Source organism: Nicotiana tabacum, chromosome 8 (genome assembly GCF_000715075.1).
Source record: "Nicotiana tabacum cultivar K326 chromosome 8, ASM71507v2, whole genome shotgun sequence".
Lineage (NCBI taxonomy): Eukaryota > Viridiplantae > Streptophyta > Magnoliopsida > Solanales > Solanaceae > Nicotiana > Nicotiana tabacum.
The window spans coordinates 123,384,404-123,528,582 of NC_134087.1; the positions used below are offsets into that span (position 1 = coordinate 123,384,404).

Consider the following 144,179-nt stretch of genomic DNA (forward strand, 5'->3'; position numbering starts at 1 on the left):
TTGATGACTTTGGAAGTGGTCGAACAACGTCAAGTCCCCATGTATCAAAAGGCCATGAAGATACAGTTGGGTGAAGAGGCTCTGGAGCTTGAGGGATGTAGTTGGCATGAAATTGACACATTTGACATCTTTTGGCATGCTTCATACAATCCTTTACCATTATCGTCCAGTAGTAGCCCATCCTCTTGATGCGAAAATAGAGTTTGGGACCAGATTGATGTGCTCCACATGAGCCAGAATGTGCTTCCTCCATCACTTGGCGGGCTTCTTCTTTGTCAAGACATTGCAAAAATAGTCCTTCAAAAGAGCGGCAAAATAATGTCCCCTTATAGAAGATGAATTGTGGTGCTTTTCGTTTGATTTCTATTCTTTGTCGCAGATCCTCAAGTAACTTTACATGTTCAAGGTACTCTATCAGTGGTTTCCTCCAATATTTCTCTTCAATCACTCGAACAGATGTATGATGGATTTCATTGATTTGAAGATTAAAAAATCTAGGAATAACCCATCGATGACACACATATACTTGTGCTGACTCATTCTCTCCAAGTGCCATGGTCGTGGCTAAGTTAGCCAAAGCATCGGCCCTGCGATTCTCTTCTCTTAGGATATGGTTTAAGAACACTTGGTCAAATCTTTCAAGTAAACTAGAAGCATATTGATGGTATGGCAAGAGATCTTCCTTCTTTACCTCGTAACTCCCCAAAAGTTGGTTGATGATCAGCTTAGAGTCGTCGTAGATCTCCAACTGTAGAATCTTCATTTCTAATGCCATTTCGAGACCGACGATCAAAGCTTGGTACTCTGCAGCATTGTTGGAGCATGTTTCACCTAAAAGAAAGGAGAATGGCAAGACTTGTCTTTCTGGAGAGATAAACACAACACATGCTCCCACACTGTTACAACGTGCAGATCCATCAAAGAACATTGTCCATGGTGTCAGTTCTTCAATGAACAAACGTCTTCATCTGGAAACTCATCCAAAAGTTCCCATTCCGCCAGAAGAGGGTGATCAGCCAGAAAATTGGCTAGTGCTTGTCCTTTCACAGCCTTTTAAGGTGTGTATGTGATCTCGTATTGGTTAAACAATATGGACCATCTTGCTAGGCTTCCAGAAAGAACAGGTCGAGTCATTACGAACTTCACGAGATCTACTCGAGATATGAGTTTGATGGTGTATGCTTCAAAATAATGCCTTAGCTTTTTTATCGCATAAAGTAACGCTAAGCATATTTTCTCAACATGCGTATAGTTCAACTTAGCTCCTATTAGAGTTCGACTAAGGTAGTACAAGGCTTGTTCCTTTCCTTCCTCATTCTCTTGAGCAAGTAGTGCTCCAAGTGAACGTTCTTGTGTCGCGATGTAAAGTATTAATGGCTTCCCAAGCATTGGCGCCCCTAACATAGGCGGATTCAACAAGTATTTTTGATGCTTTCAAAAGCATTTTGACATGACTGATCCCAATGAAAAGGGATATCCTTCCTCAATAGGTGACTTAAGGGTTGACACCGTCCGACCAGATTAGAGATGAACCTCCGGATGAATACTAAATTTCCTTGAAGACTTCGAAGCTCCCTCAAGTTCTTTGGCTTGGGCATTTTCTAGATGGCGTCAATCTTTGTATGATCAACTTCAATTCCACGATGACGCACAATGAAGCCAAGAAACATTCCTAAGGTAACTCCAAATACACACTTGAGTGGATTCATCTTCAGGTCGAATTTTCTTAACCTTTCGAAAACAATTCGAAGGTCTTCAAGGTGGTAGTTCCTACTCTTCATCTTCACCTCCAAGTCATCGACGTAGAATTCAACCTTCTTATGAAGCATGTCATCAAAGATGTTTTGCATCGCACGTTGGTAGGTGGCACCAACATTCTTCAGACCGAAGGGCATCACCTTGTAGCAATATATCCCTTTTGGAGTTCGAAAAGCAGTACACTCTTCATCTTTTGGGGACATTCTGATTTGATTGTATCCAGAAGACTAATCCATGAATGACATACTTCATGCCCTGTTATAGCATCGACCATGAGTTTAATAATTGGTGCGGAAAGTCATCTTTCGGACATGCCTTGTTTAGTTCTCGAAAGTCAACACAAACACGTATTTGACCATTCTTCTTCTTAATAGGTACACTATTTGATATCCATGATGGGTATTTCACCTTTCGAATAAATCCCGCCTCGATAAGCTTGTTGACTTCAACTTCAATTTGTGGTACTAGCTCAGGTCGGAGCATGTGTTGCGACTGCTTCACAAGGCGTGTTCCACTTTTGATCCCCAAATGATGAACGACTACCTTAGGACTAAGACCAGGAATTTCTTTATACGACCAACCGAAGACATCTTTGTACTCAGCCAATAACTTGGAGTATTCCTCCTCTTCCTGAGGCGTAAGAAGTGCACTAATGAAGATGAGGCGTGGATCTTCCGGAGTACCTAAATTGAGTTCCTTAAGCTTATTTATAGTCGATTGTCCTCCATCTTCTAGTTGAGGGGGAGCCTCATGTACTTCATCATCAACGTCAAGGCATGGGCTATCTTCCACAGTTATGTGATAGGATGTTTCCACAAAGTCTGACTTTTCTGTTTGACTTCCTTGGATAGTCGGCATGGCTTCTTTCTCTTTCTCTACTTCTTTACGAGCCTGGAAAGTGTAAACAATGGTTCTCCTTTGCGCCTTCAGTGGACCATCTGTGGATATTGACAAAATAGACTTCCTCTTAATACGTGATGGGAAAGCACTACAGATTTCTTTGTTAGCAACAACTTCAAAATGATCCCGTTCCTCATGGACTTGATCCTTATGTTTTGCCAGTATCTTTCTAGATGGTGACTTCCTTGTGGTTCCCAAGCGATAAAAGACGAAGGTCTTTGAGGTAGTGAAAACTTCCTTTAGATGTTTGGAAGATACACGTTCACCTTTGTGACTTAGCCTTTCAAACACCGAGACCCGAGGGGTTGAGCCTCCAATACGATCGAACACTGAAGTCCGTTGTTTTATTTTCTTGCCATTAACTTCCTTCATCTCCTCTACCTAGGTGTATTGTGATGAAGCTATATCTTTGCTTCTCTTAGATGAAATTCTAAGAGGCTCTGCCAAACTAAATCCCAACCCATACTTTGGAGTGGCGACGTAGTGCCCTTGCTTTCTCAACTTTATTTGGGACTCATTGAGCCCATGTATCTTTTCACCAGTGACTTAATCTTTGAGTTCTCCTAGTCTTGATGGATTAGAGAAGTCGTAACCAGACTTTTCAAGCAGTATGAAGGCCTTAGAATCAAAGTGCCCTTTTATCTTATCAGCTTGGAGATTGCCTTTAGTAAACTTGCAATTCACAGATAGGATTTGTGCAATTGGGACAGTCATATGCTCCTTCAAATCTTGTATCGCTATGTCACTCATTTTCTTCTTTACAGTACATTCTTCTAATAGGGGTTGTCCTTTCTTTCGACGCTCACATGGAACATAGCGAGAAACTAGATGCTCCTTATCAATCTTTGTTTGTATGTCACCTTCAGATGATAATAGCTTAATGGAGACTTCTTCAGTTCTCTTCTTAGACAGCTTGGCGGCAGTCCATTGAGCCTCATTTTCTTCTTCAGAATTGACATCAGCTTCGTCGACTGATGATGGTCTCTCTACTTTTGGTTCACAATAATCTAAGTAGAATTTTGCGTCTGCAAAGTATGACTCCGTCTCAGTGAAAGGCTTGATGTCTGCATCAATTTTGATTATCTCTCCATCCCTTCTATACTTCAGACATTGATGCAAAGTAGATGATACCACCCCATTCTCATGAATCCAAGGACGTCCAAGTAATAAGTTGTATGATGTTTTAGCATCTATGACGTGAATCAGGGCGTTCGACTTCATCTCACCAATGGATAATCCCACGTGGATCATACCTATCGCTCGTTGTCCTCCTTGGTTGAAACCTTGGATTGTTAAGTTACTTTTGGATAGCTCATCGATAGAGATCTCAAGCTTTTTTAGCACCATCTTTGGCATGATGTTGAAAGCCAAACTATAATCAATAAGTATGCGATTGAGATGTTGTTACCGAATGGCTCCTATAATGAACAAAGGTCTGTTATGTGGCTTAGACCCCAATAACAAGTCATCATCTGTGAAGGAAATTGTTGCACAACATGTGACAACTTTTCCGTTATCATGATGTTCTTGTGTTTTCATTTGAGCAAGCTCATCGTTGCTTTCCTTTGTTTCGTCAGTACTAGAAACTACATGAGTTGCACTAACGTGACCTCCATGAAAGAATTTTCCCGGAAAGAATTCATGCAATGTGATGGGCTTTCGGAACTTCGGCGATAAAGCACCATTAATCTTCTTGCTAATGGAAGATTTGATAATTCTTGGTGGTTGTAGCCTATCCACATCGCTTATTTTTTCTCTTGGCTTAGGAAGTGGTAGCCTTAGAACTTCTTGATGTCTTCGTTTCTTGTGAGTGACTAGAGTCCAACCCTCATTGTCTTTGTCTTTGGACTGAGTGTCCAGCTCTAGTGAACCTTCAAGAGTTTTCCTTGGAATATCAACTTCAACAGGCTCGAAATTTCCAAATTGTAAGAAGGCAGTGCTTGACGCGTTCTGCAACTTTGAACACCCCTTTTCTTTGAGCGCGATACTTGCATGATTTGCTTCTGTTGTTTTATCCATGTCTATGATCATTTTTTATTCACTTACAAGAGTCATGATTTTCTTCTTCAAGATGAAGCATTTCTCTGTAGGATGGCTAATGATGCGATGAAACTCGCAGTATTTCGGGTCGCCAACTTTACCAATTTCCTCTGGTCTTTTTGATTCAGGGAGATCGATAACTTTCTTGGCGAGCAATTCATCAAGGATTGTGGGTACATCTGAATCTGGAAATGGATAAACCTTCGCCTATAATTCCTTCAAGGTGGGACGACGTTTCTCCTCTTTGGGATATTGACTTTGTGTCTTATCCTCCTTCACCTTTTGCTTGGTTGTGACTTTCACGGAAGTTGCTTTCACCGCCATAGATTCTTTGATTTGGTTCTTTGATGCAACATTTTTCTTAAATTCCTTCTGATCAGCAAATGGAGATGCCTTTCCATGACTTGTGATGCTTAACTCCATGTCGTGATCCCGCGTTGCAAGTTCTTCAAAAGTTCGTAGTTTGATCCCTTGTAGGATATACAAAAGGCCCTAGTGCATTCCTCGAATGCACATCTCCACAGCAGATATTTCTGAAAGACGATCCTTGCAGTCCAAACTTAACGCCCTCCAACGATTAATGTAATCCACTAGGGGCTCGTCCTTCCTTTGCTTAGTGCCTGTCAACTCTATCATGTTTACAGTTCTCCGGGTACTGTAAAAACGATTGAGGAATTCCTTCTCAAGTTGCTCCCGGCTATCAATAGACTCAGGCTCCAAGTCAATATACCAGTCAAATGTGTTCCCTTTTAGAGAACGAATAAATTGTTTTACCAAAAGGTCACCATGCATTCCAGGATTGCTACAAGTCTCGACAAAGTGGGCAATATATTGCCTTGGGTTCCCTTTGCCATCAAATTGATGCAGCTTTGGTGGTTGATAATTGGTTGGCATGGTTAGATAGTCAATCCTCTTAGTATAAGGCTTAGAGTAGTACAACGAACTTTGCGATGGTTCGCCATATTGAGCTCTGATGGTGTTTATTATTATGTCTTGCAATTGTTGGACAGATAATGCCGCAACTGAAGTGGATTGCTTTTCCTTTTGAATGTTGAACTTGGCAAGTGATTCCTCAATAGCCGTTTTTGGCGAGGTGAAGACAGGTGAACGGGGAGGGACGTGGCTTGACTCTCTAGGTGCATAGGCCTCCAATTATTTCACGAGTTGAGCGATTTGAAGGTCTTTGTCTTCAACAGATTTTTTCAAGACTTTTATAGTCTGTTCCATCTGTCACACCTCCTTTTTACACACCCGAGGGGTATATGGGGAGTTTTTCCAATTTAAGTGACATTATTCGAAATGAGATTATTTTATTTAATTCAGAGTCGCCACTTGAAATATTTTAATTAGTGTCCCAAGTCACCAGTTCAAATCCCCAATCGAGGAAACAATTGACTTTGTTTAACAGTCCGCAAACCAGAAATCCGGGTAAAGAATTCTGTTAACCCAGAAGAAGGTGTTAGGCATTTCCGAGTTCCGTGGTTCTAGCACGGTCGCTCAACTATTATTATTGGCCTAATTATCTGATTTTCAAACATTTTTCAAACTTGTGTGCATTCTTCAACTATTAAATTGCTTTTTAAATCGCTTAATTTATTCATAAATAAAAAATTGAGTTACGCGTACGTATACTCTTTCCCTTTGGCGTGTCAAAAATCATGTCACGCGAACGTGTCCACAATTAATAATGCTTTGTTCATTTATTTAAGAAAAATTTGATTGAGGTTGCACAAACGCATCCCTCGAGTCTTTTTAGAGTTAAATTTGCAATTATGTTACACGAACGTATACATAATCACAATATTAATCTAGATCGAGCCTAAAGCAAACTACGAATATTATAATTCTCCTTCTAAATTTCCGAAAATGTGAAATAAAAGGGGCGAAAAAGAAATCATATAATAATATCAGACGCGGATGGAACATTACTAAGGATGTAATTCTTTTCCTTATCGAAGTTGATGGTATATTTTTTTTAGGCTTCTTTTAGTATTAGTAACTCCATTAGCTGAATTTCTATATTTATTTCATACCCGAACCAGCAATCCCTAGATTCCTTTTATATATATATATTTTATTTTTAAAAAAAAAATCACTTGCTACCATGAAAATCTTCAAAAAAATCACTTGCTACCATGAAAATCTTCAATTTGACATATAAAGGAAGAGCCACTGAGTTTGTGAATAAACCTGAAATTCTTGTTGATGAAAATACAAAACAATACCAAGTAGACCATTCAAATCAAAAATAACAAACCATATGTTTCAACAAAAATACTTTCGCAAAAAAAAAAAAAAACCTTCAACCTTCATCAACTAGTGACAAAATTTAGATGCATTTGGCGTGGAATAAAAGTAGACATGTATCATCTTTAATAAACTTAGACCAATTTCATATCCCACAACTCGTTTCGTCCTAAAGCTAATTTGAGATTGTTTGTTGCGAGCATACAAATATGAGCTAAAAAAACTAATAGTTGACTAATGAAGATGAATAAGCTAAATGATTAAGGGCTAATCTCAATTAAACAAATAACAACAAATTCTCATTTAGATACATGAGATGGGCAGTCAAGTAGCTTAATGCAAATACCAAATCATGGTTATTACTATAAATTTCAAATAAAACAAGAGGTGTTGTAGTACTTCCCCATTCTTGAACTACACAATGAGCTCCTTTCTTTTAAACTAATAAACTCAAATAACTTGAATATTCCCATGGATACTTTATGCATAAGCACACTTAAAAATAGTAGGCTTTTAATTAATTACAATTTCCGATGACATATGACGTATTACTACTTAATAAACATTTGATCTACCAAGGCTATAAGAATAAATAAGCACTCAGTTCTTAGTAAATTATTCAAGGCACAAACTGCCAACTAGACATTTCACCCTTGGATTTTACTTAATACATCACAAACAAACCAAACAAATACATTGAGATCCAAATGTACTCAACAGGCCATCTGTTCTTACCCCCCCCCCCCTTTTAAAAAAAAAATATCCAAGATTCTATCTTTACTAATAAAATTCCATATACATTGCACTTTTAAGGAAAAACTTTCAATTACTATAACTTTAATGAACATCCACAACCTTCAGTAATGATAATGATCAAAACGAAACCGCATGGTAAAGTTCTGCTAAACAATCCATACATCCAAGTTTATTATGCATAATTTAAATTATAGAGTTCGAGCGAACAATTCCCAATCTATCACAATCCTAAATTAAACGCACTAATAGAAACTTATACATTTCGAGCTAAACCTGACTAACTAATACAGTACGTCACATTTAACAAACAAAATTGAAACGATATTACACAAATCGTCCTAAACTGAGTTTATGCTTTAAGACAACTTCTCATTTTTATTCTGCAAATCCATTACCAACTAAGGTTCAAGAATGTGTACCTGATGATAGCACAGAAAATACCAAAGAAAATGAAGGCTCAGCAGTCAGCAGAAACAAGAAAAACAGCCCAGTTTTAACAAAGAGAAATCAGACTGTTTCAAAATGTCAAAAAACCTCCAGATTCAAAGGAAGATCAATGGAACAGTAGTTCCTTTGTAGTATGCTGTATTTTCTAGGAATTTCTAACTCTCTCAAAATCTCTTCAGTATTTTTTTTAGTATTTTCAGAAAATGTTCTTCTTCATTTCCAGTATTTTCAGAATCTCTCTTGTTTTTGAACTCAGTGTATGTGTCTCTCCGAATGTCTTCCTTCTGTGATTTTCAGTCCTCTTAAATGGGCATTTAATTAGTGCATTTTCCACTACAACTTATCTTCTCCATATTTTAAACCCAAATCAAATAAGAAAAACTCAAAATTTTTTGGTCCCCTCCCTTTTCCTCGAAAATCCTCCTTATCTCTCAAAGTGTTGTTCCCCACTTTCTCTTTTTCTATTCTTTTTTTTCCCGTATCTATATCGTGTGTGTATATATCTTGCACAAAAAGCAAAAGATAGGAAGAATTGTGTGAACCACATGTGCTTATACTATTGTCCATTCATGTGCACTGTATTTTTAATTAAATATGTATGTTTGGAATGTGTGGACCCCTCTAGATTGTTGTTGGAATATTTCCACAAACACACGAAGATAACTTGGAAAGGAACACTTTGAAATTTCATTTCCTAGCATTTCTGCTTTGTGCTTCGTTACTCTTTTTTCAATTTTTCATTGTTTTTCTTATTTTGTTTCGTCTCTTTTTTTATTTTATTTATTTTTTGGTTAAAGATAGACCAACATACTAATTATTTAAATAGTAAGAAATAATTAAAAATGAAAATAAAATAGCCATAAAGAATTTTAAAAACTACTCAATACTTATTAAAGGCTTTCAATTTTAAACTAAACTAAGTATATATATATATATATATTTGAAATCCTTCTTTGAAATCCTTCTTTTAATCTTTTTGGAAATTAAAATGCAAAGACTATTTTTATATTTTTCAATTTTATGAAAAGTAAGAAAACATTAAAAGCTTGATATTAAAACCCAATTAGCTAAAATAATATTAATTAACTTTAAATAATAATTATCATAAATAATTAAATACTAAATTAAAAGAAAAATCACACAATTTGACTAAAAATACAAAAATATGTTATTTTTTTTGAATTTTCATTTTTGTAAAACAAAAATTTACTTAATTAATCTAAAAATGTAAAACTAAATTCTAAATGTAGATGCTATATTTTTATATTTTCAATGCATTAATAAAATTAAATATGCACAAAATATGCAAACATTCAAGCAAATTGCACAGTAATTTCTAATAAAAAAAATCTAATTTTGGAAATTCTTTTTGGAGTAATTCATGTGAGGCAAAAATCACGTGCTCACAGCTGCCCCTCTTTGTCCGGAAACACGAAGAGTTTTCGTGCAAAGATAAAGTGAGCGGATACGAGCGATTTTTGCCTGTTTGAATACTCCGTGGGATTCATTTTTTGAAATATTTGACCGAACATCTGCTTCAAAGGTTTACTACATATGCTTGGCTACAAAGGAATCAGGTCAATGTAGTTCGGAAAGTTTTGGTAGTTGGGACTACCATGAAGCTGCGGTTTTACTGTTACTGTTGTTGCTGTTGCTGATACTACCTACTGACCTCCTTATTACACCATGACAAAAATGAAGAAGCTAAATTAAGCTATAATCTATGCTTTACAAAGATTTATTTTCAAACTTGATCTTGTGACTGATGTTGCCTCGTTGACTTGTATTTTCCTTAGAAGTTCCTTTGTGGCTGACTTGAATGGTATTTTTTTTGAAATGCTTTCCCTTCTTCTCCAGGCGGGCACCTGATTGTTGAACCTTTTAAATGTCTTCCTTTGACTATTGTTTCCTTTCCTCTGTTCTCCAGGTGGGCTCCTGGTTATTTGAAATTTGAATTGTATTCCCTTGCTCTCCAGGTAGGTGCCTGATTGTCGAAACTTGAAGTGTATTCCCTTGCTCTCCAGGTGGGCGCCTGACTGCTGACGCTTGAATTGTATTCCCTTGTTTTTCAGGTGGGCTCCTGACTGCTGAAACTTGAAATGTATTCTCTTGTTCTCCAGGTGGGCTCCTGATTGCTGAAACTTGAAATGTATTCCTTTGTTCTCCAGGTGGGCTCCTGATTGCTGAAACTTGAATGTATTCCCTTATTCTCCAGGTGGTCTCCTAACTGCTGAAGCTTGAATTGCATTCTCTTGTTCTTCAGGTGGGCTCCTGACTGCTGAAACTTGAAATGTATTTCCTTGTTCTCCACGTGGGCTCCTGATTGCTGAAACTTGAAATGTATTCCCTTGTTCTCCAGGTGGGATCCTGATTGCTGAAACTTGAATGTATTCCCTTGTTCTCCAGGTGGGCTCCTGACTTCAACAAAATAGACAAAACAAAGAAAATTTTCTGCCCCAGTTTGGTAGCTGGGCACATATGTGAACGTTAACCCATCTCATATTACCAAATATCAATAAGAACTTGAGGGCTGAAACTGGAATTGTACTCCCTTGCTTTCCAGGTGGGCGCCTGATTGCTGAAACTTGAATCGTTGTTCCTTGTTCTCCAGGTGGACGCTTGATTGCTGAATCTTCAACTGTTGTTCCTTGTTCTCCGGGTGGACGCCTGATTGCTGATATTTGAATTGCTTTTCCTTGTTCTCCAGGTGGATGCCTGACCGCTGAATCTTTAACTGCTTTTCCTTTGGCTTGTTTTCCCTTGTTCCTCCAGGTGGGTGCCTGATTACCAATACTTGTGCCAATCTTCCTTGAAACTTGATTTGTTTTCCCTTGTTCTCCAGGTGGTCTCCTGATTACTTGATCCTGAACTGCTTTTAATCCTTAACATCCGTGTTGTTCTTCCCTCTTCTTCAGATGCGCACCTAACTTCAACAAAATAGACAAAACAAAGAAAAATTTCTACCCCAGTTTGGTAGCTGGGCACATATGTGAGGGTAAACTGAATCATGTTACCAAATATTACTAAGAATTTGAAAGTTAGGCCCCATTATCCAGGGGGGTTTTGACAACTCTTAACTACGACAATTTTAAATCTAAGTTATATTTTCTAAAGGTGTGACTTCCGCTAAATCTTGTTATCTAAGAGGGTCTTAAACTATTCCCCGTTATCCATGAGGGTCCTGAAAATCGAAAGTCAAGTTTTATCCAAAGAGTGACGTTTCTTTACAGCTGAACTATATTACCCTATAACAGAACTTACGCTAAATTTCGTTATCTAATGGCAATCTTAAAACTAGGTCCCATTATTCAGGAAGGTCCTGACAACTCTTAATTAAACGACAATTTTTAATCTAAATTATATCTTCTAAAGGTATTACTTCCGCTACATCTTGTTATCTAACATCAATCTTAAAGCTAAGTCCCATTATTCAGGAGGGTCCTGAAAACTCCTAATTGAATCTTATCTCCAACATGCGAACTTTAAAACCATCTTATATTCCTTGGGGTATATTTATGCTAGATTTTACTACTCATGACTGTTTTAAATTTTAAACTAGGTCCCATTTTCCAGGAGGGTCCTGAGAATTCTACGATCAAACCTGCATGGTACTTGCTTTCCTTACAGGGTGCTTCCTGAAGCAAATGCCATATTTGCCCCTGTTTCAAATAAAATGTGGCGATTAGTTGTGGCATTCTTGCTGGGGGTGGTTTTCTCTTTGCTAGGCTTTGCTTCGTTCCGACTGCCTTGAACATGGTCGAAGGATTGTTTTGACCTTCTGACTGATCCTTAACTGCAAGATCCCCAACTGTTGTTCTCCATTTCTAACCTTTCTGTTTGAACTCATATATATCCCATGACATTACTGAACCATTCCACTGATTCAACTTTTGCTTACACCCTATGTCTCATTTTTCATCATATTATCTCTGGCATGTCCTAGCCGCATCTTGCTTTGTGCAATTTCGAAACTGGTAGTAAACTTTGAAATTCCTTCTTATTTGTTGAAACAAGGCTAAACTTGGAAGAGCTTTAGAGGAGTAAAATTAACAACAATGAAATGCAATGATTTTGAGAATTAAGAATAAAGAAGAGAATCCAAATTTGGATGACTGTTGGAGATAGGAAAAATGAACTTATCTGAGTGGAGTCACTGGCACCAATGATCATGGTATGCATTTTGGATTAATCAGCCCAGTCTATTTAACCAATCTCTTTTCTAATTGGTTTACTTTGTGCTCCAAGATCTCCACAACCTAATTTACTTTCCACCAACTTACGGACCTTGTTCGACTTGCAGTGCCTTGAAGGGCTTTCATCGACAAACCTCTCTCATTTGTTCATTCCTCAATTCCTTGTCGCCTCATGGTGCCCGTGAAGGTTTTTTCCGATAAGACTCTCTCATTTTTACTTTCTCTCAGCTTTCGTCGCCTCATGGTGCCCATAAGGGTTTTCACCAATATGACTCTCTTGTTTTCATTACTTTTCATGCTTGGACCAGAGTGTTACCCTGATATGAATCACCTCTATTTGCTCGGCTCGACATCTCTCGAAGACTGATCGTAAGGTCTTTCTTTAGACCGTAATGTGGGATTTTGGATGGGGTTAGAAAGAAAGGGTATCAAAGGCTCAAAACAATTTGACATGGGTTTAAAATTACAACTTTTGGAATCACATTTCTTATTACAAATCACAACTTCTGCCCCAGTTTCTTGCTTGGGGATTTTTTGATATTTTATTTTACTATGACCGAACTATGAGGTTGCCTACGTATCCTTAACAGGAATCAGGTCAAATGTAGTTCACACATGAATTTCCTTGTTGTTCTACTTTTTTTCTTTTCTCTTTTTTTTTTGTTATTGATTCCAAAAGAGGGGTATGAAAGAAATAAATAAATATCAAAAGGGGGAACAAAAGGTAAAGTGTTTAGTTAGTAGAACGAATTGCCTTCGTCATTTCAATCTTCAAAACAATGCCCGGTACAAACAATCAACAATTATAACAAAGAAATCATACATAATATCTCTTGACTGCATCGGAATTGATGGCCATGTCTATGCATTTTCCTTTGATATCTGTTAAACATAGAGCACCATTGGACAATACTCTGGTTATAATAAATGGCCCTTGCCAATTCGGGGCGAACTTGCCTTTTGCTTCAACCTGATGTGGGAAGGATACGTTTCAGCACTTGCTGACCCACTTCAAACTTTCGAGGACGCACCCTTTTGTTGTATGCTGTTGCCATTCTCTTTTGATATAACTGGCCATGACATACTGCTGCCAATCTTTTTTCATCAATCAAGTCCAACTGCTCCAAACGGGTTTTGACCCACTCATCATCATCAATCTTAGCCTCAGCGACAATTCGAAGGGAAGGGATTTCAACTTCTGCAGGTATTACTGCTTCAGTGCCATATACCAACAAATAAGGAGTTGCACCTATCAAAGTACGGACAGTAGTGCGATATCCCAACAACGCAAATGGTAATTTTTCATGCCATTGCCTCGAACCTTCTACCATTTCCCGAAGTATCTTCTTTATGTTTTTGTTGGCTGCCTCGACTGCTCCATTCGCCTTGGGACGATATGGGATAGAATTGCGATATGTAATCTTAAACTGTTGACATACCTCTTCCATCAAGTTACTATTAAGATTAGCACCATTATCTGTGATGATAACCTTTGGGATTCCGAATCGACAGATGATATTTGAGTGAACAAAATCGACCACTGCTTTCTTGATCACCGATTTGAAAGTTTTGGCATCAACCCACTTGGTGAAATAATCAATGGCTACCAGAATGAACTTGTGCCCGTTGGATGCTGCTGGCTCAATTGGTCCAATGATATCCATGCCCCAAGCAACAAAGGGCCATGGTGCCGACATTGTGTGCAATTCCGATGGTGGAGAATGAATCAAATCTCTGTGTATCTGGCACTGAATGACATTTGCGCACAAAATTGATACAATCTCGCTCCATGGTAAGCCAATAATAGCTTGCTCGGAGAATTTTTTTTGCCAGCACATATCTGCTCATATGTGGTCCGTAGACTCCCGAATGTACTTCGGACATGACAGTCGTAGCTTGTCTAGCATCTATGCATCTTAATAATCCAAGGTTTGGTGTTCTCTTATACAAAACTCCTCCACTAAAGAAGAATCCATTTGCCAACCGTCGAATTGTTCTTTTTTGATACCCCGTGGCTTGCACTGGATATATCCCCATTCTAATGTACTCCTTGATATCGTGGAACCATGGTTCGTCATCAAGTTCTTCTTCAATCATGTTACAATAAGCATGCTGATCTCGGACTTGAATATGCAGAGGATCGACATAAGCTTTGTCCGGATGGTGCAACATTGATGCCAGGGTAGCCAAAGCATCAGCGACCTCATTATGGACCCTTGGAATATGCCTGAACTCCACTGATCGAAACCGTTGACAAAGATTATGCAAGCATTGTCGGTATGGTATGAGCTTCAAATCTCGCGTTTCCCATTCTCCTTGAATTTGATGTACCAGAAGATCTGAGTCTCCCAAGACCAAGACTTCCTGGATATCCATGTCTGCAGCTAGCCTTAGACCCAAAATACAGGCTTCATACTCAGCCATATTGTTGGTGCAATAAAACCGAAGCTAAGCTGTAACAGGATAGTGATGCCCTGTTTTAGAAATAGGCACAGCTCTTATTCCAACTCATTTCATGTTGGCAGCCCCATCAAAGAAAAGTTTCCAGCCTGGTTTTTCAATTTGCTCCAGTTCATCGATATGCATCACTTTTTCATCGGGAAAATAAGTTCTCAATGGCTCGTAATCTTTATCGACCGGGTTTTTGACCAAATGATCGACCAATGCTTGGGCTTTCATCGCAGTCTGAGTCACATAGATGATGTCAAACTCTGTGAGCAAGATTTGCCACTTCGCAAGTCTTCCTGTCGGCATAGGCTTTTGAAAGATATACTTCAACGGATCCAAGCGTGAAATGAGGTAAGTAGTGTAGGATGACAAATAATGTTTCAATTTCTGAGCCACCCAAGTTAGGGCACAACATGTCCTTTCCAGATGAGTGTACTTAACCTCATAAGCCGTGAACTTCTTGCTAAGATAGTAGATGGTATGTTCCTTTCTGCCGGTGATGTCATGTTGCCCCAGTACACAACCAAATGAATTTTCCAAGACTGTCAAGTAAAGAATCAAAGGTTTCCTGGTTCTGGCAGAACCTTGACAAGTATCCTTTTATCTTATCAAATGCTTCTTGACACTCATCAGTCCACTTGACCGCAACATCCTTCTTCAGCAATTTGAAAATAGACTCACAAGTTGTCGTGAGCTGAGCAATAAACTTGCTGATGTAGTTCAACCTCCCTAACAGACTCATCACTTCAGTCTTATTCCTCGGAGGTGGCAATTCTTGGATGACTTTGATCTTTGATGGGTCCAACTCGATGCCTCGCCGGCTGACTATAAATCCCAACAGCTTTCCGGATGGAATACCAAATGCGCACTTGGCAGGGTTAAGCTTGAGGTTGTACCTGCGAAGTCTCAAGAAGAATTTCCTCAAATCCCCAACGTGGTCGGCTTGACGCTTTGACTTTATGATCACATCATCCATGTATACCTCAATATCCTTATGTATCATATCATGAAACACCGTAGTCATTGCTCTCATGTAAGTTGCCCCGGCGTTCTTCAAATCAAATGGCATTACCCGGTAGCAATAAGTTCCCCATGGCGTGATGAATGCCGACTTTTCTGCATCTTCTTCATCCATTAGAATCTGATGATACCCGGCATAGCAATCCACAAAAGATCCTATCTCATGCTTGGCACAATTATCGATCAAAATGTGGATATTGGGTAGTGGGAAGTTGTCCTTCGGACTTGCTTTGTTGAGATTGCGATAATCGACGCATACTCTGATCTTGCCGTCTTTCTTTGGCACATGCATGACATTAGCCAACCAAACGGGATATCGAGTGACCTGAATGACCTTTGCATCCAACTGTTTGGTGATTTCTTCTTTAATTTTCACACTCATATCAGTTTTGAATTTCCTCAACTTTTGCTTGACGGGAGGAAACACTGGATCAATGGGCAATTTGTGGACCACTAAATCAGTGCTCAAACTCGGCATGTCGTCATATGACCATGCAAAAACATCTTTGAATTCGATGAGTGCTTTGATTAACTCTTCCCGGATCTTTGGCTCGAGGTGGACACTTATTTTAGTCTCTCGGATATTATCTATGTCTCCTAAATTGACGGCTTCTGTATCATTCAGGTTGGGTTTGGGTTTTTCTTCGAAGTGAATTAACTCCTTACTAATCTCTTCGAAGGCCTCATCCTCATCGTATTTTGATTCGTAATCACAATCTACTTCTTGAACTATTATTTTGGAATCAGATTGATTTTTATGATTGGGCTGAGAATCCCTTATACATGCCATATCATTAGAGCCAGCGTAAAAAGAACTGTACAGAAAAAAAAAGCAAAAGAAAAACTATCAGGAATGATAAAGAAAGGGAAACTGCATTTCATTGAATGATGAAAGATAACAAGGTTTGCACACTTCAAACATACTGAAAGATAAAAATTTGGATTACAACCCTGGAATAATCCAGACAAACTGAAGGAAAATCAAAATAAACTACCAAGACTCTTTTCGAATGGGGAGAGGAGTGGCTTTCCAATTATTAAGCTTTGTTTCTGGCCCAAGGAATTGAATTTCTGCGTTGCTAGGACCTTCACCACTTTCCACCATGTTCACACCATCAAACAACTTTTCAAATATTTCAATTAACTCCTCATCAGGATTAATCATAAAACTGGGAATTGTTGTTACTGGGCGACTTCTGGTACCGGACTTGACAAATGATTTGGAAAGACGTGGGACTGGCTTTGGAAGGACCCATGTCTTCTGTTTTAGCTTTTTGGCCTTTCTTATGTCTGCGACAGTGGGCTTGAATCCCAGACCAAACGTTCCCAAGTTTTCAGGAAGGGACACCGACTATATGATGCCTTGCAAAGATGAGCCCAAACTTTTACTGAGTACAAAACCATTCTTCAAGCTACCATGACTGATGCGGCAGTTATCTTTGGATTTAGAATGTATTTCCCCTTCGAAACATTCTCTACTAATATCATGTTAGAAACCTAGTAGACCCATGGTCCCTGGTCATCTTTCAATTCAATGACCGGTACAATGGCATTGCTGCGAGCACATAAACTATCTTCCCCATGCACCACTATTTCTTGTCTATCCCATTCAAATTTGACTACCTGGTGTAGTGTTGATGGGACTGCTTTAGCGACATAGATCCATGGTCGACCCAACAGCAAATTATAGGAAACAGCTATATCCAGCACCTAAAACTCCATTGTGAACTCAACTGGCCCTATCGTCAGCTCTAGGACTATGTCCCCAACCGAATCTTTACCTCCGCCGTCAAATCCCCGCACACAAATATTGTTCTTATGGATCCTCTCATCTTCTATTTTCATCTTGCTTAGAGTGGAGAGAGGACAGATGTTTGCGCTTGACCCGTTGTCAACCAATACCCGGGTCACCACAGAGTTCTCATATTTTAATGTGAGGTAAAAAGCTCTGTTGTGCTCAGTACCTTCTACAGGCAATTCATCATCGGAAAATGTGACTCTGTTTACTTCGAAGATTTTGTTGGCTATTTTTTCTAAGTGATTCACAGAGATCTTATTGAGAACGTGTGCCTCATTCAAGATCTTCATTAAAGCTTGACGGTGTCATCCGAATGGATCAATAATGACAATAGGGAAATTTGAGCAGGCGTCTTTCTTAATTGTTCCACGATAGAGTAGTCATGTAGCTTCATCATCCTCAAGAATTCTTCTACTTCTTCTTCAGTTATGGCTTTTTTACTAGCGCTGGATTATTTTTATCTCTTCTTAACTCCTCGGAAGTAAAACACCTTCCCAAGTGAGTCAAACCTTGTACTTCACAGATTTCTTCTTTGACTTCCTTCCCTTTGTACATCACTGTTACCCGTTCGTAATTCCATGGAATAGTCTTGTTGTTGATTATTGGTAACTGGGTTACCGACTTGATGATAACATGGTCTGCATGAGCACCTTCCACGATTATGACGGGTTTGCTGGTCGCTCCTTGTACAATCACCTTCGCCCCTTCCTGTTTTGTCGCAACTTTGCTTAAAGACCCATTTTCAACTGCCAGAGATGGCTCAACACTCTTTTTTCTTGGCTTGATCTCCAACTTTTCACTTGTTGATTGTTCATCTATCTTGACTCCACTAGACCGAATCATCATGACGGTCTGTGATAGCTTCTTGGGCTCTCCCTCCGCATGCACTATTTCGATCATATTTGCCTCCTGGTGGGCTGACATTGGATTCTTGTTAATATTGGGCACCTCGGGAGCTTGAACTTCAATTATATTGGTATCAATAAGCTCATGTATCGCACTTTTCAAGTGCCAGCATTTTTCTATATTATGACCCGGAGTACCAGAACAATACTCATAGCTGACAGTATAGTCAAGATTCTTTGGAGGAGGATTTGGCAGTTTGGACTGTATCGGCCTTAGCATATCTAGCTGTTTTAGCATGTGGAATGGACTGGTGTATGATTCTCCCAACAGAGTAAAGGTTTTCTTTTTCTGCAACCTTTCACCCTTGAATGCTTGACTAGGCCAGAAACTTGGTCCGGGAGTGCTTTGGTAGGCTCATGGATGTGGATAAGTATTTTGTAGGACGGGAGTACGCCATTGAGTGTGGTCAGGAGGTTGGTTGCATGCTTGTGCATGGTGGACGGAAAAATGAGGTCTGGTGGGGAATAGTAGTGTTGGGATGGATTGTGGTGATAAGTTTGTTGGTAGGATCGAGGTTGATTGTAGTGGTAAGGCGAACCTCTGGATCCGGACCAAGTTCCTGAATCAACCATTGCTGCTTCATCTCTCTTCTTCTTCCGAATCCCTCTTATGCCGCCCTGAATAGCCTGAGTAGTCACTTTGATAGCCAAATAGCTCATGATTTTATTCGACTTGAGGCCTTCTTCTACCATGCCCCCCATCTTTACTACTTCGTTGAATGACTTTCCCACAGCTGAGACCAAATGGCCATAGTAAGTAGGTTCCAAAGCCTGTAGGAAGTAATTTACCATCTCACTTTCCTTCATTTGGGAATCTACTCTTGCTGCTTGCTCCCTCCATCGAAAACCATATTCTCTGAAGCTTTCATTGTGCTTCTTCTCAAGTTTAGTCAAGGGCAGTCGATCTGGAATGATCTCAAGATTGTATTGGAAGTGACAAGCAAATGCTTGCACCAGATCATCCCATGTGTACCATCTCCCATGGTCTTGGCGGGTATACCATTCCAATGCTGATCCACTCAAACTCTGACTGAAGTAAGCCATTAACAATTCATCTTTTCCTCCAGCTCCCCTCATCTTGCTGCAAAAACCCCTCAAGTGGGCTACTGGATCACCGTGCCCGTTATATAGATCGAACTTGGGCATCTTGAAACCTGCCGGTAATTGCACATTCGGGAACAGACATAGGTCCTTGTAGACCACACTGACTTGCCCTCCCAACCCCCGCATGTCTCTGAATGATTGTTCTAAGCTTTTAACTTTCCTGAACATCTCCTCCTATTCGGTATTTTTGACTGGTTTATCAGCTTCTATCGGGAAGTCAAAGCGAAGAGTATAGGAATGGGTTTCTGGAGCTTTGAAAGTGGGCTCCGGGGGGTAGTATTGATTGTTCTGGGCCTGGAATATAGGCTCGCTAGGAGATTTGTGGAGTATAGCTGGTGGAGGTGCTACGAAGACAGGAGTTACTGGTGGAGGAGGGTATGGAATTGGTTTAGGAGGTGGAGATTGTGGTGTATGAGAAGTGGTGCCCCGGTAGTGTTGGTAAATGGGCAAGCTCAGGGATAGATCGGTGGTTGGATGATCCTGAGTTTGAGCCGGTGGTGGAGTGAAGGTAGGGTTAGCCGAGTAAGCGAATGGTGGTTGTCCTTTAGCCCAAGCCTGATACATTTCAGCCATTTGTTGTTTTAATTTGTACATCTCTTCTTTTATGGCGTTAACGTCCAACTCTTCTCCTTCAATGACACTGGTGTCTACATCTGGGATAGACATGATTATTTCTCCTTTGGATCTAGTTTGGTAGGGGTGGGTTGCCAGTATGCTTAGGTGTACTAACTGCTTGAATTCTGAATAACAACAACCAAACTTGTTAGTGATCAGAGTTTTAACAAATAAACAACCACACATAGGGATGCAATGCACCTAGGCAATTAGTCATTTCTACCATGCATTTGCTCGGTTGCTTGTGTTATCCCAACTTTTCCTGACCTTTCCCTTTTATTGTCACTCACGCCTATCTTTTATTTCCCTCCCATTTTTTCATTTTATTCCTTTCTTTTGGTTGTGGTCGAATCTTATGAAGATTGCCTACGTATCATGACCCTGCATGAATCAGACCGAGCGTAGTTCTGGTGGAAACAATTATTATTATCTCTATTTATTTTAACAAACAAAACAATACAATGACAGAAATGACATTACATTTGGACAACACTTTAAGAAAATGGTTTAAAAGACTCGACATGGACTCAAACTAAAACATGACTATTATATGAAAAGTTCCAACAACTATGACTACGCTTCACTCCACAATCTTTTGCTTTCAATCACTGGAACATCTGCTCACGGTGGGGCTTGACCCGACTGTCCTCCTAGTGTACGGTACATCCTCTCTAACTCCATTGCAAGATGACGGGCAAAAATAGGTGCATGCTCTAAAAACCTTTCATAATCCATCCCTTGGCAGTTTACATAACTTTGAGAGGTGTAAACAGCCAAATCATGGATTTGTGCTCTGAAGTCCTGGAGATTTTGGTCTTGATTTTGTAACTGTTGTTGGCGAGTGGTGGCTATATCTCTTATGTGGACCTCGCGATCTAAAGTCAACCCCAATTGAGCCCGAAGTCTGGCCTGATCGAGTCTTGCTTGTGCTCTCTCCCTGTCAATATCTGTATGCTGATATTCTCTATTGTACCTTCTCATTTCTTCCAACTGTGCATGGAGTTGAACTTCTGAATTATGACGACCCGAACCGTCGTCTCATGAGTTACTGTCTCGTTCATCCCATTTTCTGCTTCCTCATGTTTCATTATCAGTATTGGGTGCATTAGAATTTATTTGGAGCGATTTTGATAAGAAATGAGACATTTAGTCTCTTTTAAGAAGGTTTAAGTTGGAAAAGTCAACCGGATGTTGACTTATGAGTTAGAGGGCCCGGATATGAATTTCGACAGTTTGGTTAGTTCCGGGAGGTAATTTGTGACTTAGGAGCAGGACCGAAAGTAATTTTGGAGGTCCGGTGTTGAATTAGGCTTGAATTGGCGAAGTTAGTATTTTGGCGAATTCTGGTTGATAGGTGAGATTTTGATCCGGGTGTCGGAATGAAATTCCGAGAGTTGTTGTAGCTTCATTGTGTCATTTGGGATATATGTGCAAAATTTCAGGTCATTCGGACATCTTTTGGTCGGGTTTTTGATCGAATATGTGTTTTAGAAGTTTTAAAAGAACTTAGGCATGAATTCGATATAATTTGATGATTTTGGCATTAGTTGAGGTGTTTTGACTATTGGAGCAAGTTTGGATAATGTTTTAAGACATGTTGGTGCTTTTGGTTGAGGTCTCGGGGGCCTCGGGTGTATTTCGGAAGGTTAACAGATCGATTTAGGCACGAAAAACAATAAAGTTGATGCATTTTTTTACAGCACTGTGAACAGTAGTTATGAACAATACCGATGAACAGTACCCATGAACATTGCCCCGTAACAGTATCCGTGAACAATGCCATGAATAGTACTCCGTAACAGTATCCGTGAATAGTGCCGTGAACAGTACCCCCGTAACAATATCTGTGAATAGTGCCGTGAACAGTACTCCGTAACAGTATCCGTGAACAGTACCCGTAACAGTATCCGTGAACAGTAACACGAGGTGAACAGTAATTCCGAAAAATTCTGGGCAGAATGTTTACATTTCATTCGCGAAAAACACCCCATTTCTCCACCATTTTTAGTCATTTTGAGAGCTTTTGGACGGGGATTGAAGGGAGTTTCAACTAAGATCGATTGGAGGTAAGTTTTATGAGTTAAATACATGATTTTATTGAAGAATCATCCTAGGAATCCATTAAAACATAGCCAAATTATAAGAAATTAGGGCTTGAGATTGAAATTCTAAATTTGGGATTTGAGGGGTCAAATGGACTCCGATTCTTGTGAATTTAGTATGTATAGACTCGTGGCGAGATAAGGAACATTTAGATGTAAAAATTTCTAGATTTCAAGACGTGGGCCCGGGGCTCAGATTTTGCAAATTTCGTGATTTTTGATATTTTTCGAGTCTTTTCGATTGGGTTATATTCCCTTAGCCTATTGTGATGTATTAGTTGTGGTTTTGACCAGATTCGACGTGCGAGGAGGTCGATACGAAAGGAAAGGGCATCGCGGAGTAGTATTTGGCCAACTAGAGGTGAGTAATAGATGTAAATGATGTCCTGAGGGTTTGAAACCCCGGAATTTCATATCGTAACGCTATATTGAGGTGACTTACATGCCAGATAACGGGCGTGGGATAGAGCACCATTGGGGATTGTGACTTGGTTCGTCCCGAGAGATATTTTACTACATTTTTGGTTGAGACGTATACTTTATTATTGTGAATTGGGCTTGTTGCCATGCTTGGGGCCTTGTGCCGACCTGTAGAACCCTTAGGGGATTTTTGACTGGTTTTCCTCACTTATTTTGTTAAAGAATTTATATCCTCAGTCATGTTTCCTATTATAGGCTTCTTGCCAACTATTTGAATCCTTCAGGGATTGATATCACTGCTTTCGCATATTTTACATATCATTTGACCTCAGTCCAAGGTTTTAAATACTGTTTTGCAAACTCAGCCATCTTTCTAAGATTTGAAAACTTAAATGATATTTCGGGCTGAGAACTACTGTTTTACAAATGCCCAAGGGGCTTATGATGATTTTTGGACTGAGCATGGATGGGGCTACGCGCCGCAGCAGTGTTATATTGATATTGAGGCCGAGAGCCTGGTTGATTACATTGATATTGAGGCTGAGAGCCTGGTTGATTACATTGATATTGAGGCTGAGAGCCTGGGTGATTATACTGAGATTGATATGAGGCCGAGGGCCTAGATTTGATGCCACGAGATGACTTGATATTGCGCTTGGGCTGTAGGAGCCCCTCTGGAGTCTGTACACACCCCCAGTGAGCGCCGTCGACGATAAATAAATATAGATGGCTCGGGATGAACGCCTCAGTGGGTACCAGAGGGTACCGTCATATGCATTGCATTGCACTCATGCATTTATTCTTTATCTGCATTATCTGCCATAATAATTATGTGCTCTTATTTCATTGACTGGTTGCTTTATACTGTTCTGAGCCTGAGGGGCTGATACTGTTCTGAGATACTGAGCCCGAGGGGCAGATTTCTACTTATTATTTTGATACTGAGCCCGAGGGGCAGATTTCTAATTATTATTTTGATACTGAGCCCGAGGGGCAGATTTCTACTTATTATTTTGATACTGAGCTCGAGGGGCAGATTTCTAGTTATTATTTTGATACTGAGCCCGAGGGGCAGATTTCTACTTGTTGTTTTGATATTGAGCCCGAGGGGCAGATTTCTACTCGTCATTTTACTGCCAAATTACCTGTTTTACTGGTTTAAAAGAAATTTCACATGATGTTTCACTGAATTGTTATTTTAAATGATTTCACTGCTTCTGTATAGAATGTTGTGTGCCTTAACGTGTTTTCTTACCTTCAGTCATTATTTATATTTATTACTCACTGGGTCGGAGTACTCACATTACTCCCTGCACCATGTGTGCAGGTACAGGTATTCCTGAGGCATAGAGCGAGTTTTCTGCTGTTCAGTTTTCATCGGAGTTATCGAGGTAGCTGCATGGCGTTCGCAGACCCGTTTTCTCCCTTATCTTCTGTTATTTATGATATCTTTAGACTTTGTTCCTAATTCCATACTTTGTAGAATTTTAGTAAACTCTGTAGTAGCTCATGACTTGTGACACCCCGGTTAGGGCTGAGTTGGGTTAGATTTCCGTATTTTATCTATACTTTCCGTTATTGGATATTATTAAACCATGTTTATACTATAATTGTGTTAATTAATTGTCTTAAAAGGATGAATTGGGTTGAATGGCTGACCTTGTCTTCATGAGAGGCGTCATCACGATCAGGTTCGGGAATTGGGTCGTGACATGAATGTATCCAATGGTCCTTCTCTCTCTAGAATTGAGCCATTTCTTCTTCAAATCTCATTACTTGGCGTTCCTCACTAGATTTGGCCTCCTCATTTAACTGTATGCTTTTTTTCTTAGCTTTGTCTAACGTCTTTTCAGTCTTTGTCAAGATGGAGTCATAATCTTGCATTTTTTCCATTAGATTGGAAATGATTCTCTGATCTTTTCGACTTCTTACTGGCGCTTCGGAGGCTTTCTTCATCTGTTGAAGCTGAGCATGGAGAGTTTTATTCTCGCAAATCAGAATCTTCTTTTCGCCTTCTGCTTCTTGTGCTTGTAAGTCTTTCTCAAAATTGAGGTTCCTCAGGCTTTTTTCTAAGGCATGAATAGTCGCTTTGTACCCCTTTTCTTTTTCACCCCAAGCCAACCGTTCTTGGATTTTGTCATCAAAGACTTGGATATGCGGTCTTTTTATGGGCCTTCTGGGATCGGGTTCTGGCTCATTATCTACACGAGATCTTTTCTCAAACCACCTAGCATAACCTGGATCTACCTCACCTTTTGTAGAATCTAGAACTTGGGTATCATCTTTCAAGTATCGACAACCATTCCAAATCCGTTGGATTAAAGCCTCAGGGAGTGTGGCTTTGGGGTGTAGCTCAATCACTTGCACACTCAAATCTTCATCATCAGGCACTACTTGGTATCTCCCTAGCTGTCTTAGAACTCTCTGTGGCGCATACGGCTGGACACTTCTTAAACCCAACAACAGCAAATAACTCTTTAAGGTTGACATGTGTATCACCTCTTTTACCGGGAGCCATCCCAAAGTCCACTCAATTTGACTTGCCATTAAAGATCTTAAATGGGATATCCAGGCTTCCACCCCTTCTGGAGATTTATAATCTTTTATTCTTTCTTCATAACTCTCGATAAAATTGTCTTTGCTTGGACCATACTGCATGAACTTGGGGTGATGTTGGAGATGTTCAGTCAACCACATTTGCAACAAAATATTGCAGACTTACACAAAGTCAACGCCCGATAAATGTCTGAGAGAATGATCGGGGCAAGAGTGTGATGTTCCTTGGTAGTGAGAACTTGTACGACTCTAGCTATGCGCATATCAATCGTCCGCTCTTTGTTTGGGAAGACCATGATTCCCAGAAAAGCCACTATGAAAGCGAAACGACGGTGAATCTGCCAGGTGTCCTTGTTTTGTTTGTTAGTAAGGCCTTTTTCATGAATTTCAAACCCATCCGGCTTTCTGAACCTTGAATATAGGAAGTTGAAAGAACAACACCCTTTGACAACATTGCTTTTTCTGATTTGATTACTGATATCCAGAAGACCAAAGAATCGGTGTACAGAGGGAGCTTTTGGGAATATAAGATTCTGGTTTCTCAAATCTCCGTCAAAACTGGAACATCCAGCTATTTCTTCTAAAGTGGGAGTAAGCTCGAAATCAGAGAAGCGAAAGACATTGTGAACAGGGTCCCAAAAAGTCACTAGTGCTGTAATCAAATCATCACGTGGTTTAACTTTCATAATATCTGTGAGAGCTCCCAAATACCTAATGACCCATTCCTGACCATCTCCTCCTAATTCATACCACCACATCTGGAGTCGAAATAGAAACTCATCTACATCTGTGTATGGTGGGTTCTGAATGGTGCTCATTTTATACCTGTGAGTGATTTTAATTTTAAAAACAAAAATCAAGACTCATTTTGACTTTAAAAAAAATTAAAAAAAATCATCACTATAAAAAAAATTCATAAAAATATCCGGCTTTGTCAATACGGCCTTTCAGCACTTCGATGAAGAAGATTTAAAGGTTGTATTTGCTAACCGACTTGAAGTTTTGGGAAAAAAAATGACCAAAGGCGGCTGTTCTTGCAAAAACGGCCTTCCGGCGCCCTTTTGGGGACATTCGGCATATTTTGGACAAGAATGGCATCGCCTTACTTATGACAAAACGACGATATTTATGTATCCACATCTTTTGTGATTATTATTTTTATTTATTTCTTTTCCCCTCTTATTTTCAAAAATAGCTGGGCCCGATGTAGGTTGCCTACGTATCTCACATCTGGTGAGAATCAAACTTACGTAGTTCGTAAAAAGACCACTCTTAAAAGAAACACATTTTTTTAAAAAAAAATCGCCAGAATTTCAATATTATTTTGGAAATTGTTTTTTTTTTCAAAAACAGACAATTTTCTCTCTCGGTTCTCACATTGATTTTCCTTCTCTAACTTTCCCCATATAAGCCGGTCAACATGCAAATCCGAAACAAATGAATGCACAAATAGCAAGTAAGATGCATCAGGATGGTCTTTTTGTTTCCGGTACACCTGTCCTAGACAGACCCAGCCCCTGTATTGAGTCTCCAAAGTCAAATGCACATGATGCAATCAAACGTTCCTACTAGGGATCCGACATGAAGTTGAGTTATTCTAAGTGTAAAACCTGGGGTACATTGTTCTAAACCCGACTTACCCAAGCGGACAGCTTGAGCCGAAGTAGGGGCAACGTACCGGGAGCACAAAAGTCTACCTGGCCTAGTTACTTGACCCAACCTCATTCTATTTGGTATGACTTCTAACAGAAAAGTGGGCCACGCGCACGTGTGCACCATAAATTCATAAAACTCAGAAAGAAGAAGGGTTTCGTAGCAGTTTATATATACAGTTAAGATAATATTAAAGCGGTAAAAAGCAACGTTTAGTACATTAGGCCCAAACATGTAAAAAGCAGATAATAAACAAAGCCAAATATAACAATTTATCCAAGCTCAAATTCTTGAACCCTGAACCAGAGATTCTGGGTTCATTCCCCAGCAGAGTCGCCAGAGTTGTCACACCTCCTTTTTACACACCCGAGGGGTATATGGGGAGGTTTTCCAATTTAAATGACATTATTCGAAATGAGATTATTTTATTTAATTCAGAGTCGCCACTTGGAATATTTTAATTGGTGTCCCAAGTCACCAGTTCAAATCCCGAATCGAGGAAACAATTGACTCTGTTTAATAGTCCGCAAACTAGAAATTCGGGTAAAGAATTCTGTTAACCCAGGAGAAGGTGTTAGGCATTTCCGAGTTCCGTGGTTCTAGCACGGTCGCTCAACTTTTATTATTGGCCTAATTATCTGATTTTCAAATATTTTTCAAACTATTAAATTGCTTTTTAAATCGCTTAATTTATTCATAAATAAAAAATTGAGTTACGCGTACGTATACTCTTTCCCTTTGGCGTGTCAAAAATCATGTCACGCGAACGTGTCCACAATTAATAATGTTTTGTTCATTTATTTAAGAAAAATTTGATTGAGGTTGCGCAAACGCATCCCTCGAGTCTTTTTAGAGTTAAATTTGCAATTATGTTACACGAACGTATACATAATCACAATGCTAATCTAGATCGAGCCTAAAGCAAACTACAAATATTATAATTCTCCTTCTAAATTTCGGGCAATGTGAAATAAAAGGGGCGAAAAAAAATCATATAATAATATCATACGCGGATGGAACATTACTAAGGATGTAATTCTTTTCCTTATCGAAGTTGATGGTATATTTTTTTAGGCTTCTTTTAGTATTAGTAACTCCATTAGCTGAATTTCTATATTTATTTCATACCCGAACCAGCAATCCCTAGATTCCTTTATATATATATATATAATATTATTTTTTATTTTTAAAAAAAAATCACTTGCTACCATGAAAATCTTCAATATTTGACATATAAAGGAAGAGTCATTGAGTTTGTGAATAAACCTGGAATTCTTGTTGATAAAAATACAAAACAATACAAAGTAGACCATTCAAATCAAAAATATCAAACCATATGTTTCAACCAAAATACTTTCGCAAAAAAAAAAAAATCTTCAACCTTCATCAACTAGTGATAAAATTTAGATGCATTTGGCGTGGAATAAAAGTAGACATATATCATCTTTAATAAACTTAGACCAATTTCATATCCCACAACTCGTTTCGTCCTAAAGCTAATTTGAGATTGTTTGTTGCGAGCATACAAATATGAGCTGAAAAAAAAACTAATAGTTGACTAATGAAGATGAATAAGATAAATGATTAAGGGCTAATCTCAATTAAACAAATAACAACAAATTCTCATTTAGATACATGAGAAGGGCAGTCAAGTAGCTTAATGCAAATACCAAATCATGGTTATTACTATAAATTTCAAATAAAACAAGAGGTGTTGTAGTACTTCCCCATTCTTGAACTACACAATGAGCTCCTTTCTTTTAAACTACTAAACTCAAATAACTTGAATCTTCCCATGGATACTTTATGCATAAGCACACTTAAAAATAGTAGGCTTTTAATTAATTATAATTTCCGATGACATATGACGCATTACTACTTAATAAACATTTGATCTACCAAGGCTATAAGAATAAAGAAGCACTCAGTTCTTAGTAAATTATTCAAGACACATACTGCCAATTGGACATTTCACCCTTGGATTTTACTTAATACATCACGAACAAACCAAACAAATGCCTTGAGATCCAAATGTACTAAACAGGCCATCTATTCTTACCCCCTCTTTTTTTTAAAAAAACAATATCCAAGATTCCATCTTTACTAACAAAATTCCATATACACTGCACTTTTAAGGAAAAACTTTCAATTACTATAACTTTAATGAACATCCACAACCTTCAGTAATGATAATGATCAAGACGAAACCGCATGGTAAAGTTCTGCTAAACAATTCATACATCCAAGTTTATTATGCATAATTTAAATTACAGAGTACGAGCGAACAATTCCCAATCTATCACAATCCTAAATTAAACGCACTAATAGAAACTTATACATTTCGAGCTAAACCTGACTAACTAATACAGTACATCACATTTAACAAACAAAATTGAAACGATATTACACAAGTCGTCCTAAACTGAGTTTATGCTTTAAGACAACTTCTCATTTTTATTCTGCAAATCCATTACATAAACCAACTAAGGTTCAAGAATATGTACCTGATGATAGCACAGAAAATACCAAAGAAAATGAAGGCTCAGCAGTTAGCAGAAACAAGAAAAACATCCCAGTTTTGACAAAAAGAAATTAGATTGTTTCAAAATGTCAAAAAACCTCCAGATTCAAAGGAAGATCAATGGAACAGTAGTTCCTTTGTAGTATATTGTATTTTCTGGGAATTTTTAACTCTCTCAAAATCTCTTCAGTATTTTTTTTAGTATTTTTCAGAAAATGTTCTTCTTCATTTCCAGTATTTTCAGAATCTCTCTTGTTTTTGAACTCAATGTATGTGTCTCTCTGAATGTCCTCCTTCTGTGATTTTCAGCCCCCTTAAATGGACATTTAGTTAGTGCATTTTCCACTACAACTTATCTTCTCCATATTTTAAACCCAAATCAAATAAGAAAAACTCAAAATATTTTGGTCCCCTCCTTTTTCCCCGAAAATCCTCCTTATCTCTCAAAGTGTTGTTCCCCACTTTCTCTTTTTCTATTCTTTTTTTTTTCCGCATCTATATCATGTGTGTATATATCTTGCACAAAAAGCAAAAGATATGAAGAATTGTGTGAACCACATGTGCTTGTACTATTGTCCATTTATGTGCACTATATTTTTAATTAAATATGTATGTTTGGAATGTGTGGACCCCTCTAGATTGTTGTTGGAATATTTCCACAAACACACGAAGATAACTTGGAAAGGAACACTTTGAAATTTCATTTCCTAGCATTTCTGCTTTGTGCTTCGTTACTCTTTTTTCAATTTTCATTGTTTTTCTTATTTTGTTTTGTCTCTTTTTTTATTTTATTTATTTTTTGGTTAAAGATAGACCAACATACTAATTATTTAAATAGTAAGAAATAATTAAAAATGAAAATAAAATAGCCATAAAGAATTTTAAAAACTACTCAATACTTATTAAAGGCTTTCAATTTTAAACTAAACTAAGTATATATATATATATATATTTGAAATCCTTCTTTTAATCTTTTTGGAAATTAAAATGCAAAGACTATTTTTATATTTTCAATTTTATGAAAGGAAAGAAAACATTAAAAGCTTGATATTAAAACCCAATTAGCTAAAATAATATTAATTAACTTTAAATAATAATTATCATAAATAATTAAATACTAAATTAAAAGAAAAATCACACAATTTGACTAAAAATACAAAAATATGTTATTTTTTGTGAATTTTCATTTTTGTAAAACAAAAATTTACTTAATTAATCTAAAAATGTAAAACTAAATTCTAAATGCAGATGCTATATTTTTGTATTTTCAATGCATTAATAAAATTAAATATGCACAAAATATGCAAACACTCAAGCAAATTGCACAGTAATTCCTAATAAAAAAATCTAATTTTGGAAATTCTTTTTGGAGTAATTCATGTGAGGCAAAAATCACGTGCTCACACCATCATGACAAGCTTCTTATCCACGTTAGTTGCGTCAGTCATTAAGGCGTTGACTTTCGTTGAAACTGGAGAATCCACCAAATCCTCAAATTCCCCAAGGTTGGAGGCTGTTTGAGAAAATTCATCAAACAACAAGAATGGGGTGTTGCCCCCAAAGATTGCGGTTGCAAACGTCATGTGAGATCTGCTCTTCTTTGCCACCTCCAAGGAGGCAAAGTATTCGGTTCTATCTAAGCCACTAGCCTTGAACTTGCTTCGAGTGATTGGGCCAACATGACTGAGCTCAGCAGATACAACAACAATAGCATCTTTGCATGAAACATCACACTTGCGGAAGGCCATTGTAGCAGTAGATTTGAAGTTTGTAGTTTTCAACTTGCAAGAAGGAGAGATGGAGAGCAGAATTGGTCCCACTGGGCGTGCCAAAATTTGTTCGCAATAAATTTTTGTAGTATGAAAAACAAACTGCAACAAAAATTATATAAAGAAAAAGGGATTTTATTGAAAAATATTCATGAGTACAATTCTATGTATCCCTTGATTCTCCTCTCTAAAATTCTCCGTGATTTGAGAGCTTGAGAAACGTCTTTCTCGAATGTAGGATGATGCAGACCTCCTTGTGATGTATTTAATTGCCAAGAACGTCGAGCAGTACTTTGTTGTTTCGGTTTGATCTCCGGGAAGAACTCTGTTGACCACTCCTTTATAGAAGAACTTTGCACTTGATGATTGATCTCTCTGTTTGCGGATGCCTTCACCAATTGCGGAATGCTCTCCTCCAACTCTGAATGTCCTCTAGAGAGTTATGTAACCCCTCTATTTATAATGGTAGAGGATGGACAGTCCAGCTACATATGAACTCTCTTGCTTGATTCTGATTGGTTCATGTGAGTTATCAAACTTATCACATAAGCTGTGTGATAAGCTTGCTTGTGATTGGCCAAGACATGTCATTTTAGACACTTGGCAACTCTTGATTGGTCACTGTTTCAGACTGGGATTGCCACATCATTTCACACGTGACATCATCTTGTTGGCTTTGAGTTGACTGGACATGTCATGTCACTTGACACATGGCATGAGCTTGGGTCTTAAGATGAAATGGACCTTGGGCTTGAAATTGATAAAACGGGCTAATTTAATTTGTAAATTTCAAATTAATTATTTAACCCAATTGAATTTAATTCAAATTTTGTATGAATTAGACCCAATAAATTTTATATGTCTACAACATGGTTATTACTTTATCATATAGTGTAGTGCAAACCTTTATTTTGATAAGTCGAGTAGGGAATCATTTTTTTTCCCTCAAGCAAGGAATTGGCTACGCATCATCTTCTTCATCAATCAAAAATATGATGACCCGGTAAACCTGCTGTGCGGAGGGACAAAAGAATTGAATGTTAAACATGCAGCATCTACATATCAGATTGTGTGTGCAGCAGAAAAATAAATAAAAACGTTGTGTGTGCATGTGCGTTAGGAATATGGCTACCCTTTAATACAATATAATGTTAAATATAAATATAATATAAAGTAAGGAGTAAAGTGAAAATAGTCGTTCTGTTATGAAACTATTATATTGTGGATGCCCATTTATTACTCCTCTATAGATAATCTTTTGGAAGAAGATTATCCATTTAGTATTTTGTTAAAGTTTATCTATAAGCAGCTGATGCAGGCAGGTTGCAAGCAACTCAATGAAATGATTTGCAGCAGCTTCTTATTAAGCAGGCAGGTTGCAAGCAGCTCATGCAGACAGCTGACAAGCAGCTGAAGAAAAGTCTCGCAGCTGCTTCCTGAAAATCCTCGTAGCTGCTTCATTTCTTCTATAAATAGAAGAGTTTTCAGTTCATTATGTACATCAGTTTGAATTCGAATAATATATCAGTTTCTCTCTATACTTGTCTTTACTTTATAGTCTTTATTTTATAACACGTTATCAGCACGAGACTCTGTCATTTTGAGCACTTACTTCGAATTTGATTTTCCTATCTCAGGTGAATGGTAGAGCTTTAAAATTAAGTAAGTTCTAACCAACTGAGGTGTTGAGATGCTGGCAGTAACGTCCCTCCCAGTTGAAGATATGTGTTCCAACTAAAGTCACGCTCTTGGTTACGATGATTTCATGAGCATCATCATCTACCATGTATAAAACACAAGCACCACTTTAAAAGCATTTCATGCTTATCAGGTAAGGTTTTTACCTTATATTGAAGTCCTATAACTTGATTATAAAGGCGAGCAAAGACAATAAGTTTGCTTGCAACTCTGGTAGAGTACCAAATTTTGGTAACCACCAGAAGTGGTATATGCATATGACCACCAGAAGTGATAATTTAGGCTTTCTATGGTTACAATTGAAGATAAATTAGAGAAAATTTCTCTACATTACTTGCATGCCTCGATTTGCTCCTGAAGTAGCAATATCTTAAAAGAGGTTATAAGCCGTCACACAATTTGGTATGATTAATTCACATTTAAATAATTATGTTTCGTTCCCTGAAGAATGAGAACTTTTGATATATATTAATCCATTCCCCGAAATGAATGTGACAATATTAATAAAGCTCGTAAATATGAACGCGCTTTTGATGTGAATATATTACAATTCACCTTCACAAGAGGTAATATGTTTGAGGGAATATATACTCAATATTTCGTATTTTAAATTTGCTCCTGAAGAAGTAACACAATTGAAATTTTCTCGTGAAGCAGGAAAATATTATGAAACTGTGTCTTTCTGTGCTTAAACAAAATAATAAGCTATTCAAAGTTATTTTTGAAGCACATTTTCATTCCCTGGAGTGAATGAAGAAATACAACAACTCACCTCCTGAAGAGGCAGAATAACAAAGGATATAAATCTTGTTTTTGTGGCATAAAGATCATTGTTGCACGTACCCGTTGTACGTAAAATATCTTGGAATATTTATTAAATATCATTCCAAGGCAAAAGCATTCTTGTAGAATATTTTCTACTACAACCACATTAATATGTTATGGTTAGTTATCGAGTTCCCCGAAGGAAATAACAACTTGTGTATCTTTCCCTGAAGGTTGTAATGACTATGTGGTTACGCTTTGATATAAAAATATTCAGATATTAATGGCATTTCTACCTGAAGGAGACATTTGTCAAAAGGTTGGTGGATACCAAAAGTGTCTGAGCAATATTTGATAATACAAAATGTATCAACAACTCCTGAAGAGCTAATTGTTTGTCTAGAAGACACATGACACCAGTAGTGTCCGATAAATATTAGATTGTGGATAATAAATGAAGTCTCTCGAAAAGCTTATATACAGATATGTCATTCATATTATATGACTATGGTCAAAATATATGTTGTAGTAAACCTGAAGTTTACTAATATAAATGACAATCATATTGAGACTACAAATGATTGGAAGATTGAAAATCTGCATGTTTCCACAATCATAGGGGGTAAAATAATATGTATGTGAGAAGTTACCCGCCTTATTCTTTAATTTTGTACCATATCATGTATCTTAGTAAACTAGAAGTTTACTAATACAAAAGTAGCCACAGTAAATCAGAAGTTTACTAATGCAAAAGTTTATGCCATAGTAAACCAGAAGTTTACTAAGAGATAGCGCATGCCATGATAAACTTGAAGTTTTCATTTGCCATTTTTAAATAAGCTATTTGAGAATTCAGATAAGCATATACTGAAGAACTAGAAGATTCTTCAATAATTCTCATGTGTTGCTTGTTCTCATAATAAATTGATTATACCAGCTAAAGTTGGGACTAAGACCCCTGATTCTGAAATATATAAAAGGTGAATTTGGGCTCATTCACTTATCATGTGAACCACTTATAGATGCATATATAAGACGGTTACATGTGTGTTCATTGTCAACCTGCAGTTTGGCATTTGAAATTGTTTTTCTCAACTAAGAGCAAAACTTTCAGATTATGAAATCAAGAAAGTTCATCTTGATAATGCTGGTTTGCATCCAAGCTGGTTTAGCATTGAATACCTCCTATTAATGGCTAAACCATTGCTTATGAGAACAAAGCTTCATGTGTTGGTCTAAGATTTTCTAAATTGCATATAGCAGCACTTGTATGCATCAGACCAACAATATATGATAAGTCTTCCCCTCACAATTGCTTTAGGATCAAAAACCAAATATTTTTACTATCTTTTGATGTGTAGTATATGATTAATTTCTCTACCACAATGCACAAAGATATGTTTCCCAAAGAAGATTGAGAATATATGTTAGTTTTCTAACATTTGGGGGATAGAATAAACAGCTGAAAATATGCTATATGAATCGAATTATCATTAATATGATCCTCACTTAGAAGATAATTCAAGTCAAATGCCAGAAGCATTTGCTGATCCAAAATCAAATATCATATTTCAGCTGCAAATGCTCCTATTAAAATTTAAAGTCCCTGAAGGATAGAGTTTACTGTACGCATGAAGCGTGGTAGACCAATCGGTTCCAAAGGTAATAATCCTTGAAAAATGATAAGGAGTTAATGATCATAATGAGGAGGAAATGAGCTCTAGAAGAGCCCACGACATAACATTTCATGAAACTCCAGAAGAAGTTCAGGTACCTGAAAATAAAGAAAGTGATGAGATCTCAACAAGTTATGTCGCTTGCGAACCGATACAAAATGATCGTTGACGATATATTTGATACAATATAGTGCACAATACTGTGAAATATTGTGAGGATCGGACCAGTAGTCCAGACACTTGAAGATGTCATACCATTTAGATACACGTCTTAACCTATATGACTTATTTGGCTAAATCTATATGAAGATCCTTGAAGGATTGAAAATGCCCGAAGCATATAATTCAAACTTTTGAGAAATGTACTCGATCAAATTATAAAGATCTTTGTACGGTTTAAAGCAATTTGTGCGCGTGTGGTATAATCGCCTCAATAAATATTTGCTGAAAGAAAGTTACATAAATTATGTTATTTGTCCATGTATTTTTATAAAGAAAATATCATCAAAATTTGTTACACTTGCTGTTTATGTTGGTGACATAAATCTTATTGGAACTCCGGAAGAGCTCCAATAGGGTTTTAAAAATACTTTTACATGGACAAAGTGTACCCATTAAGTACACCAATGAATATTCAATCACTTAAAGTGAATGAGGATCCGTTCCAACCCCTAGAAGAGGATGAGGAACTCCTTGGTCCCGAAGTACCCTGTCTCAGTGCAATTGGTGCACTAATGCATCTTGCTAATGCTACAAGGCCTGACATAGCATTTTCTGTTAATTTACTAGCAAGATATAGTTCTTCTCTTACACGGATTAAGGATCCGGTATTACCTCCAGAAGAGATGATGAACCCCGTTGTACATAAGCTTCCTAAATAAGCTTATTCATATGGGACTCCGCCGTAAATATGGTTATCTATTTAGTACTTTATTGGAAATAAGCTTCCTGGAGAAGCTTATCATTTCGGTAGTCCGTTATGGATAAATATTACCCCCGGCAGAAGATTATCTATATATGGTATAGTAGTAGCTTACAAGAAGCTTACATAGCAGCTTCCAGTAGTAGCTGACAAGCAGCTTACACATCAGCTTATAAGTAGCTTACACATCAGCTTCTATTAGCAACTTATACAACAGCTTGCAGTAGCAGCTTACAAGCAGTTTCATTTCATTCGAGAAAAATATGGTTTGGAATGTGACAAAAGATCCACAATTTTCTACAAAGACAATGCTGCATGCATAGCCCAATTTGAAGGGAGGATTTATAAAAGGAGGTAGAACGAAGCACATTTCACCAAAATTATTCTACACACACGATCTTCAGAAAAATGGTGACATTGATGTGCAACAAATCCGTTCAAGTGACAATCCGATAGATTTGTTCACTAAATCTTTGCCAACTTCAACTTTTGAGAAGATATTATACAATATTGGAATGTAGAGACTCAAATATTGAAACAAGGTTTTTATCAGGGGGAGTGAAATACGGGCTGCACTCTTTTTCCCTTACTAAGTTTTTTTCCCATGAGGTTTTTCTTGTAAGGTTTTTAATGAGGCAGCTAGAAATGCGTATTACTAAATATGTGTACTCTTATTCCTTTACTGGGATTTTTCCCACTGGGGTTTTCCTAGTAAGGTTTTAACGAGACACATTATCTTTTAATGAACATCCAAGGGGGAGTGTTATGAAACTATTATATTGTGGATGTCCATTTATTACTCCTCTATAGATAATCTTTCGGAAGAAGATTATCCATTTAGTATTCTGTTAAAGTTTATCTACAAGCAGCTGATGTAGGCAGGTTGCAAGCAACTCAATGAAATGATTTGCAGCAGCTTCTTATTAAGCAGGCAGGTTGCAAGCAGCTCATGCAGACAGCTGACTAGCAGCTGAAGAAAAGCCTCGCAGTTGCTTCCTAAAAATCCTCGTAGCTGCTTCATTTCTTCTATAAATAAAAGAGTTTTAAGTTCATTATGTACATCAGTTTGAATTCGAATAATATATCAGTTTCTCTCTATACTTGCCTTTACTTTATAGTCTTTATTTTATAACACGTTCATATTATATTCAATGTCTCGTTTTAGTGTTAGGCAGCCTTCACGACTTTAACTAGTATGTTGGTGTTGTCCGTTCACGAGTTCAATTGCCAGTTCTTTAAGTGCTCTGATTCAGTTTGTCAACTTTATGGTTGCTATAGTATTTTTGAGGTCTGAATAATCTAGATTCATGCTAAAAAATCCCACGTAGGCATCATTCATTACAATTCTCTTTATTTTGGAAGATTTTGGAATGGAGCATGAAAAATAATTCGGAGGGTCAAATTAAAAAAATCTAACATATTCTTGGAAGTCCAAATGATATTAATTTTCTTGGGTACTTAGTCCCGATGATACTAAAAGTACTTATTCAAACTAAACTCAAAATATTACAAATATTTTTCCAACAAAATTTTCATTCTTTTTGCAATTTTTACTCAGTAATCTTAAGGAAAAGAATAATTCTAAGCTCGTAGAGAAAAATTTAATCATCTTGTATGGAAGAGAATAAAACAGCAAAGATAAATTAAATAAATTATGATTAAGATAATTTGAAAAAAGGAGTAAAATTTGGTGTCTATGTTATACACCAAACCTTTGTTTGAGATTTTTACACGGTTTAACTCTTATTAAAAAAATATTTATACGAATAATAGTACTTTTTGCTTTATTCAAAAAATAGCATATTCATTTACAATTATAGCATTTTAAAAGTTTTTATACTTTATTTATTGGTCTTTAATTTCTTAAATATAAATCGTTCAATATAAATTCATAATTTAAGGGATTATTTTGTTATAATTCTATAAAACAAGTAAAGACAAGAGATATAGAGAAAAAGAAAGGAGAAATTCTTATTTCTTTCATGTATTTAAGCGTAACAAATGATGTATCTTTTCTCAATCGAATTCATAATCTTATTTGTAGTCGCTACTCGCTCGTGACTTGTACTACCGGAGTACCTAGGGGTGGGCATAAAATCTGAAAAATCGAATTCCGAACCGGACCGAATTAATTCGGTATTTCGATTTCGATTTTTTCGTTATTTCGATCTAATTCGGTATTACAATTTCGGTATTTCGATACGATCTTCGATATTAGAATTTTGAAATTTTGATATACCGAAATACCGAATTTTTAAAGACATTTTCTTACTGCCCAGCCCAGCGCCCAAGCCCAAACCTTTTTTGATTAAATTCCTAGCCCAACTGCCCAAGCCCACTCTAAAGATTAGGGCATTACTCATTAGGTTAGCTGGTTAGGCCATTAAAGATTTAGCATTAGGCAGTACAATTGAGTCTAGGCGAATTGGCGATTCCGACTTCCGAGCTCCGACTCCTCACTCCTCACTTCTCATAAATTCCGGGCAAACGAAGACGCTGCTGTTGCGAACTTGCCGATAGTTTCAATTTTCAAAGGTATGTTTCTACTTTCTAGACTCGACTTGTTTCTGTAGAGATTGAACATAATTGATGATTTCATCTAGCATTCCGATGGAGAAAAGGGGAAAGTATTGGATACAAATAGAGAAACTGAGGAACCAGAGCTTCTCTCTTGTTCTCACTTCTCCGTCTACATTTTATCAATCTATATCCCACTCAGAAGATTAACATTGACACTCAGATTAAGGGATATTTCTTGAAAAATCTTGCTGCTTTTTTTATCAAAATCATGTATGGGAAGGTGAGGATGAATCTTTGTGAATGAAACTTGAAATTTCGTGTTTGGTAGGCAAAGTTTTGTTCTGGGTTTTATTGAGTATGATCGAAGATGGTCTAAAAAGTAAAAATCGATTTTTTTAAAGATTTTGGGGGTTTCAACCTTTTGGATGATCATTGTAGCTTCTGTTCTAAGATTTGTGTTTGTTCATGAGATAATGCTGAATTGTACTGTAGGGATTTAAGATGTGGGTTTCCAGAAACTCCTCATTCTGATGTCTTAGAATTCTCCTTTGAATTATTCCCTGAAGCAGCTCTTTGGCTTTTCTCACTAATATATGAATACAATATTAAAAACAAAATTAAAAATTGCTGAATAATTCTCCTTTGAATTATTCCCAGTAGAGTGCAAGCATTGTGGTCAAGTCTATAATCTTAATCCAAAGAGGAATGGAACAACATATAGTTTAAGGAAGCATATTAGGTGTTGTCTTGAGCGTCTTCCTGGAATCCATATTTAAGAATTAAGACTAAGTTGATTCGAGACTATTAGTGTAAACTTGAATTGAGGGATGCCCTCTCTGTTTTGTACTTTGTTTATTTGGCTGCAATTGTGTTAGAGACTTAGAGTCTGAGCCTGTTAGACTTATTTGGCTGCTACTGTCTTAAATGTTGTGTATTTGTGTTTATGGTTTGGCTGTTCAGGTGTTCTTGGCATTGGCAGTGTGTAAATGTAATTGGCACATTGCAATTGGCTGTTCAGGTGTTCCTGATGTTGCTGCTGCATGTTAGTTACAATTGCAGCTTGGCAGTGTGTAAATGTTTGGCATTGGCAGTGTGTAAATGTTAGTTACAATTGCAGCTTGGCATTGGCAGTGTGTAAATGTTTTGTTGCATGTGAATATTATCTAATTCTGATTTCTGCAGATGCTTGTTACATGGCCTCATGGCAGATATTGTTGCTGTGTTGCGTATGAAGATGGTTGCAGGCTGCAGCAGAAGTGTTGCAAAAATTCCATTTTGTCCTTAGTTCCTATAGTAGCAGCAGTTTTTTTTTTTTTTTTTTTTAAATTTTCCTGTTAATGCATTTTTTTATGCGTGGTTAATGTTCCTTGATTTTCCAATTTCCAATTTCAACTTGTAGCTGAGCACTTTCTTGCACAGATCTCAACTGCTAAAGTGTCCAATTTTGGAGCTTAAAAATATACTCCTACTTGGGTCTCTGCAATTGCTTAAGAATATAGATGTTATGAAATTTCAAGCAGATTGCTGTACATGAATAATTATTCATTCATGTCTGGTGCTACGAACTGTTTCTGCCACTTTTGTTTCTCGACAAAAAATGTTTGTCAGTTGTGTTGTTTCCCGTTTGGTGCTACAAAATGGAACCAAAATAAGTTTATTATTTAGCGATTATTAAACCGAAGTCGTACCGAACCAAAATAAAATGTACCGAACCAAAATAAAATATACCGAACTGTACCAAAATAATATGGTACGGTATTTGGTACACACAATTGATAAACTGAATACCGAACTGAAATATGCCCACCCCTAGGAGTACCGGTCCTTGAGAGGTTGTATAAAATTCAGTCATGTATTTCTTGCTATGAATAATCTATCATTTTTTATTGCCTTGTTAATTGTATGTTTGGCTAACCTAGCATTAGAGTTAGGTGCCATCACAATCTAGTAGAATTTTAGATCGTGACGACAATGTAATGCCCAAACCCTTTATTTATAGGATGCATGAAGGTAATACAAATGAATCTCATCAATATGGTATTAACTATTGAAATCAGGGAGGAAGATCATGATATTATTGATATCGCTTTATACGTTTTTCTAGGAATTGAATGCTTTGAATTTTTTATCAAACATGATTATTGATCCATATGTATAGATTTATGCTAAGAAATATATTTATTTAGCTGCAGTGCCATGTAATATACCTTCTGCTGCTAGGTTTTTGAAACTTTTTCTTAAACATTGTCTATTTGTGTCTCTACTCTCTAGGCCCATTCCTGTCATTGAACCCAAAGGCCCGAATAAATAGCCACACGGCGAAACGGGTCAGGGTCGGGTCTCCACGGGAAGAAGATACGGAAGGAGAGAAGCTGCGATAGCATCAACCATCTCTACAGCGCAATCTTACCTCCTAAAAGGGTCTCAACCCTGCTCAAATTTCCAAGTTTCAAGAAAATTTCTTTTGTCTTCTTCATCACTTTAGTCAATTTTATCGTACGATAATAAAATATCTAAATTGAACCAACCTTGTTGTTTGCAATCACATACCTTAAAAAATAGCTCCATTTTTTTCTTATTTCTCTCTGAAAAAGTATTAGTACTAGTTATATGACACGAGGGTCTAATTATTTAAATTTTGATGTAAATTTAAACGTAAAATATTTAAACTAAAATTTATATATTCTCTTACGCCGTCTTCTCCTACAACAGGCTCCCGTCCCAGCTGCTCTGAGTTTTACACTTCCCTTTGTAACAGAGTTAAAACGAAGAAAGACAATGGCTTCAAAGCCCTTACCTACTCGTTCAACCTTCATTGATAAATCTGTAGTAAGTACCCTCTTTCCCCCCACTAATTTTTTTCTTCTTTTTTATGTGCCAAGATATTTATTTATGTCATGAAATTCACGCATGTATATTTAATGCAAAAAAGATTGTATTTTTTGATTTTAATCAGGTTCCTGGTGATGTGATTTTGGATCTTTCTAAGTTGACTGACCAAACCATTAAGCTGGGTGGCGGCCTCCATCAGGTTTTGTTTCAGTAGGGTTAATTTCTTATGGATGCTTTGATTATTTTTCGTGTAGCTACTGTGATTTTCTGAACTCTGCTTGTTGTGGCACATGAGTTTTGATACATTTTTGTTTTTTCGTTCAACACTTATTAGCAATTAGTAAAAGAACATATTTTCTTCCACCATTTTCCCTTTTATATAGCTCAAACAATTTCATTTATATAACACCAAGACTGTTTGAAGAATATGTTCAAATTGTGTATATGACTCAACTCGTGTCAACAAGAGTCATCTAAAGTTTGTCCAGCTGCCTATAGAACATGGTCTTATCTCGTTGCACAAAAAAATACATATAAAAAAAGGTTCCATTTATACTTTATACATCGCTCTTACCATTTTTGCCTTCAGCAAATTGGGATTTCACTACTCAATGCAACCAAATGCTAAAAACTATGTACATTTATAATGCTTTAGTTCTTCTCAAATTCAGGGTGTCCGCGAAGCTGTCAGTGATTCTGGATCATTTATATACTTGACTTTACACCACGAACTCAAATTTGAAGATATCATTCTTGCTATTTTGGGAAAATCTTTTATTTCTTTCATTCCATATGTACCAAAAAGAGATACATAGGTAACGTATTCAAGCTAGACACTGATCCTCTGAGATCTCCGACTTGTGGTTGCTTCCCCCACTGTTCTGGGACATTTCCTTTATATATGTTATTTTCCCCTGTAGATGATAGTAATTGATTTAGCATTATTTGAGTTATGGTTTGAATATTGGTACTTGAGAAATTTCTATCCTACTTTTAGTATGCTCAAAATTGAAAGTACAATGAGGCAATACAGCAGTATCTTAGATTTTCTAACTGCCGTCAAGATAAATATCTCTGATCTTCTATACATATTTTTCCCGCTTTGGCAGGACCATGACGCTATAACTGTCGTCAAAGCTGGTATTTTGAGGTTTTCAAAGCCAAACAAATACTGGATTGAAAGCTCACACAAGAGAGTGAGTGCAGTGCTATCTTTCTAGACATTTTTTTTTGCTGACGAGATATCCCTATGGGGCCAACCCTTAGGTACAACCACAGCCTTCGAAACTTGGGGATAATGGGAGCCTTAGAAATTATCTAAGTATATACTTCTGTTGTTATTTTCAGTTGATGTTATCGGAAAAATTCCAGGTTATTGCTTTCTTCAGGTGGTTGGCCAATATCTTAATACATTTAAAGTGAAAACTATTTCTTTTCACTACTACATTCTTCTGATGATTGATGGTAAACTGGGCATTGGATTTTCTTACAGGGAAACACAAAGGGGATGAGTACTAAGTAAAACAATGTAGCACTTATTCACTGTTTAGGTTGAATTTTGGAAATTGATTTAACTCATCAGCTTTGAGGTCATACTATAGTCTAAATAGCTGTAATATATAAGTTGCTCTGTTGCTAAAATGAAAATCTCATATAGGGTTTTATGTTTCTAAGCCAATGTGCTTTATGGCTAGATCTGCAAAATTTAATCTCTTAAATCAACTAGTTGCACAAGTCCGTTAATATTCCTATATCTGAGAGATAAAGCAAGATTATCCAATTCAGAATTATCGGAGTCTTTTGTGGTTTTTCTTGTACTCATTTAACTCGGGAAAAAACTTTATAAAGGAAAAAAGAATGAAATTACAAAGTTAAACATATTGTGTTGAACCATGGACTGAAAAGGGAGCCATAGTACTAAATGATTCCATCAGTGATACTTGATTTCTACTGTAGTTTTAACCATCTTCATCTGTTTTTGACATTAGATTAGGATGATCTCTTTTTCTTGAGAAAGTAGATTAGGATGCTCTCTTCTAATCGAGTTGAACTTTCTTTCATTTGCTGATCCACTGAAATATATTTACAGTATATACCTACCGTGGGGGATACTGTTCTTGGAATTGTGGTGGACACAAGAGCGGATGTAAGCATTTTTATTTTAAAACTGCTGCTTATTCTTCTTATTTAAGTTTTATCTCTGCTTATTGTGAGTTCCTTATTTCTGTTTTCTTTTGAATAGTTATAATTACTTTGGTCCTAGCTGTGTCCTTAATTCTACTTACAGCAGAGTGAGCTCTGTAGCGGACACTTCTAAGTTGTTGAATACAATCTGCATTTTTTTTTGAGAAGGTAAAATATTTGTATATTAATAACAAACTACACAAAGGGTGTGTAGTCCCCCATATTTACAAGAATCAAAACAAACTCCTAGTCCTTAGTCTTCTCATAAGGATTCTAATACATCAAAAATAGATTCAGGTTTTTCTAAGACTTCTTGTTTACACCAAAGATAGAACAGGACAAGACATTTCATTTTCAATTTTTGGATGCTATTGACCTTGTCCTCAAAACATCTTTGATTTCTTTCTTCCCAAATTGTCCACCAAATGCAAGCAGGGACAATCCTCCTATCTCTTTCTTGCCAGAAGAGATACCCTCACTGGTCCAGCATGCTAGTACCTCAAGTATTCTTATTGGCATAGTCCACCTGATGCCCCTCAAACTAATGAATATCCTCCATAACTGAGTTGTCCATCTACAATGTAAAAAGAGATGATTTGTTGTCACTGCCTCTTGTCCACATAAGTAGCACTTGGAACAAAGTTGATAACCTCTCATGATAAGGTTATCCTGAGTTAACACTGCTTCTTTTGCCAATAACCATGTAAAGCAGGCAACTTTGTACGGAATCTTAACTCTCCATATCATCTTCCATGGCCAACACCCAGTCTGATTATTTGAAAAATTGAACTCCTTGTAGGCAAATTTAACTGAAAACTTTCCTTGTCTATGCCCTTGCCATATCATGCAGTCTTCTCTAGTTGAAGTCTCTTTAAATTGCTCTAGAGTATTATAGAATTGTGTTACTTTCCCAATCTCCCAATCATTCAGAAGTCTTCTGAAGGTTAGGTTCCAACCTTGGTTTGCCCATACCTCTCCAACTGTTGCTGCTTGCTGTTGATTTAGGGAGTGAATGTCGGGAAAAAGATGTTTCAAAGCTCCTTGACCTAGCCAATTGTCTTCCCAAAAGGATATCTTCATTCTATCCCCAACTCTGACTTTAGACTTGATCATCATTTTAGGCCACAAATTTCTAATAAATCTCCAGAGACTGATCTCATATGGACAATTAACTGCTTTGGTTGTTCATTCTCCTTCCATCTCATATTTTTCTTTAATCACAAGTTTCCTTAGTGGCTCTTCTTCTGCTGCAAATCTCCATAACCATTTCATCATCAAAATTTGGTTGTAGACTTTCAAATTCTTGATCCCAAGACCTCCTTCCTTTTTGCTAGCTAAAAGAGACACCCATTTAACCAAATGGATTTTTTTATTGTCACTCTTACCTTGCCGTAAGAAGTTTCTTCGTAATGCTATCCTTTTCAATACATTTGCTGGAATAGGAAAAAGAGACATCATATAAGTACGCATTGCAACAAGCACATAATTAATTAGAATCAATCTACCCCCATGGACAGGTACTGATTTTTCCAATTTGTTAGCTTCTTCTCACATTTTTCTAACACCCCATTTCATATCCCTTTTGACTTACTCTTGGCCCCTAAAGGCATCCCCAAATAAACTGTTGGCAACTCCCCAATCATTCCTCCAAGAATTCTAGCTAAGCTATGAATTTCTTCCACCTCATAACTGTATATAAAGCTTTCGTTCTAGTTAATGTATAATCCAGATGTGGCTTCAAAAAGAATGAAGATCACCCTCAGCATCATCAGTTGAACTATTCATAAATACAATCTGCATTTATGAACTATTCTTTTTCAGCATCCCACTATCCTTTTCTTTTAAACGAGTTCAGAAGTCAAGGTCCTGATATTCCTTTTTTTCCCGATAAGTAATAACAGTATATTAATATCGTTATCTTTTTGATGAGCTGCCTTTGTTTCTGGGGAACTAGTTACCTGTCTTCTGTTTGCTTTGTATAATTGATTTTTTGCTTTTGTGTAGTGTGTTTCTTCTGCTTCCTGTTTTTGATCAAGTGTAGAATCAGATATGTGGTGCGCTTATCTAAAACATAATAAGCAGCCAATGCATGAATTTTGCCCCTAATGTTTGAGGAGGTTTATGATGTGTTTCGGGATATTTGGTGTAATTTGTTAAAGTTTTATTGAAGCCAACTGTAGGGTTTTAGGTTCTAAACCACCACTAAGGACAAATCAGCGGATGTTGTGCAAAAAGAGGAGGGTAATGATCCAAGTCTGCTGGGGAAAAAGTTTTTTTTTTTTTGGAGTGTGTTGATCATTGACCATATAAAATTACATTCATATTACTGTCATGGGGAGTATACAAAATTGACACTAACTAGTTTCAGATTAAGGCATAGCTGTTATTGTTGTACCACTGAAATTTTTCCAGAACAGAGGAAATACAAAAAGAAATAGACATATTGCGATCCTGCAGGCTAAACTGTTGAAGAAGAAAGTGATCTTCATTAGAGGCAGAGTAGAAAATGATAGTGAGAACTTCATCCAGGAACTTGCCCAAATTCAATATTCGCATCTCTAGCGAATTCATTTAAATGAATTTTCTGATAAGAGAATCTAACATGACATACTTAAGACAACCTTAGAAAAGTCCTACACCGTATTTATGATTGCCCATCTACCATTTATTAAATTGATAACACCATTGCAGAGACTTGATCACAACACCTTTTAATGACAGTGTTTAGCATCACCTAACTGCAGATTATGCAACAGCTGAAAACTGCTTGAGTAATTCAATCTTTAAGCAGTAGCAGAAAACTGCTACATAGGAAAGTATATTGTTTTTCCTTTTCTCTTTCTGGAAGTAGTAGTTGAAACTTTGACAACTAATTCAATCTTCATACTTCTAAATTCCAAGTCAGGAGAACATACTCAGAATTCAGGATACCTCATAGACAACACTAAGACTACTGAAATTTTTGTAAGAATAGATCTTCTAACATTTCCTACCAAGTTAACTGCTGAATTTCCAACAGGATATGGTTCAGACAAAATTTCTTTCATTGAGGTTGTGAGAAGGCACGAGAGAAAATATGATATATTGATATTGTATGTGATGCAATACAAGAGGTGCTATTTATAGCTACTCTATACAAAGGGGATACTACTCTTATTCCAATGTGGGACAATTACATAGCTATCTCTAACATTTACATAGCTATCTCTAACACTCCCCTCAAGCCGGAGCATATAAATCATATGTACCGAGCTTGTTACATATATAATCAATGCGAGGACTAGTGAGGGACTTGGTGAAAATATCTGCAAGTTGATCATTCGATCTCACAAACTTCGTAGTAATATCTCCTGAGAGTATCTTTTCTCTAACGAAGTGACAATCAATCTCAATGTTTTTAGTTCTCTCATGAAACACCGGATTTGATGCAATATGAAATGCAGCTTGATTATCGCACACAAGTTCCATCCGACTGATTTCACCAAATTTCAACTCCTTGAGCAATTGTTTGGTCCAGACTAGTTCACATGTTGCCATAGCCATTGCTCGGTATTCTGCTTCTGCACTAGACCGAGCAACTACATTCTGTTTCTTACTTTTCCAGGACACCAAATTTCCTCCTACTAAAACACAATATCCAGACGTAGAACGTCTATCAGAAGGTGATCCTGCCCAATCAGCATCCGAGTACCCAACGATCTGCTCATGACCTCGATCCGCAAACAGTAATCCTTTACCTGGAGCCGATTTTATATACCGGATAATGCGGACAACTGCATCCCAATGACTATCACAGGGAGAATTCATAAACTGACTTACAACACTCACAGGATAAGAAATGTCAGGCCTAGTCACTGTGAGATAATTTAATTTACCAACCAGCCGCCTATAGCTTGCAGGATCGCTAAGCGGCTCCCCCTGTCCAGGCAGAAGTTTAGAATTCGGATCCATCGGCGTGTCAACAGGTCTGCAGCCTGTCATCTCTGTTTCCTCAAGAATGTCTAACACATATTTCCTTTGAGAAATAACAATACCTGAGCTAGATTGAGCAACCTCAATACGTAGAAAGTACTTCAATCTGCCTAGATCCTTAGTTTGAAAGTGCTGGAAGAGATGTTGCTTCAGATTAGTAATACCATCCTGATCATTGCCCGTAATAACAATATCATCAACATAGACTACCAGATAAATACATAGACTTGAAGCAGAGTGGCAATAAAACACAGAGTGATCAGCTTCACTACGAGTCATGCCAAACTCCTGGATAACCGTGCTGAACTTACCAAACCAGGCTCGAGGAGACTATTTTAGACCATAAAGTGACCGACACAAGCGACATACAAGGCCACGAGACTCCCCCTGAGCAATAAAACCAGGTGGTTGCTCCATATAAACCTCATCCTCAAGATCACCATGAAGAAAGGCATTCTTAATGTCCAACTGATAGAGGGGCCAATGACGAACTGCAACCATGGATAGAAAAAGGCGAACTGATGCCACTTTAGCCACTGGAGAGAAGGTATCACTGTAATCTAGCCCAAATATTTGAGTGTATCCTTTGGCAACAAGACGTGCCTTAAGTCGATCAATCTGGCCATCGGGACCAACTTTGACTGCATAAACCCAACGACAACCAACGGTAGATTTACCTGAAGGAAGAGGAACAAGCTCCCATGTACCACTTGTATGTAAAGCAGACATCTCGTCACTCATAGCCTGTCGCCATCCTGGATGAGACAATGCTTCACCTGTAGACTTAGGGATGGAAACCGAGGACAATGAAGATATAAAAGCATAATGGGGAGATGACAGACGATGATAACTTAAACCAACATAATGAGGATTAGGGTTTAGTGTGGTTCGTATACCTTTTCGAAGTGCAATCGGTGTACTAGGAGCAGGATCCGCAGTAGGAGCGTGTCAGGTGCAGGACGAGAACCAAATGGGCCTGATGTAGGGCGCGATCGACGATGATAAGTCAAGAGTGGTGTTCCTGTGGCTGGGGAACTAGGAGGGATAACACTGGACTCTTCAAAAGTTGGTATGGGTGAAACCTCTGTGGTTGAAGGTGGAGGAGGATTACTAAACTCCTCAAAAGTCGGTATAGGTAAGACCTCAGATATGTCATGGTGGTCAGCAGAAGTGACATCAGTTGTGAAGAAAGGTTTAGACTCGAAAAATGTGACGTCAGCTGACATAAGGTACCTATGAAGATCAGGTGAATAACAACGATATCCCTTCTGAACACGAGAATAACCAAGGAAGACACACTTGAGAGCATGAGGAGCTAACTTATCTTTCCCCGGGGCTAAGTTATGAACAAAACATGTGCTCCCAAAAACCCGAGGTGGAAGAGGGTATAAGGCTGACTGGGGAAACAATATTGAATGTGGAATCTGACCCTTGATGGGAGATGAAGGCATCCTATTAATCAAATAACAAGCTGTGAGAACTGCATCGCCCCAAAAACGCAGCGGAACACGAGACTCAATTAGAAGTGTGCGAGCAGTCTCAATAAGGTGCCTATTCTTTCTTTCTGCAACCCCATTTTGCTGAGGGGTATAAGGACAAGATGTCTGATGAATAATTCCATGAGAAGACATAAACTGCTGAAACTGAGAAGATACATATTCTAAGGCATTATCACTGCGAAAAATGCGGATAGAGACACCAAATTGGTTTTTGATTTCAGCACAAAAACTCTGGAATATAGAGAATAACTCAGAACGATCTTTCATTAAGAAAATCCAAGTACATCTTGAGTAATCATCAATAAAGCTAACAAAATAACGAAATCCCAAGGTTGAACTGACTTTACTAGGACCCCATATATCAGAATGAACCAAGGAGAAAACAGACTCTGAATGACTCTCAACACTACGCGTAAAGGAAGCTCGGGTATGTTTCCCAAGCGGACACGACTCACAATCTAATCTAGACAAACTGGATAAACTAGGCACCATCTTTTGAAGTTTGGATAAACTCGGATGTCCTAAACGTCTGTGGATTAGATCTGGAGGATCTGTAACTAGACATGTTGTGGAAGGACTGAGCGAGTTAAGGTAGTAAAGACCTTCTGATTCACGACCTGTACCAATTGTCCGTCCCGTACTGCGGTCCTGCATAATAAAAGAATCATCAATAAAATATATACCACAATTGAGGGCACGAGTCAAACGACTAACAGATGCAAGACTAAAAGGACAACCAGGAACATAAAGAACGGAATCTAGGGTGATAGAAGACAATGGGTTGGCTTGTCCAACTCCTTGTGCCTTAGTTTGACATCCATTGGCTAAAGTAACAGTAGGAAGAGACTGTGAATATACAATATTCGACAAAAGTGATTTATTACCAGAGATATGATCAGAAGCGCCTGAGTCCATGACCCATGGTCCAAGAGTACTAGACTGGGAAACACAAGCAAAAGAATTACCAGCAATAGGAGTGTCAGTCTGGGCAACTGAGGCTACTTGTGGAGATGTTTGCTTACTTGCTCGATACTGAAGGAGCTCATTATATTCTTCTTTAGATACAGAAAAGCCATGGTTACCTGTAGTCTTGCTCTGAGCAACGTAGGCATTTTTGGGTGGACGGCCATTTAAGGAATAACACATTTCGCGAGTGTGTCCAAGTTTGTGACAATAAGAACATTTGGGTCTAGATCTCCCAAAACGACTGCCTCCTCGTCTATTCTCCATAGTTTGAGATGCCCGAACATCCACTGTCTGGGATGCAAGAACAGAGGAATCAAGTATCTGTGATGAAATCACTGGGTGACTTGGTGCTGCAGCAAGGCGAAGTAATCGAGAGAATAATTCATCAACTGTAGGGACAGTCGGACTCGCCAAAATCTGGTCTCGTACTGAATCAAGATCATGAGGAAGTCTAGCGAGTGTAAGAACTAGAAACATTTTCTGTCGTTGCTCTTGTTGTTTTGACACACTAGCAGAAACTGACATCAATGTCTCAAATTCCTCCATGACTGCCTGTACCTGACCCAAGTAAGTAGACATATCTAATTCTTGCTTCTTTAAGTTTGTCATCCGTGATATCACATCATAGAAGCGAGATATATCATTAGTGTATAACATACGAGCCTTTGCCCAAACCAAATAACATGTCTGGAATGGCCGAAACAAAGGCATCAACTTAGAATCAATAGAACGCCACAAGATGCTACATAATTGAGCATCAATTTTTGCCCAAAGCGCTATCGCCTTTTCATCTCCTTCGCTAGACTGTTTAATCAGATGATCTTGCACACCTTGACCTTTACACCACAACTCGACAGATGAAGCCCAAGCTAAGTAGTTTGAACCTCCCATTAAAGGTTCCGAGGTAATCTTAACATTAGAGTTTCCAGAACTCATGCTTTTAGACCCAAAAACATCAATTCCCAAAGACATCTTGTAAATTATTACCAAATAAGAGAAATAATCAACTGTAATCCACTGAAAATAGAGTAAGGAACACTGAACCAGAATGGTAAACTACTGTAGCAGTTGGAAAGTTACTATTGCAGCTGGAAAATATTCAAAGTGGTCGGAATGAAATAAAAACAGTAGGGGTAGGATCGGAATTACCAGAAGACCCAACTGTTCTGAAGGAACTTTTTCAAAAAATGGCCGGAAGTCAACTTTTTGAAATCACTATTCACGCCGGAAAAATAAAAAAGTTGTCGGAATTTGGTGTAACTTGGATGGGTAGGCTCGGAATTGCAAGGGAAACAATCTGTCCTGAAGAGTCGTTGCCAAAAAATGGCCGGAAGGTGGCCCACGCAACGTTGGAACTTTGCCAAAAAATTTTCTTTGGACAGCTACAGTACCGCCGGAGATTTTCACTGGGATTTGGTCGCCGGACAGTGACTACTCTTGTGGTAGTGTTGGATTTTGTGCACAACACTGACAGAGACGACGCAAAACAACTTTGAAAGTCGCCGGAAAAAAAGGGTTTCGGTGACTGATTTTACTTCCCGGAATCGCTGGAATTTATGCACAGCGATAAATCTCTCACGATAGCTCTGATACCATGTGAGAAGGCACGGGAGAAAATATGATATATTGATATTGTATGTGATGCAATACAAGAGGTGCTATTTATAGCTACTCTATACAAAGGGGATACTACTCCTATTCCAATGTGGGACAATTACATAGCTATCTCTAACATTTACATAGCTATCTCTAACAGAGGTAAAAGGTTGGTCTAAAAAATTTCTCCTCTATTTGCTAGTACTTTTGACGAGAGATTTTGGTATTTTCCTGTCATTTTCATGAAGTCATCAAGATTCGTCACAGATATAATGATGGTCCATGCATAAAACCATAAAATCTGAAAGCTTATTGATTCTTATCTGAAACTATAGATGATGTCATTAAGATCTTTGAATATTCTTTGTACACTTCAAATTCACTTTTGAGTTTTCTGGCAGAACTTTTTTGTGGACATAAAAGGGCCAATGGTGGCATTCTTGCCCGTGCTAGCATTTGAAGGAGGGACTAGGAGAAACATACCCAAATTTGAGGTGCAATCCTAAGTTCCATGATATTTGCTCATATTCTTTGTTCTTTTCTCCTCTGATTTTCTTTTTTATGGTAAGTAATTGTGCAAGTATTTATTAATTCAAATGGAGATGCTTCTTGCACTTTTATCTGATTGCAAATTTTCACTTTATGAATCTTGATCATTTGAAATTGAATGGCAGCTTTAGTGTTTACCTGAGATAGATGAATTGGAAGGCTCCTTCCAAATGGGGCAAGCTTGACTTTCCTTTAGTTGAAAAGTTGAATTTTTTATAATTGCTGGTTGCTAGTTCAAGAATTGCTTGATGTGGCCTCTTGAATTATAAGAGATCACATTAGTTCATTGATAGCAGTTTAATTTAACACCCTCACCCTGCCTTTAAGTGTGTAGCAGTCATGCTGATATTGTGGCATTATAGGTGTTTTTATTGAAATAAGAGATAATTTTTCCTCGTATGATTTTTGCATTTCCATATTCAAATGAGTTAATTAGTTCATGCAAGAAGAATTTGATTTTCAAATGGACGATATTTTCTCTTAAATTTATTGTTATGCATTCCCATTGTTCAAAATGTAAAATAAGATTCAGAAAAAACTAATAGTGCTGCCAGCAGTGTTGCTCAAGATTATTAGTATTTCTACTCAATGTAAAAGGAGATATTGTGCCAAATGCCTTTGAAAGCAGTGCTTTCCTCCATGGTGGCAAACAAATTACTCGACTACTTAACTCATAAATTAGTGCGAGTGCCTCTCAGTAACTGGCCTTCACATTACCTGTTCACTTGTATAGATAGCTTTATATGGTATTCACATCCAATATGCCTGGGTAAAACATGTTCAGTTTATAGTTATCCTTTCAGAAATCTTCAGTTGGAAAAATGAGTTGGTTCCTGGGATTATTAGCCAAGAAGTGGAGAATAGAAATGAAATAGAGAATAAACAAGAAAAGAAGAATGAATGAAGAAGCAGAAAAGAAGCTCAAAGGAGATATTGCAGAAGACGACTTGCACAAGAAGAAAAAGAACAAAAACTAATCTTGAAGAAAAAAACAATAAAGAAAGAACAAAAGGGAAAAGCAAAGATAGTAGAGTCTTAGCCATTGCAAACCAGAGAAAAGGAACAAGACAAAAGCCATAGAGAGAATGCTCAAGCATATATGGAGGGGAATCCCAGTACTCAGTTCTATTTATACTTTATTCTGTCTCTCCCTCCCCCCCACCCCCACCCCCCCTTTCTTGACGTCAAATTCAAGCGAGGACCCTTCTCTTCACATTGGTGCATCTCTTTAAGCGATGAAGCAATCACTTTTAATAACACTGGGTTTTGGATTTACCTTTTAACCTCAATGTAAAGTTTGTGATTACCTGGACAAAAAAAATATGATTAGATTAAATCTCGATCGCATGAAAGAAAGTCATATGACATGAAATTTTTATGTGAGTTTGCCTGATCAGAACCATGAATTAGATTTGGTCCAATTTTTTTATCTACTTAAAGGTTGAAATTGCTCCAGTGAGCTAAAAATAAGAAAAGGGAAATAAAAACAACTTGATAGGTGAACTAACTATTATTCCACAAAAAAAAGTTATCCAGTATAGAGCTTTTCATGTATCATTGTCAGGCTGAGTTTTTGCTTGTAAACATGCCAGCACCATCTTATTGCTATTGTGCAATAGAATGACTTTCTTTCTTTCAACAATAAATTGATATTGTACTAATTAAAGAAAAGGACTATTTGCCTACCGGAACACCAATTAATGTCATGTCCCCATATTAAATTCGAATAAACCATAGGATTTGTCTTAATCATTTTTTTATCATGTGTATATCAGGACCTATTTTCTTATAAGTCATTGTGTTCTTTCAGGTAGGTACTCTAATTTATGCCCGTGTAGTCAAGGCCAACACTGGAATGAACCCTGAGTTATCTTGCATGGATGGTTGGTGCCTTCCTAATTAATTTGCAACATGAGTTCTTGTATATCATAATCTATCTGCTTTTGTTCCTAATTTTCAAATAATTATCTTATTCAATATAGCTTCTGGAAAAGCTGCCGAGTTTGGCCTCATCAAGGATGGCTATATGTTTGAGTCGTCAACTGGTTTATCACGGATGTAAGATTCTGTTTTGGCTTTAACTTGCAACCCAGATCTTTTCTTAGGTTATACTGTAAACGTGCTGATCAGAAAAGAGACAAGCAAAAGTGTGAAGGTCTTGTTGCATGCTATTCAGGTTTAAGCTATTCCTTAGCTACATGTTCATCTTTTTGTATTTTCTTCTTAGGTTGCTGAGTTCACCAACATGTCCAGTTCTTGAGGGTCTGGGAAAGAAGCTAGCTTTTGAGATAGCTGTTGGTTTAAATGGCCGTGTGTGGGTATGAAATTAGTTCACTCTTTTTTGTTGCGGTTGGTCAGGTTCATTTCTTTCAAATTGTCAATTAGTGCTTCCTTTTTCAATTTAGACATTTGTTGTGCTATAGGTAAATGCTGAGCACCAATCCACAATCATTCTTGTTGCAAATGCAATAATGAACTCTGAGTCCTTGACACCAGTGCAGCAAAAGATCATGGTGGAGAGGCTGCTTGATAGAGTAAATTGAACTCGATTCAGCACTTTGACCAAATGAATTCATGTATAATGTGAAGCCAAAAGTAAAATTTAGCTTTTTCCTCGAGGACCATCCAATCCTTCACCCATGTAACTGCACTGAGAGTACAACCAAAGGGTGTAACTTTATGAGTATAATTCGACGACTGTCTATGGTTGTATTTGTTCTTCATATACCAATACCAATCTTTTGTCCATCATCCAACAGATATATGACTTAAATTTGTGACTGCTCAATTTTGCAATATGAATTATTCCTTTTACGGGATGTATTTACATGGGCCGCTCCATTTCCGTATATAAGTTAGTAACAATTTAGCATATCATTTTTTTGTAAAAATAGCACGGTATAGCCAGTTTTCGGACTGATATTCAAAAATAGCCAGTATTTACGAAGTCAATGAAAAATAGCCACTATTTTGCTGCAACAGAGACCGGTCCACCATAATATACTGGAGTTAGGTGCACCAGTGTATGAACTCCAGCATATTATGCTGGACCGATATACTTTGCTGACTCCAGTATAATATACTGGAGACTGGAGCACCTGTCTCCAAACTCCAGTATATTATACTGGACAATTATACTTGCTGGAACTTCAGTATATTATGCTGGAGTTCTAGTGTACTTATGCTGGAACTCCATCATATTATGCTGGAGTTCCAATATACTTATCCTGGAACTCCAGTATAATATGCTGGAGTTCAAGCATACTTATGCTGGAACTCCAGTATAATATACTGGCGTATTTTTCGGGTTTTGAATATTGTTTTCGCTCAGATTTATTTTTACATAAAAAGTGACTAAATTTTGATTACTTTTGAAACTGTGCTATTTTTGAACGGCCAGTTGTAAATCTGGTTATTTTTGAATTTATCCCCATTTTTTCGTGGATTAGCATCTCGAACTCAGTTTTCTTTTGTCCAAATGACCAGGCACAAAGTATTGCCCAGTACCAGCTTCACGATGACTGTAAAGTGTTTAGTGATATTAGAATTTTTCAATGACAAAAAAGAAAAAAAGAAAATTGGGTGATATGCAACATCAATCAAGATTATAACAGACTAGTATAATAATGCGTAAAAGCTCGTAGCCTAGAAATATAAATGAGAAATCTTCGAGGAATAGTGGTGCACGAAATTGGATAAATAATGGATTTGTCCCTCTGTAACTTGAAACTCGATGGATAATGGATTTGTCCTCTATCCTTCTTCACTTAAATAATTAGATTTTTATTTGGTGTATGATTTGAACGGATGACGTGATTTAACACTCATACATCACGCACTATGCATTTACCAGTAAAGTAAATTAATGTGTGCAGTTAATAAAGAGTATTCAATTCTTCGAGTTAATCAAAATAAATTAATACAATTAAGTATTATTCCGATACATCTTTATATATACATAAACTTTATGAGAAGTATAATTTTCCCGGTACAAAATAATAAAAATATATTATAATACTTTAGCCTAAATTGACTGCATTTGAATCTAGCATCTACGCATACCTTGTAATGAGTAACTGGTTATTGTTACCCCAAATCCAAATTTATCACATAATTAATTCCTTCTGATATTCCAAGAACTCTTTAGCACTGGCACTTCATTACAATTGAGTTTTCTTAACTCTCTCTAGTTTTAGTATTTTTTAAATGTAGGAAATTGTTTTACATCTTCCAATATATTTGCAGGTAAGAACCAGAAAATTATAGTCTGTTTTTTTTTTTTTTAAATATAGTTGTTGCGAGCAGACTTAACAAGAGTTAGAAAGAAGCAAAAAATAAAAAGAAGAAGAAAGAAAAAAACATAAAATAAAGGGAGGCCCTTGAGGTCATGTTATCTGCAAAGATTTTGTCTGCTACTATGAAACAGAAAAAGGTCGTAATATTTGCTTCTTGAGATGAGCAAAAACCACTTGTGTGTTCTGACATCCTATCATCATCATCAATAATCATAGGTAATTCGGTGCCCATCACCCCTATTAACAACTTCTCAAAAATGCTGTTTCCTCTTTTTCTCCTCTAAATTTGCTACTTATGTTTTTTTTTCCTTTGAAATTCAGTTCACAGTAGTTGGTTAACATGGCGTCTCAATCAGACGAGAATAACCAGAATCCAGGTACCCCTTTAATTGCTCTTCATTCTTAATTCTTTACTGAATTTGCTGCTTTTTCATTTGGTTATCTGAATAAAGATTGTTCCATAAAAATAAAAATAAAAATAAAATTGATCTTTTTGTACTTTATGGTGTTTTTGCCTTTTTATCTTTAACTTGATAAGAGCATGTAATTCTGCTTCTTTTTCTTTTATGGGTGGTTGTCATATTTAGTTTGTTAAGCAATGAAATAGTAACTTGATAGTATTTACATTTAATAACCATTTGTTTAATTTGGAATATTGGACGAATCTTTTGCTAAAAAGGGGAACTTATGTTGTTGTAGAAGCTGCAAGATTTTGGGTTCGGGCTAATCCGTGAAATTATGAGGTCTTTTTCTGTATTCTTGAAAAAATGCTTTAGCAACCAATGGAAGAATATATTGACCTAATTTCTCAAATGAATGGACTGATTTGATATTAATTAGCTGGATATAATACTGTGCATATTCAATAACTAGATAATTTTGTTTTCAGTACGAGTCTTCTGATGGTAGTAGGTTCATTAACTAGATAATTTACTTTTCAATATGAGGCTTCACACAGTTATTGATTAGACCACACCAGCAAATCCTATCAACAAGAGATATGAAGTGGTATGAAATACCCAACAAATTCTGTGGCCCAAGAATGAATCAATAGTAGGAGTACTAAATTACATTTTATTACTAGGAGAGGAAAATATGAGCTGAGGACAGTACACTCTGTTAAGTGAAAGCTTTCCCATCCTATAGAAATTATAAAATGCTGCTTGAGATATTTTCTTCTCACCTGGGGAAATAGTGAACTACAACTAGCTGAATTTAGCTATCTGCATACACATGGGTTGATAGTTGGAGTTGCCACAAAAGACAAAGTAGTTTTGCTTTTGATATCAAAATCAAGAATACTGTCTTGTTTTGGTCAAATAATGAACTTCCGAGGTAGACGGAAAGCATGCAATTTCCATGACCACTTTCAAACGAGGTTTTGTTAATCTCAAGACTCCATGGAATTGTGAGCAACATATAGCTGATTATCTCATTATCCAGTGCATACATTATGCAGTCTGAAGTAACAACCATCTCCATTGTGCATATTATATATACATAAGATTTTGGGTAATATCTGTACATAAGGTGCAAACAGACGGAGCTAGTGGAACTCAGAGGTTCCTTCAAAAATATTGGTTCCCTTTTGATCTTCTGTTTTTTCCAGCCCATCTTGCATTTAAAGCTAAATTGACTCTTGATTGGAGAGAAGGTATCTGTACACATAAATACCTAACTACTTGAGCTGCTATCATGTAGGTAAACTGAGTTGCGGAGCATGTCCATTTGATATTAACATTTTGTTGTCATGTTCTCTTTTTCATTACTTCAACATGTTGGGTTTCATGGGCTATATCTTCTTCAACCACTAAATGCAGTAACAGACTTCTTAACAGCAATCATCAATATGCATCTTGAAAGTGCATATATGTTGCTGATAAAACAAAAGTGCACATATGTTATGCGCGAAGAAAAATTACAAGATATTGGAATATGTGGTACTCCAAATGTGCTCTAAATTTCTTGTATTCTGAGAACTGATTACTGCGAACTTCTGTCGTGGTTGAGATCTACTAGTTGCCGTGCACTTCAGCCAATTGTTTATAAGCTTATCTACTCAGCACTCTTCTGCTTTGCTCTATGAAGTCCCATTGCTTAATTTTTAAATTTAACAGTGATGTGCTAAAATTTTGAGTTAAATAGAAGTCCTGCTGTATTATAATCCAAACTTTAATATCATGAAGCAACAGCTTCACAACCAACAGCTGAAGATCATCAAGATTCCAAGCCTGAGACTACAAATGGGAGCTCTCCGACTTCTGTGTTTGTAAACTCCGAACCAATTCGGGAGGATCAAGTGCAAAATGCTATGAAGTTTCTTTCACATCCAAAAGTTAGGGGATCTCCAATCATGTATAGGCGTTCTTTTCTCGAGAGAAAGGGTCTCACGAAGGAGGAAATAGACGAAGCCTTTCGTCGAGTTCCTGTAGGCCACTTTTAGATCTCTTACAGTTGATTTTGACTTAAATGTAATTGAAACATCCACATGAAACTTAAGATGTATACCGATCTTGTCTAAATTACAGGATCCTACCCCAACTGTTACTAGCACACAGCCAGTTGCTGCAAATGAAGGTAATTCATATTGTTCTCAAAATGAAATTTGTGTTTGGCCTTTTATTCATTTTCGAGATTGATAATGTTTGGAGCCTATACTTGTCATGTTATTCTTCTGATATTTTTATGGCAGATGGGAAGCTGAAGCCTTCATCAACTAGTGCACCACAGGTTGCATTACAAAATATGCAGCCTGCATCAGCTACGCCGAGCAATAGCATGAAAATGGGGTATCTCTCTCATTTCCATTGGACTCATGCAGTTATTGCTGTAGGTTTACTTGCTGCTTCAGGAGCTGGAACAGCCGTACTCTTCAAGGTAATGCATAGTAAAGAACCTCCAATTTGCCATGCCAGTTGGTACCACATCTGTACTGTCTATCCTATATCAGCCATTTTTAATGTATCTAACTACTGTATGATGCAAAATACTTGTCAAGTAGTTCTTTTTACCCCTTTTGTAAACGACAAGAAGAATTAGAGAAAAGCTGGAGAAGTATTGGTTATTAGTAGAATCACATATTTGAAAGCCATTCAATCAATTTTAATATATATGTGGATATTCTGAATGAGAATTGAGCCTGAATCCTCTATTTCGCTATTCAATCTTACAATTTGATGTGATGCACATTCAAACTTTTTTAGAATTGCTAGGCAGGACCTTTATTTGAAGATGAGTATCTTTTTATCGCATGCTGTCCAACTTAACTAAATGGCCTTAGAAAAGGAATCCGATATCCTTCAACGTAAAGTACAAGATCCTCATCAAATGCGGAATGCTCTATGCCAAACTCAAGTTTTTGCCTTTGAAAAGGGATGCCGCTTCTATAATTTCTTTGTGATTAACCTAGTACCAGACACAACTTTTTCTTGTTTCAAAAACAGTGTTGTTGGCTTCTCGATGCTGCAAGTCCAACAGCTGATTCCACGAATCACTTAATCTCTCAATGCAATTGGGAAGGAGTTTCTTTTCAAATGTAAATTTGCGGACAGCTTGACCTCTTGTGCTTTAATTCCACCAGAAAAAGGAGACTTTCCATACATATTCTTTGTTAATCAACGTGGAAAAAGATACTGGTGGTTAATTATTTCTTGATGTACGTTTCCTTTAGCTCATAATTCTCTTGGTACACTTGTTACTTTTTGATTGCATATATTGGTCTAGGTTTTAAACCAAAAATTCTCTTCTCCATTAGTTGGGTGTGGATTTCTTTTTCATTATGCGAGACATCTCAAACTTTCACTTGTGCTAGTTTTACTTGGTATTAGCTTTGTAATTGGTTATTTCTAATAGAACAAAGAATGAAGTAAAACCTTGTTTTGATTTTGATTTTCTTTTTTCTTATTCTTAAGAAACCCTGTTGTGAATATTTCTTCAGATTTATTCGGACTCCTCCAATGCATTATTTTATCGGATTCGTCTCTAAACTAGGTTATTGGTGCTTATCACGATCTAATTGGAAATTTTGCTCATGGCCTAATGATTATAATTATCATCCCACTGTTAAGTGACATGTGCTTTTGCAGAAATCCATTATTCCCCGATTGAAGTCATGGATACGCAAGGTTGTAATGGATGAAGAAGATGAAAAAGATATTGTAAAGGGAAAACCAAGTTTAGCGGAAGAAGCTGCTGTTGCTGCGAAAGCTGCTGCAGCCGCTGCTGCTGATGTAGCCCGAGCAAGCCAGGAGATGTTGGCATCAAAATCCGAAGGTTGGTTAATGGAAATCACATAATAGTAACAAGTTAAGAACTGGATATGAAATAAAATGAACTGAAAAATTATTTCTGCATTGGTGGCTGAACTCTTTCATTCTCTTTCTTCTCTGGTGCTTAACTTGTTACCATTAATGACATGATGGTGATTTAACTTGTGTTCCTCCACAGAGAAAAGGTATTTTGAGGAGCTGACAAGTCTGTTAAACTACCAAGTACGTGAGATGAAATCAATGGCAAGTGCTATAGAGAAACTGGAAGGTAGTAATACAGTTGCTTTTCATCACGTACTTCTGTACCCACTCTCACCTTTTCCCTTTTACATTTCATTCACTATTAAAGTGGAAAGTTTCTGCTTATGCCATAGGCTTTTTGTGTTTTGGCCTTTTTTGCTTTTAGTAAACTCATGTAAAATAAAAGGGATGTGTTATGAAATAATAGGGGGCTAGAAAAGAGGTAAACTTTAGCAACACTATTGAGAAGTAAAGAGTTATATGAGCGTTCATAATTGTAAAAGCAATGGGGAAGTTACTGATAATAAATTGTGTATAAACTCTGCAATGTTAGTTTGCTGATTCCACCTTTAGTTGAGGCTGGATTACTTTTCAGCTCTAGATCTTTTTGGCTTGATAACCTTGGTGTTCGAATGTCATTGAACATTGTTTTCATGGTGCCTATACTATTAAGCTACAAAAACTGACTTGTGAACGTGTTCAAAGAATCATTTGAAACTTCCATAAGGACGATCTTCCTAGCTTTTGACCATCAGCGGACCAGGCCGGCTATTGGCCTCTATGTCCCCATAAACGCATTATAGCATGACTTTGTTCTGTAGTTCTTTCCTAAAAGGTTTCAGTTCTTGGTCCCCGCAGTTCTGTCTAAGTTCTTTCTTCACTCCATCGGCATTCCCTTTTATATATACTAGCTTTGTCCTCGTTATAATGTTGTCATTGCCCTGTAATTTTAGCTGTCATAAAATAAATGCCAGGTTCTTTAGATTTCATCATAAATATTTTAAAGTTCATATATCATGCACCCCCTGCCGTTACATGAGGGTGGCCCGCCTCCTAAGAAAAAAAGGAGATAAAAGGGATCCAAGTCATCCTTAGACGGGACGTGGTGCCTGATTGGAGTTGCTCTATACATGCAGGGCAAGGTAATCCTTCTGGAAGAATACCAATTACAGAACTAGATGATCGCAGAATTTCAGTTACTCAATCTAGGGTAAGTTGTATAGCAACACAGAAGTCTGGATCTTGTAATTGATATCTCTGTTGGCTTTTAAGATTCAGTTTCTGATTTGCTCTTATGGTCCAGCAATCTTATTTAAATGGAAAAGTAGATGGTGATGCACGTTCAGGTTCTACTTTCTGTTTCTAGCTGCCAAATTTTGTTAAATTGGTTTTTACTGATTCTTTAAATACTAATGCTACATGATTGGATTATTTTGTGCAGTGAGATCCTTGTCACCACCTGCATCTGTGGAACCATCTGTTGCACCCCATCCCAAGTCTTATATGGAGGTGACTCTTATACTCTCTGGCTTATTAGTGTTTCTCCTAACTATCAGCTCATCTGTTGGTAATTTCATCTTATGTTTTACCAATATATGAAGGGAAAGCATGCAACTTTCTGGCTGGTCAACAATCAGTTAATCATTTCTTAGTTACCTTTTGATTTTCCGGTGGTGCTTTTCAAATCAACTTCTAAAATATATTTCTGCTTAAGATATGGAACGCTATGTAATGGAAGAAAGGAGTGGGTGGCTGGAGGGCGCCTGGACAGTATCTTCAGCCGACCAATTATCGGGGATCTTTTTCTCCCTGTTCAACTCCTCTTTATTTCATTCGTACTCATATGATAAGCTGCTTTAATCATGTAAAACTGTCGGGCTTCTCTTCTTCCAAGCTGGGAAGAGATAATCTTTATTTGAAATCCTAATAGAGGTGCTATATGCATATGGTTGTAACTTGTAGGCAGTCACAATTTATGAGATCTGATTTGGATTATGGACAGCATTTGGTATTTGTAATATTCCACCTTGTAATGTAGTACTTCTATCTGCCTTTGAACAAATCAATGAGTAGCACTGGTTGAACTTTCGTTCTCTTCAATGAAGATGCTAGTAAAATGGGTCAGATGCTTGCTGGAAGAATTAGGGAATCGTCTCTTCTAACTTCATAATCATTTTGCAGATTATGGCTATGGTTCAAAGAGGAGAAAAGCCTTCCAACATCCGGGTAAGCCCAGGGTTCTCACCAGTGGTTGACATACTTTTATCTTGAAAAATAAAGTTTTCTTGAACTTTTGTACATCCATCTTTTGATGCAGGATATAAATGATCAGCCACCAAATCCTAACCAGCCCGTACCTGATCCTCGTGTTGCTCCAAAGCCTAAGGTTTTGTTTCCTTCCTTTTGCTTCTTCTACTAACAATGTCGCAATTGGGTCAAATTTGAAGGTTGGAATTGCGTCAATTTAGCTGTGTGTAGACATAGTAACTAAATTATTGTTCTTTTAAATTCTGCTATTTAATGTTCTTTCTAGTTGTTAGTCTGTGAGTTTGACTTTAAAGAGAGCCATGCGTGGACATTCTGGCAGCTGGACATGAAAAAATAAGATTAACTAATCGAATCTATGATCCTACGAAACTGCTGCTTTTTGATGAATTAATCACTGCAACTAAGGATATTTAGGAATATGTCCCTGCCATTGTATGGATTAAATTCTATGAAAACCTGTTGGTTAGGATACAAGGACTTTGGTTTTCTATTATCTTTTCTAGATAGAACTTTCTATTCAGTACGTTTTATTTTTGGTTTGTCTGGGGTAATATGTGGTTTAAACTTGAGATTTTCTCGAAACGGCAGTAATCACCATATACTATTTTCTGCTTGTCAACAGCCTTGGGAAGTTGGCCAGATTCAAAGTAATTCAACTAATTTGCTTCAATCTCAAGGGAGTGGCGATGGCTTGAATTACGGTTACCAAGACAATCTGACTAATGGAGACAGTTCAGCAGCTTGGTGGCAGCGCAGAAATGCCAGGATAACTGAAATCGAAACTGAAGGTGAACAAAACTTTGGATCTCCAACTGCAACAGTCCAGGAACGACCAATTCAGAGATCCTGGGTTCCTCCCCAGCCTCCTCCAGTCGCAATGGCAGAAGCAGCTGCAGCCATTCGCCAACCTAAAAAGCCTGTGTTTCAGAATGAACAATTGACTGATGATCAGTTGATGGCTCGTTCATCAGAGATAACGGATGAGTTGCAGAGGGTAACAAGAATCTCCGAATCTGGTGGTGCCCCTGAAGCTAATGGCTCGAGTTCTGCTCTGCAGATAAGTGAGACACCAATTGGAGAAGGCGATCAACTTTTGAGCAGCTGAAAGATCATTTGTTTTTCTTGATATAAAGGCTGGGTATTTGGTATCGAGGTTTTCCAAGAGGTTCCTCCCGATCTTGCAGCTACATGTTCTTGGTGAACTCAAGCCTCCGATTCGTGCTTACCCTAAATGAAATCTACAGTTCCATTTATGAACTTTCTGGTATGTGAAAAGATCATCTAAATGTAGCAAAGCCATTATGTTTCTCTTGGTGATCTATTGATACACTAAAATGGCTGCCTAACTTATGTACTAAAAGATAAGTTATATAATTCTACAGTTTGAATGAAGATTAAATAACGTGAATAAATGGTTTCTCTTCAGTCTGTGTATCTCAGTATATACATTATTTTTCTGATGGATTGGTCCCGAGTCCATCTATTCATAAGCAAGAATTATATTCCTAAAAGATGTTCTTTAATTTTGGTAGCATCAATCATGGGGCCCCATCCTTTGGTGAAAGACACTTATCATTACTTAAAAGTAGATCAACATTATCTACTAGCAGCTCATAATCTCCGTGAAGAATCTATCCCTCGCATTACACTTTCTAGATGGGAAGTTCACATGTAATATGATCAGTCACGATAGCCTTTAATTCTTTTCGTTCTTTTTGTGGATTCTGTGTGTGTTGCTTTTAGTGCTTAAATAAGTTTGTTTGTTTTGTAGCACGGGGAATAGAAAGTCCTTTTTTCCGCAGTATGGTAGGGAGAGATTCTCTCTTTACTAGAGCCAAGAACGAGGAGAGGAGAGAAACACTTAAGTCGACTCGGGTTTGAGCTGTGGAATAAGCCAATGATGCTTACATCAGGGTAGACTGCCTATATCACACCCCTTAGAATACGGTCCTTTTCCGGACCATGTATAAACGCGAGATACTTTATGCACCGAGCTGTCCTTTGTTAATTCGTAGTTTATAGCTAAGGATAATGGTGATTTGTGAGAACTTGGCATAACTACTAATAATTCAGATTTGCAAACAAAGGCGAATATAAGAAGATAAGGATAAGATTTGTATGCACATTTTTGTAACTTGGTTTTCCATTTTTTTCAAGAATTTTAGACAAGGGGTGGTTGTCAATAAGATATTCTAAGTCAGTTTTTACCTCTATAGTCTAAATTCCCCTTTACTTGTAAATGTTCTCTTTTTCACTTGTAATCTTGTATATATGTTTTGGTTCCCATTCTATGCTGTTTTTCACTTGCTTTTTAGTTAGGTGGAATACATTTGGATATACTTAAAGTGGACACCATTTTTCATTTAGACACCTAAACTGAAGGTTGTTCCTATTGAGCACTTATACTACACTAAACTTCTTCCAATTAGGCATTTTTTTTTATAATTAGTCAAACTTACAAAGTGTGTACAATGCACTCGCGGCTGACATGGCGAATAACAAATGAAAAAAGGACATATATCATTTTGAGATTAAAAAAAAGAAAGAAAAACCTATTTTAAAATCTATTTAGTAAACAAAATAAAATAACATTCTCAAAAAGAAAAGTTTAATTTACACCCAATCAGAAGATGACACATTATTAACAAAAGAAAAGACAAAAAAGGACACATTGGTGTTCTTGAAATCATTGTTCTTGGTGTTCTTCACTATCTTCATGTCTATTCTTGTTCCAACCATTAATCCAAAATTTCAAGAGAAACTCCTCCAAATTTGTTATAACTTTAACTAAAGATTCCCTACCAAGACTCGAAGACAACCCCAATATTAATTTCTCAATTTTTCAGCAAATCAAGTAACCCATTTTAAACTTTCAAGCTTACTTAAAGACCCCATTAATGGTGTTTTGACTTCAAATGAAGAATACGGTCCTACTTCGGTTTGAATCAACTGAGACGATTGTTGGTTCAAACTTTCGAGCTAAATTAATGGTGGAGACACAACAATGGTGAAAGTGGGGGAGACGATGGTGGAAGTGATGGTGGAGAGAAAAGAAGAAGAATAAGAAGAAAGAAATAAAAAGAAAAATTGAAGATAAAATCTATTTTAGGCTTTTCAGGCGCCTATATTTTGAGTGAAACTCACTTTATGTGCCAACGCAGCAAGAAGTGCCTAATTGGAACAAGTTTAGTGTAGTATAAGTGTTCAATAGGAACCGCCTTTAATTTAGGTATCTAAATAAAAAATGGTGTCAACTTTAAGTGACTCCAAATGTATTCCACCTTTTAGTTAATAGTACTGTTGAAACCTCAAATCATGGGCAGAGCTAGAGGTGAATATATATATAACATGTTACATAATGAATTCCCTTGGCGTTTTCACTTTTAAATTTTTTTAAACCTCCTTACTGAAAATTCTGCTTCTGCCACTGGCTCAAATGATTGTTTAAATTGTTGTGAGTGGGGGTGTTCAAATCGAACCGAAAAACCGCACCAAATCGAAAAGTCAAAGCAAACCGATTAAAAAATTCGATAGGTTTGGTTTGATTTGGTATAGAGTAAAGAAATTCGAACCCAACCGATATATAAATATATAATTTTTATGTATACTTTTAAGACTTATATAAAATTCTCTATAAAAAATTTCTAGAAATATTTGTGATCCTCTCATGGGATGTAATATTTAATAGAACTATGAAGTGCATCTACTGTTATTTACTTTAAATAGTGGTTTGTATCATTACTATCTTATCAAACAACAACAACAACAACAACAACCCAGTATAATCCCACTTAGTGGGGTCTGGGGAGGGTAGTGTGTACGCAGACCTTACCCCTACCCTAGGGTAGAGAGATTGTTTCCAAATAGACCTCCGGCATCCTTCCCTCCAAGAACTTCCCACCTTGCTCTTGGGGAGACTCGAACTCACAACCTCTCGGTTGGAAGTGGGGGTTGCTTACCATCAGAGTAACCCCTCTTGTCTCATTACTATCTTATCAAGTATTATTGAAATGCATCAATTTCTTTGTTCTTTCATATTTATATGTCAAGATCTATTAAACTCTTACATCTTTTTCGAATTTGAAATGGCATTTTATTGGTAATTTTAGAATTAATTAGAACATATTATTATTTAGGTTTCATACCAATTTTTTGTGTTTAATTATTAAATTCGGTTAACCTTGAAAGCATACGTCGACGAAAATTATTGTTAGATGACTAAGAAAATAATTATCATATAGTATTAAAAAAATGCTTCCATAAAAATATTTTAATAGATTATGTTTGTCAATTTTTACTACATATATATTCACAAAATTCTATCTATAATTTTAACAAATTAAAGTAAGATTGAAAATAATATTCATATAACGAAAAAATCCGAAAAACCCACAAACCCACAAACCCCCTACCCCCCCCCCCCACAAAACCGAACCAATTCAAACCGATATAATAGATTCGGTTTGGTTTTAATAAAATCGGAACCAACCCGGCTTATGTACACCCCTGACCATGAGAATAATATAAGAGTAGCTCATTAGTTCCGTCTTAATTTACATTATGCGGGGACAATCTTATGGTATTTGTACTTAATGTGAAAGATTGTGAAAGTTGAGTAGAATATATACTACAATAGGGAAAATTTTATTTTGTGTCTCATACAACTGACACTAGTTGTATGAGGCAACTTTTTTGTCTCACAGTTTTGTGGACCCAGATTGGGGTCCACAAATTTGTGAGACAAAAAGGAGCCTCATACAACTAGTGTCAGTTGTATGAGACACAAAATAAAACTTCTCCTACAATAGATATAGGATTTGGTTATGTTCCCAAGAAGTTTCTACTCCCTTAGTTTCAATTTATGTGACATATTTTGTTTATCGAGATTCAAATCGTGTGAAGTTTGACCAGTATTTTAAAATAGTTTTTTATCACATTGACATGAGAAAAATTACAACTTATAGTACTTTTTGTATAGTTATTGAATATTTAAATTTTAATTTAAAATATTAAGTTGAACTAATTCAATTTAGGTTTAATCAAATTGACGCATCTAAATTGAAATAGAAGGAGAATCATTTATCAAGAAAGTAAAGATTTGATAATATAATAGCCCCTAGCTAAGTCCCTAATTACTAAGATTCACATGCCCTTGCTTCTACTCCGCTGCTTCCTTTCATTTTCGATACCAAAAATGGACTGTGACAGCTTATCGATCGTGTTACCTGTTTTTCAAATCTTCCTTTGCATACTGACTTACTGTGAATTAACGAGTGAAGATCTCCGTAAGTATCACTACCAATGATAACAATCTATGAAACTGTTCGCATCGCAGGCTCAATCATTTTTCCAGCTTGAATCTCATTCAATCCCTATATAAAACCGTATAATTCCATCTCCAACTGCGATTAATCTCATACACTTAAAAGATTGTGTAAAAGTTGTTAATTCAAACTTTTTTTTACCCCAGAATATTACAAAGGAAATATATTAGTACGACTTTAGTTCAAAATTATGACGAAGTCACTTCGCAATTTTTCCAAAATATAGTGGAAGTTTTTGCCAAGATGATGTGGACATTGATGAATGAAAATTAATAATATAGTACGGCTGGTTAAAATATGGTGGAAGATTTTTGCTTTGCACTTTCTTGTAATAAAGGAGTTTTCTTTTCTTTATAACTGTTCCTATTATTGTCCTGTTGGCTCCAACTAGTGTCAGCTTATAAAGTTTTTGGCACTATGCTTATCATTTGCCCCAAAAAATCTTAATTATTTGCTACACTACTTTACTGGTCCATGCTTCTACTAAAAAGGTAGAAACAACAACAAATAATAGAACTCAAGAAATAATAGTATTTCTTTTCTTTTTTCGGGACTACGTACAGAGGAACAGGATAATGCACTTTTTATGCCTTGTTTAAGCACAACTCATCATTGAAAAATTATAGTGTAGATACGTAGAAAATTTGTCTATATATTTTATATGTTGAATTTGCTTCAATTTTTTGTGTATTTGCTTTTTTATATTTTTGCTTTGTGATACCCCACTTCAATTAATAGTACTCCATTTCGTTTTCTTTTTCTCTTGACGTACTCCTCAAGTCTTATTTTATGGAAAAGATTTAAAGAGCACCGACCACCGAATTAATGTATAGTCAAGAGGAATAGACAGATGTGTGTTTCAAATTTCAATCAACTTCATTTTCATAGTTTTCCATTAGCTGCTTCAGAAAATAAGTATCAAGTGGGAGCAGTTTAGTCATAAACTTCCGTTAATATCTTGAAAGACTTTTGCACTTCTAGAAGCATAAGGTAAACTTTAATCTATGTTTTGATTATACTAAGAGCATACCCTCAAGAAAAAACTTCCTTTTGTGTTGATTAGATCTTGAAAATTGAAATGAAAAGCAATGCAAACCACGGTTAACAAACAGTATCTTGCGGCAGAATTCCCATCAACGGTCTTGTGGATGTGTGTGTGTGTGTTTTTCTCGCAAGACTAAGGAATAAGAAAATTATCTTACACTTGTCAAATCAGCCAAAAACCAATGTCTGGTGGTTGTATATGGGAATTTGAGGATTAAAATAATGCAATATACGTAATATCAAGACTTCCAATAATATTTAGTTTCAAGACAAATCAGTGCATCTATATCTCTTCTTAATTCATTTTGCTATTTTTTTTCTTTTTCTTTTAACAACCTAATGCAATAAAAATTGTATTGACTTAAACATTTGATTACAAGGAAGTCAGAAGTCATACCACGTGCCTAGAACATCAATATCAACACACACAAATACACACTTTTGTGTTTTTCATCACCAAACGTGTGATCCCTCATATTTGAAAATGATATACACTAATAGCCTAATTACAGTTAGTGCAGTTCATTTAGACATTTGAACTTATTAGGTGTTTGCCTAGATTTTCTTACCATAGTTTGTTTTTCTATTCCATGAAGGAAACAGTAACATATTTGTCATAATTGAGTTTTTTTCCTAGAAGAAAAATATATATCTTTCATATTTGACTAGTCCTTTTTCTTGTAATAAAAGGTTTGGAGATCTATTTATTGAAGATTCGTCCTTCTCATTCAGTAGCATCCACAATGTAGCCATATGGGGCTTGAGAGTCGTGTTTAGGGGGAGAACTTTACGGCACAAGTATTGGTGTGTCACTTGTGTTTGCCTCTTCGTGAGGTTGTTCTCTCGATATTTTGTACTATCTTTTTATATAGTGGATTGCTCATCTCCGCCTGTCAAAACCACATTAAATGTTTGTGTTTCTTTTGGTATATTTCTCTTTTATTATTTGATAAGTCAAGTTCATATTGAACACTTAAACCTAACTCAAAGTGTATCTATTGGACACACATTGCTGACATGACACACTATGTGTGAGACACCCTATTTGAGCGCGTGAGGCAATTTTCTTTGAACAAAAAAATTTACTCCTTCCTCCTCACATTTTCTCCCGCCCTCTCTTCCTCCATCCATTCACTTCCTCCTTTTTCTCCAGCAGCACTGCTACCACCCACCAAAATCATAAGCGGCCCCTCGAATCGAACTTGATTTTAAAACCCTTACCAAATACAGACTGTTATAAGGAAAAATATTACCAGAATAAGAATTTTAATTTTATTTTATTTTTCAATTACAGTAATAATTAAGTAAATTGGAGGATGTTTACTTTGGGTTTCAAATCTTGCAAGTTTTGCACTTTTGGGGATGTCGTTAATGGTGGCGTGAATATTTGGGGTGTTAAAATGGGTAGACTATTTTGACAGTGAAATAACTGGTGAAATTTGGGAGAAGCAATGGCCGACAGTAGAGACGAAGAGGGGTGATGAGAGAGGTGCTTTTTTCTTTTCAATTTTAAAAGTGATTTGCCTGTTTTGCCATGTCACAGTGTCCGAAAGGCACGCACTTCCTGTTGTGGAAGATTGACTCTGAGGTGTTGGTAAATATATTTTGAGTTGGGTTCACGTGTTCAATATGAACTAGACTTAGGCCGTTTGGCTATGAGTTTTGTCAAAATAAATTTCGGATTTATTTTCAATTTATTTTCAAAACTCATGTTTGACCATAAATTTTGCTCATATTTTGGCAAAATTCTAAAATCACCCCAATTGCTGATTTTGGAGCAAAATCCCAAAACTTGGGAATTATATACATATTTTTCCAAAATAAAGTTGACAAATATGTTTTGAAAACGTATGTCCAAACACATTTTTATCTTTAAACCAAACTTCACCCAAATCAAAATTTTCAAAACAAATTTGAAATCTATGGCCAAACGTTAGCTTAGTTTAAGTGTCAAAATGAAAAAAAAAACGAACAAGTTCGAGGGGCTACTTATGTATTTGGCCTTATTTTTATGAGAAATTTTCATAAAGCACTATCTTTTAGTGGTAATTAGCTATCTATAGATACCATTTGCTATATTACGGATTGTAGATACGTTTTCTGTTGTTATAAGATGTATTAGATGTATTTAAGCTACTGTATTCATATTAGATGTATTTAAGCTACTGTATTCATGAATACAGTAGCAAAAATAGGCGTGAATCAGGGAAGTTCAGCTAATCAGTTGTTGTATTCGAGTGTATTTGACTATATTCATGGCATGAAACATGAGATTACAGCTGGACAGATTATTGTATTTGATTGTATTCATGGCGTGAAATAGGGATTACACTGTTTTTAAACGGAAAGTGAATCAATTAACATAATAAACTCCTAATATAGCTCAACAAACTCAATTATAACACACAAATTTAGTATTTCCTTGTATAAAAAAGATTCTCAACCGAAAAATACCCCAAAAATATAGCAATCTTCAGTGAAATTATATAATACATCTGAATACATAAATTATATTAATTAAAAAAACATATGAATATATTCATGGCATATAGCGAGACAATGAATACAATGAAATACATAGAATACAGCGGGATACATTGAAATACAATGAAAAAAAAGATAGTGAATACAATGAAATACATGAAATACAACGAAATACATTGAATTACAATGAAAAAAAAGACAATGAATACAATGAAATACATGAAAATACAGCGTGATAAATCAAGTTGCTCAGCCCTAAACTCTGTCGCCTTTGTTCAAGAACAAACACTAATTTCCGGTGAATCTCATCCTCCCCACCTCCACCAACACCCTTATTTTCTTTAAACACATCACCACTCTCTTCTTGTTCTTGGTTAGCCTAAGACCCATCATCAAGAACCTGCGTTTGTATACCCTCAACACTTTCTATGTCTTTATTGATTAGTGATTGATCAGTTTCAGAAGAAAATTTCCACAAATCAGAAGATGATGGCTCTGAATCTTTGCCATTGTTGTTGTTACCTGTGGAGAAGAAATGGGAGTTGTTGGGGAAGAAACATGGCTTCGGAATGGGAAAAGAGGGTATAGTGAAAATGAGTTTGAGGTTTAAGAAGTGGGTTTTGGAAGGAAGCAGGGTTAAGAGTAGGAGGTGTGAGGATTTGGAGATGAAACGAGAGAGCATTGTGAAGAATTGACAAACAGAAACAGAGGAAGATGGCGGCGAGCGGAGCCCTCAGTTGTGTTTTCAGGGAATGAGGGAAGAGAATGACATGTATCAAAGTAGAGAGAGAAAGAAAATAGTGTAACTTAATAGCGTATTTAGTGGCTTAGGGGTAGGAGGTAACCAAAATTAGATATTTTGCTGTAAACATTAAAAAGTATCTATAAAATATAATTTTTTTAAATAATATTTATTTAAAATAAATAAGGTGTTAACCTTTGCTATAGGAGGTAAAAATTCTTATTTTTATCTAATTGTCAATTAGTGTTTATAATAGAGATTTATCTATAATTACCTTAGTAATTGTGCAAATAATTTTTACGTCATTAGTGCATAGAATTTAAACACTTGAGGTGATTTTGCATTATATTTTACTTAAGACTTGACAAACCTATATATACCCTCTAGGTACGGCAAAAGAAAAACAATCAGAAAGTGTATCATTATGAACGAGTCTTGACTCTTGAAGGAAATAAATAATTGAGAAGGTGGAGTTCATCCACCTGAAATATGTGTATGAAAATGGATATGTCGTTTTGGGATGCTTGTGCTTGATCATGTCTGTGTCTTGTTTCTATTTGCTTAAAGCGATTCTTTGAATATAATTACAAGTAATCTTTTGTCAAGTTTACCAATAAAAGAGATTTGTGATTTTCAGGGGCGGCTCAACATTTTTAGTGGCCTAAAGCAAAAATTTGATGATAGGCCTTAATTTTTTTTTTTAAAAATATTTTTTATTTGAAGTATATTTTTCTAACTTAATTAGATGAAAAATTATTAGTAATTTTCTTTAATCGAGTAATTTTATTCGAGTTATTTTAATAATTCTTTTTCTACTGATAATACTGCTAATCTGATTCAGTTAGCTTCTCGTGAGACATTGATTATATACAAGATTTTATCAGTTTTAATTTGGTAAAACTTCTTTGCCGGATGCAATTGTTATAGTATATTTTATTTTATAAGGAATATAAGCATTAAAAAAAAATCAAGTCACGTTATCTTATTAAGTATATCGATTAGAGTTTTATCTTATACTTATAATATTTTCTTTAATGCTATATAAATTTTGACCATAAATTTTGCTCATATTTTGGCAAAATCCCAAAATCACCCCAATTGCTGATTTTGGAGCAAAATCCCAAAACTTGGGAATTATATACATATTTTTCCAAAATAAAGTTGACAAATATGTTTTGAAAACGTATGTCCAAACACATTTTTATCTTTAAACCAAACTTCACCCAAATCAAAATTTTCAAAACAAATTTGAAATCTATGGCCAAACGTTAGCTTAGTTTAAGTGTCAAAATGAAAAAAAAAACGAACAAGTTCGAGGGGCTACTTATGTATTTGGCCTTATTTTTATGAGAAATTTTCATAAAGCACTATCTTTTAGTGGTAATTAGCTATCTATAGATACCATTTGCTATATTACGGATTGTAGATACGTTTTCTGTTGTTATAAGATGTATTAGATGTATTTAAGCTACTGTATTCATATTAGATATATTTAAGCTACTGTATTCATGAATACAGTAGCAAAAATAGGCGTGAATCAGGGAAGTCCAGCTAATCAGTTGTTGTATTCGAGTGTATTTGACTATATTCATGGCGTGAAACATGGGATTACAGCTGGACAGATTATTGTATTTGATTGTATTCATGGCGTGAAATAGGGATTACACTGTTTTTAAACGGAAAGTGAATCAATTAACATAATAAACTCCTAATATAGCTCAACAAACTCAATTATAACACACAAATTTGGTATTTCCTTGTATAAAAAAAATTCTCAACCGAAAAATACCCCAAAAATATAGCTATCTTCAGTGAAATTATATAATACATCTGAATACATAAATTATATTAATTAAAAAAATATATGAATACATTCATGGCATATAGCGAGACAATGAATAAAATGAAATACATAGAATACAGCGGGATACATTGAAATACAATGAAAAAAAAGGTAGTGAATACAATGAAATACATGGAATACAACGAAATACATTGAATTACAATGAAAAAAAGACAATGAATACAATGAAATACATGAAAATACAGCGTGATAAATCAAGTTGCTCAGCCCTAAACTCTGTCGCCTTTGTTCAAGAACAAACACTAATTTCCGGTGAATCTCATCCTCCCCACCTCCACCAACACCCTTATTTTCTTTAAACACATCACCACTCTCTTCTTGTTCTTGGTTAGCCTAAGACCCATCATCAAGAACCTGCGTTTGTATACCCTCAACACTTTCTATGTCTTTATTGATTAGTGATTGTCGCACCTCCTTTTTCCGCCCCCGCGAGGGTGCAAGGGAGTTTTTCCAATTAAAGGACAATCGAAACGGGATTGGTTTATTTATTTCAGAGTCGCCACTTGGGAGATTTAGGGTGTCCCAAGTCACCAATTTTAATCCCTGAATCGAGGAAAAGAATGACTCCATATTACAGTCCGCGAACCAGAAATCCGGATAAGGAATTCTGTTAACCCGGGAGAAGGTGTTAGGCATTCCCGAGTTCCGTGGTTCTAGCACGGTCGCTCAACTGTCATATTTGGCTTATTTATCTGATTTTAATACAATTATGAACCGATGTGCCAATTTTAACTCTTTACCACTTTATTATTATTATTATTATTTTTAAAAAAAAATTGTGAACATCGTTTTAAAACATGTCTTTGGATTACGTCACATGAAATGCACCCGCAATCCGGAACACATTTTTATTCAATGTTTTAGGATTTAGATTTGGGTTGCATGAAATGCGCATCCGAGTTTAAAAAGGTAAAATTAATTAAATCGCGCCTAAAGAGTCTAGCGTATCATTATTTTGGGTAGGGCCGTGAAATTTGCTAAAACGGCTCCTCCCTAATTCTAAGCGATTAAATGTACATTTATTGAGGGCCCCGCAATCTATACATTTCATTAAGCGAGACTCATCTCATTTATTTGGACAAATCTTAAAACGACTACATTTTTCAATAAAAATGAGTCTCTAAAATAAAGAAAGAAAATTCTAATTTATTACTAGCTTTTATTATTTAAGAAGACATGACATGCTAATTGCTTGATTAATACAAATATTGATGAAAAAAGAATTTCACTCTTAATTTCGAAATTATAAATAAAATAAAAATTCAACAACTAATATTCAAAATAAACAAATATAGCTAGATTAAAACTCAGCATTGTTATTTTTTAAAAAAAATTATTGAGATTAATTATTCACAATCATTTGAAACTAGATTTAACCATAATTACTAAAGCTTATTAGAAAGTTTATTAGACTTAAACGTTCTCTTAATCTTGCTTAAGCTCAAGTCATGCCTTAATGCCTAATTTACGATGTTTAATTTAAATTCGTGTCTTAGCTAAATTTAGCTACTTGTTCATGATCAACCTATAATCTTGAAGCCTTCATAACTAGTGAATTAACCTGTTTTGCCGAACTGATTCATTAAAGACTAACTTATGTTATTTTTTCTTATTCCAATTATTATTTAGTAATACATGAAATAGCTTAAATACAATCAACAAAATGAATAAAGAAAAACGAAATTAAAACTTCAAAATTTCATTCTTCATATGTATTCATGCTTCATATTTCGGATTACAATAACCAGCGTGTCAGTTGTGTACCTGATATTGGAAGCAAAAGAAAATGAATATGAGAATCAGCAACAGCAGTAAAATCAGTACAACACAGCAACAATAGCCCAGCAACAGTAACAACCCAGTAACAGACCGGTGGAGTAGTAATCCAAAAAAAACAAAAGCTTCCAGCTTTTATGAAACAACAATTAATTCTGATTTCAAACAACAAAAGAAAACAGAATATTTTTTTTTAGTTTTTTTTTTATATTTGAAAGCTTAAATATTTTTCGGAATTTTCTATCTCTTAAATGTTCAGCCCTTTTCTCTCTCTCTTATTTTCAGATTTGTTTCTCTCTCCCGTTTTTTTCTGTCTGTGTATTTCTCCTCCTGTATTCTTGTTCTTTTTTCTTCAAGACTTCACATATATAACACATCTCATAAACCTTTTAATCAATTAAATCAATACTTTTTCTCTACCCAACCCATTATCTTTCCACTCATCCCCATTACATTAAATAAACATATCACACCACCCCATTATATTTTGTCCCCCATGCTTTATTTAAAATAATGCAAGATTCCCCTTTAATTTAAATCTTGTCCCCCTTTATATTAAATAATCATATCACAACCCACCCCATTTCATTTTGTCCCCCATGCTTCAAATAAACAATTTCAAAATGTACAATTCCTAAACTACCCCTTCCGACCTTACTGAAATTACCAAACTACCCCTTCCGACCTTACTGAAATTACCAAACTACCCATCAGCTATAACACATCAATTAATCAAACTTAACCAAAATATAGACAATATGATCAATTTCTAACAATGTTCAAACAACAATATGAACATGGATGAACATCATAACAACAATATCACATGAACACGATTTTAACAACATTTCAACAACAAATCACATGAACACGAATTGAACAACAAAGAACAACTAAAATTTGATTGAACAATATTTTAGCAACAAACAATCCTATTTTCGGATTCAACAACAACAACAATCAAAGTATGAAGATTTCTAAATTCAATCATATTGAACTTAAAATCAACTCTAACAACATTACAACAAACAATTCTTATATTAAACTTAAAACAAGATTATGAGAACAATTCAAGCAATAATCATAAATGGTAAACAAGAAATCAAACTATATAAAATTCGGATTCAAGATCATCCAAACAAAGTATGAACATGAATGAATCTATTTTAAGACAACAAACATGACGGATTAAACGATTAAAACAATATATTCCTTTAATACAACTAAATTCTTTAAACAAATAACAAGATCGACGAAGAAACAATTATGAACTTAAACTTGAACTTAACAATATTAACAATTTCTAACAATACATAAACACATGAAACAAATTGAAGAAATAGTTGATTAAATTTCAATTTGAATCTAACAAACATCAAACTAACAAATACTTACTTAAACAATAATACAAACATGAAATAAACATGAAAACAACTAATTAAACTTCTATTTTGAAATCTGAAAATTAATTTAACAAACAACATGAACACAATAGAAAATTATTTCAAAGATGAACAACGAACAAAACAAGGATTAAATCATTTAACGATTTTGGATCCGGAAAATTTCAAACAAAATATGAACAAAAATAAAACTCAAAAACAACTAACCGGAGATGAATCAACGACGAACTTTGATTGTAAACAAATCTGTCCAAGCCTCGACCAAAGCTCGAACGAAGGACGACGAAGACGAAGAAGAAGTAGAAGCAGCGGCGGAGGAAGGAGGAGCAGCGGCAGCGTCGCGGACAGCCATGGCTGCTCGTCGCAGCTGGACACGGGCAGCAGCTGGTCGTCTACTGCTGCTGCGTTCAGCAGCTTATGGAGAAAATGGAGCAGCAGTTCGGGAAGCCATGGACGACGCAGAGGCAGCAAGAAAAAGCAACAAACATGGCGATGGGTTGACGACGAAGACGCAGCCATGGACGAGCCTTTTGAGCTTGACATGGAGAAGATGGGCTTCTTGGTGGTGTGTGCGCTTGTGTCGAAGGAGATTAAGCTGCTGGAGCTTAGCCATGGCAGCCATGGATGTGTGTTTTAGAGTTTGGAGAAGAAAGAAGAAAAGAAGAAGAAGAATGATAGGGGGGGCGGATGACTTAGGTCATTTTTAGGATTTTTTTTTTGTTTTGTTTTGTGTCTTTGAAATGCAAGATAGGGGTATTGGGTCTTTTGGGTTATGGACTGGGTCGACCCAGTTCGAAATGGACTGGGTCGTAGGGAAGATTGGGCCATTTTTTGGGCCTATGTCTTGAAATTGAAGAAGAGGCCTAATTCCGACTTTCTTTATATTTTCGCTCTCTTTTCTTCTTTTATTTTTTCTAAAACTAAATTATAAAAATACTTAAACTATTATTAAGAACTAAATTAAGTTATAAAAGCGCAAATTAACTCCCAATAACAAATAACGCACAATTAAGTATTAATTAAGCATAAAATTGTATATTTGGACATTAAATGCTAAAAATGCAAACGATGCCTATTTTTGTAATTTTTAATTTTTGTAAAACAATTTTAATTACTAACAATTGTAGAATTAAATACTACATGCAAAATGCGACATATTTTTGTATTTTTTATTAATTTAGCGAATAAACACGCACAGACAAATACAAATAATTCTTCAAAATATCACAAAATATCACAAAATTATACACCAAAGAAAAATCATTTTATTTTTGAATTTTTTGGGAGTAATTCTCATATAGGGCAAAAATCACGTGCTTACAGCTGCCCCTCTTTGCCCGAAGACACGAAGGGTTTTCGTGCAAAGATAAAGCGAGCGATTTTTTGCCCATTCGAGTACTCCGTTGAAGCATTTTTTGAAAAAGATTTGACCGAACCTTTGCTTCAAAGGTTTCCTACATATCCTGGGCTAAATAGGAATCAGGTCAATGTAGTTCGGAAAACTTTGGTAGCTGGGACTACCGTTGGACTGCACTGTTACTGTTGTTGCATGCTATTACTACTGCTTACCGATCTCCTTGTTACACCGTGCTTAAAAGAAAACAAGAAGCTAGGCTAGACTAAAATTTGTTCTTGTTGCCTTGCTTTCTTGTCGGCTTGTGTTTCCTCCGGTGCTTTTCTTCCGATGCTTTTCTTCCTTTTGACACATGGACTTGAGTTTATGCTGGGACCTCTTGTTGCAACCTTCTGCTTCCCGGTGCTGGGGATTTTATTGTTTACTGCTGGGGATTCCTGTTGTAACCTTCCGCCTTCTGGTGGGGTTACTGATTCCAAACTCTGTAATACAAGACTAAAAAGTTGCTTCAATGCAAAATTATGAAATGTATGCCCGCATTATACTGGTGGGCGACCTAGAGCTGAAAGTATTCCCGCATTTTACTGGTGGGCGACCTAGAACATGAATGTATTCCCGCATTTTACTGGTGGACGACCTAGAACTGAAATGTATTCCCATATTTTACTGGTGGGCGACCTAGAACTGAAATGTATTCCCGCATTTTACTGGTGGGCGACCTAGAACAGAAAGTATTCCCGCATTATACTGGTGGGCGACCTAGAACTTAAAAGTATTCCCGCATTCTACTGGTGGGCGACCTAGAACTGAAATGTATTCCCGCATTTTACTAGTGGGCGACCTAGAACTGAAATGTATTCCCGCATTTTACTGGTGGGCGACCTAGAACAGAAATGTATTCCCGCATTTTACTGGTGGGCGACCTAGAACAGAAAGTATTCCCGCATTTTACTGGTGGGCGACCTAGAACTGAAATGTATTCCCGCATTATACTGGTGGGCGACCTAGAACTTAAAAGTATTCCCGCATTCTACTGGTGGGCGACCTAGAACTGAAATGTATTCCCGCATTTTACTAGTGGGCGACCTAGAACTGAAATGTATTCCCGCATTTTACTGGTGGGCGACCTAGAACAGAAAGTATTCCCGCATTTTACTGGTGGGCGACCTAGAACTGAAATGTATTCCCGCATTTTACTGGTGGGCGACCTAGAACAGAAAGTATTCCCGCATTATACTGGTGGGCAACCTAGAACTTAAAAGTATTCCCGCATTCTACTGGTGGGCGACCTAGAACTGAAATGTATTCCCGCATTTTACTGGTGGGCGACCTAGAACAGAAAGTCTTCCCGCATTTTACTGGTGGGCGACCTAGAACTGAAATGTATTCCCGCATTTTACTGGTGGGCGACCTAGAACAGAAAGTATTCCCGCATTTTACTGGTGGGCGACCTAGAACTGAAATGTATTCCCGCATTCTACTGGTGGGCGACCTAGAACTGAAATGTATTCCCGCATTTTACTGGTGGGCGACCTAGAACTGAAATGTATTCCCGCATTTTACTGGTGGGCGACCTAGAACATAAATGTATTCCCGCATTTTACTGGTGGGTGACCTAGAACTGAAATGTATTCCCGCATTTTACTGGTGGGCGACCTAGAACAGAAAGTATTCCCGCATTTTACTGGTGGGCGACCTAGAACTGAAATGTATTCCCGCATTATACTGGTGGGCGACCTAGAACTTAAAAGTATTCCCGCATTCTACTGGTGGGCGACCTAGAACTGAAATGTATTCCCGCATTTTACTAGTGGGCGACCTAGAACTGAAATGTATTCCCGCATTTTACTGGTGGGCGACCTAGAACAGAAAGTATTCCCGCATTTTACTGGTGGGCGACCTAGAACTGAAATGTATTCCCGCATTTTACTGGTGGGCGACCTAGAACAGAAAGTATTCCCGCATTATACTGGTGGGCAACCTAGAACTTAAAAGTATTCCCGCATTCTACTGGTGGGCGACCTAGAACTGAAATGTATTCCCGCATTTTACTGGTGGGCGACCTAGAACAGAAAGTATTCCCGCATTTTACTGGTGGGCGACCTAGAACTGAAATGTATTCCCGCATTTTACTGGTGGGCGACCTAGAACAGAAAGTATTCCCGCATTATACTGGTGGGCGACCTAGAACTTAAAAGTATTCCCGCATTCTACTGGTGGGCGACCTAGAACTGAAATGTATTCCCGCATTTTACTGGTGGGCGACCTAGAACTGAAATGTATTCCCGCATTTTACTGGTGGGCGACCTAGAACTGAAATGTATTCCCGCATTCTACTGGTGGGCGACCTAGAACAGAAAGTATTCCCGCATTATACTGGTGGGCGACCTAGAACTTAAAAGTATTCCCGCATTCTACTGGTGGGCGACCTAGAACTGAAATGTATTCCCGCATTTTACTGGTGGGCGACCTAGAACTGAAATGTATTCCCGCATTTTACTGGTGGGCGACCTAGAACTGAAATGTATTCCCGCATTCTACTGGTGGGCGACCTAGAACTGAAATGTATTCCCGCATTTTACTGGTGGGCGACCTAGAACTGAAATGTATTCCCGCATTTTACTGGTGGGCGACCTAGAACATAAATGTATTCCCGCATTTTACTGGTGGGTGACCTAGAACTGAAATGTATTCCCGCATTATACTGGTGGGCGACCTAGAACTTAAAAGTATTCCCGCATTCTACTGGTGGGCGACCTAGAACTGAAATGTATTCCCGCATTTTACTGGTGGGCGACCTAGAACTGAAATGTATTCCCGCATTTTACTGGTGGGCGACCTAGAACAGAAAGTATTCCCGCATTTTACTGGTGGGCGACCTAGAACTGAAATGTATTCCCGCATTTTACTGGTGGGCGACCTAGAACTGAAATGTATTCCCGCATTCTACTGGTGGGCGACCTAGAACTGAAATGTATTCCCGCATTTTACTGGTGGGCGACCTAGAACAGAAAGTATTCCCGCATTTTACTGGTGGGCGACCTAGAACTGAAATGTATTCCCGCATTTTACTGGTGGGCGACCTAGAACTGAAATGTATTCCCGCATTTTACTGGTGGGCGACCTAGAACTGAAAGTAAAATGACAGAAATGTATGCCTCTATTATATGGGCGGGCTCCCAACTTCAATGCTAACTTAGGAGGAAATGCGTCTCCTATGGGTAAACTAAACTTAGGAGGAAATGCGTCTCCTATGGGTAAAAGTAAATTTAGGAGGAAATACGTCTCCTATGGGTAAACTAAACTTAGGAGGAAATGCGTCTCCTATGGGTAAACTAAATTTAGGAGGAAATGCATCTCCTATGGGTAAAACTAAACTTAGGAGGAAATGCGTCTCCTGTGGGTAAAACTAAACTTAGGAGGAAATGCGTCTCCTATGGGTAAAACTAAACTTAGGAGGAAATGCGTCTCCTATGGGTGAAACTAACTTAGGAAGTGCGTCTCCTATTGGCAGAACTAGACTTAGGAAGTGCGTCTCCTATTGGCAAAGGCGTGGAATGTATTCCCTTGTTATACAGGTGGGCGCCTAAAATATGCAATGGACAGACAAGAAAAGTATTCCTTTCGTTATTCAGGTGGGCGCCTGGCTTCAACAACAACTTTGAAAATAAAATCCTATTCGAGGGCGGATGAACCCAAAATATCCTATTCGAGGGCGGATGAACCCAAAATATCCTATTCGAGGGCGGATGAACCCAAAATATCCTATTCGAGGGCGGATGAACCCAAAATATCCTATTCGAGGGCGGATGAACCCAAAATATCCTATTCGAGGGCAGATGAACCCAAAATATCCTATTTGAGGGCGGATGAACCCAAAATGTCCTATTCGAGGGCGGACGAACCCACAATATCTTATTCGAGGGCGGATGAACCCAAAATATCCTATTTGAGGGCGGATGAACCCAAAATATCCTATTCGAGGGCGGATGAACCCAAAATATCCTATCCGAGGGCGGATGAACCCAAAATATCCTATTCGAGGGCGGATGAACCCAAAATATCCTATCCGAGGGCGGATGAACCCACAATATCCTATTCGAGGGCGGATGAACCCAAAATATCCTATTCGAGGGCGGATGAACCCAAAATATCCTATTCGAGGGCGGATGAACCCAAAATATCCTATTTGAGGGTGGATGAACCCAAAATATCCTATTCGAGGGCGGATGAACCCAAAATATCCTATTCGAGGGTGGATGAACCCAAAATATCCTTAAGACTTGAAAATGTCTTACCTCGAATACTTCCTGGGGATAACACTGTTGGGGAATTATTTACTTACCTGTTGGGGGGGTAAAATGTTATCAGCTGGGGATAACGCTGTCGAGGATAACACTGTTGGGGGATTCTGATTCTTTCAGAACTAGTGCTTCACTGAGCTCAAGTTTCATCCCTTTGCTGGGGAACAACTTCCTCCATAGAACTTATTATGTTGGGGGCAACACTGGTTCTAAGACCACTTCCCTTGAGACTGGCGTTATCTTTATTCTTTCCCGCATGGGTACCTGACTTCCAGAAAATTTTCTAAGCGGAAGGAAAATTTTCTGCCCCAGTTTGATAATATCCCTTGCGGCATGCATTTCTGGCATCAATGCCATTTCCTTTACCTGTTTCAAATCAAACAAAATTTGTTAGTATAAAACATGGTGATTGGTTGTGATACCCCTACTGGGATGGCTTTTCCCTTTCTCCTTCCTTGCTCTGCGTTCCACAGCTTGTTGGGGATGATATTATGTGCTGGGGATAATCCCTTCCTGCTGGGGATATCCGTCTTCTTTTGTGACATAGCTCGGAAGCTGGCATTTCCCCGACCTTTTAGTCCTAGTATGAATTTCCCAAATCATGCTCATTGCTCTCCTTGATTTGCCCACGGGCTTTGGCCTTGAGGTTTATAACTTTGGTTTTGGCAAGGATATCCCTTTTGACACTCGTCAATCCTTTTGTCAATTCCCTTTTGCTGGGGATATTTTCTTGACACTGGCCTCACGCTTGTTCCTCGCTGACTACACCATTTGGATGCACTAGTCAGATCTCATTTTGTATAATTGGGAAGCTGATGACATATTTTGAAGTCATTTCATACTTGTTCTGACCGGACAAACTCTATTGGGGAAAATTTTTTATGAAAGGAGAAAGATAAAAGATACAAAACAAAAGACAAAGGAAATGATGACTCTTTTACAAAAGAAACTATAAATAAAAACCTATCAAACGCAGATACCGACTCTAATGGCCATGACACGCGTATGTGGCCTATCCTCTACCGTCAATCATCTTTCAAGATCTTCAATTGGCGATTCCCCATTGGATTCTTAATCTTATTCGACTTGTAGTGCCCAAAGGGTTTTTACTATCAAGTCTCTCTCATTTTTTGTTCTTCTCTCAGCTTTCATCGCCTGATGGTGCCTGTGAAGGTTTTCACCGATATGACTCTCTCATTTGTATCACTTTCCAACTGGGGATTTGGAGTGTTGCCGGTATGACTCTCTCTGCTGGAGATTAGAGTCCTTTCTGCTGTGGAACAGAATGTTATGTTCGCCGGTAAGACTCTCATTTGTCTGACTTGGCATCTTTTGAAGACTGGTCAGAAGGTCTTTCTTTGGACCGTAATGTGGGTTTTGGATAGGGCTAGAAAAAAAAAGGGTATTAAAGGCTCAAAAATGCATTAATTCTGGGTTATTAGTTACAACTTTCGGAACTAGATTTATTTACCACAAACGCAACTTTTGCCCCAGTTTCTTGCTTGGGGATATTTTACTTGATTGATTTATATTTTTTCAAAACTATGACCGAGCCGTGAAGCGCCTACGTATCCTCTTTGAGGAATCAGGTCAAACGTAGTTCCCAATTCCTCTTTTTTCATTTGACATTTTTTTTTGTTACCATTTTTCTTTTCTTTTCTTTTCTTTTTCGTTTTGTTTTTTTTTTTCATGTTTTCATGCCATGCTCGCGTTTTCTAGTCGTTTTTACTGATTCCGAACGAGGGGTATGAAAGAAAAATAAGTAAGGCTCAAAAAGGGGTAACGAAGGATAAAGTGTTTAGGTAGTAGAACAAAATGCCTTCGTCATTCCAGTCTTCAAAACATGCCAAATGCAAACAACACAACAAACAATAGATTTATAGTCTCTTCCGACGGTGCTGGGCTTGACAATTATGTTAAACATATGTTTGTTCATTTGTCACTTCTAAAGCACCGTTGGGCGACACTCTCATTCTCTTTTATTATGAACGACCCTCATGCCAATTTAGGCGAATCTTTATTTAACGGTTTTCTTTGTGTTTGCCCCAGTTCCACATGACTCGGGCTCCAAATAATCTCAAACCATTCTTATTTCCTTTAAATGCTTTGATCACCTTCTCAGGGTTTTATGATTAACTTTTAAGACTAGGCCCAAACTGGGTGCGCATGTCATGTCCCTAGAATCGGCATTGAACAAAAATGATAAAAGGACTAAACAAAAAGATGACTGGAAATAATAAAAGACCGGATTTTGTATTAGACTACCGGTGAAATGGTTTAAATAACAAAACAAACAAAATAATCCAGAACAAAATCCTAAAACAAACTGGACAAGACAACATCCGACTTATAACCCTAATAATCCGAACAACAGAAATGACAACAAAATGAGCCACCACAAGCTTCTCTCTTGCTGACCAAGGAACGAAACGTCCTCCCACTTTATCAAAATTGGCATTTTAGCCACTGAGCTTTGCATCAATACTGCCGAGACCATTACCAGCTTCAATCTCATCAACCTCCGTCGGCAAGTTCTCGAGGGGGTTCGAGTGCTCCATGTCACTGTTATTAATCACAACCCGCCCTTCTCGGATCATTTTCTCTACTTCCCTTCTCCAACTATGACAGCTCTCAATGTTGTGCCCTATGACATTTGAGTGGTAGGCGCATCGCGCTGCCAGATCAAAGCTCCTTGCAAGTGGATTTGGAGTACATGCGGGGAGTGGTTCAATCGAGCCAGCATGCCTTAGCCTTTCAAACAGACTGGCATAAGATACCCCGATAGGGGTGAGAGCCTTTTCTCGTTTCAGCAACCTCTTCATTCTTGCATGTTGACAGGGCCGGAAACCTGATCCAGATGGCTTTTGGTAGGCTTGTATGGGTGGGTAAGCATTTCGTGGAGTCGGGTACCTGGGAAGTGAGGTATGGCTTTTGAGGTCACGGGGAAATAAGTGGTGTTGGGGAGCGGAGAAACATTGAAGAGTGATGGAGCTACTCGGATAGCTGGGAAAGCTGCCATAAATGGGTTGGGATGGAGAGTATGGAGAATCTTCCATTATGGTGTTGGGTGCTTGGGAAATGACCGAGTTCAAGAGGCTTGGCGGTGGAGGGGGTGGTGCTTTTCCCGTTATCCATGCCTGATACATGTCTGCCACATGCTGTCTCAGCATTTTTACTTCTTCTACCAACCTGTTGTTCTGTTCGACCAATTGTTGTCGGTAATCAGTACCGATCCACTCGGTTCTGCGGTTCTGAGCCATTGTCCTTTGATTTTGCTTTGCAGGGAGGAGTTACCACAACCAACCACTTTCTATATATGGACACATCAAAGGGAAGCCATCACGTTAGTGTTAGGGCATTAGACAGACAATCATGTATCAGAGATACAATGTACCTAAGCAGTTAGACAATTGTGCCCCCTGAAAATCTTCCACACTCTCTTTTATTTATTTATTATTATATTTTTTTATATTTTTTTTATTTTGGTGGTGGTCGAATCTTATGGAGATTGCCTACGTATCATGACCCCGCATGAATCAGACCGAGCGTAGTTCGGACCCAATAAAAGATAAACAATGCTAAACATTTTTTTTTCAATTTTCATGTTAAAACAAACTGAGTTTCAAAGGTTTGAAGATGACCTACAAGCTGGAAAATCAAACAACCCACATATTCTAATTAAAAGATTTACAAATGGCCAATTTCTTTCCCTGTTTGACAAATGCAACCAAACGGTTATTTTTGCAAATGTGGCCCCTTCCAACTTTCATGAATTTGAGGCTGAGGAGGATTATTTTATGACACTTTACACACTTGTCCATTCTTTTACGAAAATAACCTTTCGACAACTGACAGATACTCTAAGGTTATTTCGGCAAGAACGGTTCAAGACGCGGCCGAAGTTGGCTCGGGTTATTTTGACTAAAAAAAATCCAAACGGTATTCACCTGACCGCTGACTCTTTTTTTTTTCTTTTCAAATTATAATAAAAACCTGATGTTGCAAACACGGCCCTTCAGCGCCTGGGGACGAAGATTTATAGGGCTGTGTGGGTCAACTAGACCAAAATCCTAAACAGGACCCAAAAAAAAAAAGTGGCTGTTTATGCAAAGTCAGCCTTCCGGCGTCTCTCTCGGGAACATTCGGCTATTTTTGACAAAACATCATCACCCGACTTATTTATGACTCTTTTTATCATTTTTCGAATTAGAAAAGTCAATATTGCAAACACGGCCTTTCAACGCCTCGGGGACGAAGATTTTTAAGGCTGTGTGGGTCAACTGGTCAAAATCTTAAAAATGACCCAAAGGTGGCTGTTTATGCAAAGTCAGCCTCCCGGCGTCCCTTTCGGGAACATTCGGCTATGTCTTCATAAAACAGCGTCACCTGACTTCTCTATGACAAAATTAAAATTTTGACATGTTTTTTTTTTTTGGCTATTTTAGCAAAAGGGAAGGTTGGACACCACTAGACTTATTTATGACAAAATAAAAAATTTTGATACGTTTTTTATTTATTTTTTTGGTTTTTGACTATTTTAGCAAAAAAGGGGGTTGGACCCGATGAGGGTTGCCTACGTATCTCACATCCGGTGAGAATCAAACCCGCGTAGTTCGGGCCTCGCGAATAAGTAAATGAACTAATATATTATTTTTTTTTAATTGGAACTGTGAAAGAACTGCTTCAAAAGAAGAAAGGAAGTATATATATATATATTTTTTTTGATTGATTTCTTTTTGAAAGAAAGACTTGTAAAAATTCCTTTTCTTTTGATTTGAACTTTTAGAATTTCAAAAGTAAAAGGAAGTTTTTTTTTTTTGAATTTCCATTTGTTTTTTTTTCTTATTCTAAAGAAAAAAAAATATTTTTGGAATTTTACTTTTGATAAAAGAAATGTTTCTAAAAAATATTTTTTGAATTTTGAATTTTCTTTTCAATTTTGAAAGAAGTATCAAAATATTTTCGGATTTTTTTTTTTTAAAAAAAACATTTTTATTATTTTTGTTTTATCAACAATGGAAAATAAAGATATTTATATTATTTTTTGCAAGACATATCTTTTTTGGAATTTTACTTTGAATTTTCTTGGCAAGACAAATACTCTTTGCAACAAATAAAGATATATATATTTTTTGGAAATAAAAAAACTTTTCAGATTTATATATATATTTGCGACAAATAATGAAAGACTTTTTTTTTATTTTTTTTATTTTTTGCATTTTCATAAGCAAATAAATAATAAAAAAAACCCATTTTGAAAATAAGACTCTTTTCATTTTCATTTTCATGGCAAGACAAACTATATATTTTTTCTATTTTTTTTTTGAAAAACACAACAGAACAACGACTCTTTTTTTTCTTTTCTTAGCTTTTAATAAAACAAACTAATAAGACATTTTTTTTCATTTTCTCAAAATTTCGGCAGAGTTTTGACAGTATTTGGGCATTTGTTTTCTTTTCAAAATAAACAATCAATTCCCTAACCACTATTTCTTTTTTTTCAATTTCAAAATATTATTCCTGATATTCACAAGTCAGTCAACACACAAGTCCGAATCAAATTAATGCGCAAGTAGTAACAAGTAAGATGCATCAGGATGGTCATTTTCATTTTTGGTGCACCTGTCCTAGACAGACCCAACCCCTGTGTTGAGCCTCCAAAGTCAGATGCACGTGATGCAAACAAACGTTCCTACTAGGGATCCGGCATGTGGCTTTGTTATACTAGGTTCAGAACCTGGGTGTTTGTTCTAGACCTGGCTTACCCGAGCGGACAGCTCGAGCCGAGGGGGTAGCGTACCGGGAATACAGAAGCTTCACCGGCTTAGCAACTTGTCCGAACCTCGTTCTAAATTGGGATTTGACACTATACAGAAAAGAAGTCGTACGAAGTACACCCTTCTTCATGATTTAGAAGACTCAGAGAGGAGATGGGTTTCGGCACAGTTTATACACAGTTCACGTAATATCAAAGCGGTAAAAGCAGCATTTAGCACATTAGGCTCAAACATGTAAAAATCAGATAAAACCAAATATAACAATTTATATGAGCTCGAATTTCTAACCCTGAACCACTGGTTCTGGGCTAGTCCCCAGCAGAGTCGCCAGAGCTGTCGCACCTCCTTTTTCCGCCCCCGCGAGGGTGCAAGGGAGTTTTTCCAATTAAAGGACAATCGAAACGGGATTGGTTTATTTATTTCAGAGTCGCCACTTGGGAGATTTAGGGTGTCCCAAGTCACCAATTTTAATCCCTGAATCGAGGAAAAGAATGACTCCATATTACAGTCCGCGAACCAGAAATCCGGATAAGGAATTCTGTTAACCCGGGAGAAGGTGTTAGGCATTCCCGAGTTCCGTGGTTCTAGCACGGTCGCTCAACTGTCATATTTGGCTTATTTATCTGATTTTAATACAATTATGAACCGATGTGCCAATTTTAACTCTTTACCACTTTATTATTATTATTATTATTTTTAAAAAAAAATTGTGAACATCGTTTTAAAACATGTCTTTGGATTACGTCACATGAAATGCACCCGCAATCCGGAACACATTTTTATTCAATGTTTTAGGATTTAGATTTGGGTTGCATGAAATGCGCATCCGAGTTTAAAAAGGTAAAATTAATTAAATCGCGCCTAAAGAGTCTAGCGTATCATTATTTTGGGTAGGGCCGTGAAATTTGCTAAAACGGCTCCTCCCTAATTCTAAGCGATTAAATGTACATTTATTGAGGGCCCCGCAATCTATACATTTCATTAAGCGAGACTCATCTCATTTATTTGGACAAATCTTAAAACGACTACATTTTTCAATAAAAATGAGTCTCTAAAATAAAGAAAGAAAATTCTAATTTATTACTAGCTTTTATTATTTAAGAAGACATGACATGCTAATTGCTTGATTAATACAAATATTGATGAAAAAAGAATTTCACTCTTAATTTCGAAATTATAAATAAAATAAAAATTCAACAACTAATATTCAAAATAAACAAATATAGCTAGATTAAAACTCAGCATTGTTATTTTTTAAAAAAAATTATTGAGATTAATTATTCACAATCATTTGAAACTAGATTTAACCATAATTACTAAAGCTTATTAGAAAGTTTATTAGACTTAAACGTTCTCTTAATCTTGCTTAAGCTCAAGTCATGCCTTAATGCCTAATTTACGATGTTTAATTTAAATTCGTGTCTTAGCTAAATTTAGCTACTTGTTCATGATCAACCTATAATCTTGAAGCCTTCATAACTAGTGAATTAACCTGTTTTGCCGAACTGATTCATTAAAGACTAACTTATGTTATTTTTTCTTATTCCAATTATTATTTAGTAATACATGAAATAGCTTAAATACAATCAACAAAATGAATAAAGAAAAACGAAATTAAAACTTCAAAATTTCATTCTTCATATGTATTCATGCTTCATATTTCGGATTACAATAACCAGCGTGTCAGTTGTGTACCTGATATTGGAAGCAAAAGAAAATGAATATGAGAATCAGCAACAGCAGTAAAATCAGTACAACACAGCAACAATAGCCCAGCAACAGTAACAACCCAGTAACAGACCGGTGGAGTAGTAATCCAAAAAAAACAAAAGCTTCCAGCTTTTATGAAACAACAATTAATTCTGATTTCAAACAACAAAAGAAAACAGAATATTTTTTTTTAGTTTTTTTTTTATATTTGAAAGCTTAAATATTTTTCGGAATTTTCTATCTCTTAAATGTTCAGCCCTTTTCTCTCTCTCTTATTTTCAGATTTGTTTCTCTCTCCCGTTTTTTTCTGTCTGTGTATTTCTCCTCCTGTATTCTTGTTCTTTTTTCTTCAAGACTTCACATATATAACACATCTCATAAACCTTTTAATCAATTAAATCAATACTTTTTCTCTACCCAACCCATTATCTTTCCACTCATCCCCATTACATTAAATAAACATATCACACCACCCCATTATATTTTGTCCCCCATGCTTTATTTAAAATAATGCAAGATTCCCCTTTAATTTAAATCTTGTCCCCCCTTTATATTAAATAATCATATCACAACCCACCCCATTTCATTTTGTCCCCCATGCTTCAAATAAACAATTTCAAAATGTACAATTCCTAAACTACCCCTTCCGACCTTACTGAAATTACCAAACTACCCCTAAACGTACTACAAATTTACCAAACTACCCATCAGCTATAACACATCAATTAATCAAACTTAACCAAAATATAGACAATATGATCAATTTCTAACAATGTTCAAACAACAATATGAACATGGATGAACATCATAACAACAATATCACATGAACACGATTTTAACAACATTTCAACAACAAATCACATGAACACGAATTGAACAACAAAGAACAACTAAAATTTGATTGAACAATATTTTAGCAACAAACAATCCTATTTTCGGATTCAACAACAACAACAATCAAAGTATGAAGATTTCTAAATTCAATCATATTGAACTTAAAATCAACTCTAACAACATTACAACAAACAATTCTTATATTAAACTTAAAACAAGATTATGAGAACAATTCAAGCAATAATCATAAATGGTAAACAAGAAATCAAACTATATAAAATTCGGATTCAAGATCATCCAAACAAAGTATGAACATGAATGAATCTATTTTAAGACAACAAACATGACGGATTAAACGATTAAAACAATATATTCCTTTAATACAACTAAATTCTTTAAACAAATAACAAGATCGACGAAGAAACAATTATGAACTTAAACTTGAACTTAACAATATTAACAATTTCTAACAATACATAAACACATGAAACAAATTGAAGAAATAGTTGATTAAATTTCAATTTGAATCTAACAAACATCAAACTAACAAATACTTACTTAAACAATAATACAAACATGAAATAAACATGAAAACAACTAATTAAACTTCTATTTTGAAATCTGAAAATTAATTTAACAAACAACATGAACACAATAGAAAATTATTTCAAAGATGAACAACGAACAAAACAAGGATTAAATCATTTAACGATTTTGGATCCGGAAAATTTCAAACAAAATATGAACAAAAATAAAACTCAAAAACAACTAACCGGAGATGAATCAACGACGAACTTTGATTGTAAACAAATCTGTCCAAGCCTCGACCAAAGCTCGAACGAAGGACGACGAAGACGAAGAAGAAGTAGAAGCAGCGGCGGAGGAAGGAGGAGCAGCGGCAGCGTCGCGGACAGCCATGGCTGCTCGTCGCAGCTGGACACGGGCAGCAGCTGGTCGTCTACTGCTGCTGCGTTCAGCAGCTTATGGAGAAAATGGAGCAGCAGTTCGGGAAGCCATGGACGACGCAGAGGCAGCAAGAAAAAGCAACAAACATGGCGATGGGTTGACGACGAAGACGCAGCCATGGACGAGCCTTTTGAGCTTGACATGGAGAAGATGGGCTTCTTGGTGGTGTGTGCGCTTGTGTCGAAGGAGATTAAGCTGCTGGAGCTTAGCCATGGCAGCCATGGATGTGTGTTTTAGAGTTTGGAGAAGAAAGAAGAAAAGAAGAAGAAGAATGATAGGGGGGCGGATGACTTAGGTCATTTTTAGGATTTTTTTTTTTTGTTTTGTTTTGTGTCTTTGAAATGCAAGATAGGGGTATTGGGTCTTTTGGGTTATGGACTGGGTCGACCCAGTTCGAAATGGACTGGGTCGTAGGGAAGATTGGGCCATTTTTTGGGCCTATGTCTTGAAATTGAAGAAGAGGCCTAATTCCGACTTTCTTTATATTTTCGCTCTCTTTTCTTCTTTTATTTTTTCTAAAACTAAATTATAAAAATACTTAAACTATTATTAAGAACTAAATTAAGTTATAAAAGCGCAAATTAACTCCCAATAACAAATAACGCACAATTAAGTATTAATTAAGCATAAAATTGTATATTTGGACATTAAATGCTAAAAATGCAAACGATGCCTATTTTTGTAATTTTTAATTTTTGTAAAACAATTTTAATTACTAACAATTGTAGAATTAAATACTACATGCAAAATGCGACATATTTTTGTATTTTTTATTAATTTAGCGAATAAACACGCACAGACAAATACAAATAATTCTTCAAAATATCACAAAATATCACAAAATTATACACCAAAGAAAAATCATTTTATTTTTGAATTTTTTGGGAGTAATTCTCATATAGGGCAAAAATCACGTGCTTACAGTGATTGATCAGTTTTAGAAGAGAATTTCCACAAATCAGAAGATGATGGCTCTGAATCTTTGCCATTGTTGTTGTTACCTGTGGAGAAGAAATGGGAGTTGTTGGGGAAGAAACATGGCTTCGGAATGGGAAAAGAGGGTATAGTGAAAATGAGTTTGAGGTTTAAGAAGTGGGTTCTGGAAGGAAGCAGGGTTAAGAGTAGGAGGTGTGAGGATTTGGAGATGAAACGAGAGAGCATTGTGAAGAATTGACAAACAGAAACAGAGGAAGATGGCGGCGAGCGGAGCCCTCAGTTGTGTTTTCAGGGAATGAGGGAAGAGAATGACATATATCAAAGTAGAGAGAGAAAGAAAATAGTGTAACTTAATAGCGTATTTAGTGGCTTAGGGGTAGGAGGTAACCAAAATTAAATATTTTGCTGTAAACATTAAAAAGTATCTATAAAATATAATTTTTTTAAATAATATTTATTTAAAATAAATAAGGTGTTAACCTTTTCTATAGGAGGTAAAAATTCTTATTTTTATCTAATTGTCAATTAGTGTTTATAATAGAGATTTATCTATAATTACCTTAGTGATTGTGCAAATAATTTTTACGTCATTAGTGCATAGAATTTAAACACTTGAGGTGATTTTGCATTATATGATTTACTTAAGACTTGACAAACCTATATATACCCTCTAGGTACGGCAAAAAAAAAAACAATCAGAAAGTGTATCATTATGAACGAGTCTTGACTCTTGAAGGAAATAAATAATTGAGAAGGTGGAGTTCATCCACCTGAAATATGTGTATGAAAATGGATATGTCGTTTTGGGATGCTTGTGCTTGATCATGTCTGTGTCTTGTTTCTATTTGCTTAAAGCGATTCTTTGAATATAATTACAAGTAATCTTTTGTCAAGTTTACCAATAAAAGAGATTTGTGATTTTCAGGGGCGGCTCAACATTTTTAGTGGCCTAAAGCAAAAATTTGATGATAGGCCTTAATTTTTTTTTTTAAAATATTTTTTATTTGAAGTATATTTTTCTAACTTAATTAGATGAAAAATTATTAGTAATTTTCTTTAATCGAGTAATTTTATTCGAGTTATTTTAATAATTCTTTTTCTACTGATAATACTGCTAATCTGATTCAGTTAGCTTCTCGTGAGACATTGATTATATACAAGATTTTATCAGTTTTAATTTGGTAAAACTTCTTTGCCGGATGCAATTGTTATAGTATATTTTATTTTATAAGGAATATAAGCATTAAAAAAAAATCAAGTCACGTTATCTTATTAAGTATATCGATTAGAGTTTTATCTTATACTTATAATATTTTCTTTAATGCTATATAAATTTTGACCATAAATTTTGCTCATATTTTGGCAAAATCCCAAAATCACCCCAATTGCTGATTTTGGAGCAAAATCCCAAAACTTGGGAATTATATACATATTTTTCCAAAATAAAGTTGACAAATATGTTTTGAAAACGTATGTCCAAACACATTTTTATCTTTAAACCAAACTTCACCCAAATCAAAATTTTCAAAACAAATTTGAAATCTATGGCCAAACGTTAGCTTAGTTTAAGTGTCAAAATGAAAAAAAAAACGAACAAGTTCGAGGGGCTACTTATGTATTTGGCCTTATTTTTATGAGAAATTTTCATAAAGCACTATCTTTTAGTGGTAATTAGCTATCTATAGATACCATTTGCTATATTACGGATTGTAGATACGTTTTCTGTTGTTATAAGATGTATTAGATGTATTTAAGCTACTGTATTCATATTAGATATATTTAAGCTACTGTATTCATGAATACAGTAGCAAAAATAGGCGTGAATCAGGGAAGTCCAGCTAATCAGTTGTTGTATTCGAGTGTATTTGACTATATTCATGGCGTGAAACATGGGATTACAGCTGGACAGATTATTGTATTTGATTGTATTCATGGCGTGAAATAGGGATTACACTGTTTTTAAACGGAAAGTGAATCAATTAACATAATAAACTCCTAATATAGCTCAACAAACTCAATTATAACACACAAATTTGGTATTTCCTTGTATAAAAAAAATTCTCAACCGAAAAATACCCCAAAAATATAGCTATCTTCAGTGAAATTATATAATACATCTGAATACATAAATTATATTAATTAAAAAAAAATATATGAATACATTCATGGCATATAGCGAGACAATGAATACAATGAAATACATAGAATACAGCGGGATACATTGAAATACAATGAAAAAAAGATAGTGAATACAACGAAATACATGAAATACAACGAAATACATTGAATTACAATGAAAAAAAAGACAATGAATACAATGAAATACATGAAAATACAGCGTGATAAATCAAGTTACTCAGCCCTAAACTCTGTCGCCTTTGTTCAAGAACAAACACTAATTTCCGGTGAATCTCATCCTCCTCACCTCCACCAATACCCTTATTTTCTTTAAACACATCACCACTCTCTTCTTGTTCTTGGTTAGCCTAAGACCCATCATCAAGAACCTGCGTTTGTATACCCTCAACACTTTCTATGTCTTCATTGATTAGTGATTGATCAGTTTCAGAAGAAAATTTCCACAAATCAGAAGATGATGGCTCTGAATCTTTGCCATTGTTGTTGTTACCTGTGGAGAAGAAATGGGAGTTGTTGGGGAAGAAACATGGCTTCGGAATGGGAAAAGAGGGTATAGTGAAAATGAGTTTGAGGTTTAAGAAGTGGGTTTTGGAAGGAAGCAGGGTTAAGAGTAGGAGGTGTGAGGATTTGGAGATGAAACGAGAGAGCATTGTGAAGAATTGACAAACAGAAACAGAGGAAGATGGCGGCGAGCGGAGCCCTCAGTTGTGTTTTCAGGGAATGAGGGAAGAGAATGACATTTATCAAAGTAGAGAGAGAAAGAAAATAGTGTAACTTAATAGCGTATTTAGTGGCTTAGGGGTAGGAGGTAACCAAAATTAGATATTTTGCTGTAAACATTAAAAAGTATCTATAAAATATAATTTTTTTAAATAATATTTATTTAAAATAAATAAGGTGTTAACCTTTGCTATAGGAGGTAAAAATTCTTATTTTTATCTAATTGTCAATTAGTGTTTATAATAGAGATTTATCTATAATTACCTTAGTAATTGTGCAAATAATTTTTACGTCATTAGTGCATAGAATTTAAACACTTGAGGTGATTTTGCATTATATTTTACTTAAGACTTGACAAACCTATATATACCCTCTAGGTACGGCAAAAGAAAAACAATCAGAAAGTGTATCATTATGAACGAGTCTTGACTCTTGAAGGAAATAAATAATTGAGAAGGTGGAGTTCATCCACCTGAAATATGTGTATGAAAATGGATATGTCGTTTTGGGATGCTTGTGCTTGATCATGTCTGTGTCTTGTTTCTATTTGCTTAAAGCGATTCTTTGAATATAATTACAAGTAATCTTTTGTCAAGTTTACCAATAAAAGAGATTTGTGATTTTCAGGGGCGGCTCAACATTTTTAGTGGCTTAAAGCAAAAATTTGATGATAGGCCTTAATTTTTTTTTTTTAAAAAATATTTTTTATTTGAAGTATATTTTTCTAACTTAATTAGATGAAAAATTATTAATAATTTTTTTTAATTCGAGTTATTTTAATAATTCTTTTTCTACTGATAATACTGCTAATCTGATTCAGTTAGCTTCTCGTGAGACATTGATTATATACAAGATTTTATCAGTTTTAATTTGGTAAAACTTCTTTGCCGGATGCAATTGTTATAGTATATTTTATTTTATAAGGAATATAAGCATTAAAAAAAAATCAAGTCACGTTATCTTATTAAGTATATCGATTAGAGTTTTATCTTATACTTATAATATTTTCTTTAATGCTATATAAATTTTGACCATAAATTTTCATGCCAGAGTGGCTATTGTGTTTTAATCAAGGTTAAATCAATATTTTTATAAGCTTTTGGATTATTCAAACTCAAGGGTCAATATCAGTAACAAATTATTTTTTTTTCCTTTTTGTAAAAAAAGTTATATCTTTTAACTTTAAGATAATCAATTTTTTTATATAAAAAATAATTCATAAAATTATTGCCAATAAAAAATGAGGCCTCCCAAATTTGGGGCCTAAACCCACTGCTTGGGCTGCTTTACCCTTCAGCCGGTGTTGGTGATTTTGTTGGTGGATAACGTAAGAAATTACGTATGATGACAATATATTGTAAGTTAATTTGTTATTGACAAGTTGGAAGTGAGATTCTTCCCACGTAGGAAGAAAGAAGTTCCCTTGGAGCTTTTTAAGCACTTGTCCCTTTTATGTCTTTGATTTAGGACACATATTTTTAAGTGTGTGCAATTAAGTACACTATATATTTATATATTCTTGGACTTGGAACTTGGGCGTGGGCCGAGTCAGATCCTAAAGTTAATTATTTTATTTTGTGACAGGAAAATCAAATTTATTTGAATTTTAAATTCAAAATTCAAATAAATAGTTATGTCTGTTTGTGAAACAAGACATTTTTTCTAAAAGGGTCTGTTGGTTGCTTATAAATACACAAGAATTCCAACAAAGTGGCATAGAAAAATCACAAGTGTTATTACATGCTTTGTTGTACCCTGAAGAGAATCGTTTTGTATTTTCCTAAATTAGTATACAAACGATAACTCTTTAAGGACAGTCTATTTTCACGCCTAAAGTTTTGTTTATTATTTTTCTAACATATATATGAAGAAACTATATCACCACCGCGTATATGCTAATCTCTTGTCAAATTCTGGAAATGGAGAACATGGTAAGAAGTGCTTTATTAACAGACTCAAATTCGAATTCGAAACATATTGAGTATAAAATATAATATATATATATATATATATATATATATATATATTGTCACGACCCAAATTTACGTGATCGACAGCCGGCGCACTACCCGACCCGAGTGAACCAACCCATATGATGCACCCAAATCATATGCATGAAAACCAATTTATCTGCGGAAGCTCCTTGAAAATCATGTATATTTTTCAAGTTAAATGATAAAATATTTTCCAATTCAAAATCACACATAACACATTTCATGATAATAATAATGAAACTAAGTAAAATAATTATATTTTCATGAATGTCATGTACAACCCCGTTACTATAACCTTTCAAAACTATCCATGGAGCCTCTATACCAAAGAATAGAACCAACTGTTGGAGTAATTCCAACAAAATAAAATAAGAAAGAACATGATAGCTACCACGAAATGAAAGTGGTGCTTCATAATACCTCTGAAAGAGAGTCATCCTGGCCAGGCCACATGCCACGTATCATACATCATCATGAAACATGTAAAGTAAGCAGGGCCCTGGAGGGACCCCCTAAGGGCTGAGTACACCACAACGGTACTCAATAAGTGTCATAGACTCTCTCTACTTAAGTTCTTGGGACATACTTTATAAAAATGATGCACCAATATTTGATATAAAACGATAAGAAATTTTATCAATTCATGACCCTTGTTATTTTAAATAGCAACCAAGTGAATATAACTCACAATATAAACTTTTAAATCATTTACATCAATCCAAGATTTTGGATAAATCGTACAAAATCATTTCATATACTTTAAGTCATCGAAATTGCTTTCGGCTCCTTAGGCCTAAACATAAGAAAATCATCCTTACCTTTCACTGGGAGTAACATAACATCACCGACATAAGAAGGTCAACTAGGTTATGTACCTAGCGGCAAGTATCATATACCCTACTTGCTCAGGTCGTCTCATCGTAGTGCCGTACGAATCGACTCAGCCATGCTAATAATAGCACAAAATAGTACTCTCTCGAGGGAGAGCACTCTGCCGTAGTCTATACCACAAAGTGTCCATCTACGCCTACACTGGCACGTATAGTTTCATGACGACGAACACAATATATCCGAAGTCAATCTCGGTGAACACAAGTAACTCCCTTTGATACTTCAAAAATAGATTCATAGCATAGTAACTTCAAAGGATCTATTTTCTATCAAATCATAGTATTTATATAAAATCTAAATCATTTGAATAAAAATTAAATAAACAGCCTTTTACATGCTAAAACTTTTAGCAATTTAACATCAATTTTTAAAAGATACCACAAGGGCTATTCTGCACATCAATTTCCAAAAGAAATACTTTCCATGAAAACTTTTCTTTAGCACTCAAATATGTATACTCTTGTCAATACATAAGTTTTGATAAAAACTTATAACATTTACCTTGAGTGTCATTTAGCCAACAAGATTTAAAGTAAAATTCTACAAAACGGCATGACACTACATATGCAACATAATATTTTAGTACATGGAGACATCCGTACTTGTTTGTCTCCACAAGTACGAAAGTACATTTGCAAACAACTTAAGTATTAACTTGAAACATGCTTTTAGAGAAAGTCCCTCAAGAAGAGTAAGTTTTAATCAATTTACCTCGTTTTCGCTTTATTAACGTTCACAAGCTTTCAATCCTCTTCCATCATTCCAATGTTGATAAAAAAGCTCAACATCACCAACAAGTCGATATCTACAATTAGATATCCTAATTATATCAAAATATCACCTAAGATATTAATCAATATCCATATATGGCTTATAAATTGGCTACAAGCCTCCAACAACTCCAATCACCAAATAGATTTACGAGCTAGACCATTCAACTCCATTCTTATATTTTAATACCCATTTAATGTCATTAATGATACTACATCAATTGTCCAATGCCACCAAGTCACCATTCATCATCTTCCATGATCAAAACTTTCATAATATACAATTCGGATGATTACTTAGTTGATCATTTTCATCTCTTGCTAACAAATAATTTCATAGGTTCATTGTATTCAATCAATTTCATCGCCAAGATTCACCATTCATCTTCTCTCTTATTTTCTCAAAAGTACTATTCATGCCATGAACTAGAGTTTTATAATCCAATCTTCCAACTAATAAAACTTGTAACAAATACTTCAAATACTTCTAACTACTTATAGTAAACGAGTTTGAAGCATTGAAATTACCTCTAGTAGATCAATCTTGAAAAATCATAACTTTGGTGATTTTTGTGTTCTTGAGTATTTGATGATGAAATCTAGAATTTGGATGTTAAAATGATGTTAGAACTCATGTATATTGAGTAAGATCAACCCAAAACATCATTAACAACTTACCTCGGTTGATTGGACTTGATTTGAGCTCAAAATCGTCCCTTCACCTCAAGAACCCTAACCCCCAAATACTTAAAGTACTCTCCTCCCCTGACCTTGTATTTATAGGTCCAGATTTCTGGGTTTCGGACGCGGACTCGGATGCTTCGCCCGCAGCTCACTCCTCTTCGAAGCTCGGATGCTGACCTGGACGCTATGGCAACACTTCACCGCCAGCCCCTCTTTTCGGACGTGGCCTCGGAATTTGGTCATAACTTCTTGTAGAAAAGTCCAAATGACGAACGGTTTGAAGCTTAAGAAACTATATTCAAAGGCCATTCATTTTATAGGTTGTACATCACATAACTCCTTATACATATGTCGGTATGCTCGTCCAAAGTTAGGTCTTGTGCGTACTCATTTGGAACTTTAGTCTACTATATAATTTCCATCTTAATTTACCCCAAGAGCTCTCCTTATGACCTATATCACTTCAAATACACATCGTACACTTATTATCATATTCAATTAATATCCATCATATTAATAGTCCTCGTCTGCACACAAAATAGTATAATTAGCACACGTCAACTTTCTTAATAGCGCTTAAGTACTTCGAAATTTTCCGGGGTGCCCCTTTGTTACTCAGGAAGAAAAGTTCACTACCTTAAATCAACAATATGTTATATAACTTCAACGTCACTGCTCATAGGCGTTAATATATGAGTCCAGACATAGATATATGGATAGAGTACTGGAAGAGTGGAAGACTAAAGTGGAAGGATTTTTGATAGTTAATATATATATATATATATATATATATATATATATATATATATATATATATATATATATATATATATATATATATATATATATATATATTACCAAGCTAAACAGTGTATTTTAACGAAGATCTTTTATTCACCAAAAGTTTATTAGGCACGAAGAGAATTAAGTCAACAACTCGTTATGTAACTTATGTTGCGAATCATAGCCAATATATATCTCAAAAGATTTCCCTTGTGAGTTGTGAAGATAACAAACAGAAAAGATGTAACGTATATCTTTGGTTGTTTTATTGATCTATTAAATATGGTATTAGAGACTACCTTTAATTTCCTGACGGGTTAGTAGTACACTCATGTCAAGTGATCAACTAACAATTGATAATGCATTATATTGGTAAATAAAATGCAGAGGAGGATGCCAAAATTGACACCTCTAAAGTGTAAACACTAAAGAAATTATTTGCTAGTGCCTGCTGACGCTACTTTCAGTTCAGACTATAGATATTGGAGCAATACATGGTTGCAATTGTACATGATGCACATACCATTTTCATATCAGATCAATTATCGTCGGTACTTTGTATCTAATTACTGATTTGATCTGTAAACATCAAGATGAAAAATTAAATATCCAAAGCTGTAAAGATATTTATTTACACATGCTTAAATCACTATTTGCGATATAACCTGATTATACATAGGCATAGATAACAAAGAGTAGAAAACTTTATACAGATATTTACACATGCTTATTAATCACCAATTTACTACCCATAGTTAAAAGCTTAACTGTTTTATAAGTAATAATGATGAATGAATATTCCATATATCCGCGGTTATTAACCTCGGAAAGGCGGTAAACTCCTATTCAACCCATTCACGTTACCAAATCTTGCCTGTATGGCAAGTACGACTTCCGTCTAATATCACCTCCGTTCTTCGGGCAACGCACCGCCGGAAAACCTTCACCGACGGGAACTCCGGCAACTTTTCCTGCGGTTTTAGCAGAGTCAGCCGTCGTATTCTCTGCTTTCTCTTCTCTCTTCTTATTAAACGGAGTCGTCAAAAACACGAAAGTATCTTTACCGTCGCTGTTACTCCGGTGAAGGAAGTCCCGTAACTTCCACCGCTTAGAGGAGGAGCCGGTGGAGTTGCTCTTCTTACACTGTCCAGTTGGAGAATCTTCCGCCGCTCTCGGCCTCCACACGCAGTAAGTTCCCGGAGGAATGCTTTCTAAGTTGTCGGCTTCCGACGGCGTAGTTTCACGCTCCGCAATGAAAAGCTTCCTTAACGGAAGTCGAATTGACGCCGTCGGAGCCGAAACCTTTTCATTTTTGAATGGAACATCGTGTGAGAATAAATCTGTGTTAAAAATTGGACGGATCTGACCGTTGCAGAAGATTTCATCAGCAGAAATAGGTGAAAGTTCAGATTCTGTATTAACAAAAGCAAACTCAAAATCATCATCACCGTTCTCTTCTTTTTCCAGTACTTCAGCTTTCTCATTCAAATTCTGTACTGCACAGCTGAATGTCTCATGATTGAAGAAAAAGTCGGAATCTGTTTCATCTTCAGCGTTGAATTCTTTGACAACTCTAGCAGCAATTTCAGTGAGATTGGTGTTGGAATTATAACTCGGAGACTTGAGGGACAACATCGGACTCGCTTGCATTTCTGATATATACGTATTGCAACACGTACTTTTCCTTTAAACCTTCTTCCGAACTAAAATTTCCTTTGTTTTACTCTCTTTCTCTTCAGTGCGTTGTTTCAGATTATATAGGCTACTGGAGATAAAGACGACGGTAGATAAATAATTAATACGTAGTACTGACAGAAAAATATTACTATTAGATAATTCATGCACCAAATTATGTTAATATGACAAATTTAAGTAATAAATTAAAATGATACTTAATAATATAGTAATAGTAAGTAACAATGCTTAAGTAATAAAACAAAACTTAATTACTATATTTATTTGCAAAGATCGTAATTTTTTTTTGTTTTATTCGATACATCCATTGTATGTATGGTGGCAAATAGGGGTCGGGTCGAATATATATGAGGGGTCAGAGATGAGTAATGCACAAATGGATAATTTATCTCACCCGACCATATAAAAAAATAGGTTAACAGACGAATAATATGGATATTCATATTATCCATGAAACTTTTTGAATATGAGTACTTTTGGGAGAATTCATAGTCTCCCAAACTTGAGGAACCCCCAATTTAAGGCTTTACAAATGTAAAAGTTAAACCCACTGATTATCTATTTTTTAAATGGATAATATGGTTCTTATCCATATTTGACCCGTTTTTAAAAAGTTTATTATATAATCCATTTTTAGTGAATACTAATATTAATAAATAATTATTTTCTTTTAACTATTTTGCAACCACTAATAGTATGTAAGCACTTCACAACTCTTGAAGAATAATGGTTTAAACAAGTCATAATAAAATACTAAGTCTAAATTTTAACTATATAAATTTGTGGCAAATTAATTATAATGTTCAGATGGATTAATTATCTATTTCTTTTTACTAATTATAAAAAAGAAATATACATATTCTTACTTGTTTTTGGTGTGTCAGTGAGTGACGATTATTGAACCTTTATATATAAGTTAAATTAAATATATTTAAAATATAAAAAATGCTCTTACTACTGAGCTATTTGATTTAATATCAAATGATCTCTACATTAGTCATGTCAATGGTATTATCTATCTATTTATATATATATATATATATATATATATATATATATATATATATATATATATATATATATATATAATTGTGTAAATGAAAAGGATGATGTGGCATGTCTCAAATGCTAGGCTTTGTATTTATCTTTTTTCTCCTTTTTTTTGTTGCTTTTTCCTTATTTATGCTATTGTAAAAATTAAAGTCTAATAATTATTACTCCACCATTTCACAATTGCAAGCACTGATTCATCTACTAATCTAATACTCCCTCCGGTCCAAAATAAGTGATTTTTTGGCTTTTTTTTGTGGTCCAAAATACGTGATTTTTCCAGATTTCACAAATGAATTAATTATTTTTTCCTACATTGCCCTTGGAGTAATTAATGTTTGAGTATGAGTAAGGAGTATTTATGTGAAGAGACAATAAATGTTAATATGGTCAATTTCACTGCTAATTAATGTTAAAAAGTGAATTTCTTAATATGTGTGAAAACAACCAAAAAATCACTTACTTTGGATCGGAGGGAGTACTATTTATTATTCTAACGTTTCATTTAACTAATTAAAACACGGTTTCATTATCTAATCTATTCATATTCCCTTTTCTACCAATTCACCGCACTAATGATTTTCAATAAATTTTTCACATATCTTGAATTGTGAGTATCTCTAAAACATAAGTTTTCTCACTTTAGATATTAGATAGGAATAGGCAGAGAAGAGAAACTAACATGCATGGGGAAGGAAGAAGAACGAGGGAATCCACTGCCACACTCCTTTTTGTTTTATACTACTAACTAATATTATACGTACATAAGATTATGAATACTTACATTTTATTCATTTTGAGTTTTCCTTAGTATAATATCTTAATTTTTTTCCTTAATGTTTAGTTCAGTTGTTGCTCCTCAGGTACAAAATACATTGCGTTATGGCATAGATATTTAAAAAAGATCTGAATGTTGTAAAATCTTCACTAATTTAATGGTGTTCATTTGTGTTGCCTATGATCAGGTGACATAATCCAAATAAGCACAGCGGGTTACCATTATGTAAGTACTTTCTCTTAAGCAAGTTGTAAGTTCTTATTTCTCTTTTATTTTTCCTCTTTTGAGATCTTGATCTACTTTGTTTTTTGTTTCAGTTTGATTCGCTCTCAGAGAGAGAGACTTATTGTATGTTTTTTATCTACTTTTTCTTAAGCATGTTTGTATGTTCTTATTTCTCTTTAATTTTTTATTTTTTATTTATTTGTAGTTAATCTTTCAAATTGAATCATGTAAGTTGTGATATTAGTTTTTTCAATATAACACAATATATCTTCCTATTTAAGTAAATGATAATGCAAATTATTATTAATTTTCTTAATTAATTATTTAATTTTCTTTCCTTACATCAAGAAAAAAATTAATTAAGCTTGCAATCCAAACCCTTCATTTCCACCAATGAGGTTCTTGGGTATTGATAACAAGTATTAAATATTGAAAAAGAATTACATGCAATGGACATTTTTCTTAAAATGAAAGAATGATGATAATAATAGTTATAAGTATACATCATAAAATTGAAGATTCTGTATTTGACATGTACATAATAAGAACAACTATGAGAAGGCAGCTCTAAGAAAAAAATTTATGTTAGTGATATAACTATAGTTTTATACACATGCACTTTAAATTTTTTAATCTCTCCTATCTCAATCGAACTTGCAAAATTAATTTTATAATTATAATTATACGACATGACGTTGAAGATTCTATGTTTGACACGTTCATAAAAAGAACAACTATGAGAAAAAAAATCTGATGAAAAGATTTAAAATTGTCACATAAAACTAATTTTATAATTATATACAAAAAGAAATTAATCTCTTCTATCTCAACTAGAAAAAATAATAATTTTGTGTTTTCATTATTCTTTTTTTTACCGCGGCTAAGCGCGGATATATTTATTAGTTAAATATATAAAAGCTAACTAATTTTTAAAGTAAAAAAGATGTCAATCTTCTCGAGATTGACAAAAAAGTTTTTTCAATTTAAGTGACATTAATCGAATTAGGATTATTTATTAGTTCAGAGTCTCCACTTGGGATAATTATATGGTGTCCCAAGTCACCGGTTTATTTTTAAATCTCAAATCGAGGAAAATTGACTTTTATTTATGGTCTGCGAACATAGAAATCCGGGTAAGAAATTCTATTAACCCGGGAGAAGGTGTTAGGCATTCCCGGATTCCGTGGTTTTAGTACGGTCTCTCAACTATTATTAATTAATTACATGTTTTAGACCTATTGTGCATTTTTAAACTTAATAACGCTTTTAATTATTTAGAACTGCTTTTTAGGATTTATGAAATTTTTCTTGAACAAGTTACGATTGTCATACACTTGCTGTTTGGAACACACTGCAAACCGTGCTACATGAAATGCACCCGCGATTCGCGACATATTTAATTTATTATTATTAAAAGTTTTTATGATCAGTCACATGAAATGCACACCCGAATTGGAGATTACGTATCACAACTACGTCATGAGAACCGTAACCGTAACTATGATAATTTTATTATAACGCGCCTAAAGTAACTAGCGCATTTAAATTATTTTCCTAATCTTTGAGATTGTTCGGATGCCAAATTTATGGGCGGGATATTATTGGTGAGCAAATAGGCTAGCTAACATGATCTATTATTTGGTCAGATTCCTTATGGTTCAAGATGGCCCATTATTATTCCTTGCCAAGAAAAAAACAACTCTTATTTTTTTATCTACCCAATTAAAAGCATTTGTTCAAGAACCCAAAACTACATGCATCACAATCGAAATAAAATTAATTAAACAATTTAAAGGAAAACTAAGACATGCTACTTAAACAACGTAGAATCACAAATCGACCAATACACGCACCAAGCTATCATAACACAATGAAATGAGAATAAAAATTGAGAAATGAACCTTTTATTGATGAACAAAGCTCAAAATTGCAAATCAATAGGGCTAAGCAAAACAACAATCCTTGGATCGAAACACCAAAATTACAAACCGGATCCTCAATCGGCAACGGGCACCCGAACTAGAAATGGACTGTCTCTATCATCTATTTCTTGAGAAGTGGGCAGAACTCGGTGAGAACAATTATCAAATACTTAGCCTGCACTACTGCCAAATATTTCGAATAGCCAGTAGTTGTCAGAAGAGAAAGCAAATCACAATTTTGAGTAGAGCAGTCATTGACTACCTTGACTTCGTAATTCTCGTGCTCTATGATCGAGAAGGTCTTAGATTCAGATGAAAGTATATAGAGAATGAGGGACGGTGTTTTGCACTTCCGAATGTACTGGTATGATTTCAAGGCTATCGACGGTTAAGGAATTTGGATCTTCTATCCTTCCACTGATTTTGTCAGGTGGCTGAGCTTCTTCTTTTCGATTTTTTTGGTCAGCTCTCAAGCTTTGGAAGGAAAATAGGATCTTTTTATTTTTTGGGGTAAGCTGCCGATTTTTGCCTAGAGTTAGAGTCTAGGTCCCTTTATTTTAGGAGTTAGGGATTATTTATAGGGGTAGGAATTAGGTTAGGTCAAATAGGAAATGAGTATGAGCTCAATATTTTGGGCTATCTGAAATTGGGCCCTTTCAATTAAGACCAAACAAAATTAGCCCCAAATTTCGTACTCTTTCTTCTAGAACAAGACCAAGATACTACACCATTTACTAATTAATCCTACTTAAATAAAATAACTATAAAAATAAAACTAAAATAACTATAAAAATAAAACTATCTGTTAAAACAAACCTATTTTTGGTATTTTTTTTAAATATCATACTAAAAGATAAAAAATGAAAAAATTATTGTAAAATTAAGATAATATTCCTGGAACTATTTTTGTATTTTTGAATTTTATGTAATTAGATAAATTAAAAGTAACTAGATAAAAATATTAATTAGCTAAATAAGAGAAAATATTTTTTGTAATTTTTATTTTTGTGATAAATAAAGTAAAGAGAGCGATACTAAACCTAAACTAAATATTTATGCTAAAATGTGTAAAATCTTGGGGAGGATAAAAAATTATATGTCTACAATGATGATCACTTTCCGCATTCTACTGGATACCAATTGACTGACTAATGCAAGATGTGCATAATCCCCCATTGGTTGTATATACAATGTGCACCTGCTGCTTCTGCCCTGACTCTTCCACATTTCTAGTGAGTATGCTCATTTGTGTCATTAAGGTGGCCATATTTTCAGCAAGAGTGTTGGCTGGATATAAGGCCACTGAGTGAACTACTGGAGTGATAGGTGCATTCCTGGTTGTCCACCCCGAATTCTGTGCCATCTTGTCAAGCAGGATCTGGTTTTCTCTCCATGATTTGCTCAAGAATGCTCCACCAGCTGAAGCATCAACATTAGCCTTCATGCTATCTGTCAGACCCATGTAAAACCGCTGCCCCAACATCTGCTCTGGAATACTGTGGTTCGGACATATAACCAACATCCCTTTGAATCATTCCCATATTTCTTGCAATGTTTCCATTGATTTCTGTCTGAAACTCAATATTTCTTTAGTTTGCTGCGCAGTCTTGTTGGGTGGATGAAACTTATTCACAAATTGCTTGACTAACTCCTCCCAAGTTGTGATGGAATTAATAGGGAGTGAATTTAGCCAAGTCTGGGCAGCTCCTGTCATTGAGAATGGAAACAACAACCGCTTTATTGCTTACTGAATTACGTTGGGCTGCCTTTGAGTTTTGCAGATTGACAGGAAATTCTTCAAGTGCTGTTGAGGATCTTCAATGTATGACCCCGAAAATAGTCCCTTGTTTTGCAACAAGTGCACCATGTTATTTGTTATTTGAAAAGATTCAACCTGTATCTGCGGGACTAATATCGCTGTGGCCAAATTCTCTATTGTGGGTTGCGCCCAATCATATAGAGGAGCCTTTGACACAAGAGGCACCACTACCTGCGCAGCTGGGTTTACCACATTATCCCCGTTGTTATTTCTATTGTTTACCAGCTCTGCCATGTCTGGTTCAGGTTGTTCAGTTGATTGTTGTTTTTTTTTTCCGGTTGGCCCAATTCAAGGCCTTGAAAACTTTTTCGGGATATGATAATGCTTCTAACACTTCACCAGTTCTCGATGAGTTTCTAGGCATGCACCTGTACAACGAAGTTAGTAAACATTAAAATTTCAATGTATGGATTGAAAATAAAGAGAACAGACTACACTAAGAATTTTTGTATTTCTTTCAACTGTAATTGATAACACCGTTAGCTCCCCGATAATGATGCCAAAATTTGGTCACACCCACTATGCCTTATAAAAAGGACAAGCGGTCGTTGCAAATATAATCCGAGTATTTAGCCCAGAGTCGAATCCCACAGGGAATTAACCTACCAACTACTTTTGTCAGACTCACAAAATTCTCCGTAATCAACTTCCCATATATTTTGAATAACACTTGGTGATATTTCTACTAACTATAACTGAATAAAATTAAGTAAACTAAAAGCTAACTATGACTGAGTTGTAAACAAATAAGAGAATGATCTAAGGTTGTGATTTTCCCTATTGATGGAATCCCTTGTTGTTATGTTTCGTATAGATTTGCCCAATTGTCTCTATCGATCATGAGCACTCTTACTACCGTAACTCTCTTCCGAGTAATTACAACAATTTACTACATGCACTCTGACGAGTTACGCTAGTTGGCTTTTATTACAGCTCACTTAGATCGCACCCAAGGTTTCGTTATCCCTAATCCCACCTTTAAACCCTCAGTTATTGTTTCCTCATATACTTTGGGAGTGGTATTGTTCAACAACTACCTAAATATGCACTCTCTTCTGAATAATACATATTAAATAGGTACAACTAATTGATGATCCTATCAATTAACTACAACAAGAACGTAGTTGAACAAATAGAGATTAAACTGGGCAAACCATATTAACGCAACAAGAAGTTCATCCCTCAACAGGTTCCATCAAAACCTTAGATTAGGAATTTAGCTACTCATACTCATAGTAACAATTTCCCAAATAATTTGCATAATTAAATTACAAAGCAAAGATGAAGGAATGAAGAATTCGACGCTAATCTCCTCTGGAAATTGCTCCAAATGTTTTCTCCCTTTCGAAATAGGCTTCCTAGGTCTAAGATATGTCAAAAGTCCTCAAAATAGCGTTTTTATATGTAATTATACCAAGTAGGGTCGGGCCCAGACGAAACACCCTTTTCTGCGCGAACTAGGACTTGGCTCTGTAAAATTTGTACTGCTGTGCTGCACCATGCGACGCGCTAATGGCCTTTATCAACAACTTCTCACTTTTCTTTTCAGGTCCACTTTTAAACTGTTGCGCCGCTCCTTGCGGCGCGACAGTGCAATTTTCTCAGAGTGAACTTATTTCGTCCTCTTTTAACATCCAGACTTGGTACACGACCTTCGAACACGATTCCGACTTAATTTATTGGCCTTTTACTCAGACTTCAATGCTCTGGATTGATCAATTTAGCTCCAAATTAACTCTTGAGCTCAGGATCACTTCCTGCAAGGCATAAAACACGTAATAAGTGTATTTCACTATCATTTGAGCTCAAACATATGTAAAAATGCAGTAATTAGAATGTAACACTATGGTTAAAATACGAGTTTCTAGCCTAACATCAGCCATTACCTTGATGAAGTGTTGAAAATAGAATATCTCACAGCCAAAGATTCACTTGTTTTGTGAAATGGTTTAAAGAAAAGATATGAAAACTTAAAGTTGGTCACTCTTCCATAAGCACGATATGATTGGGCTCATCTGAGGCTCCAAGACTTTAAGTCTATTTCTAAATATAATTCTGCGATGTTCAGAATTACTTCTAAATTGAAACTTTGTGGAGATACTATCACTGACTCTGATATGCTTTAAAAACGTTTACAACTGAGAAATCACGAAAATCGACTCACTGGGTATACACCATTGCCTGAAGTGGATGAGGTGTATTCCCATTATGCTAAGCATGGAAAAGGCCGTGGCCCTATTCGTGGTCGTGGTCGTGGCCGTGGCCGTAGACAAGGAAGAAATTTTCCTGGTGTTAATCACCCCCAAAGAAAAATAACCACCAAAAGTGGAAAGGGAAAGATGAGAAGCCAAAGATAAATGGTTTAGAAACCGAATGTTATCGTTGAGGTGGAAAAAGGGCATTGAGCAAATATTTATCGTGTACCAAGACATTTGGTTGGGCTTTATCAAGAATCTCTAAAGAATAAAGACCCTGAAGCCAATTTTGTCTCTAATAATGATTTTGATATCACCTACTTGGATGTGACAAATTTTTTTGAGCACCCTGATGGAAAAATAAACCACTTGATCGGTGATGGATCCGTGGTTAAAGATGATTGAGTAGTTTAATTTTTATTTTTGCCTATTCGTAGTAGTTAATGAATAAACATCATGTAATTATAGTTCTTTACATGAGTAGTAGTCATTAGTATCAGTTAGTATTATTTGATTTATGAAATAGCGTTAGTTCGTTTTGATTAAATAGAGTTCTAATATTTGTTTTATACAATCAATTGAGTGTTCTAATATTTTCTAATTCAAATTAATGTTTCCGATCTACTGAACTGCTGAGTTTGTCTACAAAATTAAAGAATAAATGGATTGAATATTTCCAGTTGAGAAATTACGAGTGCTGCTGATGCTACTAATACTACGCCTCAATCTCGAGCTATACATACATTAGGCTCAGGAAGGAAATCTCAGTAAACAAAAAACGAGCTTATTTGCTTATTTGCTAAAGTGGTGGTAGCAAAGTAAGCTAATATATGGCGGTGGTCTAGCGTATTAGTTTATTTGTTTATTTCAGGTAGTCCCATTGAACCTTTAACAAACTCTCTTCATGGCAATGTTTGCACATCTATCGACTTTTGGAGTTAAAACAGAAAGGAAAATTCGTTCAATTTTCCTCTGTTAAAGTAAATGTTTACTCTTTTATACAATGTGTGCTCGTAAAATTAATTTTTAAATTAGTTTTTTTTCTTCTTCCACAATTGCAATTTTACACTGTGTTAATCGTATTATTTAGATGTATGGTATTTAATTCTACTAAATGTCCTTATCTTTTTTATTATTATCTCCCTTATTAAATGCTTGAACAAATTCATGAATATATTTAATCGATAAGGATATACTAATATTTATTCGTATATTTCTTTTGTATGTCAAACCATGTGAAGCAAATATGGATACCTCACAAAGCAAACTTGGATCAATATTTAATTGTAAAAATATTTGTTTAGTTGATTCATATACGACACATACTGTCACACCTCCTTTTTCCGCACCCGCGAGGGTGCAAGGGAGTTTTTCCCAATTAAAGGACAATCGAAACGGGATTGGTTTAATTATTTTAGAGTCGCCACTTGGGAGATTTAGGGTGTCCCAAGTCACCAATTTTAATCCCGAATCGAGGAAAAGAATGACTCCATATTACAGTCTGCGTACCAGAAATCCGGATAAGGAATTCTGTTAACCCGGGAGAAGGTGTTAGGCATTCCCGAGTTCCGTGGTTCTAGCACGGTCGCTCAACTGTTATATTCGGCTTGATTATCTGATTTTATACAAGTGTGAACTTATGTGCAAAATTTAACTTTTAACCGCTTTTATCATTTACTGTTTTTATCAAGAATTGCAACGTTGTGAAAATGTATCTCAAACCGCGTTACAATCAATGTACCCGTGGTCGTCGACACACTTTGACTCCGTTGAGATTTGGATTTGAGTCACATAAATGTGCACCCGAGTTTAAGAAGGTAAGATTTATTAAGCACGCGTCTAAAGCAACTAGCGTATTGTTATGTTGGGAAAAGGCCGTGAAATTCGCTAAACGGCCTGTCCCGAATTCTAAGTATTTAACATATACATTTAGAGGGCCCCGCAGCTTGTGTATTTTTGTTTGTCGAGGCTCATCTCATTCATTATTTTTTTTAAAAGGAATTTGCAACGTCATGGAAATGCATCTCAAACCACGTCACAATCAATGTACCCGTGATTAGAGACACATTTCGACTCCGTTGAGATTTGGATTTGGGTCACATAAACGTGCACCCGAGTTTAAGAAAATTAAATTATTAAAGGCGCGCCTAAAGCAACTAGCGCATTATTATTTTAGGTAGGGCCGTGAAATTTGCTAATCGGCCCGTCCCGGAATCTAAGTGTTTAATACATATATTTTGTGAGGGCCCCGGAGCTTGTGCATTTTTCGAGGCTCGTCTCATTTTTATTAAAGGCAAGCCTAAAAACAATTATGATTTACTATCCATGACGTCATCTGAGGTTAAATGAAAACAACGATTCTAATAAATAATAATATCCATGGTAAAATGAAAAAGCGATTCAACCAAGACGACTCACAAACCGTTCATACATTCTCACATTCACTTTAAACATGCAGTAACTATCCATAAAAATAAACATTTTTAACAAAGCAACGAAAATTGCATTGTCGACATTCATCATCATTCGCCTTGAATCATAACATGCGAAACGAACAAAATGAAACAAGGATGAAGAATAATAACCTTTGAACCTCGACGACCTCAGAACGACAAACACGACTCCGACGGAACTCAAGCCGGATCTCACTGAACAACGACGGAACCTCGGACAAACACCTCGACGTACCGGACCTCGATGAACCAAAGACGACCTCGATGGAAATAGAAAGCTCGGACCCACAACTGTCAACAACCAAGGATTGTCTGGTTGCTGCTGTATTTTTCCGGCGCAACACCTGGTACATGAAGCTGCAGCAGGAGGGGTCGTTTGGGCAGTGGTTAATGGCTGGAGCTCGGACGTGAGAGAATGGCTGGTTTTGGGTTATGGTCACCGGACGTGATGGAGAGCTTGACAACGCAGCAACAGATGCTCGAGTTCCGGCGAGGGGGTAGTGACGACGCGAGGGAAGGTGCTGGGTTGGGTGGTTGTCGACAGGCCTGTTTGGTGGTCTGTTTGGTGCTGGTGTTTGGGTGGTGGTGTCGGGCAGTGGTCGACGATGGATCTAGGAGGAAGAGGAGTGGTCGTGGGCTGGTAGTTTGGTTTTGGTTACGACGGGGGAGGCGAAGTGGTCGTGGGGCTAGTTGGTTCGGCAGGTGGTCGACGAAAGGAGCTGGTGGTTATGGTCGCCGGTGGTTCAGACGTTGGGGGTGCAGCTGATCGGAGGTGGTCGTGGTTCGTTGCTGGGGTGCGAGGGTGGTTTTGGGTAGGTCTCAGTAGGGTTTTTGTTTAGGGTTTTCGTCAGGAAGAAGGGAGGAAGACGATGAACAGTCGGCGAGGTTTGGAGTGTTGGTGGTGGTATTTCAAGTAGGGTTGCTGTTAGGTTTTTGGTCTTGAGGAAAGGAGGAAGACGATGAAACAGTCCTCCTCCAAATTTTCCAAGTTCCCCTCCAAAAATGTTTGTCCGTGTATTTAGTATCCCTTTGCTAGAAAAATGAGCCCCACGCATAGTGGGGTTCGAGGCTTGTGTTCCCCACGCGTGGTGGGGTTCCCCGTGTATGGGATTCCGTCCGTGTTCCCCACGTGTGTCCCCTCATGTGTGGTGGACTCGGATTATTATGGGCTAGGTCCGAAATTAGGCCTAAAAGCGGGTAATTTGAACCCGAATATTATTCTTTTGCCCGGACCCGATTAAGAACACAACGTTGTTCGACTAATCCTATGTAAGCAAAATAACTACAAAAATAAGACTAATATTTAAACAAAACTATATATATTTTTTAATATATTTTTCAAGATTTAAAATAGCTACAAAATATTAATAAAACTATTTTTTTGTAATTTTCGTTTTTATATAAAGGATAAAATATAAAGTAATATTTTTTGTATTTTTCAAAAATTAAAATGACTACAAAACATTAATAGAATTATATTTTTTGTAATTTTCGAATTTATATAAAGTACCAAAATAAAGTACAATTTTTGTATTTTTTCAAGTTTATGAGAAATACATAAACTAAAATTTATATATGTATTTTTGTGATTTTTTCTTTTTGCAACGAAATAAAGTAAAATAGTTAAAATGGCTATATTAGACCCAATTTCACATATTCACGCTAAAAATGTGAAAATTCTCGGGGAGGGTCAAAAATCCGGTGTCTACAGCTGCCCCTCTTTGACTGGAAACACGAAGAGTTTTCCGACAAAGAACGACTAGATATGTTTTTGACCCGACCATTATTTGGAGGGACTACACTAAGGAAAGGGAGGGAATGTGACCGAGCCCTGGTATCTGAGCTGCCTACATATCCTTGGTTATACAGGAATCAGGCCACGTGTAGTTCGGGAATGAGAGATGGTAGATTGTACCGAGGTGAAGAGCCGATCGAGGTGTTGTTCCGTTGAGGTTCCGGTCCGCGGTCCTGCCATTACAATGAAAACTGAAAAAGACTAACTAAGCCTATCAACTACTAGTTACAAGGATTCCTATCTTTAAGTCTTCTGAAACTTGATCTTGAGTCTTGAATGGTGCTTCATACAGACTTTGGATTTGAACCTTGACTTGCTAGTTGTAGGTGTTAGTTCTTGAGCAGACCACATCTGTTCTCCACTTCCGTACTCTGGGTTCCTTTTCTTTTTTTTTTTCTCTTTTTTTTTCTATGTTTGCCTTTTTTCTCTTCTTGTTTTTGTTTTTGTGACCAGCTTCTGTTGATCATCCCAGACTATTGACTCGCATTCTTGAGGCGAGCTTCTACTATTTCTAACTTGGATTGAATGCTGGGGATTTCTGTTTTAACCTTCTGCTTTCCAGTGGGTCACTGTTTGATCTTGAAAAATGTTCCTCTGTTCTACAGGCGGACTCCTGACTTCTTCGATCTTCGACATACCACAAACTCCGTTCTACAGGCGGGTCCCTGACAACCAAAACAAACAAAACAAACAAAATTTCCTAACCCAGTTTGTACTGGGAAGATTTGTGAGTCGTTAGCAAAATTGTAACTCACTTACACTACTGATGCAATGATGAGAGTAAACTAAAGACTAGGCTAGGATGTGCATCTCCTATGAGTAAAACCAAAACTCTTGCTAGCAAATGTGTCTGCTAAAATAAACCTCAATGACTCAAACTAGAAAGTGCTTCTTCTATGGTTGAATCGGAATGAGCTAAACTAGGAAGTGCGTCTCCTAAGGGTGAAAACTTCAGTGACTAGAACTAGGAAGTGCGTCTCCTATGAATAAAATCTTGATTTAGGAAGTGTGTCTCCTAAAAAAACTTGAAAGACCTTGATTAGGAAGTGCGTCTCCTACGGGTAAACTTCAAAAAACTGGACTAGGAATTGTGTCTCCTATGGTCGAACTTAAAATGAATCAAACTAGAAAGTGCATCTCCTAAGGGTGAAAACTCAATTCTGGAAGTGCGTCTCCTGAAATAAAATATAATCTGAAAAGCCAAACTAGGAAGTGCGCCTCCTAATAAAGAAAACTTAATTCAGGAAGTGCGTTTCCTATGCACGAAATTAAACTTAGGAAGTGCGTCTCCTATGGGTGAAACCTCAATGATTTTGAACTAGGAAGTGCATCTCCTATGAATGAAAATAATTTAGGAAGTGCGTCTCCTATGCGTGAAATCTTAATTTAGGAAGTGCGTCTCCTATGGGGTAAAAGTAAACTTAGGAAGTGCGTCTCCTATGGGCAAAATTAAACTTTAAGGAAGTGCGTCTCCTATTGGGTACAATAAACTTAAGGAAGTGCGTCTCCTATTGGTAAAATAAACTTAAGGAAGTGCGTCTCCTGTGGGTGCAATAAACTTAGGAAGTGCGTCTCCTATTGGGAAAAACTAAACTTTAGGAAGTGCGTCTCCTATTGGTAAAACTATTCTTAGGAAGTGCGTCTCCTATTGGTAAAACTTACTTAGGAAGTGCGTCTCCTATGGGTACAACTATACTTAGGAAGTGCGTCTCCTGTTGGTGAAATAAACTTAGGATGTGCGTCTCCTGTTGGTGAAATTATTCTTAGGAAGTGCGTCTCCTATTGGTGAAATTATTCTTAGGAAGTGCGTCTCCTATGGTGAAACTTATCTTAGGAAGTGCGTCTCCTATTGGTGAAACTTACTTAGGAAGTGCGTCTCTTACTGCTGAAACTAAACTTAGGAAGTGCGTCTCCTATTGGTGAAATTACTCTTAGGAAGTGCGTCTCCTCTTGGTGAAATTTACTTAGGAAGTGCGTCTCCTATTGGTGAAATTAACTTAGGAAGTGCATCTCCTATGGGTATAATGAACTTAGGAAGTGCGTCTCCTCTTGGTGAAACTTAATCTTAGGAAGTGCGTCTCCTATTGGTGAAACTCAACTTAGGAAGTGCGTCTCCTATTGGTACAATGGACTTAGGAAGTGCGTCTCCTATTGGTGAAACTTCTTAGGAAGTGCGTCTCCTATTGGTACAATGGATCTAGGAAGTGCGTCTCCTATGGGTAAAACTTAACTTAGGAAGTGCGTCTCCTATCGGTGAAACTTAACTTAGGATGTGCATCTCCTATGGGTAGAATGAACTTAGGAAGTGCGTCTCCTATTGGTGAAACTTATCTTAGGAAGTGCGTCTCCTATTGGTGAAACTTATCTTAGGAAGTGCGTCTCCTTAGGAAGTGCGTCTCCTATTGGTGAAATTATTTTTAGGAAGTGCGTCTCCTATTGGTGAAACTTGCTTAGGAAGTGCGTCTCCTATTGGTGAAATTATTCTTAGGAAGTGCGTCTCCTATTGGTGAAACTTGTTTAGGATGTGCGTCTCCTCTTGGTGAAACTTACTTAGGAAGTGCGTCTCCTATTGGTGAAATTAACTTAGGAAGTGCGTCTCCTACTGGTAAACTTAACTTAGGATGTGCGTCTCCTTTTGGTGAAACTGACTTAGGAAGTGCGTCTCCTTAGGAAGTACGTCTCCTATTGGTGAAATAACTTAGGAGGAAATGCATCTCCTATGGGTGAAACTAAACTTAGGAGAAAATGCATCTCCTATGGGTAAAACTAAACTTAGGAGGAAATGCCTCTCCTATGGGTGAAACAAAACAAACTTAGGAGGAAATGCATCTCCTATGGGTAAAACTAAACTTAGGAGGAAATGCCTCTCCTATGGGTGAAACAAAACAAACTTAGGAGGAAATACATCTCCTATGGATAAAACTAAACTTAGGAGGAAATGCCTCTCCTATGGGTGAAACAAAACAAACTTAGGAGGAAATACATCTCCTATGGATAAAACTAAAACAAACTTAGGAGGAAATGCATCTCCTATGGGTAAAGATGTGGAAGGTATTCCCTTGTTATACAGGTGGGCGCCTAATGGTAAAGACATAAAAGTATTCCTCTCGTTATTCAGGTGGGCGCCTGGTTAAGACATGAATTGTATTCCCTTGTTATACAGGTGGGCGCCTAAAATACGAAATGAACAGACAAAAAGTATTCCTCTCGTTATACAGGTGGGCGCCTGGTATGAAATTTAAAGACTGAAATGTATTCCTCTCGTTATACAGGTGGGCGCCTGACATGAAATAAACAACTTTTAAAATAAACGCCATTCCTCTCTTCAGGCGGGCTCCTGATTTCGACAACTTTGAAAATAAAATGCCATTCCTTTCTTTAGGTTGGCAAGATTTAAACAACTTTAAAAATAAACGCCTCTCCTCTCTTCAGGTGGGCTCCTGATTTCAACAACCTTTTAAAATAAACGCCATTCCTCTCTTTAGGCGGGCTCCTGATTTCAACAACTTTGAAAATAAAATGCCATTCCTTTCTTTAGGTTGGCGAGATTTAAACAACTTTAAAAATAAACGCCACTCCTCTCTTCAGGCGGGCTCCTGATTTCAACAACAACTTAGGAGGAAATGCATCTCCTATGGGTAAACCTAAAACAAATTTAGGAGGAAATGCCTCTCCTATGGGTAAAATAAACTTTAGGAGGAAATGCGTCTCCTATGGGTAAAATAAACTTTAGGAGGAAATGCGTCTCCTATGGGTGAAACTAACTTAGGAAGTGCGTCTCCTATGGGCAAAACTAGACTTAGGAAGTGCGTCTCCTATGGGCAAAACTAGACTTAGGAAGTGCGTCTCCTATTGGCAAAACTAGACTTAGGAAGTGCGTCTCCTATTGGAAAAGACGTGGAATGTATTCCCTTGTTATACAGGTGGGCGCCTGATGGTAAAGACATGAAATGTATTCCCTTGTTATACAGGTGGGTGCCTGAAATATGAAATGAACAGACAAAAAGTATTCCTCTCGTTATTCAGGTGGGCGCCTGTCTTCAACAACAACTTTGAAAAATAAAATCCTATTTGAGGGCGGATGAACCCAACATATCCTATTTGAGGGCGGATGAACCCAAAATATCCTATTCGAGGGTGGATGAACCCAAAATATCCTTAAGACTTGAAAATGTCTTACCTGGAAAACTTGGTGGGGATTATTTACTTACCTGTTGGGGGGTAAAATGTTATCAGCTGGGGGTACCTGACTTCCAGAAAGTTTTCTAAATGGAAGGAAAATTTTCTGCCCCAGTTTGATAATATCCCTTGTGGCATGCGTTTCTGCATCAATGCCATTTCCTTTACCTGTTTCAAATCAAACAAAATTTGTTAATTTAAAACATGGTGGTTGGCTGTGATACTCCTATTGGGATGACTTTCCCTTTCTCCTTCATTGCGCTGTGTTCCACGACTTGTTGGGGATGATATTATGTGCTGGGGATAATCCCTTCCAGCTGGGGATATCCCTCTTCTTTTGTGGCATAGCTTGGAAAATGGCATTTCCCTGACCTTTTAGTCTAGTATGGATTTCGCCAAATCATGCTCACTGCCCTCCTTGCTTTGTTCACGGGCCTTGTCTTTGAGGTTTATAACCTTGGTTTTGGCAAGGATATCCCTCTTGACGCTCGTCAATCCTTTTGTCAATTCCCTTTTGCTGGGGATATCTTTATTGACACTGGCCTCGTGCTTGTTCCTTGCTGACTATACCATTTGGATGTACTAGTCGGATCTCATTTTGAAAAGCTGATAGCATATTTGAAGTCATTTCATACTTGTTCTGCCCAGACAGACTCTATTGAGGAATTTTTCTATGAAAGGAGAAAGATAAAAGAAACAAAATAAAAGACAAAGGAAACGATGACTCTTTTACAAAAGAAACTATAAATAAAAATCTATCAAACGTAGATACCGACTCTAATGGCCATGACATGCGTATGTGGCCTATCCTCTACCGTCAATCATCTTTCAAGATCTTCAATTGGCGATTCCCCATCTGATTCTTAATTTTATTTGACTTGTAGTGCCCGAAGGGTTTTCACTATCAAGCCTCTCTCATTTTGGTTTTCTCTCAGCTTTCATCGCTTTATGGTGCCTGTGAAGGTTTTCACCAATAAGACTCTCTCATTTGTATCACTTTCCAGCTGGGGATTCGGAGTGTTGCCGGTGTGATTCGGAGTGTCGCCTTGGCATCCTTTGAAGACTGGTCAGAAGGTCTTTCTTTGGACCATAATGTGGGTTTTGGATAGGGCTAGAAAGAAAGGGTATTAAAGGCTCAAAAAAACATTAATTTTGGGTTATTAGTTACAACCTTCGGAATTAGCTTTATTTACAACAAACGCAACCTTTGCCCTAGTTTCTTGCTTGGGGATATTTTAATTGATTTGTTTTCATTTTTCAAAACTATGACCGAGCCGTGAAGCGCCTACGTATCCTCTTTGAGGAATCAGGTCAAACGTAGTTCCCAATTCCTCTTTTCATTCCGACTTTCTTTTGTTGTTGTTTTTTTGTTATCATTTTTCTTTTCTTTTTTTTTTCCTCCTTCATTTTTCTCTTTTTTCGTTTTGTTGTTTTTTTTTCCATGCCATATGCTTGCGTTTTCTAGTCGTTTTTACTAATTCCGAACGAGGGGTACGAAAGAAAACAATAAGGCTCAAAAAGGGTTAACGAATGATAAAATGTTTAGGTAGCAGAACAAAATGCCTTCGTCATTCCAGTCTTCAAAACATGCCAAGTGCAAACAACACAATTTGAACATAGATTTATAGTCTCTTCCGATGGTGCCGGACTTGACAATTATGTTAAACATTTTATTTTTCCTTGTCATTTCAAAGCACCGTTGGGTGACACTCTCACCCTCATTATCTTGAACGGCCCTCATGCCAATTTGGCGAATCTTGCTTTTAACGGTTTTTCTTTGTGTTTCACTTGCCCCAGTTCCACATGACTCGGGCTCTGAATAATCTCAAACCGTTCTTATTTCCTTTAAATGGTCTGATCACCTTTTCGGGGTTTTATGATTAACTTTAAATGCTAGGCCCAAACTGTGCGCGCATGTCATGTCACTAGAATCGGCGTTGAATAAAAATGATAAAATGACTAAACAGAAAGATGACTGGGAATAATCAAAGACTGATTTTTTTGCATTGGACTGAACAAATGGTTTTAAAAACAAAGCAAACCGGAATAAAATCCTAAACAACTTGGACAAAACTTAAACAAACCGCTATGACAAAACGGAAAGATAAGCGGAAAGATATTGACACAAAACAAATCCAAATTACAATCCTAATAATCCGAACAACGGAAATGACAACAAAATAGACCATCAAAGATCCTCTCCGGTTGACCCAAAATGGAGTGTCTTTCCAACTATCCAAGCACGGCATCTCCGGCTGACCCGAAATGGAGTATCTTCCAACTGCAAAGCATGACATTTTAGCCATTGAGCTCTATACCAACATTGCCAAGACCATCCCCAACTTCAGTATTATCAACATCAATCAACAAGTTCTCAAGATGATTCGCCTGCTCCCTGTCACTGTCGTCGATCACAATTGCCCCTTCCTGAATCATTCTTTCGATTTCCTTTTTCAAAGAACGACAGTCTTCAATGCTATGTCCTTGGACATTAGAGTGGTACATGCATCGTACAGCAGGATTGAACCCTTTTGCATATGGATCTGGAGTATAGCCAAGGAGCGGCTCAATCAGTCCTGAAAGCTTTAGCTTTTCAAACAAGCTTGCGTAGAACTCCCCAATTGGCGTGAAATTGTTTCCTTGCCTTTGTTTTCCCCCATGCCCCTATTTTCTAGGGTCTTTGGGTGCTTGGAAACGTTGTGAGGGCAAGAATGCATTACGTGGTGCTGGCTCTTGCCAGCGGGGGTGACCTGATGGTTGACCCTACGACCGGACCTTGTTCGGAGGATAATATTGAGGCGGATTATATGGAGCTCAGGGGCAGGCTTGGGCATGATGGGCTGAAAAGTGTGGCTCTGATGGTGGGTAGTATGGTTGTGGAAGGTTGTATGGAGTGTGTGGATAATTTGGATGACTGGGCCTGGGCCGGTAGTGAGGGGAAGGACCTCTGAATTTGGACCCAGTACCTGCTTCGACTGATGCGACCTCGAGCGCACCTCCCGCGCCGCTCTGAATAACCTGGGTCGTTGCCTTGAGCGCTGAGTAATTTAGGATTTTGTCAGACCTTAGACCCTCCTCTATCATGACCCCTATCTTTACCACTTCATTGAAAGATTTCCCAACCGTTGTCACCAAGTGACCAAAGTAAGTTGGATCCAATGTTTGCAAGAAGTAGTCCACCATTTCTCCCTCTTTCATGGGAGGATCAACTCTGGCCGCTTGTTCTCTCCAGCGGAAACCAAACTCACGAAAACTTTCCCCAGGCTTCTTTCCAGTCCTCAGCAATGTGAGACGATCAGGGACTTTCTCGAGATTGTATTGAAAATGACCTGCGAAAGCCTGCGCCAGATCATCCCAAGTGTACCATCTGCTGGAATCCTGCCTGGTATACCATTCTAGTGCCGATCCACTCAGACTTTGGCCGAAATAAGCTATCAGCAGCTCATCTTTGCCACCTGCCCCTCTCATTTTGCTACAGAATCCCCGCAAATGTGCCATGGGATCACCGTGCCCTTCATATAAATCGAACTTAGGCATCTTGAAACCAGCCGGGAGTTGGACGTCCGGGAAAGGGCATAGATCTTTGTAAGCTACGCTGACTTGGTTGCCCAATCCGTGCAGGTTCTTGAAGGACTGCTCCAGGCTTTTGAACTTTCTCAATACCTCATCCTGTTTGGGGGTTTTAACCGGCTTTTCAATCTCTGCCGGTACCTCCAAGTGTGGGCTGTAGGCCTGTGGTTCGGGGGCATGGAATATGGGCTCAGGGGGATAGTATTGCGTATCGTGAGCCTGAAATGATGGCTCACTGGTCGTTCTTTGCAGGGTGGCTGATGTGGGTCCCACAAAAGTGGGAATATTTGGTGTTGGGAGAGGTTGATGGGATGGTGGAGCTTGGGAATCATGGGGGCTTCTCTCCTGAAGACAACAATGATTTGGGAGGCTTGTTAAAGGGTCGGAGTGGGGGTATTCGGGCACGTGCCCTAGTGGCTCAGGGCTCTTTTGTGCTTTGGCTAAAGCTAGCTGCATTGCATTCATCTCTAGTCCCATTCTTTCTATCTTTTCCATCGCTTCCTTTAACAACTGGCTCATCGGCCTTTCTTCCTCGGTACTATTCTCTGAAGTAGTCATGCTTGTTGTTATCGGTCCTTTTGATCTAGTTTGGTAAGGGTGTGTTGCCAGAATTCTTTAACAACTAACTGTTTGAGATTCGGAAAACAACAAACTTGTTAACGTTTAGAGTTTAACAGATTTGATAACAACACATTGAGGATGCAATGCACCTAGGCAGTTAACCGTTTCTAACATGCTTTGCTTCAAACAACATGCGTCATCCCAGCTTGCTTATTTGCCCCTTTGAAGTACTTTGGGAACCCCTGTATTTTATTCTATTTTGTATTTTCTTTTTCTTTCGATTTTTCATTTTTTTTCCTTTTCTCTTTTTCGATTTTTTTCATTTTTCCTTTTTGATTTTCCATTTTTTTTGTTGTGGTCGAATCTTATGGAGATTGCCTACGTATCATGACCCCGCATGAATCAGACCTTGCGTAGTTCGGACCAATAAATGATAAATAAATATTTTTTTTCAATACATTCCACACATTCTAGTTAAAGTTTTATAAACAGCCAGTTTCTTTCCCCGTTTGACAAATGCAACCAAACGGCTATTTTTGCAAATGTGGCCCCTTCCAAACTCACATGAATTTTGAGGTCGGGGAGGATTATTTTGACACTTTTACAAACTCGTCCGTTCTTTTACGAAAATAGTCTTTCGACAACTGAAAGATACTCTAAGGCTATTTCGGCAAGAACGGTTTAAGACACGGCCGAAGCTGGCTCGGCTTATCATGACAAAATTCAAACGGTATTCACCTGACCGCAGGCTCTTTGTTTTTTTTCTTTCAAATTACAATAAAAACCTGGTGTTGCAAACACGGCCCCTCAGCGCCTCGGGGACGAAGATTTATAGGGCTGCGTGGGTCAACTAGACCAAAATTTAAAAAAAATGACCCGAAGGTGGCTGTTTATGCAAAGTCAACCTTCCGGCGTCCCTTTCGGGAACATTCGACTATTTATGACAAAACAACATCACCCAAATTCTTTATGACAGAATTGAAATTTTGACATTTTTTTTAATTTGTTTTTGGCTATTTTAGCAAAAGGTGGGTTGGACATCACCCGACTTATTTATGACATATTTTTTTATTTTATTACTTATTCGTTTTTGGCTTTTTTAGCAAAAGGGGGTTGGACCCGATGAGGGTTGCCTACGTATCTTACATCCGGTGAGAATCAAACCCGCGTAGTTCGGGCAAATAAACTATTTTTGAGAAGACCATTTTTCATTTTCTATTCTTTTTTTTTTTTATTATTTTTTTCTTTTTATCACAACAAATAAACAGACTATTATTTTTCATTCATAACAAACAAACGAACTAACGTAAAACATAAAACATTCACTCTTTGTTTTTTTCAAAATTTCGGCAGAGTTTCACCACTTACTTGGACATTTGTCTTTTTTTTAAAATAAATAGTTAGACCTCTACACTGTTATTTTCTAATTTGTGGAAAATGATGACAAATACAAAAAATCTTTTTGAATTTTCATTACAAAATCTTTTGAATTTCCATGCTTTTTTTATATATATATATATATATATATATATATATATATATATATATATATATATATATATATATATATATATATATATATATATTATATTTATTAATTTTTCAAAAATGTGGCATGGGGGACATAGGGAATTCCAAGACTTCTTGGATTCCGCAAATGTTCCCCATGTGCTTTTTCCCAAAAATGACGCATGGGGGACATAGTGGATTTCAAGACTTTTTGGATTCCACAAATGTTCCCCATGTGCTTTTCTCAAAAAATGAAGCGTGGGGGACATGTGGAATACCAAGGCTTCTTGAATTCCACAATGTTCCCCATGTGCTTAATTAATATAATAGCATGCTTATCAAAAATCGTGCAACTTTCTTATTTAGTGTGATCAGCATGATAAGGAGTGTCATTTGTCCGCAAATATCATTGGTCCGCCAAATGACCCATTCACCCTTGAATAAATACAACATGTAGCACATAGGATGCCAAAGATGGTCTATTATTTTCAGGTTGCTTGTCCTAGACGGACTCAACCCCTGTGTTGAGTCCCCTAAGTCAAATGCACATGATGCAAATAAACGTTCCTACTAGGGATCCGACATGTGGCTTTGTTATACTAAGTTCATAACCTGGGTATTTGTTCTAGACCTGGCTTACCCGAGCAGATAACTCGAGCCGAGGATGGGAGCTGTGTACCGGTAACCAAAAGGCCATCCGGTTTTGCAACTCCGCCGTGTCCTCGTTCTATTTTGGTATATGACACTAACAAAAAGAAGTCACGACCAGCGTGCACTCCTCAAGAGAGAGAAGAGAGGGTTTCGGCACAGTTTATATATACAGTCCAAATAGTATCAAAGCGGTAAAAGCAGCATTTAGCACAATAGGCTCAAACATGTAAAAATCAGATAAAACCAAATATAAGATTTTATCTAAGCTCGAATTTCTAACCATGAACCAGTGGTTCTGGGTTTTTGATCCCCAGCGGAGTCGCCAGAGCTGTCACACCTCCCTTTTCCGCACCCGCGAGGGTGCAATGGAGTTTTTCCCAATTAAAGGACAATCGAAACGGGATTGGTTTAATTATTTCAGAGTCGCCACTTGGGAGATTTAGGGTGTCCCAAGTCACCAATTTTAATCCCGAATCGAGGAAAAGAGTGACTCCATATTACAGTCTGCGTACCAGAAATCCGGATAAGGAATTCTGTTAACCTGGGAGAAGGTGTTAGGCATTCCCGAGTTCCGTGGTTCTAGCACGGTCGCTCAACTGTTATATTCGGCTTGATTATCTGATTTTATACAAGTGTGAACTTATGTGCAAAATTTAACTTTTAACCGCTTTTATCATTTACTTTTTTTATCAAGAATTGCAACGTTGTGAAAATGTATCTCAAACCGCGTTACAATCAATGTACCCGTGGTCGTCGACACACTTTGACTCCGTTGAGATTTGGATTTGGGTCACATAAATGTGCACCCGAGTTTAAGAAGGTAAGATTTATTAAGCACGCGTCTAAAGCAACTAGCGTATTGTTATGTTGGGAAAAGGCCGTGAAATTCGCTAAACGGCCTGTCCCGAATTCTAAGTATTTAACATATACATTTAGAGGGCCCCGCAGCTTGTGTATTTTTGTTTGTCGAGGCTCATCTCATTCATTATTTTTTTTAAAAGGAATTTGCAACGTCATGGAAATGCATCTCAAACCACGTCACAATCAATGTACCCGTGATTAGAGACACATTTCGACTCCGTTGAGATTTGGATTTGGGTCACATAAACGTGCACCCGAGTTTAAGAAAATTAAATTATTAAAGGCGCGCCTAAAGCAACTAGCGCATTATTATTTTGGGTAGGGCCGTGAAATTTGCTAATCGGCCCGTCCCAGAATCTAAGTGTTTAATACATATATTTTGTGAGGGCCCCGGAGCTTGTGCATTTTTCGAGGCTCGTCTCATTTTTATTAAAGGCAAGCCTAAAAACAATTATGATTTACTACCCATGACGTCATCTGAGGTTAAATGAAAACAACGATTCTAATAAATAATAATATCCATGGTAAAATGAAAAAGCGATTCAACCAAGACGACTCACAAACCGTTCATACATTCTCACATTCACTTTAAACATGCAGTAACTATCCATAAAAATAAACATTTTTAACAAAGCAACAAAAATTGCATTGTCGACATTCATCAATATCAAATACTCTCATTCACCTTGAATCATAACATGCGAAACGAACAAAATGAAACAAGGATGAAGATCAATAACCTTTGAACCTCGACGACCTCAGAACGACAAACACGACTCCGACGGAACTCAAGCCGAATCTCACCGAACAACGACGGAACCTCGGACAAACACCTCGACGTACCGGACCTCGATGAACCAAAGACGACCTCGATGGAAATAGAAAGCTCGGACCCACAACTGTCAACAACCAAGGATTGTCTGGTTGCTGCTGTATTTTTCCGGCGCAACACCTGGTACGTGAAGCTGCAGCAGGAGGGGTCGTTTGGGCAGTGGTTAATGGCTGGAGCTCGGACGTGAGAGAATGGCTGGTTTTGGGTTATGGTCTCCGGACGTGATGGAGAGCTTGACAACGCAGCAACAGCTGCTCGAGTTCCGCGAGGGGGTAGTGACGACGCGAGGGAAGGTGCTGGGTTGGGTGGTTGTCGACGGGCCTGTTTGGTGGTCTGTTTGGTACTGGTGTTTGGGTGGTGGTGTCGGGCAGTGGTCGACGATGGAGCTAGGAGGAGGAGGAGTGGTCGTGGGCTGGTAGTTTGGTTTTGGTTATGACGGGGGAGGCAAAGTGGTCGTGGGGCTGGTTGGTTCGGCAGGTGGTCGACGAAAGGAGCTGGTGGCTATGGTCGCCGGTGGTTCAGACGTTGGGGGTGCAGCTGATCGGAGGTGGTCGTGGTTCGTTGCTGGGGTGCGAGGGTGGTTTTGGGTAGGTCTCAGTAGGGTTTTTGTTTAGGGTTTTCGTCAGGAAGAAGGGAGGAAGACGATGAACAGTCGGCGAGGTTTGGAGTGTTGGTGGTGGTATTTCAAGTAGGGTTGCTGTTAGGTTTTTGGTCTTGAGGAAAGGAGGAAGACGATGAAACAGTCCTCCTCCAAATTTTCCAAGTTCCCCTCCAAAAATGTTTGTCCGTGTATTTTGTATGGTTTTGCCCGGAAAAATGAGCCCCACGCGTGGTGGGGTTCGAGGCTTATGTTCCCCACGCGTGGTGGGGTTCCCCGTGTATGGGATTCCGTCCGTGTTCCCCACGTGTGTCCCCTCATGTGTGGTGGACTCGGATTATTATGGGCTAGGTCCGAAATTAGGCCTAAAAGCGGGTAATTTGAACCCGAATATTATTCTTTTGCCCGAACCCGATTAAGAACACAACGTTGTTCGACTAATCCTATGTAAGCAAAATAACTACAAAAATAAGACTAATATTTAAACAAAACTATATATTTTTTTAATATATTTTTCAAGATTTAAAATAGCTACAAAATATTAATAAAACTATTTTTTTTGTAATTTTCGTTTTTATATAAGGATAAAATATAAAGTAATATTTTTTGTATTTTTCAAAAATTAAAATGACTACAAAACATTAATAGAATTATATTTTTTGTAATTTTCGAATTTATATAAAGTACCAAAATAAAGTACAATTTTTGTATTTTTTCACGTTTATGAGAAATACATAAACTAAAATTTATATATGTATTTTTGTGATTTTTTCTTTTTGCAACGAAATAAAGTAAAATATTTAAAATGACTATATTAGATCCAATTTACATATTTATGCTAAAAATGTGAAAATTCTCGGGGATGGTCAAAAATCCGGTGTCTACACATACAATATTCAAAGAAAAGAAATATTTCTCTCATTTAAGTATGTGTAAGGTAGATGTTACTACAATATCTGGTAGTAGTAGATTAATTGAGGACTCTGGAAGAGCTACTATAACTCTGCCTAAGGGAACAATACTTATCATAGAGAATGCAATGTTCTCCTCCAAGTCCAAGAGGAACTTGTTGAGTTTTAAAGATATCCGCCGAAATGGATATCATATTGAGACAATAGATGAGAATAATTTTGAATATCTCATTATTACCAAGAATGTCTCTGGACATAAAAGGGTAATTGAGAAATTTCTATTTTTATCTTATGGCCTGTATTGGACGAGAATTAATGTAACTGAAGCACATTCTATTGTAAACCAAAAGGTTACTGATTCCAATACTTTGGTACTTTGGCATGATCGATTGGGATACCCTGGATCAATTATGATGAGACGAATTATAGAAAACCCAAATGGGCATCCATTAAAGAATTTAAAGATTCTTCTAAATAATGAATTTTCTTGTACTTCTTGTTATCAAGGCAAGTTAATTATTAGACCATCACCAACAAAGATTGGGATTGAGTCCCCTGCATTTTTGGAATGTATACAAGGGGATATTTGTGGACCTATTCACCCTCCTAGTGGGTCGTTTAGATATTTTATGGTCTTAATAGATGCATCTTCTAGATGGTCTCATGTGTTTCTATTGTCATCTCGCAACCTCGCGTATGCAAAATAATGGCACAAATAATTCAATTACGGGCACAATTCCCCGATAGTCCAATTAGGTCTATTAGACTTGATAATGCTGCTGAGTTTTCATCCCAAGCATTTAATGATTATTGCTTATCAATTGAGATAAAAGTGGAACATCATGCAGCTCATGTTCACACTCAAAATGGCCTAGTAGTCTTTAATTAAAAGTCTGCAATTGATAGCAAGACCGTTACTCATGAAAACGAGGCTGCCCACTTCTGTTTGGGGTCACGCCATTTTGCATGCAGCAATGTTAGTTCGTCTCAGACCGGCAAATTATCATAAATATTCCCCGTTGCAATTAGTTTTGGGTCATGAACCTAATATATCCCATTTAAGAATTTTTGGATGCGCAGTATATATGCCTGTAGCACCGCCATATCACACCAAAATGGGTCCCTAAAGAAGGTTAGGAATATATGTTGGGTTTGAACCGCCCTCCATTATTTGCTATCTTGAAATATTAACGGGGGATTTATTCACTGCTCGATTTGCTGACTATCGATTCAATGAGACATTTTTCCTTAAAATTAGGGGGAGAAAATGGTGAAACCAAACGGGAAATTTTGTGAAAAAATCCATCATTGTCTCATCTTGATCCACGTGCCTCTATTTGTAAAAAAAAGGTGCAAAAGATTATTCATTTGCAAAAAATAACAAATCAAATACCAGATGCATTTACTGATCTGAAAAGGATAACAAAATCTCATATCACTATAGAGAATGTTCCAATCCGTATTGATGTCCCGATTGGACAATCTTCTAGTGTCATAGCTAATGAGTCAAAAGCACGCCTAAAAAATGACGGACCATTAGGTTCTAAGGATCGAAATCCTAGAAAAAGGAAAACAAATGATCAAGATGATATTACGAAAGAGTCTCATGAAGAAATCCATGATTTAACCAATCCTAATATTCATGAGGAAATCACTGAGACTAAGACTCAAGAAAATAAGGAAATATCTATAAATCCAATCGATATTAAGACAAATTTGAATCGATTGGATATAGTGGTGGATTATGTCTTTTGTTGCATCTAGCATTATGCAAGATAGTAAGGATCTTGAACCTCAATTTGTTGGAGAATGTCAACAAAGACATGATTGGATATAGTGGTGGATTATGTCTTTGCATATAATGTTGCATCTAGCATTATGCAAGATAGTGAGGATATTGAACATCAATCTGTTGGAGAATGTCGACAAAGACATGATTGGCCAAAATGGCAAGAAGCAATCCAATCAGAATTGAATTCACTTGCAAAATGTGAAGTTTTTGGGCATGTAGTCCGAACACCTAATGGTGTTAAGCCTGTTGGCTATAAATGGGTCTTTGTACGCAAGAGGAATGAGAAAAATGAGGTACAAAGATATAAGGCACGCCTTGTTGCACAAGGATTTTCACAAAGGTCCGGTGTCGATTATGAAGAGACATATTCACCTGTTATGGATGCTATAACGTTATATTATCTCATTAGTTTTGTTGTCCATGAAAAGCTTGATATGCATTTTATGGATGTGGTTACCGCCTACCGTGATGGCTCACTTGATAATGAGATATACATGAAAATTCCCGAGGGATTTAAAATGCCTAACGCAAATAATTCAAAGTCTCAGGAAATATTTTCAATCAAATTGCAAAGATCTTTGTACGGTCTAAAGCAATCAGGGCGAATGTGGTATAATAGTCTTAGTGAGTATTTATTAAAGGAAGGCTATATAAATGATGCCATTTGCCCATGTGTTTTTATAAAAAAAAACAACATCGAAATTTTTTATACTTGCCATATATGTCGATGACATAAACCTTATTAGAACTCCTACAGAACTCCAAAAGGCAATTGATTATTTAAAGAAAGAATTCGAGATGAAAGATCTCGGAAAGACAAAATTAGGTCTCAGTTTGCAAATTGAACATTTGGCAAACGGAATTTTTGTCCATCAATCTGCCTACATAGAAAAGGTATTGAAACGGTTTTACATGGATGGAGCACATCTATTAAGTACTCCGATGGTTGTTCGATCACTTAATGTGAATAAGTATCCATTCCGACCTCAAGAAGAGAATGAAGAGCTACTTGGTACTGAAGTACCATATCTTAGTGCAATTGGTACAATAATGTATCTTGCTAATACTACAAGGCCTGACATAACCTTTCCAGTTAATGTCTTAGCAAGATATAGCTCTGCTCCTACAAGGAGACATTGGAATGGAATCAAACACATATTGAGGTATCTAAAAGAAACTACCGATATAGGCTTATCTCAAACAGGTTATGTGTTTACCTGTGGAGGCACTGCCATATCTTGGCGATGGACTAAGAAATCAATCATGGCTACTTCATCTAATCATGCTGAGATAATTGCTATTCATGAAGCAAGTTGAGAATACATCTTATTCGAGACAAATGTGGTTTGAAATATGACAAACTACCTACGATTTTGTACGAAGATTTGCATAGCCCAATTGAAGGGAGGATTCATAAAAAGAGATAGGACAAAGCACATTTCACCAAAGTTATTTTTCACACATGATGTTCAAAAGAATGGTGATATGAATGTGCAACAGATTTGTTCAAGTGATAATATGGCTGATTTGTTCACAAAATCTCTACCGACATCAACATTCAAGAAGCTAGTACACAAAATTAGGATGCGAAGGCTCAAGGATGTGAATTGATGCTCTCATCAAGGGGAGTTTAATACGTGTTGTACTCTTTTTTCCTTACAAGATTTTGTCCCACTGGGTTTTCCTTACAAGGTTTTTAATGAGGCAACCAAAAGGCGTATTATTAAACATGTGCACTCTTTTTTCTTTTCCAGAATTTTTTCCTATTGGGTTTTATTTTAGTTAAGATTTTAACGAGGCACATTACTTATTGAGTAGACATTCAAGGGAGAGTGTTATGAATAGAATTGTAATCAGAATGAATGTCTATCTTGTAGAGAGTTTTACTTTGTGGCTAAGTTATTTTCCCCCTATCATTAGAGGGGTCTTACCCCATTGTAAATCATCCCAAAATTCAATTAAAATTAATCTCTCTTTCTCTGCAATATTGTTTTTTTTATTGTTTCATTTCATTATACATTTAATGAATATTTTTAATACAAAAACAGGTTCTAGACAAAAGCTACTGGATTCACGGGAATCTGTACCTATTGAACTGAATCCACCCCTGCCTTGGTCAATACGTTCGGGTGCATCTTTACAAATTTGCCAACTGCTCATGGTCGAGATGTATTTAGATTTTGAATTTTTTACAATGATTTTAAGTTAACATGTAATAATAATTGGTTTACGGTAATATATTGATAGATATTTAGTAAATGTTTAGTGTATATACAGAATTTGAGTAAAAGTTACTAGGTCCACAGGAACCAGATGTAACATTGTAGATCCGTGCGCCCTTAGACTAACAGTAGTATTATCATTTTAGCTTTTGTCTTGCATCTTAACTTGTCCAGATACTACTTGGTGTTATGAGTACGATCTGGTGTCAAATTTAATTTAGAACTGCTACAAATTTTTTGTCACGACCCCGGTTCGCCCTCCGTGAACCATCGTGACGGCACCTAGTCTCTACGACTAGGTAAGCCTAACAATGCGGAATATAAACAACAATTGCGGAAGAGATAATTAAAAACCGAAATAATGAAATAAAACAGTGTCCCAAAACTTGTCCCAATATAAACAACTAGTCTCTACGACTAGTTTAAAAATGCCGCTCGGCATACACAATAACAACTCTCGAAACTAATAACTTGTCCCAAAACTCGGAATCTCATGATCACAAGCCTTTGAATGTCTACAAACATCTAACTTCAGAATATCTAACAAAGAAACGAAAGTACAGAAGGGCTAATACAAAAGGAAGAGTAGAAAGAGACTCTTTGGTCTGCGGACGCGGCAGATATACCTCGGAGTCTCTACGAATGCCTCGTCTCAAGCGTGATAAGTTGAGTGGAGGTACCTGGATATGCACATGAAAAACATGCACATAAAGGACATGAGTACACCACATCGGTACCTAGTAAGTGCCAAGCCTAACCTCGGTCGGGTAGTGACGAGGAAGGTCAGGGCCCTACTGAGATTAAATGAAATATAAGGTGTGACAGTATAAGATGAAATAGTACAATTGACGGATAACAATAAGAATTAATACAGGATAATAAGGATAACAACAACTGAAACAGAGGCAAAAACAATCACAAGGAATACCACTCTTCACAAAGATAATAACCGGGGATCTCTCAGTATCCCGAGGATCTCTTAGTACCCTCAATATATGCCAGGGATCTCTTGGTATCCCGGGGATCTCTTGGTATCTTCAATATATGCTAGGGATCTCTTGGTATCCCGAGGATCTCTTGGTATCCTCGATATATGCTAGAGATCTCTTGGTATCCCGAGGATCTCTTAATATACTCAATATACGTGCTGGGGATCTCTCGGTATCCCGCACCTCAGCTCAAAACATAATACATACAGGGGATCTCCCGGGATGTCGTCCCGTAGTGCCAAAGTAAAACACACAAAAATATCACAAAGAATACTCAATTAAACTCAATTTCGTACCAAAGTAAAACAGCTAATTCTAACCTAACATGCTTCACATAATACAATTAAGGCAGTTTAAGCAATAAAGCAATTAAGTCAATTAAACATGCTTCTCTAAGCTAACAGCAGACTTAAATTTCAAGTAGAATAAACAGGAAAGGAAACCACAATTAAAGCTACTTTAGTGAAAACTGAATTTTCTACAATTAGCATAAGTACGCACTCGTCACCTCACATACAAGGCATTTTAATTACCACAATACCAATCCTAAGGGGAATGTCCCCCACACAAGGTTAAGCAAGCCACTTACCTCGAACCAGCTCAAAATCAGCCCGAAACCACGTCTTTGCCATGAGTACTCGACTCCAAATGGCCCAAATCTATTCAATTCAATTGCATAATGTAAATAACACTTCAAGTAATTGATTCTACAAATAAATTCTAAGCTAATACGTGAAATTAGGTAAAATGACCAAAACACCCCTCGGGCCCACCTCTTGGAATCAAGTAAAATTTATATTTTCAGAATCCTCATACTCTCACGAGTTCATGCATACCAAAATTATCCAAATTCAAGGTCAAATTCCCAATCAAAATTCGAATTCTAGGTCTAAGAACTTTCTTCCAATTTTCATCTCCAATCCAAAATTAAATGATAAAACTAACAATAGATTAGTGGATTACAACTAAAAAGGGATAAGGAATTGTTACCCAATAATCTCCTCTTCAAAAACCCCACAGAATCGCTCTACTCCGAGCTCCAATTTGATTTTTCCAAGTTTTGAACTAAACCCTCGAAATTTTATATTTCTGCCCAGCGATTACCGCATCTGCGGTCAAGGGAGTGCACCTATGGTCCCGCACCTGCAGAAGAAGGCATCGCAGGTGCGAAAATCACTTAACGGTCTGGGTCCGCTTCTGCGGTCGCTTGGCCGCATATGCGGCACCGCATTTGCGAAAAACCCAGCCGAACCTGTGGTCTTGGAGCTTTGGACCAAACTCACTTTTGCGGCCACCTAGCCGCTTCTGCTGTACCGCACCTATGGTCCCACACACGCAGGTGCAGTTATGACAGGTTCAACAATTCAAATTCTTCCTAAGTCCAATTCAATTTCCGTTAAGCACCCGAAACTCATCCGAGGCCCCCGGGACCTCAACCAAACATGCCAACCAATCCTAAAACATCATTCAAACTTTTCCAACCTTAGGAACGCTCAAAACAACATCAAAACACCAATTAGCATCAGATTCAAGCCTAAGAACTTCAAAAACTCTCAAAATACGCTTTCGATCAAAAAGTCTATCAAACCTCGTCCGAATGACCTGAAATTTTGCACACACGTCATATTCAACACTATGGAGATACTCCCACTTCCGGAATTCCATTCCAACCCTCGTATCAAAATCTCACTATCAAACCAGAAACTTCAAAAATTCAACTTTCGGCATTTCAAGCCTAAATTAGCTACGGATCTCCAAGACACAATCCGAATACGCTCCTAAACCCGAAATCACCCAACGGAGCTAACAGAACCATCAGAATTCCATTCGGAGGCCGTCTTCATACTATTCTGACTACGGTCAAATTTCCAGAACTTAAGCTTTTATTTAGGGACTAAGTGTCCCAAAACTCTCCGAAACTCCAAATAATTCCTCCCGGTAACTCATAATAGTAGAAACAAACACGGGGAAATCATTTAATAGGGGATCTGGGCATTAATTTTTAAGACGATCGGCCGGGTCGTCATATCCTTATACACTTAAACATTCGTTCGTCCTCGAACGAGCATAGAGACATAGCCGAAGTAGTGAAAAGATGAGGGTAATGGCTGCGCATATCCTGATCGGTCTCCCAGGTTACCTCCTCGACCGGCTGACCCCGCCACTGAACCTTCACTGATGCAATGACTTTGACCTCAGCTTTCTAACCTGTCTGTCCAATATTGCCACTAGCTCCTCAACATAGGATAGATCCTTGTCTAACTAGACTGAACTGAAATCCACACGTGTGACGAATCACTGTGATACCTTCGGAGCATCGAAACATGAAATATCGAATGAACTCCTGCCAAGATGGGAGGTAAGGCAAGTTCATAAGCAACCTCCCCAACATGCCTCAATATCTCAAAATGGCCAATAAACCTCGGACTCAACATCCCTTTCTTCCCAAATCTCATAACGCCCTTCATAGGTGATACCCGAAGCAGAACCCGCTCTCCAACAATATAGGAAACATCACGAACCTTCTGGTCCGCATAGCTCTTTTGTATGGACTGGGCCGCATGAAGTCTAACCTAAATCACCTTAACCTTCTCTAAAGCATCCTGAACCAAGTTTGTGCCCAATAATCTAGCCTCACCCGGCTCAAACCAACCCACTGGGTACCTACACTGCCTACCATATAAAGCCTCATACAATGCCATTTGAATGCTGGACTAATAGCTGTTGTTGTAGGCAAACTCCGCCAATGGCAAGAACTGATCCCAAGACCTTCCAAACTCAATCACACACGCATGGAGAATATCCTCAAGAATCTGAATAGTGCACTCGGACTGTCCATCCGTCTGAGGGTGAAATGTTTTACTTAACTCCACCCGATACCCAACTCATGCTATACGTCCCTCCAGAACCGTGATGTGAACTGAGTACCTCTATCTAAAATGATGGAAACTGGAATACCATGCAGATTAATAATCTCCCGGATATAAATCTACGCTAGATGCTCCGAAGAATAAGTAGTACACACAGGAATGAAGTGTGCGGACTTGGTAAGCCGATTCACAATCATAAAAATAGCATCGAACTTTCTCAAAGTCCGTGGGAGCCCAACTACAAAGTCCATGGTGATCCGCTCCCACTTCCACTTCAGAATCTCTATCTGCTGAAGCAACTGTCACGACCCTAAACCCAGATCCGGTCGTAATGATGCCTCTCGTGAAGACAAGGCCAGCCGACACTTCCCATTTAAGTATCTAACAATTAAACAATAAGAAATAGTCTAAAGCATGATAAAATAATCCAAGGTTTAAGAAGATGATAGTGTAATATGCGGAATACAACCCAACACAGCCCGATACCGGGGTGTCACTAGTCATGAGCATCTAAAAAATCTGGGATACTCAGAGAAAACTACAAAGTTTAATACAGTAACAAAAAATATGGAGAAATAAGATAGGGAGAAGCTCCGGGCTGCGAACGCCGACAGCTACCTAGAGACTCCTCGGATCAGCCTGAGCTGGGAAGATCAGCACTCGGGAGCAGGACCAGATACGCCTAAATCTGCACACGGGGTGCAGGGAGTAAAGTGAGTACTCCAACTTAGTGAGTAACAACCATAAATAAAGATTGAAAGCAGGAAATTACGTAAAAACACATTTGCAAACTATAATGAAGCAGTAAAATCAGTAAAAGATATGTGAAAGTCATTTAGCGCAATTAAACTTCATGAAAACCTTTTCGAACATTTAAACAGGTAAAGGACATGCAATTAAGAAAATAAACACATAAAGGTTCTCCCCTCGGGCACAATATCAACAAATCCGCCCCTCGAGCAATATCTCAGAATAATACCAGCCCCTCGGGCTATATCTCACGTCACAATGGGTACCCGCGCTCGCTAGGGGTGTGCAAACTCCTGGAGGGGCCCCATACGGCCCAAGCGCAATATCAAGCCATCTCGTGGCATCATCACTAGGCCCTCGGCCTCATATCAACAAGCCACCTCTTGGCATACATATCTCAAGCCCTCGACCTCATAATCAATAATGTTTCTTCACAACACAGGCCCTCAGCCTTACTCAGTCAAAATCCTCACAAGCCACTCGGGTAATAGTAAAACATGATTCTCATCCCAAAATATCATGTAAAAGATCATTTAAGTGTTAAAATAGAGTAAACATGGTTGAGTACGAAAACAGTGAAATATAACATGGCTGAGTTCAAGTATAAAGTTAAAATAGTGAGGAAATATAAATAAAAGTCCCCTAAGGGTTCAAATAGTTGGCACGAAGCCCAAATATGACATTCAGCCCAAATAATGATGATAGCAAATAGATTTCAGTCAAATACGCGGTAAAATAGTCATTCGGAACGGACTAAGTCACAATCCCCAAAAGTGCACGACCCCACGCTCGTCATCTAGCGTGTGCGTCACTTCAATATAGCACAATGATGTGCAATACGAGGTTTCATACCCTCAGAACATCATTTACAATTATTACTCACCTTAATCCGGCCAAATCTCTAGCCCGCGATGCCTTTGCCCCTCGAATCGGTCTCCACTTGCGTCGAATCTAACAAAAATCAGAATCACGACATCAAAATATGCTAAGGGAATGAAGACCAAGCAAAAATAATCAATTTACAACACAAATCCCGAAATTACCAAAACCCGACCCCTGGGCCCACATCTCGGAATTCGATAATTTTTACATCAATAGATTCCTTATCTCACCACGAGTTCATACATATCAAAAGTACCATAATCCGACCACAATAGGTCCCTCAAATCCTCAAGTCTAGGTCTCTAATACCAAGCCCTAGTTTCCCCAATTTTTAACCTTAGATTCCATTAATTACAACTCTAATCTATGAAATAATAGCATAGGAACGAGTTTTAGGTCCAAATTCCTTACCTCAATGAAGTTCCCTTGAAATCCCTATTCAAAATCGTCCAAAAAGCTCCTAAGCCGAATTAGAAATGGTGAAAATAGCTCAAAATGGCGAAGGACACCATTTATACCTTCTACCCAGGCATTTTTGCATCTGCGACCATATACCCGCTTCTGCGATACCGCATTTGCGGTCCTTGAACCGTTTATGCGGAAATCACTTAAACTGCCCAAACTGCATCTGCGATGAAATATCCGCACCTGCGCCATCGCAGGTGCGGCCCCTAGACCGTTTCTGCGGCTCTTGCCAACTACCCTAGCTTCTGCTTTTGCGACCCTTCTCCCGCATATGCAGTGTTGCACCTGCGGTCCCCAATCCGTAAGTGCAGAAATACCAGAAGTAGCAAAAATCTGCAGCTTACCAAAAACTCCAACTCTCCGTCAACTATTTGAAATTACCCCGAGGCCCTTGGAACCTCAAGCAAAAACATCATCACATCCAAAAATATTATTCAAGCTTGTAACAATCTTCAAAACACCTCAAACAACATCAAATCAACCAAAACACATCGGATTCAAGCCTAAGAATTCCGAAATCTTCTAAATTACGATTTTGATCAAAAACCCAACCAAACCACGTACGAATAACCTGAAATTTTGCACACACATCTCAAATGACACAACGAAACTATTGCAACTCTCGGATTTCCATTCTGACCCCTATATCAAAATCTCACCTACCAACCAGAAATCGCCAAAAATCCACTTTCGCCAATTCAAGCCTAAATCTACTCCGGACCTCCAAAATTCATTCCAATCACGCTCCTATGTCCCAAATCACCTCCCGAAGCTAACCGAACCATCATAACTCACATCCGAGCCCTCTAACACATAATTCAACATCCGGTTGACTTTTCATACTTAAGCTTCTTCAAAAGAGACTAAGTGTCTCAAACCTTACCAATTCTTTTCGGATCCCTAACCAATCAACCCGATCACATATAGAACCATTAAACAAAGCAATAAAAAGCATAAATGGGGGAAACAGAGCGGTAACTCATGAGACGACTGGCCGGGTCGTCACATCCTTCCCAACTTAAACAAACGTTCGTCCTCGAATGAGTCAACAAACATACCTGAAGCCTCAAACAGGTGAGGATATCTACTCCACATCTCCCGCTCGGTCTCCCAGGTAGCCTCCTCCATGGGCCGACCTCTCCGCTACACTTTCACTAAAGCTATATCTTTTAACCTCAACTTTCGAACCTGACGACCCAAAATAGCTACTAGCTCCACATCATAAGTCAAATCATCATCCAACTGAACCATGATGAAATCCAAAACATGAGACAGATCCCCAATATACTTTCGGAGCATAAAAATATGAAATACCTGATACACACTCGACAAGCTAGGTGGCAAAGCAAGCTCATAAGCCACCTCCCCAATCCTCCGAAGCACCTCAAAAGGCCCAATGAATCGAGGACTCAATTTACCTTTCTTCCCAAATCTCATAACACCCTTCATGGGCGAAACCTTCAACAGAACCTTCTCGCCAACCATGTAGGACACATCTCAAACCTTCCTGTCAGCATAACTCTTCTGCCTCGACTGCTTTGTACGAAGCCTCTCTTGAATCACCTTCACCTTTTCTAAGGAATCCTGCACCAAGACTGTCCCCAATAGCCTAGCCTCACCCGGCTCGAACCAACCAACTGGAGATCTACACCGCCTAAATAAAAGGCCTCATATGGTGCCATCTGAATACTTGACTGGTAGCTGTTGTTATAAGCAAACTCTGCATGCGGTAGAAACTGATCCCATGACCCTCCAAAATCAATGACACAAGCACGCAACATGTCCTCCAATATTTGAATAGTGCGCTCGGACTGCTCGTCTATATGAGGGTGAAAAGTTATGCTCAACTCACCCTGAGTACCTGACTTTCGCTGCACAGACCTCCAAAACTGCAAAGTGAACTGAGTGCCCCTATATGAAATGATGGAAATTGGGACACCATGCAAACGAACAATCTCCCGGATATAGATCTCTGCCAACCGTTTTACAGAATAGGTAGTACATACAGGAATGAAGTGCGCGAACTTGGTCTGCCGATCCACAATCACCCAAATAACATCGAACTTCTTCAAAGTCCATGGAAGTACGACTACAAAGTCTATAGTGATCCTCTCCCACTTCCTCTCGGGAATATCCATCTGCTAAAGCAAGCCACCCGGTCTCTGATGCTCATATTTCACCTGCTGACAATTGAGATACCAAGCTACAAATTTCACAATGTCTTTCTTCATTCTTCTCCACCAATAATGCTACCTCAAATCCTGATACATCTTTACGGTACTCGGATGAATAGAATACCGTGAGCTATGGGCCTCCTCCAGAATCAACTCCCGAAGCCCATCCACATTGAGCACACAAATCCGGCCCCGCATCCTCAACACCTCATTATCACCAATGGTCACATCTCTGGCATCATCGTGCTGAACTCTGTCCTTAAGGACAAGCAAATGCGGATCATCATACCGGCGCTCTCTGATACGATCATATAAGGAAGACCGAGAAATCACATAAGCCAATACCCGACTGGGCTTTGAAATATCTAACCTCATGAACCGATTGGCCAAGGCCTGAACATCAACTGCAAGAGGTCTCTCCCCAACTGGAATATATGTCAAACTCCCCATACTAACTGCCTTTCAGCTCAAGGCATCAGCCACTACATTGGCCTTTCCCGGATGGTACAATATAGTGATATTATAATCCTTAAGCAACTCCAATGTCACGACCCAAACTGATGGGCCGCGACGGGCACCCGGTACCTTTCTCGACTGAGTACCAACGTAACGTATTTTTCTTATTACATCAACATATACACGTGACATACGGGCCTAATAGGCCAACATAATCATTTATAAACCCAAAACACAGGCCGACAGGGCCGTACAATCTTTCACGTATACGACATATGTCTACAAGCCTCTAAGAATACATAAATATCATAAAGGTCGAGACAGAGTCCCGCCATACCAAATAATATACGTCTAACTCATACTAACCAAACAAGCAACTCCGAAGCAAATGGAGCGCACCAACATCTTCCGCTGAGCTGATTGCATACATAGAGGGCTCTCGACTTGTCTATCGGGACCTGCGGATATGAAATGCAGCATCCCAGGCAAAAGGGACGTCAGTACGAATAATGTATTGAGTATGTAAGGCACATAAATAAATACATAAGAGACATGGAAGACATATAGAGTACTTGACTCAACCTATAAGTCTGAATAACTCTGTAAATCATGAAATACTTTTAGCGTCATGCATATGCGTATGAATGTCATGTCGTGCATATGTACATGTTTCATAACATCATCAGCCTCTGAGGGCATCCCATCATATCATATCGGCCATTGCGGGCAAAATCATCATCGTATACCAGCTGATCAGGTGGTGGTGCGTATATAACGCCATAACCTTTCCCATATCCCATATACATACATACATACATACATATATATATATATGCGTATATAACGCCATTTGAATACATACCCATATATGCGTATATAACGCCGTTTGAATCATATTTCAGCCACTGTGGGCAACATCATCATCATATACCAGCTGATCAGGTGGTGGTGCGTATATAACGCCGTAACCTTTTCCCATATCCCATATACATATATTTACATATATACGTGTATATAACGCCATCTGGTCATGGGTCAATGCACATGAATGCAATGCATGAAAAGTACGTCAATAAAATCATTCGGAAGGTCATAAGACCACTTTGCCTCTTGAGCAATATCATAAAGTAACATCTTTTTAACTTTCGTATTTTTTTGAGACCCATGAACAGATGATAAAATATTATGACACATGGGAATTGAAGAACATAGATATTTCTATTACTTCTATGAGTAAAGTCACTTATGGAATTTGTGCATTTGCATGTTTCGTTCATATCATATAGATTATGCCAAAAGAAAGAAGAAATAGCCTTAACTTACCTGGCCTCAAACTGATTGGCTTTCTATTTGAAGAACCTACATCCATGCATATATAGCTATTCAAAGGGTAACATAAATGCACACTGCAAGTTTGCAACATGTCAAGCATTCTTTTATACAGTAGGTTTCTACCGTTGGTCTCTTTTAGGTAACCCCTTTTCACACAATTTTTGTAAGTGAACCTTCGGCAATTTAAGCTTTTACCTTCATCATAAGAAAACTTCTAATAGGTTAATGAAAGAAGGTTGATGTTGGCAGCAAGGTGGTGGTGCCTGCCAATTTGAAAGTCCATGAAAATCATATTCATTACACATCTGCCAAAATAAAAGAGCTAGCAAGCATGGACACTATATCTCTTTTTTGTTTGGGATATTTTTAAGTATTAAAGTAGTCCTACTATCTTTTTCCAAGACTCGTTTATTCTTGCCACCTATTTAACTAGATTTATTAGTCATCTAGTTAGTGTTATATGGCTGCCACGTTGTTGGCTTTAAGATTATCAATAACTTAATTAACTTTTGTTAACCCCCCACTAATCCAATATTTATTTAATTACCCACATAATTAAAAATTATCCCAAAATACTTATAATAATGCTCACTTCTAACATACTTCATGCACCTTATTATCATGGACATGTGGTACGTTGTATGGTACTAGTCCATAAATATCGGGTATTTAGCTCGGGCCGTATTTTATCCCAAATTCCAAATTTCAATGGAATTCATTTCCTTCGATTTGCTTACCCTCTCAACTTCACGAATTAACTTATCACTCTTTTGAAATAGCGTAATACTTATAATCCAAAATAAATCTCATTCCCGAACTTTCTTCGATTAACTTACGATGAAACTTCAACTTACGAAAATG

General features: G+C 37.0%; 3 protein-coding genes across 6 annotated transcripts; 2 read left to right on the plus strand and 1 right to left on the minus strand.

Moving 5' to 3' along the window:
* The first annotated feature begins 38,691 nt into the window (after positions 1-38,691).
* On the plus strand, positions 38,692-55,254 carry LOC107780643 (uncharacterized). 3 transcript variants are annotated; one of them, XM_075219591.1, is made up of 11 exons: positions 38,692-38,848; positions 41,105-41,254; positions 41,546-41,662; positions 41,790-41,864; positions 42,775-42,861; positions 43,755-43,811; positions 52,284-52,376; positions 54,242-54,314; positions 54,414-54,489; positions 54,659-54,749; positions 54,855-55,254. In XM_075219591.1, the coding sequence occupies exons 3-11, from the start codon at positions 41,612-41,614 to the stop codon at positions 54,972-54,974; spliced, it is 723 nt and encodes a 240-aa protein (XP_075075692.1). In that variant the 5' UTR covers positions 38,692-38,848; positions 41,105-41,254; positions 41,546-41,611; the 3' UTR covers positions 54,975-55,254. The 3 variants fall into 3 exon arrangements, with proteins under 3 accessions (XP_075075692.1, XP_075075694.1, XP_075075693.1); XM_075219593.1 differs by lacking the exon at positions 41,105-41,254 and having other exon boundaries at positions 38,708-38,848; XM_075219592.1 differs by lacking the exon at positions 38,692-38,848 and having other exon boundaries at positions 41,219-41,329.
* Positions 55,255-56,721: 1,467 nt separating this feature from the next.
* Positions 56,722-64,695, plus strand: LOC107793145 (peroxisomal membrane protein PEX14). Of its 2 annotated transcripts, none has more exons than XM_016615431.2 (13): positions 56,722-56,942; positions 57,048-57,103; positions 58,919-59,154; positions 59,255-59,303; positions 59,419-59,603; positions 60,812-60,998; positions 61,173-61,262; positions 62,152-62,225; positions 62,319-62,361; positions 62,457-62,524; positions 63,197-63,241; positions 63,333-63,401; positions 63,906-64,695. In XM_016615431.2, the coding sequence occupies exons 2-13, from the start codon at positions 57,067-57,069 to the stop codon at positions 64,386-64,388; spliced, it is 1,566 nt and encodes a 521-aa protein (XP_016470917.1). In that variant the 5' UTR covers positions 56,722-56,942; positions 57,048-57,066; the 3' UTR covers positions 64,389-64,695. The 2 variants fall into 2 exon arrangements, with proteins under 2 accessions (XP_016470917.1, XP_016470916.1); XM_016615430.2 differs by having other exon boundaries at positions 56,745-56,942; positions 58,913-59,154.
* Positions 64,696-102,637: 37,942 nt separating this feature from the next.
* Positions 102,638-103,432, minus strand: LOC107832089 (uncharacterized). The gene has a single exon (XM_016659901.2). The coding sequence runs from the start codon at positions 103,430-103,432 to the stop codon at positions 102,638-102,640; it is 795 nt and encodes a 264-aa protein (XP_016515387.1).
* Between the last annotated feature and the right edge of the window lie 40,747 nt (positions 103,433-144,179).

Coding starts and splice junctions, on each gene's coding strand:
- LOC107780643 (XM_075219591.1), top strand. CDS start 41,612: ATGGCTTCAAAGCCCTTACCTACTCGTTCAACCTTCATTGATAAATCT. Junction 41,663..41,789: donor CCTTCATTGATAAATCTGTA/GTAAGTACCCTC, acceptor GATTTTAATCAG/GTTCCTGGTGATGTGATTTT. Junction 42,862..43,754: donor TTGAAAGCTCACACAAGAGA/GTGAGTGCAGTG, acceptor ATATATTTACAG/TATATACCTACCGTGGGGGA.
- LOC107793145 (XM_016615430.2), top strand. CDS start 57,067: ATGGCGTCTCAATCAGACGAGAATAACCAGAATCCAG. Junction 61,263..62,151: donor TGCTATAGAGAAACTGGAAG/GTAGTAATACAG, acceptor CTATACATGCAG/GGCAAGGTAATCCTTCTGGA. Junction 62,525..63,196: donor ATCCCAAGTCTTATATGGAG/GTGACTCTTATA, acceptor ATCATTTTGCAG/ATTATGGCTATGGTTCAAAG.
- LOC107832089 (XM_016659901.2), bottom strand. CDS start 103,432: ATGCAAGCGAGTCCGATGTTGTCCCTCAAGTCTCCGAGTTATAATTCC.